General features: G+C 43.0%; 1 protein-coding gene across 3 annotated transcripts; it reads left to right on the forward strand.

Annotated features, from left to right (window-relative positions):
• Window positions 1-29300: 29300 nt before the first annotated feature.
• PIP4K2A (phosphatidylinositol-5-phosphate 4-kinase type 2 alpha) lies at window positions 29301-108946 on the forward strand. Of its 3 annotated transcripts, none has more exons than XM_075271743.1 (11): window positions 29301-29405; window positions 29554-30064; window positions 78075-78172; window positions 85752-85848; window positions 93250-93402; window positions 96645-96791; window positions 99760-99798; window positions 104205-104318; window positions 104934-105177; window positions 105418-105521; window positions 108432-108946. In XM_075271743.1, exons 2-11 carry the CDS (start codon window positions 29924-29926, stop codon window positions 108510-108512), a joined length of 1218 nt encoding a protein of 405 aa, XP_075127844.1. In that variant the 5' UTR covers window positions 29301-29405; window positions 29554-29923; the 3' UTR covers window positions 108513-108946. The 3 variants fall into 3 exon arrangements, with proteins under 3 accessions (XP_075127844.1, XP_075127845.1, XP_075127846.1); XM_075271744.1 differs by having other exon boundaries at window positions 29317-29405; window positions 29548-30064; XM_075271745.1 differs by lacking the exon at window positions 29301-29405 and adding an exon at window positions 29412-29493 and having other exon boundaries at window positions 29548-30064.
• Window positions 108947-144179: the final 35233 nt, after the last annotated feature.

A 144179-nucleotide genomic window follows, 5' to 3' on the forward strand; every position in this document is an offset into this window, starting at 1 on the left:
CCGCAGCATCCAGTAGAGCAGACACAGCATTTATCAATGCCGTCCCTTCTCACAGCCGCGCCAAGTCAATGACATGAGCCGAGCGGCCATTTTCAGACAGGAAACTGAATGCAATGAATACAAATTTGCGAGTGATACATTTGTCTCGTAGTGATGACATAAATGGATGTCACACAAAGAAGTGCATCTTGTACTATATGAGAACGACCCATATTTCCTCACCCTCAGACTCGTTTTAGCCTGAAAGGAATCTCATTTTGATAGCAAGAAACTAATGATCGTCTTCCCCAGAAAAAAAAAAAGTGTTATTTGTACATTTATCCGTAATTACTGCAAACAACAAAATAGTAATTAACTTAGTAGCTACTTTACAGGAGCGATATCTTAAGAAATGTGACAGCGCTGAGGAAGTCAATTAGCATATATTAATTAGAAGCCAGGAGGAGAGATTTAATAATTCATCGGAGCCTCTGACACCGGTGAGTAATGCCTTTCATTTGTGTCTTCATATTTCTTAATGCAGATAATCACATTCTGGAAAGTGGGCTGTTTGTAATCATTACGGCTCACATTGTGGGAAGCGCTTAGTTCTGTAAAGCGCCATTCGCCAAATTAATAGTTTCTTCATTAGAACACGACATGTCGCAAATATACACATATGTAAAAACTGATATAATATCCCCTGGGGCGGGCACAGACAGCAGAAAGTATGGACTGGATTACAAGGAACAGGTGGATTCCCCAGTGGCCCACTTGGTCAAGGGTGGGTCTCTGGGTCAAGGGTGGGCCCCATAGGTTTGGGTGGGCTCCCAATTAGGTTGTGGTCCAAGGTCATGGTGGGCTGCCAGGATGTGATAGCCCCCAGGTAGGGTGGGCCTTATGAGCTCTCCATGTGTACATGAGGAATAACATATTTCTGGCCATTATATGACTTAGAAATTGTACTATTTAGCAATTCTTCCCTCTCAGGCTCTATCTGTGGTTTGCAGTTCTCCCTGAGCTGGTGGTTGGAGACTAGTTACTATACACTGCACACAGTAAGTAGAGAAGAATCTGCTTTTCACATGTAGTAATTGGACACCCCTTTGGCTGTTCATGACGCCGCATCCTGTGCTCTCCTGTCACAAATGTAATCTGAAGTTTATGGGCCCTAATACTACAATTATATGAGCCCCCCAATATTTTTTCAACCAAGCATATGTGTCTTATAATAATGGTGATCCCTTATGTGGCAAAGGTATCTTTGGGACCATCCAAAGCACTGGGAATTGTGAATGCTACCTCTTCTCCTTCCTTCTAACAGATGGCTGAAATCTCAAGAAACTTATATGGCATTGGGAATAAGTAATCCTGAGAATGGGTAACTGTAGTGTCGCTTCATTAATGGAGTGATGGATGCATACATCCATTCTCTTTTGCCAAATTGCAGACTGAATTGCTCATCCCTAAAAGGATGATTATTTCTGTGTTGCTTCATCAATTTGTGGCCACAAAAGTATATTTCTGCTCCTACTAAGGGTGCCTTCATGCCACTATTATTGGATTGGGGGGCATTTTAACAGAAATTATCATACCTATAGCCACCACTAGGGGGAGCTCACTGCATATATATTTAAAATCTGCCTACAGTCTCAGCAAGCGTTATGATCATAATACAAAAGAAACAGTTCAGTAACCCGTACTTTACAAACATCCCGGATTCACCTTGACAGTTCCATATTTCGAGTGCTGCCCTGTTTGTCGGCAGATATATCCCAACTTCAACCCATCTGTGTCCTCCAGACGCCAATGAGTTGAGTACAATGGTGAAGCAGGGAGCTGTCCACCTCCTGCTTCACCATTCGGCCCCTGTCTCTGTTCCTGTGTCTTGGGAGAAGTAGGCTTGATGTGGTGATGTCACTTACTAAACCTCCAGGATCATATATAGGAAAGAACACCAGGGGTACGTGGCGAGGGGGGTATTGTTTTTTATGTTTGTTTGATCCACTATAATGTGGACACCAAGGGGGCCAACATACATATACAGTATATTGTGAGGGCAACTGGAGAGGGACTTTATATTGTGGGGGTGACTGTAGGGGGACATTATAATGGGGGTCATACTATATAAGGGCCACTATAGGGTCATTATACTGTGTGGATGCACAATGAGACATTGATGGGAATGGGTGGAGCCAAAGTGGAAGTGGGAGGGACTGACATATATAAATTGGCCACATTGTATATTTTGTCCATCTTTCAGTCCTTTGATAGTTGTGAGGTTTAGTAACACCCCTTGTCATCATGACGCTCACACAGCAGTTACCCGGGGTGCCTCTATGGTAGTCATCACTACTGACAATGCTTCTGGCCACTATAGGATACAATGTATTCCCGGAATCCCCTGATCTATATTTGGTCATCTTTGCTCATTTGATAAGCGGCCATATCATCCCTCCCATCTACATACAAGTCTATTCATGTGAGTCGGAGATAAATATTCTATTCTTCTGGGACTTGTTGAATTGAGGCTTTAAATATTCTAGTACAGTCGGAGGAGGAACTTTCCTGCGCACAATCACCTGGCAAGTCATGACTTATAATTACACAATCCCCATAGACCTCGCTAATAGCTTGTTTTTCTCTGTCTCTGCAGAATGGACAGAGCCAGCAGAACATTACGCAGCAGCGCGGGCCCTCAGAGGATTGCTGGGGAAGAAAAGCTGAGCAGCAGCGAGTTATATAAGGCCATACATTGTCACCGCCTGTGTCTCTCGAAAAACACAGCCATTACCTGAATCCTACTGCGCCCCTTAATGTGGAAAGATCAGTATAACATATTGTATATTCTGGTATGTAAGCTAAGAACACAAATGTGGACTAGGCCTTGACTCGGACCTGAACTAGGCAAAATTGTAGGTAAGATCTAAAATTGTCAACTAAGACACTTATTCTCATTGCATTCCTGTTATTGAAAACCTGGGGCTGTTGTGCCTAGAAAGCAGAATTTTGCAATTTCTTCCTGGCTCGGAAGTCATGGGATCGCTAGGTGCTGAGACCTGCTCAGTCCTAGGGACCCATATCAGCTTTATGGGCTGTATTCCTCCCAATAGTTCAGCCCCAGTTTCAGAGGAAATCTGCGAATATGTTAAAATACCCCCCCACCCAAAGGTTTGTTATGACCATACGGGGAGCACAATGGGGCACATTTATCAATAATGACGTACTTTGCACTAACGCAATAAATCCTGGGACATAGAAATACAACACTTCCGCCAACAATTCTGGTGTACCCCATTTACGACATATTTATGAACAGTGTGAGCCAAAAAGAAGAGAAAAATACGTCCCGCTCGACACTTTTGAAAAATGTATACTGTGTACGGCTTGTGCTGCTGAAGTGAACGGGAGGCGAGCTGCAAAAACACAGCACGTCCATGGAAAACAGCTGATCGGTAGGGGTGCCAGGTGTCGGACCTCCATCAATCTGATATTGATGATGTATCCTAAGCATAGACCAGCAGTACTGAGCCTTGGGTATAAGCACTATAGAGGCAGCCACAAGGCTGTGATGGGAAGAAGGGAAAGTCATGTTCACTCCACGTCCTTCACCATTGATAAAGCCAACTGGTGCATTGCTCCTAAGGTTGCCTTCACACGGAGTTAAACTCCGTGCTTTTTGTCCATTTTATATGTGTAAAAATGCACGTGTAAAATGTAGTTAGCCATTGAGTTCAATGGTTTTATTTTTAACGTGCATCTTTTTGCGTGCGCAAAAAGACACACGTTATACGAAAACAAAAAACGTGTAAAACGTAGCAAAATCCGCGGGACGTTACTCTGTGTGAAGGAACCCTTATAGTAAAAAGAACACAATGGGTGGAATTCACCAGTACCCATTCACTAGGTTTTAGACATCTAAATTTTTGCAGAAGGGATATGGCCTCCCTTGGCCAAGTGCTGCACACAGTAGACTTGATACATTTCTTTAAACCTTTCTTAATACTAAGCTTCCCTCTTTCCTGCAAGGCATGAACAGAACCCGGAACCCCAAAACTTGAACCAAAATGGTACCCCATTTTTATGTGAGTATGGTGGAGCACTGACCTGAAGCGAACTGCAAAAAGTAAGTTCCTTGGGCTACTCACTGCCCTGACAACAGACTATACCCACTGGTATACACCTCCAAGAGGCTTGGACCCCTAAGGCATTGCCACTTGATGTATGCCAGTCCTGAGTCTGTCTAGTCACAGCGATCCTTGAGAATACAATTGAATTCCCTGCAAACCCCCCTGTGCTCTTTGGCTGAACTCTAAAAACCGCATTGTAGTCTCAGGACAGAAATACTGATGTGCTGTTTTTGTTGGACTTCACAAAAAAGTGAAAGTGATCAGATCCATATTAACTAATAGTAATGAATAGCAAACGGATGGAAATAATAACGCTCCGCAAGAAAGCAGACACATGACTCACCGTCCACCGGACCCGGCCGCCAGCGACTTCATTATCATACATAATGGGGGAAAAGTCGCTTTTCAGCAAACTGATTATTAGAAAGCAGCGGCTAAACATTGGCTTAGGATTGGTCGCCAAGGTCTGATCTGTGGTGGTCTGACTTCTGGAACCCGCACGATTGCCACAATACAGTCTCCATGGTGCTTACTAAAATCACATTGTGAAATCTATCAGTTTTTTGTAATCTGTTTTTATTTTCTGATTGCAGATTTTTTTATTCTATATTTTGTACATGATTATGGGGGCGGCCATCTTGCCTGAGCTTCTCCTCTGCTCTGTTAACAGCATTTAGGGATATGCTTTACAGCATAGTCATGGTCATAAGCAGTAATAGGCTAAATAATAGGCGCTAAATCAATGAGGAGTATGGGAGAGGTTTTTCTTTAAAAAATTCTTAAATATATGTTTAAACCCCCCTCCCTCCCCGACCGCAGGTGTCACTTGGTGGACGGCTCTACCATTCACAATGGGACCACCAGAGATACTCAAGCGCTGTACTATCTCCGACTCTCCCATTGAAGTGAATGGGAGTGCAGATTTGTCTGTCTACCATGGGACACGACTACATTCTGGCTGCAGTGAGGCCAAATGTGCAATGGAATGAAAAAAAACCCGTTCTCAGGATCTATGTTGGTCTCACTGGTCAGGTATTTTCATGATATAACTCCTTTAACATTAAAGGGAGTGTGCCGCCAAAAGCCAGCATATCAACCAAGCCTCGCAGACAGACAGTTTAGGGTCACATAGATCAAGCAGTCTTTTTCTCTTGTAAATCGCTGCCTATGTTGCTGAGATATCCCTGTTTTGTCAATATGCAAATTAGCTTTTTGGAGCAACAAGCGCGTTGTCACTTACCTCCTTGGAACAATGACAAATCCGTCATTGCTCCAAAAAGCTCATTTGCATATTGACAAAAACAGTGATATCCCATAGGCACCAGTTCACAAGGGGAAAAAGCCATTGTTTGGATCAAGTGACCCTAAGGGTTGGTTCACATTTGTGTTTGTTTTCCGTCCGAGGGAGTCTGAACGGAATACCGAACGCATTGGCAAGCGGTGTGCAGTGAAAGCACACGGATCCCCATAGACTATAATGGGGTCCATATGCTTGCCGCCAGATCTCCGCAGGGCAGCGTGCAAGCACACGGACCCCATTATAGTCTATGGAGTCCATGTGCTTTCACTGCACAACGCTTGCAAATGCGTTCGGTATTCCGTTCAGGGGGTCCCCATGCAGTCTCCCCAAACGGATTACCAAACGCAGATGTGAACGAGGGGTAAGGCTGGATTCACATCTGCGTTGGAGTCTCCATAGAGTTGGAGGTATCTACTCATGGAAATCCCCTTTAGGCCGAGGCTGCACAGGACGTAAACACTGTGATTTAACCGCGGCGGAAATGATGCAGGAAAAATCACGGCGTTTTACACTCAGGGCAAAGTGGATGGGATTCTAGTGCACTCCATGCCCACTTTGCGGTAAAAACTGCAGTGCGGACATGCTGCGATTTCCAAAACTGGCGCGGTTTTGGAAAATTGGAAATTGCAGCATGTCAATTATACCTATGGAAACGCTGGCGGTTTCCCCATAGGTAGAATTGTAACAGAAAGTCCGCAGAGGAGACCTCTGTGAAATTTCTGTCTAAAGCAACTACAATGTGTTTTTCTTGTATCGCTTTTTGCTGTGGGACGCCCCGTGTGGGGCCTTAGCCTCAAGTACGAAAACCAGGGGACACTTTATCCTCCAAATATCAAAGCCCTCCCTATAGGGATTTTCTAACTCCATACAATGGTTAGGCCAGGACTATAGTCGTACTGGTGGGGAGGGAGGAGGAATGGACGCTATTCCTTTTAATCAGAGCTCAAGGGATTGTATTCCCATAACCGCAAAACAGTGACTTAAAGTAAAATTGACAGTGCTCATAAATCCACTTAGTGTCAGGGACAGGGGAGCGTGTCATTCTGCTAGACATCTATGAGGCATATTTAACTGGACTATTCTTGGATTTCACAAAGCTGTCTGCCAAAGCCTAAAACGCTCACCGCCGCTCACGACAGGACCCGGTCTATGGTTTCCGTCTTCTGGCATGCAGAAGACGGAAACCATAGAACGGAGACCCTGAACGCAGGTGTGAACCTAGCGTAAGGCTAAAGCCCCACCTTGTGGAAAAGCAGCTTTTTTGTTGCAGATTTTGTTGCGGATTGACAGAATGACAACAAGTGGAATTGTGTATAATGGAATTGTGTATATATACAGTCCTATGAAAAAGTTTGAGCACCCCTATTAATCTTAATCATTTTTAGTTCTAAATAATTTGGTGTTTGCAGCAGCCATTTCAGTTTGATATATCTAATAACTGATGGACACAGTAATATTTCAGGATTTAAATGAGGTTTATTGTACTAACAGAAAATGTGCAATATGCATTAAACCAAAATTTGAGCGGTGCAAAAGTCTGGGCACCTCAACAGAAAAGTGACATTAATATTTAGTAGATCCTCCTTTTGCCTCTAGTCGCTTCCTGTAGCTTTTAATCAGTTCCTGGATCCTGGATGAAGGGATTTTGGACCATTCCTCTTTACAAAACAATTCAAGTTCAGTTAAGTTTGATGGTCGCCGAGCATGGACAGCCCGCTTCAAATCATCCCACAGATGTTCAATGATATTCAGGTCTGGGGACTGGGATGGCCATTCCAGAACATTGTAATTGTTCCTCTGCATGAATGCCTGAGGATTTGGAGCGGTGTTTCGGATCATTGTCTTGCACTAATATCCATCCCCGGCGTAACTTCAACTTCGTCACTGATTCTTGAACATTATTCTCAAGATTCTGCTGATACTGAGTGGAATCCATGCGACCCTCAATTTTAACAAGATTCCCGGTGCCGGCATTTGTCACACAGCCCCAAAGCATGATGGAACCTCCACCAAATTTTACAGTGGGTAGCAAGTGTTTTTCTTGGAATGCTGGTTTTTTTGGACACCATGCATAACGCCTTTTTGTATGACCAAACAACTCAATCTTTTTTCATCAGTCCACAGGACTTTCTTCCAAAATGAAGCTGCCTTGTCCAAATGTGCTTTTTCATACCTCAGGTGACTCTGTTTGTGGCGTGCTTGCAGAAACGGCTTCTTTCTCATCACTCTCCCATACAGCTTCTCCTTGTGCAAAGTGCGCTGTATAGTTGACCGATGCACAGTGACACCATCTGCAGCAAGATGATGCTGCAGCTCTTTGGAGGTGGTCTGTGGATTGTCCTTGACTGTTCTCACCATTCTTCTTCTCTGCCTTTCTGATATTTTTCTTGGCCTGCCACTTCTGGGCTTAACAAGAACTGTCCCTGTGGTCTTCCATTTCCTTACTATGTTCCTCACAGTGGAAACTGACAGGTTAAATCTCTGAGACAACTTTTTGTATCCTTCCCCTGAACAACTATGTTGAACAATCTTTGTTTTCAGATCATTTGAGAGCGGGCTGTCCATGCTCGGCGACCATCAAACTTAACTGAACTTGAATTGTTTTGTACAGAGGAATGGTCCAAAATACCTTCATCCAGGATCCGGGAACTGATTAAAAGCTACAGGAAGCGACTAGAGGCTGTTATCTTTGCAAAAGGAGGATCTACTAAATATTAATGTCACTTTTCTGTTGAGGTGCCCATACTTTTGCACCGCTCAAATTTTGGTTTAATGCATATTTCACATTTTCTGTTAGTACAATAAACCTCATTTCAATCCTGAAATATTACTGTGTCCATCAGTTATTAGATATATCAAACTGAAATGGCTGTTGCAAACACCAAAATATTTAGAACTAAAAATTATTAAGATTAATAGGGGTGCCCAAACTTTTTCATAGGACTGTATATCTGCTCAATCCACTCCTGACTTTGGCTCAAAAGACCGCAACAAAATCTGCAACAAAATAAGCTGCATTTCCGCAACGTGGGGCCTCAGCCTTAGGGTAAGTTCACACTACTGATACGCTGCCTGATTCTGAACGTTAAAACACGTTCAGAATCAGCGCGTATAAAGTAGTTCCCATTCATTTCAATGTGAGTCGGCATACGAGCGCTCCCCATTGAAATGAATGGGCTGCTTTTTTCAGTACGAGCGCTCCCATTGAAGTGAATGGGATGTGCTCGCGTGTACGGCTAGCTCTGCTCTTGCCGAGCCGTACACGCGGGCAGTTCCCATTCACTTCAATGGGAGCGCTCGTAGTGGAAAAAGCAGCCCATTCATTTCAATGGGGAGCGCTCGTATGCCGGCTCCCATTGAAATGAAGGGAACTACTTTATACGTGCTGATTCTGAACGTGTTTTAACGTTCAAAATCAGGCAGCGTATCAGTAGTGTGAATGCACCCTTAAACGGCAAAAACACTTGAAAAAGACAATGGATTCAGAGAGCGTATCCAGACCACCATTGAATTGAATGCTTTCATACCCAAAGGCTTAGTGCTTATATAAAGAAGACAAACGTAACACAGACAAGCAAATAGTTTTTAAAATAAAAGGAGAAAAAAAGTGAAAAAAACTGAAAAACCTTGTATGTTACACTCCTTTTAAGTCCATGAAGCTTGGAGGATCTCAAATGGGATGGTCAGCACCCAGTTTGTTGCTACTCCAAAAAGGTGTGACAACTCCTTCTTGGTATCCAGGGTTTTTGTACTGCTAGGGCTCTGGCTCATGTTCAGATATGTCCTCATTTATCATTAGTTGCATCTAGTCAAGATGCTTCTTTCTTAGGGCAACTCCGATCCTTAATTTGACACCAATCACAGACTTAAGGTCAGAGGTGACAAAACTATATAACCATGTCTGATTCCTGGATACATCATAAACACCACATAGGTACATAAAGAATAGAATTCACTTCTAGTATATGGAAGAGACCTAATGTGCCCTAATAATATATACACAAGTATAGACTTCCTAATAGAGCACCGTCCCGAATATAAAGGGTCCGGACACTTTCTCCCTATGATTATATTCTTCCAGTCTATAATCTTCGTATCATAAAACTGTTCTGTGATAATCCCAGATTTCAGTTATTATCGGAGTGACGAGAGCAGGTTTACTAATAATCTAAGTGTTGATCCAGATTATCACATAGATTATTGGTATGAAAGCAGATACAGTGATTCATGTGTTTGCAGATGCAGATGTGTAACTTGAAGCTCCTGGATCCCAATGTAAAATCTGTAATACCTTGTTCCTCTTAGAATAATGGTATATTTTATGTGGCAAAAGAACCTTTGGGACTCCTCATTGTAGATGACCTACAGTCATGGCCAAAAGTTTTGAGAATGACACAAATATTATATTTTCACATGATCTGCTGCCCTCTGGTTTTTATGTGTGTTTGTCAGATGTTTTTATCACATACAGAAATATAATTGCAATCATATTATGAGTAATAAAAGCTTATATTGACAGTTAGAATGAGTTAATGCAGCAAGTCAATATTTGCAGTGTTGACCCTTCTTCTTCAGGACCTCTGCAATTCTCCCTGGCATGCTCTCAATCCACTTCTGGACCAAATCCTGACTGATAGCAGTCCATTCTTGCACAATCAATGCTTGCATTTTGTCAGAATTTGTAGGTTTTTGTTTGTCCACCCGTCTCTTGATGATTGACCACAAGTTCTCAATGGGATTAAGATCTGGGGAGTTTCCAGGCCATGGACCCAAAATCTCTATGTTTTGTTCCCTGAGCCATTTAGTTATCACCTTTGCTTTATGGGAAGGTGCTCCATCATGCTGGAAAAGGCATTGTTGATCACCAAACTGCTCTTGGACGGTTGGGAGAAGTTGATCTTGGAGGACATTCTGGTACCATTCTTTATTCATGGATGTGTTTTTAGGCAAGACTGTGAGAGAGCCGATTCCCTTAGCTGAGAAGCAACCCCACACATGAATGGTTTCAGGATGCTTTACAGTTGGCATGAGACAAGACTGGTGGTAGCGCTCACCTCGTCTTCTCCGAATAAGCTGTTTCCCAGATGTCCCAAACAATCAAAAAGGGGATTCATCAGAGAAAATGACTTTACCCCAGTCCTCAGCAGTCCACTCCCTGTACCTTTTGCAGAATATCAGTCTGTCCCTGATGTTTTTACTGGAGAGAAGTGGCTTCTTCGCTGCCCTCCTTGAGACCAGGCCTTGCTTCAAGAGTCTCCGCCTCACAGTGCGTGCAGATGCACTCACACCTGCCTGCTGCCATTCCTGAGCAAGCTCTGCACTGCTGGTAGCCCGATCCTGCAGCTGAAACACTTTTAAGAGACGGTCCTGGCGCTTGCTGGTCTTTCATGGGCGCCCTGGAGCCGTTTTGCCAACAATGGAACCTCTCTCCTTGAAGTTCTTGATGATGCGATAGATTGTTGACTGAGGTGCAATCTTTCTAGCTGAGATACTCTTCCCTGTTAGGCCATTTTTGTGCAGTGCAATGATGACTGCATGTGTTTCTTTAGAGATAATCATGGTTAACAGAAGAGAAACAATGATGCCAAGCACCAGCCTCCTTTTAAAGTGTCCAGTGGTGTCATTCTTACTTAATCATGACAGATTGATCTCCAGCCCTGTCCTCATCAATACCCACACCTGTGTTAATGGAGCAATCACTGAAACGATGTTAGCTGGTCCTTTTAAGGCAGGGCTGCAATGATGTTGAAATGTGTTTTGGGGGATAAAGTTCATTTTCTAGGCAAATATTGACTTTGCAAGTAATTGCTGTTAAGCTGATCACTCTTTATAACATTCTGGAGTATATGCAAATTGCCATTAGAAAAACTGAAGCAGTAGACTTTGTAAAAATTAATATTTGTATCATTCTCAAAACTTTTGGCCATGACTGTAGAAGCCGCTGCTACCTCTGCACCTCCTGCCTCTGACCCCTAGACCACGTCATAGATTATTTCCAGACGTCTGGACCCCAATGCAAAATCTTTACTAGCCATTTACGAATGCCGCCCCTTCTAGTCATATACTTGGGGGGCAACATAAAAAAGGGGTCATATAATGTTGGGGGGACAATAAAAAGGAGGGGTTAGATACTGTTTGGCCCATATAAAGGGAATCATATACTGGGGGGGGGGGCACAAAAAGGAGACCATATACTGTTGGGGACAAAAAAGGGGTGCTACATACTGGGGGGGGGGGGGGGGGCTAGAAAAGAGGATCATATACTGTGTGGAGGCCAAGAAAAGGGGGTAATATATTTGGTGGGGTAGCAAAAAGAGGGCTGCTATACAGGATGGGAGCAAAAAAGGGGGTCATATACTGTGTGAGGACCAAGAAAAAAAGGGTCATATACAGTCCTATGAAAAAGTTTGGGCACCCCTATTAATCTTAATCATTTTTAGTTCTAAATATTTTGGTATTTGCAACAGCCATTTCAGTTTGATATATCTAATAACTGATGGACACAGTAATATTTCAGGATTGAAATGAGGTTTATTGTACTAACAGAAAATGTGCAATATGCATTAAACCAAAATTTGACCGGTGCAAAAGTATGGGCACCTCAACAGAAAAGTGACATTAATATTTAGTAGATCCTCCTTTTGCAAAGATAACAGCCTCTAGTCGCTTCCTGTAGCTTTTAATCAGTTCCTGGATCCTGGATAAAGGTATTTTGGACAAACAATTCAAGTTCAGTTAAGTTAGATGGTCGCCGAGCATGGACAGCCCGCTTCAAATCATCCCACAGATGTTCAATGATATTCAGGTCTGGGGACTGGGATGGCCATTCCAGAACATTGTAATTGTTCCTCTGCATGAATGCCTGAGGATTTGGAGCGGTGTTTTGGATCATTGTCTTGCTGAAATATCCATCCCCGGCGTAACTTCAACTTCGTCACTGATTCTTGAACATTATTCTCAAGAATCTGCTGATACTGAGTGGAATCCATGCGACCCTCAACTTTAACAAGATTCCTGATGCCGGCATTGGCCACACAGCCCCAAAGCATGATGGAACCTCCACCAAATTTTACAGTGGGTAGCATGTGTTTTTCTTGGAATGCTGTTTCTTTTTGGACGCCATGCATAACGCCTTTTTTTATAACCAAACAACTCAATTTTTGTTTCCAAAATGAAGCTGCCTTGTCCAAATGTGCTTTTTCATACCTCAGGCAACTCTATTTGTGGCGTACGTTCAGAAACGGGTTCTTTCTCATCACTCTCCCATACAGCTTCTATTTGTGCAAAGTGCGCTGTATAGTTGACCGATGCACAGTGACACCATCTGCAGCAAGATGATGCTGCAGCTCTTTGGAGGTGGTCTGTGGATTGTCCTTGACTGTTCTCACCATTCTTCTTCTCTGTCTTTCTGATATTTTTCTTGGCCTGCCACTTCTGGGCTTAACAAGAACTGTCCCTGTGGTCTTCCATTTCCTTACTATGTTCCTCACAGTGGAAACTGACAGGTTAAATCTCTGAGACAACGTTTTGTATCCTTCCCCTGAACAACTATGTTGAACAATCTTTGTTTTCAGATCATTTGAGAGTTGTTTTGAGTAGCCCATGATGCCACTCTTCAGAGGAGATTCAAATAGGAGATCAACTTGCAATTGGCCACCTTAAATACCTTTTCTTATGATTGGATACATCTGGCTATGAAGTTCAAAGCTCACTGAGGTTACAAAACCAATTTTGTGCTTCAGTAAGTCAGTAAAAAGTAGTTAGGGGAATTCAAATCAATAAAATGATAAGGGTGCCCATACTTTTGCACCGGTCAAATTTTGGTTTAATGCATATTGCACATTTTCTGTTAGTACAATAAACCTCATTTCAATCCTGAAATATTACTGTGTCCATCAGTTATTAGATATATCAAACTGAAATGGCTGTTGCAAACACCAAAATATTTAGAACAAAAAATGATTAAGATTAATAGGGGTGCCCAAACTTTTTCATAGGACTGTATTGTGAGGGTGGGCCTAAAAGGTGGTCATATACTATGGAAGGCAAAAAGAGTTACCATATACTGTGAAGGTGCAAAAAAGGAGTCAAATACTGTGGGAGGATGGGGGCCATTTACTGTGGGGGGCAAAAAAAGGGTGGCCAAAATTGAGTCATATATTGTAAGGGGGGGCAAAAAATTGGGGACGTATACTGAGTCGGCACTAAAAAACAGGGTTGCTGTGTCCCATGTGACTGCTTAAAATAGGGTCGTGCAACGTACGGGGGCCAAATATGGGAATTTTTGGATATGCAAATGAAGGTGCATGTCCTACAATTTTAATTAGGGAGGCCCCATCACGCAACCAAAGATAGCATAACAATTATTTTCAGTTGCTAGAGTACCCCTTTAAATGTTTTTTTCCTCTTAGGGTGTCCCCACTTACCTCTTGCCTTTGCACCCATAGTCCTATAAATTCAGAAGACCTGTTCCTCTAGATAATGCTATAGTCTGGCTCCTTGTAAAATCGATTTGTCATACATTTATTTAAAAATATCAAGCTAAATTTTCTGCAAATTTGTTCAACCACTTTCCACTTTTACCCTATTTTTATGGAAGGGGGGCACCAACCCTGAGTTTTGCAGTGATTTATGTGCGCACCTCTCTGTTGGACTGTCTTACCAACAAGGGACTGTTAGGTGTGGGATTCTTGCCTTGTTACTAAAGGTAAGAAGGCAATAATGCATATATAACCTTCAGCTATATAATAATACACCCGCACCGCACCCCATTCCCTGCAGCAGTGCTTCCCAAAGGAACCCCTTTCATTGCTGACATGTGCTTTCTTGCATCCAGTTGAATCCTATTATCCGCAGCCAGTAAATCTAACATTTTTCTCTTTAGTCCCTAAGCATTGGCCATTGACATATAGGAGATGTCAGCTGCAGCTCGGAATCCTTTACAGCCCTTGAACATGTAGGAATCCCACTGTTGTACCAGGACAAACCACATGTGACAACTGGTTGCTATAACAGGTGCGGCTATTGAAGACTGCAGTGTAATTCTGCCTTGTGTGCCAAGTCATGCAAGCATGTTAACTCCTTCCTTCTGGAAGAGACCAGCTATAAATCACCATGGTGTTTCATGTTATCCTGTTATTGTTATGCAATGTCAAGTTGAATCCTTGTTATATTCACCCTGTAGCGACAATCCAGTCTACGTACTATGGAAAGCAGGGCATATGTTACCCGTCCCTGTAGTGAATTGGTTAATGTGTGAAATAAAATGGGCTAAACAAAAATAATAAAAAGTAGAATTTCTTTTTGTTAGTTCCAGGGCAGAAACAGCTGCTGTTCTTTAAATTACTATGTCGGGTAAAAATAGCACAGGGCAAGGAAAAAACCCGTCATTTCAAGATTATTGTGACCAAAATGAACAATGTAGTGTAGGATTAAGTTTATTTATATGACGTTCTAAAAGAAGATCTGTCAGCACCCTGTGGGGTGTAATATAAAGGATCTGTCAGCTCTCCTGTGTGGTGTAGTTAGAGATGAGCGAACAGTAAAATATTCGATATTCGTTTCGAATAGCCGCTCAATATTCGACTATTCGAACGAATATCGAACCCCATTATAGTCTATGGGGAAAAATGCTTTGTTTCAGGGGATCCCACCATTCGACTCAGGAGAGTCACCAAGTCCACTAAGACACCCCAGGAAATGATGCCAACACCCAGGAATGTAACTGGGACAGCAGGGGAAGCAGGTCTTGGGGCATCTAACAAGCTCAAGTCACTGTATTATGTTGGGATCCCTGTCAGCTTGCAGTATGCGGGAGCTGACTTTTTCCCATAGGAATGCATTGTGCAGCGTTGATTGGCCGAATGCCATACAGAGTACAGCATTTGACCAATCAACGCTGGTTCTGCTGGAGGCTCGTCTGTGAGGAGGCGGAGTCTAATATCGGACCAGAACTGCTGTGGACCGATCTTAGACTCCGCCTCCTCCAGCAGAACCAGCGTTGATTGGCCGAATGCTGTACTCTGTATGGCATTCGGCCAATCAATACTGGTCAAGGCATTCCTATGCCGAGATGTAGCAGTGCTGGCCGTGCACTCAGCTCAATTACTCCGAAGATGCAGCCAAACTGAGTGCACGGCCGGCACTGCTACATCGAGATGAAGCAGAGCTGGCCGTGCGCTCAGCTCGGCTACTCCGAAGATGCAGCCGGGCTGAACGCACGGCCAGCACTGCTACATCGGAGATGAAGCAGAGCTGGCCATGCGCTCAGCTCGACTACTCCAGAGATGCAGCCAAGCTGAGCGCACGACCAGCACTGCTACACCGGAGATGTAGCAGTGCTGAGTGTGTGCTGAGCTCTGCTACACCTGAGATGCAGCAGAGCTGAGTGTGCAGCAGGGTTGAGTGTACAGAGTGTAAAGATGTAGCAGTGCTGAGTGTGTGCTGAACTCTGCTGAACACTCAGCTCTGCTGCATCTCTGGTGTGTGTGCTGAACTCTGCTGCTTCTCCGTGTAGCAGTGCTGTGTCAGCACTGCTACATCTGAGATCGGACCATAATGGAAACTGCTGTGGACGGATCTTAGACTTCGCCTCCTCCGGCAGAACCAGCGTTGATTGGCCGAATGCTGTACTCTATATGGCATTCGGCCAATCAATGCTGGTCAATGCATTCCTATGGGAAAAAGTCAGCTCCCGCATATCGCAAGATGAAAGGGATCTCGACCAGATAGAGCCCCAAAGAGCTGGGTGAGTGACATTCCCACCTAAATAAAGCTAATCTCTAGTTAACTCTGCCTGTAGATCTATTGGTGCAAAAAAAAAGCGCCAGGGAAGGTGGGAGGGGATACAACTTTTTACTGTGTTTGCCTCGTGGTGTTCGATTCCAATCGAATACCTCGAACGGCCTGATATTCGATCAAATATGTATTTGATTGAACAGTGTTCGCTCATCTCTAGGTGTAGTATATAGAAGACCTGTCAGCTCAACTGTGTGGTGTAGTATATAGGGGATCTGTCAGTTCTCCTGTGTGTTGTAGTATATAGAGGACCTGTCCTCTCTCCTGTGTGGTGTAGTATATAGAGGACCTGTGCTCTCTCCTGTGTGGTGTAGTATATAGAGGATCTGTCCTCTCTCCTGTGTGGTGTAGTATATAGAGGACCTGTCCTCTCTCCTGTGTGGTGTAGTATATAGAGGACCTGTCCTCTCTCCTGTGTGGTGTAGTATATAGAGGACCTGTCCTCTCTCCTGTGTGGTGTAGTATATAGAGGACCTGTGCTCTCTCCTGTGTGGTGTAGTATATAGAGGATCTGTCCTCTCTCCTGTGTGGTGTAGTATATAGAGGATCTGTCCTCTCTCCTGTGTGGTGTAGTATATAGAGGATCTGTCCTCTCTCCTGTGTGGTGTAGTATATAGAGGACCTGTCCTCTCTCCTGTGTGGTGTATATAGAGGATCTGTCCTCTCTCCTGTGTGGTGTAGTATATAGAGGATCTGTCCTCTCTCCTATGTGGTGTAGTATATAGAGGATCTGTCCTCTCTCCTGTGTGGTGTAGTATATAGAGGACCTGTCCTCTCTCCTGTGTGGTGTAGTATATAGAGGACCTGTGCTCTCTCCTGTGTGGTGTAGTATAGAGGATCTGTCCTCTCTCCTGTGTGGTGTAGTATATAGAGGACCTGTGCTCTCTCCTGTGTGGTGTGGTATATAGAGGACCTGTGCTCTCTCCTGTGTGGTGTAGTATATAGAGGATCTGTCCTCTCTCCTGTGTGGTGTAGTATATAGAGGATCTGTCCTCTCTCCTATGTGGTGTAGTATATAGAGGATCTGTCCTCTCTCCTGTGTGGTGTAGTATATAGAGGACCTGTCCTCTCTCCTGTGTGGTGTAGTATATAGAGGACCTGTGCTCTCTCCTGTGTGGTGTAGTATAGAGGATCTGTCCTCTCTCCTGTGTGGTGTAGTATATAGAGGACCTGTGCTCTCTCCTGTGTGGTGTGGTATATAGAGGACCTGTGCTCTCTCCTGTGTGGTGTAGTATATAGAGGACCTGTGCTCTCTCCTGTGTGGTGTAGTATATAGAGGACCTGTGCTCTCTCCTGTGTGGTGTAGTATATAGAGGATCTGTCCTCTCTCCTGTGTGGTGTAGTATATAGAGGACCTGTGCTCTCTCCTGTGTGGTGTAGTATATAGAGGACCTGTGCTCTCTCCTGTGTGGTGTGGTATATAGAGGATCTGTGCTCTCTCCTGTGTGGTGTGGTATATAGAGGACCTGTGCTCTCTCCTGTGTGGTGTAGTATATAGAGGATCTGTGCTCTCTCCTGTGTGGTGTAGTATATAGAGGACCTGTCCTCTCTCCTGTGTGGTGTAGTATATAGAGGACCTGTGCTCTCTCCTGTGTGGTGTAGTATATAGAGGACCTGTGCTCTCTCCTGTGTGGTGTAGTATATAGAGGACCTGTGCTCTCTCCTGTGTGGTGTGGTATATAGAGGACCTGTGCTCTCTCCTGTGTGGTGTGGTATATAGAGGACTTGTGCTCTCTCCTGTGTGGTGTAGTATAGAGGATCTGTCCTCTCTCCTGTGTGGTGTAGTATATAGAGGACCTGTGCTCTCTCCTGTGTGGTGTAGTATATAGAGGACCTGTCCTCTCTCCTGTGTGGTGTAGTATATAGAGGACCTGTGCTCTCTCCTGTGTGGTGTAGTATATAGAGGATCTGATCTCTCCTGTGTGGTATAGTATATAGAGGATCTGATCTCTCCTGTGAGGTGCAGTATAAAAATTACCATTTTCTTTGTCAGTGAGGAATACTTTTAGTTCCATTCATAGTTTTGGATAATTGCAGGTAAACACTACAGGCAAAGTGTTATCTAAACCTTGAGTGAATGACTTACAACAAATGCATTGCTGGATCCATTGCATAATGGGCACCACTGGCATCCAAGTGACCCTACTGACATACAATGACATTTAGTAGGGTCCGCTGTGGTTTCCATCTTTATGACAGGAGGAATGGCGATGTTAGTGGCGTATCTCTTATGGAAGGTTTGAACACTGTGCACAGAACCTAAGGGATACATTAGAAGATATTCTTATATCTTGTTGATAACGTATACGAGAGCTGTGTCCAACTCCTATATGTTTGCTGTTCTTTTTTGCCCTATCCAGTGTACATCAGCCAGAACACAAGAAACTGAAGGCAACGTACATTCACTTATGTTGTAACCTCAATCAATAATCTATTCTGTCATATTATCTCATGGAAATGTATACTCACAGTGACCTGCCATTGAGCTGAAGGTATATTTAGCCAGATGACATGTCAACAGTCAAAGGATGTGGATATAGCAATGAACGAGTGATAGGACCAAGCACAGGTAATGTCAGACACAAGAGGAATGACGGATTGATCATTCTAATATTAATTATTATTATTATTATTAGTAATAATAATAATTATATATAATACAATTAATATTAATTACAAAAGTTTTTGAAAGGTATAAAAAATGCTGCACAGTAAGAAAGCTTTCAGAAATAGAAGGGTTAATAGAGAAGAAGAAAGGGGAATTATTATTTTATTATTAATTATTACTATTATATTTTCTATAATCTATATTATACTATCCCTCTTATTTCTCCTAGAAACATATGGATAACTTGACAAGTGGGTGTTACCAGTTGGGTTGTGTAACATTGTCTGCACTGAATTGGCAGTATCAGACACCCCCTAAGCGAATACGTACAGTTGTTAAGTTATTCTTAAAGGGGTTTTCCAAGTATGAAGATATTGATGACCTATCCTATCAGTGGTGTGAATAGCAACTTCAGTAGAGATGAGCGAGTAGTGAAATAATCGAGATTCGATATTCATTTCGAGTAGAGCCTCAATATTCGACTACTCAATCGAATATGGAATCCCGTTATAGTCTATGGGAAAATATGCTTGTTTCAGGGGAAACCACTATTCGACTAAAGGAGAGTCACCAAGTCCAGGAGTAGCAGGAGGAGAGTGTTTAGGAGGAGCAAAGTGCAGTTAAAGGGCACGGACCCCATTATAATGTATGGGGTCCGTGCGCTTTAACTGCGCAGCGCTGATATTCCGTTCGGGGGACTCCTTCCGGATGGGAGGCAAGCGCTAATGTTAACCAGCCCTTACTCATCCTGCAGAACCAGCATTGAATGGCCGAATGCTATACACTGTACAGCATTCGGCAAATCAACGCTGGTTCTGCAGCAGGCTCGTCCTTGCTAGTCGGGAGAGCTGGCAGCTTGCGGTTATGCGGGAGGTGACTTTTTCTCATAGGAATGCATTGACCAGCGTTGATTGGCCGAATGCTCTACAGTGTACAGCATTCGGCCAATCAACGCTGGTTCTGCCGGAGGCTCGTCTGTGAGGAGGCGGAGTCTAATATCGGACCACAATAGAGACTTCTGTGGTCCGATCTTAGACTCCGCCTCCTCACAGACGAGCCTCCGGCAGAACCAGCGTTGATTGACCGAATGCTGTACACTGGCCAATCAACGTTGGTCAATTCATTCCTATGAGAAACAGCCATCCCCCTCGTAACAGCAAGCTGCCAGCTCTCCTGACTAGCAAGGACGAGCCTGCTGCAGAACCAGCGTTGATTTGCCGAATGCTATACAGTGTATAGCATTCGGCCAATCGACGCTGGTTCTGAATCAAATATTTACTGCAAATAGCGATAGTATTCAAACGAGTACGAGTATTTCGAATACCGTAGTATTTGTTCGAATACCTACTCGATCGAATACTACTTGCTCATCTCTAATCTTCAGTATTTCTGGCATGTCCCTATATCTGACAGGTTCTACCTCTCCTGCTGTACATACTTGAGAATATTTGCAAAAGGAAAAAGTTTCCACTTTTTTGATCTGCCCAAACCACATTGAGGACCACAACCTTTTAAGCATCAACATCTTAGGATCAACCCAAAAAAACCCCGAATAATAATAAAGTCTGTCTGGCAATGATGACTGTATAACATTCTTCTAACATTGTGCTTAATTTCAGAATTTCTAACAAGATCATTATCCAAGTTCTTGGACTTCAACCAGAACATCCTTTCCCAGGAGAACTGAAGAATAACAGTAAAACCAAAGTTGTGCTGGAGGGGAAGAAATGAGAATCTCTCGCAGTCACAGTAAATATTAAACGCCGGCACAAATTGCTTCTTTTATATTCAGATTCTGCCGGGCTCATCTCATCAAAGTTGTGATTTGGGAAGGCATGAGAGAACATTTGCAAGTTAATTCATATCCCGGATATGAAAAATATGTCACTGTTATCCTTCACCGAGTCAAGAAGTGAGAGATCTGTGTAAATAATAGTGCACAGGATACAGAAGTCAATGCAACCAATGCCGTACATTTCAGTTGCGTTTAGGGCATGGGTTTCCATTCGGGGAAACGGCTTGGAAACCCCCCCCTCCCGTACGGAAACTTAATCTGCATAAAAGAGCGGCTATCTAAGGAAACCCGCGGACCCCATAGACTGTAATGGGGTCCATGTGGTTTGCGCACAAACAATGAGAGAAAGGTGCTGCTTGCAGGACTTTTTCATGCGGAGAGGGGAGCAAAATGGCCTGAACGCAGATGTGAATCAGGCCTTAGATCAATATGAGATAGATAGATAGATAGATAGATAGATAGAGGAAAGAGGGGGCGGAGTGGAGTGGGTGGAGAGAAGGGGGCGGGGCAGAGTGAAGGGGGCGTGGTGGAGCGGCGTTAGCAGGCAGAGAGCAGGCACGGAGAGGACCTGCTCTCTGCCTGAGCGTGAGGGGAGGCCGCTAGAGCAGCGCTGCGTCCACAGGGCCTCCCCAATCCACCGCTCAGTGACGCTAAGCCAGTCCAGAACAGCTTGTCCTGGAGTGGCTTAGGTAAGCAAAAATGCCGCCCTCCCCAGGGCCCAGGACCCCTGAGCAATTTACTGTTAGACTTTGCAGTCCTAGATTTGAATCCAGCCATGGGCAGCATCTGCGAGGAGTTTGTATGTTCTCTCCGTGTTTGTGTGGGTTTCCTTCCACACTCCAAAGACATACTGATAGGGAATATAGAATGTGTGACCTATATGGGACAGTGACTGTCAATGTCTGTAAAGTGATGCGGGATACGATAGCACTATACAAGTACTAGAAATAAATAATAAGTCTCATAGTTTCTTATGCCAGCAGTTTCTTGTTGGATGGTACCGTGATACATCACATCTTCATACATTGCATATAGTGTTTTTGTCTCTGGCTTCGTCAGTATATGGACTCTGGACCATTTCTAACATAAGTTGTGTTTGGCTCAGATATAGAACAACCATCTGGACACAGCGTATATTGTACACCCGGCCTAAACGGTCTCCTGTGCATCATTTACATCCTACGTATATTTTTCATCATTGTTCAGTACTTTTGCTGATAATCCGTAGACGGCACTAAGTGTATCTAATGTGCAGATAGATTTACAGACACCTGTAGACTCATTCGCCTCTACATGCCCCCATTGCCCTTACACCAGTCAATAAGCCCAGCTCATGTTTCCTTATGAAAGACACACATGTGTGTGCAAATAGTCTCACAAACAGCAGCTGTGGAGAAGGAAAGCAGCATTTGGCTGTAACCTGACAGCAGGACGAATGGCAGCTGTCCGCAGTCCTGCTGGCAAGACATCCAGAAGAACCCTTATTAGAAGGGACACAATCCTGTACATGTCCATAGGATACTCAGAGGACTGTACAGATAAGGACGAGGTGACCTTTGCCCTTTGGAGGAGGAGTCTTGGATGTCATGATACGGCTCCCACAGATATAGCCCTGATCTCATCATCATCCAGTCTGTCTGGGATGACATGAAGAGACAGACAGATTGGAGCAAGCAACATCCACAGAAGATCTGTGCTTAGTTCTCCAAGATGGCGGCGGGAACAACCTCCCTGCCGAGTTCTGCCAAAAACTGTCTGCGAGTACCGAGAAGAACTGATGGAAGGCAAAGGGCAAAGGTCACACCGAATATTGATGGGATTTCCCTTTCCCTTTTCTTAATTCACTTCCCTATTAACGCTCTTCAGAATCCAACAGAAAAAAAATAAAACAAAATTGTGGGAAAAAAAGTATACGCTCAGTGCGACGTAATGGGTAAGAGTGGGAAAGGGTTAAAGGAAATGTGTCACCAAAAAAATAACCCTTTTTTTTTTTGGTCCAAGTTTTAATGTGAAACATATTTTGAAAGATTTTTTTATTTATATTTTTTTTAAATCTTTCATTATATTAAAAAAAAAAAAAAATCACTTCTAACTCTTAGTTAATGAAGCAGTTGCCTCGTTTGCATCACAGACAGGATTACAATATAAAAGATAACACTTCTGTAGATAACACCACAGAGCCATTATTGCATCCACTACTGACAATAGGTGATGTCACAGATGTCTCCTCCTGTCCAGAGTCTCTCCCATAGACCTCCGAGACTCTGCCATCCAGGCTTTTTGCTGCCTTGACTAAGCTTTTAGATAGAGTGGACTATGATAACTTTCTCCCCTCCATCTCCTATAATATCAGGCAGTGTAGGAAACAATTGCTCACCGCCATGATACATTATTGCTAGAGGCATTATCCCTGGTACCATAACACGTGTTATTCTTACAACGTGTGCCATATAAAGCAATACAATGAAGGGATCCCATATAATATACAATAGGAAAGAAAAAACATGAATTATTAATGTTAAACTCTTTACCACTTATCTGTCCTGAACGCCAACACATATCCCTTTCCTGCCATGTGAGGTCATCCCCTTGTCCTCTCCAACACTTGTTTAACAAGTTGACGTTTCGCCTAGTGTATACCCATTACGGATCTCTATATATCAATGATATAGCAATGATATCTAATGAATTAGTTCATGTCCTATAAACTATAATGGTATATTATACAACAGTTGTGGGAGAACTGAATACATGTCAATTAATAGACAATACATTGAAAATACCATAAAACCCCCAAATAAATAATTGGATACAATGTTGCCCAAAAAGAACCCAAACCTGAGGTTCTCCCCGGAATGTAAGCTTGACTACTGTATGCAGGTATTGAAGAGCAACCTGTTTCAATACAACAAAAATTGACCCATTATGTTCTTCGTGGTTTTAGCCCTCTACCCCGTTCTCATCAAGGATGAACCATAGTAAAATATGGACAACAACTTCACAAAATCAGTCCCAACCAACGATCAATGGATCACCAAGGGCCCGGAAAATGATGTCCCTGCAGGTAAGCTGTGAACATGGAGGGAAACTAAGGGCAGCTGGACAAACATGCGGTATTACAAGTCACCCAAACACTGCGGTATGAGGCACTATATGTCACCCAAACATTGCGGTATGCAGCACTATATGTCACCCAAACATTGCGGTATGCAGCACTATATGTCACCCAAACACTGCGGTATGCAGCACTATATGTCACCCAAACACTGCGGTATGAGGCACTATATGTCACCCAAACATTGCGGTATGCAGCACTATATGTCACCCAAACCCTGCGGTATGCGGCACTATATGTCACCCAAACATTGCGGTATGCGGCACTATATGTCACCCAAACGCTTCGGTATGTGGCACTCAGTGGCGTAACTAGGAATGGCATGGCCCCGTGGCGAACTTTTGACATAGGGCCGCCCCCCAACCGACACCGAAGACCTCGACCAGCCCCCTCCTCCACACTCTATTATGTCCCTTAGTGGCCCCTGCACACAGTATTATGTCCCATAGTGGCCCCTGCACACAGTATTATGCCACATAGTGGCCTCTTCACACAGTATTATCCCCCATAGCGGCCCTTGCACACAGTATTATGTCCCTTACTGGCCCCTGCACACAGTATTATCCCCCATAGCGGCCCCTGCACACAGTATTATGTCCCATAGTGGCCCCTGCACACAGTATTATGCCACATAGTGGCCCCTGCACACAGTATTATCCCCAATAGTGGCCCCTGCACACAGTATTATACCACATAGTGGCCCCTGCACACAGTATTATGTCCCATAGTGGCCCCTGCACACAGTATTATACCCCATAGTTGCCCCTGCACACAGTATTATCCCCCATATTCCCATAGTGGCCCCTGCACACAGTATTATGTCCCATAGTGGCCCCTGCACACAGTATTATCCCCCATAGTCCCATAGTGGCCCCTGCACACAGTATTATGTCCCTTAGTGGCCCCTGCATACAGTATTATCCCCCATATTCCCATAGTGGCCCCTGCACACAGTATTATGTCCCATAGTGGCCCCTGCACACAGTATTATGTCCCATAGTGGCCCCTGCACACAGTATTATCCCCCATAGTGGCCCCTGCACACAGTATTATGTCCCATAGTGGCCCCTGCACACAGTATTATGCCCCATAGTGGCCCCTGCACACAGTATTATGTCCCTTACTGGCCCCTGCACAAAGTATCATCCCCAATAGTGTCCCCTGCACACAGTATTATACCCCATAGTGGCCCCTGCACACAGTATTATGTCCCATAGTGGCCCCTGCACACAGTATTATGCCCCATAGTGGCCCCTGCACACAGTATTATGTCCCTTACTGGCCCCTGCACACAGTATCATCCCCAATAGTGTCCCCTGCACACAGTATTATACCCCATAGTGGCCCCTGCACACAGTATTATGTCCCTTACTGGCCCCTGCACACAGTATTATGTCCCTTACTGGCCCCTGCACACAGTATTATACCCCATAGTGGACACCCATAAACAATTATTATACTCTGGGGTCTTTTCAGACTCCAGAGTATAATAATTGAAGACCCGGGGGAATAAAAACATAAAAAATTACTGTTTCTTACCTGTCCCTGGCTCCTACGCTGTCTTCTCCGCTGCCGTCCTTCTGAAATGACATCAGACGTCACATGGCCCGGGACGCAGGCCAGGTTCATGTGATGTCAGAGACGTTAGAAAGGACATCAGGAAGGAGGCCTGGCAGGATTGTGGAGAGGTAAGTAACAGTGTTTGTTACGTTCCCTTACCTCCCTGGTCCGCCGATCATTATACTCGGGGGTCCGCGGTGTCACTTATCGATCCCGGCCCAGCCAGGATCGGCAAGTGAATAGGGCCCGTAACAGCCTATTAAAAAAACCCAAAAAAACGCAGAGGTAGCGGCTGTCACCGGGCCCCCTAGTGGCCCGGGCCCTGTGGCAGCTGTCTCCGCTGCCTCTACGGTAGTTACGCCCCTGGCGGCACTATATGTCACCCAAACACTGCGGTATGCGGCACTATATGCCAACCAGATGGTTGAACTTCCTGATGCATCAGGATCTACAGCAGCGTTTTCACAACCTTTTCAGGCTTAAGGCACCCTGAAAAAATAAATTTCCTTTTGGGTATCCCTGTCAAATAATTTTTACCAAAAGTCAAAAAATTACCTAAGGACACAAATAAGCATGAAGGCATGTGGTCATCTACCCCAGAGCACTGCGGCTCCCTGGCGGGATTTAATGGTGCCCATAGGTGCCGTAGTACTTGTGTTGGGGATTGTAGATCTACAGGGACCTTCTTCTGGATACTGAGTTATCTACCTAAAAGAATATAAGTCCTCAGCCCTAATAGGGGCTATAGGAAGGGGATGTCCTAATGGAGTAACTGCTTGAGTGAATGGGTCTCAATACACTGGGTAGGCTTGGCCGATATTTATCTAATGGATACGCCATGCTGGACCTACAAACTGATCTATGATACCCGCTGCTTACAATAATACCCCCTAATACCACCCTGACATCTGTAAGAGACACTGAGACAGGGTGTCGTTTATTGGGATTCCTTTCATATTACATTGTCATAAACTTTTAATATAAAATTTTGTAAAAATGCCCACAAAAGGCAACATTTCTAGGACTTTGGCAAGATATGGGAAATTTAGTTTCCATTCGAGATAACTTTAGTATCACATAGAGCACTGCTTGCCTATGTAGGTTATAGGTGGTCACAAGCAGTAATGTACGTTTCCCTGTATACTACGTACATATATAGCAATGCTATTCCTTGCCTGAAGCTTCCTGGTGAATGTGATCATTCTGCTTTTCTCTTTATTGTGTCTGTATACATTTCCCTGACTCACGATGTGGCTGCTTTCTTCATGAGGACATCACCCCAGGCTTTGTAGCTCGTGAGACATCAGCGAGTTCAGCCGCCGTATTAGTCATTCATGTTCCTGGGAGGTGAAACTCGTCAGTCATCACATTCATAATTATAGGTGAGCAGGCTGGTCCGGTGTTTATGTCAGACCTATATCATATACATCAGTCTGTCTGGGATCACATGAAGAGACAGACGGATTGGAGCAAGCCGACATCCACAGAAGACGGTGGGAACAACCTGCCAAAATCTGTCTGCAAGTACCGAGAAGAACTGATGGAAGGCAAAGGGCAAAGGTCACACCGAATATTGATAGGATTTACCTTTCTCTTCATTTTGTTGATTAACAAAAATAATCTATTAACCCTTCCATTTCTGAAGCAGTCTTCATCTGTCAGAAGTTGCATTATACTACTTACTTGTCGCCGACTTGCCTGTAAAATTCCTACATAGCCCGGCCAAGTGTTGTATTGTTCTGATTTTTGCTGATCTTCCAGGGTACACTGTGCAGATTGTCGCATTCCTTGCTAGATGTGGGCTCGGCGTGAGAGCTTGTGTGCAAAATGACATCTTGTTTCGTGGAACAAATGACAAGTGCTGCAAGCAGCAATTATCTCTCTGCATTTTTCGTGCGGAAACCACACAGACCCCATTATAGTCTATGGGGTCCGTGGGTTTCCTTAGGTAACTGCTTTTTTATGTGGATAGATTTCCGTTCGGGGGGGTCCCCAAGCAGACTCCCTGAATGGAAACCTGAACAGAGATGTGAACAAACCCTAAACAGACAAATAAGAAAACATAACAGATTCTCTAGTGAACTCTAGACCGCACCTTGCTGTGCAAACACTGAACGAGCAGGGTATGCTTTGAGATTTCAGCTCTGAAGCCTTCAGCATAGTGAATGCAGCTCTGTGCTATGACACAGAATCAGTACCTGAGGACATTTATACAATTATTATATCATCTATATAATAAACTGATGATTAATAATCCATGCATGTGGATATAATGGGGTCCGTGTGTTTTCTACACAAATCAGGCGGAGAGAAAAGTGCTACTTGAGGCTGAGGCCCCACGTTGCAGAAATGCAGCTTTTTTTGTTGCAGATTTTGTTGTGGTTTTTTGAGCCAAAGCCAAGAATGGTTACAAAAGAAATGGGAAATATATAAGAAGCTCTTATGATTCTATCTTCTGCTTCTGCTCAATCCAGTCCTGGTTTTGGCTAAAAAAAAATGCAACAAAAAAAAAAATAAAAATAAAGCTGTGTTTCCGCAACGTGGGGCCCCGGCCTGAAGTACTTTTCTCTCAGCATGATTTGTGTGGACACCACATGGACCCTATTATAGTCTTTGGGGTCTGTGTGGTTTCTTCGCTAACCGATTTTTAATGTGTTCAGTATTCTGTTTGGGGGGTCCCAAGTGTGAATGTCTCCTAGTAACCCTAAGTGCTCCCTTTCGAGAAGTCAGATATCTGACAACTGGTGACAGCTCCTTCAGTCATCTCTAGACTTTTATTATTATTATTATTGTTTATTTATATAGAACCATTAATTCCATGGTGCTTTACATTTGGGGGTTACATACAGTACACAGAAAATACAGGTAGATATAATACTAACAATGACCGACTGGCACGGTGGGGTAGAGGGCCCTGCCCGCGAGGGCTTACAATCTATGAGACTTTGTGCAGACACTGAACAAGCAGGGTATGCTGTATGATTTCAGTGTCTAGTCAGTGACTTCAGATGAGTACCTGAGACTATGTATACAATGCCCCATGACTGTGGCCAGGGTTCCGGAGTATTGTGACCCCTTGTTCTGAGGATGATACCCCTCCAGGCACTGAACAAGCAGGGTATACTGTAAGATTTCAGTGTCTAGTCAGTAACTTCAGACGAGTCCCTGAGACTATGTATACAATGACATAATCTATAGAATACCCCTGGACTGTGACCCCCTGTTCTAAGGATGATACCCTTACAGGTCAGACACTGAACAAGCAGGGTATTCTGTATGATTTCAGCTCTGAAGCTGAATAGTGGCTTCAGATGAGTCCCTGAGACTATGTATACAATGACATCATCTATAGAACCCCCCGGACTGTGACCCCCTGTTCTGAGTATGATACCCCTCCAGGTCAGCCACTGAACAAGCAGGGTATGCTGTAAGATTTCATTGTCTAGTCAGTGACTTCAGATGAGTCCCTGAGACTATGTATACAATGCCCCATGACTGTGACCAGGGTTCTGGAGTATTGTGACCCCCTGTTCTGAGGATGACTACCCCTCCAGGTCAGACACTGAACAAGCAGGGTATGCTGTATGATTTCAGCGCTGAAGCTGAATAGTGACTACAGATGAGTACCTGAGACTACGTATACAATGACATCATCTATAGAATACCCCATGACTGTGACCCCCTGTTCTGAGGATGACTACCCCTCCAGGCACTGAACAAGCAGGGTATTCTGTATGATTTCAGCTCTGTCTTAGCAGAATAGTGACTTCAGATGAGTCCCTGAGGCTATGTATACAATGACATCATCTATAGAACCCCCCGGACTGTGGCCCCCTGTTCTGAGTATGATACCCCCAGGTCCCCCCTATCTGTCCAGTACTATACTACAGTCTCCCCATTGCGTATCTCGCCCTCCCGCCCGTATTCCGCCCAGGGCACTGGCTGATGAAACCAAAGCCTCGCGCGCTGGCTCCCAGGCCCGGCCCCTCCCTGCTCCACTGCTCCGCCTACCGATGCTGTCAGTCAGAGGAGCTGCAAGCGGCCGGAAGCGCTGGGAAGATGCAGCCAACTGCACAGCAAGCAGCGGGGGCTGGAGGATAGACAGCAGAGCCGTGCTGAGGGTGAGGGCTGGGGACACACATGCATGCTTGTCTATGGATGTGCGGGTCTCCTGTGCACTGCGGTAGGAGGGCAGAGCGGTGACTGGGGGTGACCAGGGGCTGGCTGGCTGCACTAACCCATAGCTGTGTGTGTGTTTTGCAGAAGGAGCAGCAGCTGGTGCAGCAGCAGCATCCAGCAGAGAGGAGATGGATGGAAGGAGGGAGCTGCAGTGAAGCAGACCCATCGCCTGGCAAGACAAGAAGGGGGCTACATCTATAGTGACTAGAGGGAAACGCCTACACATCTAGGAGACAGCTATCTCTCCCATACAGTCCCTTCCTCTCGGGGCTGGAGCCTGTGCCAGGCAGCTGACGTTGGCACTACTACATTCTGCTTCTTTTTTGGCTTTGCCGTCTATGAATCAGTGCAAAACTTTGCAGGATCGTGCAGATTGTGGCGCTGGATGAGGCTAGGGGCACTGCGGAGAGCCCCCTAGGTATCGTGCAGAGGACAGAGGGAGACTTGGCCGGAGAAGACCATGGCTGCAGCAAGCAGCGTAGCCGCAACGTTGGCCAGCAAGACCAAGACCAAGAAAAAACACTTTGTGGCTCAAAAAGTCAAGCTGTTCCGAGCCAGTGACCCTCTGCTCAGCGTCCTGATGTGGGGAGTCAACCACTCGGTAAGACACATCGGCCCATGGTAGGGGTTTGCCTTGTTTCTTGTGCCAGCCGGTGCCAGGACATCCTAGTACCAGGCAGATGACAATGTGCTGCAGTGTGCTAGTACAATAGGTGGCATGGGGGGGGGGGGGATAAACAACAGGACCATTCTTGTGCAATGTCAATGTCCTTTGTAGTTTGTGATACTTGGAAGTTGTGTCCTTGGTATGAAGATGTCTTATCTTGATAGGGGGCATTAACCCTTACTCCTTGCCCTGCTTCTTCCCTGCAGAGGTCACTGCAAATCCTAGTGAGCACTTTGTAGTGGGACAGCCTTTGAAAAAACCTCCCTAAATTGCAATCTGAAAGTCATCATCTTGGGAGTTTACAGAAATTGTGGTGTCAATGAGGGGGTGGTTTTTGGCTGTTCGGTGACCTAATGACTGCTGTACGTTGTGTGAGGTTGCTGCAATCTCCTAGCCTTATGTCTATAGCTGTTGAGGAATTAGAGATAAGGATTAGGACATGTCTGGGACTAGCAGTAGATGCTGGTGATATGGCCACCTGGAGGAGGTGGACCTTGGTTTTGAGCATGGTCTTGAGTATAAGATGCTTTTATCATTGTATGCAAATCCAAGTTCCTCTAGATGGTTTTCCAGAGAAACATACAAATCATTCCACGACTTAGCACAGATCCTGAGTAATCACTAACCAGTATGTCAAAAATTTGCTCCTGATCTTGGGTGGTTTTCTGTTAATGTCTCTTCCAGTACATATTCTTGGAATGCAAACGTCATATTAGGTCATGGACTGGTCTGACTTGCTCTTAAAATCCAGTATTTGACCATGCCTGATTCAGCAGATGACCTGGACAAATCTCAGGAGCTGGTACACCTAGATACTAAATTAATGGGCATATTGTACAGTTTTTATTGATGGGCCACTAGATATTTTATATGGACTCCTAAGCTGCTGTGACTGCCACCTATGTTGTCTATTTCTGTTCACATTGACTGAAGATTTTTTCTATTTTTTTCTGCTTACCCCATAGTGAATTGTCAATCCCCACTTGTCAGCCCATATCACAATAATAGGATCATATATATTGCATGAAAGAACTTTGTGGCATATAGTATATATAATAAGTGACATCTGTGGGGTTTCCTATGCAATGCTGGCACCCAAGGTGTTGGGAGAATTGGATCCCATGTCCTGCACTATGTATTAGCAGAGGAGAACTGTCCACATGTCTGGGGAATTACAGAAACACTGCACATGTATTGTCGGAATACCCCTTTAATCGATCTCTTAGATGAATTGACGTTAGAACCTTTCATATGAGGGATGGCTAGGAGGTAGACGTGGAATGGATCAATAAATGGATATGTCATAGATCAAATCTGTCTCGCATCTATTTATTGATCTATTCTACATCTATCTATGTATCTCTTGTGTCAGAGGTTCTATAATCTATCCAATCTGTCTATTAGATCAATAGATAATGGAACCTTTGACATAAGAGATTGATGTGGAATAGATCAATAAATACATGATAGATATATTAGAGAGGCTTGGAGTAGATAGATATGCAATAGATAGACAATTGTGGAATAGATTGATAGATACACAGTAGGTCAAAGATATCTATCTATCTATCTATCTATCTATCTATCTATCTATCTATTCCAGCTCTGTCTTGCTATTACCTAATTATTGATCTATTCCATGTCTCTTTTAATCAGTCTTGCATATCAATCTGATATTAATCTATTACTTTTTTATGGATTATCTATCTATCTATCTATCTATCTATCTATCTATCTATCTATCTATCTATCTATCCATCCATCCCAGCTCTGTCTGTCTTGCTATGTCTATCCTTTGCTTAGCTAATTATTGATCTATTCCATGTCTCTTTTCATCAATCTTTGCATACCAATCTTCTATTAATCTATCTATTCAATGAATTTTTTGATATTTATCTATCTCTCACTCATTCTCATCTATGTATGTATGTTCTAGTACGTATATGTATCTGCATGCGCTTTTTCTGCCATCTCCAAACCTCTGCAATTCCTGGAGTGTCACCCGTGTAATTTTAATCTGATTAGTGGATAGAAAGAAATATGATCGCTCTCTGCTGATGGCTGAAGCCATGAAACTTTAAATATCTCTGCGGGTTTTTTCTGCCCGTGCTGTGACTTATTAAGAATTGTAATGTTATTGGAAAACTCGACTACAAAGTGTTCGGCCTGATCCTTAAATGAAGCAGATGTTGTCGGCTTCTAGCACATAGGACGATTGCATTCACTCCATGACATTATCTTAAATTAAGACACTAAGGGAAAGCAGAGGTGGGTGGGGGTGGGGGGGGCGGGGGCGGGCTAGAACTGCAAGTCCCAGCATACTGTGTAAGCCTGAGGCCTGGCTAGATGATAATTGGACCCAGCTTGTGAGTCGTCTATGGGTTATATACCCAGCATAAACTAGTGTGTAGGTTACCGCATCAACATGCTAAAAATCTGTAAGCCATCTTGATGCAATATTTTGTGCAGTTTTTCCTTTGCAGTTGAAACCTGTTAAAGGGCTTGTCTGACCCCAAATAGATTTTCATCCTCATGACCTAACCAGGTGTTAGACCCTGACAGATCACATACATATGACTTATCCTGTGGATAGGTCTTCAGTCTGAAAACTCAATTTGGGGGTTGTCCAGGGACTTTAATTTATTTGTTCTGGGCTGGTTCTGACCCACATTATGTGCTCAGAACCAGCCCTGGGTTACCCTAGGTCACTTGTCTCCTCTCCCGTTTTCACACATAGTGTGCTATGGGGGCTGATAGACTGCACTTTACTTGTGCACAGGTAAACTACCCATGAAAACTGGAGAGGGGCTTGAGTGATCCGGGGGAAGGGAGCTGGTTTTGATCTTGACCCAGGGTCGGAACCAGCCCGGAAACCTCAGGTCGCCTTGAACAAATGCCTGGAGGTTAAGGTTCCTATGCAACTCCTTTACATAAATGTATCCCACTTGCAAAGTTTATAAAAAGACTGTCCCAAAAACTGCATACCTTTTACCTACACAGCTATATACTCCACCTGATGGTCTGAATACACCCTTATAGACTGAGGCCATAGTGGCCTGTGTGTATTTGTAGCACCACTGAACCAGAGATGGAGCAGAGCCACGTTCTCATGTCTGACATGCTTGTGGATGTGCCATTTTTAGCAGCTGCCTATCGGTCACCCTACCCAACGGCATCATACACCTCAAATACAGAGTATGCCACTTGATGGATTTCAGGCACTGGTTCCCAGCCGTAACCGTATACTCTTCAACTTAGCACTTAGTTCATAACTATGGATTATATCCTTCGCTATGATAGTTATGTCCAGTTCAGTTTCTCATTTAAATTCTTGGGGGCTGCACTGTATGCGAATAGTGACTCTCTACATTAAAGGGGTGTCTCCATCCTCTTAAATTGACCATTTAGAAGTGCTGTCCGATCTTCTTTAAAGGGGTTTTTATTGACAGACGCTTACCTCTTATTCACAGGATAGGAGATGGCTGTTTGTTTTTGGGGACTGACCGCTGGGGCCTCCCAGAGACTTTAAGAATGGGGATCTATATATGCCCCATGTGAATGGATTAGTAGTATATCTGTGTGATTATTAGGCAGTCCCATATAAGTGAATGGATCGGTGGCCACAAATGCCCACCATTGCCCCATTAACATGGGGCATTTGAGGGAATTAGTGACGTAACCTTCAGCGATCAGCTAAATAGATTTGCGCCTTGTAATGTGGATAGGGAATACATGTTAATAGGAATCACCCTACTACCACTACTAGGACACTGCATACGGGGCCAAGTCTTGATTTTCGTAACAATCCTAATATTTTTGGCTAAGAGATTGGTCTTAACCTAGGCCAAAGGAACTTGTGACAAAGCTGTCATGAAGAACCTCTAGATCTATCCTATCCCTTCTATAAACGTGAAAGCCATTGCCATTACTACCTTCTGAGGAACCCCTGTCCACATCTTAAGGAGCCCCCAAGGTTTCACAGAGCCTTGTTATTATAAAGTAACGTAGCTTTTTGGCATCTTTTTGGAGCTGCTAAAACTTGCACAATATTGCTCTGGTTTTCTTGTCTCTGTGATCTGACGTTTTTAGGGCATGAATACATAGATATTTTTAGCAGACAATTGTTACATCGCTGACATTGGTGTCTACAGAATTGTAACAAAATATCCTTCTTTGTTTTATTTATGCAGAACTGTTTAACATTTGTATCGGTCTGTGTTCTATCTGCTTCTCTATGGAATATCCTCCTGTATACTCCAGATATGACCGAAAAGGGCACTTTAAAGGGGTTTTCCAGCCGCAAAATGATTTCATCCAGAGGATAAGTCATTATTATGTGATTTGTGGTGGCCCAAACCAGAACCCATACAGATCTTCTGTTAAAGCGGTGGACAGGGACTATGTGCAGGATCTCCTATTCTGAAACCAGTAAAAAACAGGGGAAGGGGCTGCTATTACTTAGGCTCCCCGACCACTGCTCTAACTTATAGCGCCTGGGGGCTGCTGGAACAGCTGATCTGTTCGGGGATCCTCTGTCGGACCTCCATAGCGGATAGGTCATCTATAGGAAAAATCCTTTTTGGGGCATGTCAACCTCTTTAAGGCTCAGTTCACATCTGCATTCAGTTTTCTGTTCAGGGAGTTCACTTGGGGACCACCCGAATGGAAAGCTAAACACATTATAAAGCAGTTACCTAAAGAAACCACACGGACCCCATAGACTGTAATGGGGTCCGTGTGGTTTCCACTCTGTTTTTGCATGAATCATGCAGAGAGAAAAGTGCTGCTTGCAGGACATTTCTCTCTGCATGTTTCTTGCGGAAACCACATGGACCCCATTATAGTCTATGGGGTCCAATGGTTTCCCATGTAACTGCTTTTTGATGTGTATAGGTTTCCATTCGGGGAGGAGGGTCCCTCAGCAGATTCCCTGAATGCAGATGTGAATAGGGCCCAAGTAGCCTCTGCATTTTACATGTCAGTCTATGAGTCAGGTCATTTAAGGGAAACTTGGGCTATGTTCACACAATTGTGGAAAGTAGCACAAAACAGCCAATTTTTAATTTAATTTTTTTTTATGGCTATTTGGCATCCATCTTGGACTCCTTTTCATGGATACATCATAGACTTTGGTCCATTGACGGATCTGTGAAAATAGACAAAGATGGGGTATGTTCTATTTTTTGACAGTCCATTGAAACAGACACATTGAAATCAACATGTTTTTGAGCTTCATGTGAATATAGCCATATTTTTTGCCAGTACTTATCAGATTACTTTCAGGAAAGTTTTCTAATAATAGGTTTTTTGGGTTCTGAGAAGTCCAGTGATCCGCTGAGATCTGTGGCCCGTCTATCCATCCGCAAGTGTTCATTTTAGGCTAGGGCTACAAGGCAGCGTTTGCAGTGATTCCTGGGGCACGATCAAAGATCACCATATCATCCTGCGACCTATATAAGTGAGTAGAAGCGCATTGCAGCCATTAGGCCTTAGCTATAGCGCCGCTACAGGTGAAATGACCCATTACATCATGCCTATTAACATCAATGAGATCTGTGTAACCCATGGACATGGAGCAAGACTATGTCTCCACAGGAATGAATGGCTGTGGAATTTCATTGCAGAAACTCTGCAGTATTTTACAGTGGCAGGAAAGTGTCTGAGATTGTAAGAAAAAAATAAACCCACACAGGATCTGTGTAATAATTGACTTGTGATCAAGATCTGTAATCTGTAGTACGTCAGTTATAGCAGGATGCCGCAGATAGCGTGACGTGTGCGACACAACCTTACCATTTTTTTTTCTTCTGCAAGATTTAGAGCAGAAACATTGTAAGTCCTTGGGGAACAAACCTCAAGTAAGGTGCACACTTGGGACTTTGTGTGGTTTTGTTTTTTAGAAATGTAGTGTTTTTGATACATTTTTTTTTTTTTCGTGGCAGTTTTTGTCACATTGTATAAATTACTATAGCCAAGCTCCAACTTGGTAGGGAATTAGGAAACCTCCAACAAACTGCTTGAGGTTATGTGTCACTTACATGGTGCCATAGTACAAGAGAGCGACCTGGATATCGCCTACGTAATCCAATATAGATGGGGGCAGGAAAACTGCAGGGGCTTCCTATCTCCTTATCTGAGTCTTTGCACCCAATGGAGCCATGATGTATATTTTTGTATAATTCATGTAGAGTCCAATAGGACAACATACATGAAAATTCGCCGGTATGGTAAAGTAATGGGCCCTTTTATGCTGTGCACAAACCAGCCGTATGCGCTCTATCTATCTATCTATCTATCTATCTATCTATCTATCTATCTATCTATCTATCTATCTAATATATAACTTCTGCCTCATGTTCCATAGAAATGCCCTGCCTGAATGCGCCTGAATACATTTATTATAGATATATAATGTAAAGTATTGCAGAATTGCAGGTATACAGCGCAGTTATTTCTATATGTGGGTAATAAAAAGAGCATTGAACAGGAAACCTGCTCCTCTGTTTTTTCTCTACCATCCAAGAGCCCCGATTATTTCAGGTGAAGCGTATCCGCTCCACGTGTCCCTGCACACATCACTGCCTCTCCTCCATAAGTGAATCCTACGCACCGTCTTCTTCTACCTCCATTTCTAATTTCATTGATTTCTTCTCCCCAGGGTGGTATATCTGGGTTACTAGGCCTTGCATGAATATATTACTGGGAAGTCATAAAGCATATGTGCAGGGTCGTCTGTGCAGGCGTGTAACATGTATAGTTGTGTAGCATGTAGTATAGGCATGTAACATGTATGTCATCTAGTTGCGCCCCAGCTCTGCTATTCTTGTAATCCTTGTCTCTTCCGTTCACATTACACTTTAACACTTTGTTCGGTGTCGGCTCCTGGGGCCTTTTGGCAGCTTTTCTTGTGGTTTTTGTTGGCGTACTTTTTGATGCATTGACTAGTGTAATAGAAATGGTGAACCTTTTAGTAATGGAAGCCTTGGGCAATGTATGGCACTGTACTGTATGCTATATGTCTGAGCTTTCTGCATAATGCAGGTATAATTCCTATGAGACCATACATCCATGTGCATGTAAAGCTGTTTCTGGGAGTTAGATATCCTTAGGAGAAGTCATATATCTCTAATTGGTGGAGGTCTAATCCCCCGGACCACCAGAAGTCAGCTGCTTGAAGTGGCCGGAGATGTGGCCTCCAGTGTTTGTCATGTGCTCTCTGTGCAGCTCTGCCCCCATTCATGTGAATTTGGCTTAGCTGTGATTCCAGATACAGCCACTGTACAATGTGTGGCGCTGTGCTTGGCAGGTAATGGAGATGCTGCAGAGCTCACTGAATCTAAAATCTTTACCAACTTTATTCCTCATACACAGTTCCTGTAAGAAAAAAGACACTAAATCTTCATCATTGAGGATGGGTCTGTGGTTTGGAGACTGCACCATAGGAATGGGATCACCTGTCCTCACCTTCACCCGGAGCAGTTTATATTATTACATGAGGGAGCGGTACGACATATTACACTATGTGCTGTGTGTGCCGGCTGTACTGACGTGTGAACAGCAGGATGTGACAGGATGACTCTACACTCAAGGAAGTGGTTTATACTGTACTGCAATCTATCTATTTATCTACAGGTCATGGGTCTGCTTTCTGTCTATAATATCTCTAACTAAAAAGAAAGACTCCAATAAGATGTAGAAAGAAAGATGGACTCTATTAGCACAATATTTTGATCCTGTTGGAATCTTTCTCAAGAATCTTTCATCAAGACATAGGATTGACCACTGTCCGAGCAGGACTGAAACATTGTAGTTTCTCTTTTCTACATCTTATTGTAGTGCTGTTTCCTTTCTGTTACATTTTTGTTCAATATGTTGTTGACCTTTGCCCATTTTATCATTCCTCTATCTATCTATCTATCTATCTATCTATCTATCTATCTATCTATCTATCTATCTATCTATCATCTCTCCCATATATATCATTTTATCTATCCATCAAAATCTTTTTGACTTTTAGGGCTGTAATTATCTATGTAGCTATCTATCTATCTATCTATCTATCTATCTATCTATCTATCTCTTCATAAATCAAGCAGATCTTCCACAGATGCTGGGGTTATAAAGACTGCCATTCAAAATGCCAGTCTTTATAAACACACCCCTATTTGTCTACATATGACTATCTATCTGCCTATTTCTCTATCATAGACGCCTAGACGATTGATAACCTAAAAGGATCTCCCCCACCCCGGCCCATCTAGCCTGCCCTCCTATTACCACTTTATCTCGGCTAGACATGTATAGTAAGAGAATGTGAGCATGGTTGGGATAAACACATTTCCCCATAGCATGTGCTGGAGTTTTTGTTCCAAGCCTCGGGGAAATATTTCCTGACATTGCTTCTAATCTCCCACCCAACTAATTTCAGATTGTGCCCCTTATTCTTGTTTCAATCCTATCGCTCCATCCTTAGCTCTGATTCTCCAAGTGGGTAGGAACATTGTTTTTCTATGAGAACATAAAATGTTTCCATCTACATGGAGAATTGGAGCTAGGTCACATGTAACCTTCCAGGGGCTAGATCTTCTGAATGAAAACCTCCAAATTGTTCAGGGGAACGGCAAGAAACAAAATATGTATGTTATTTATCATTTTCTACTTGGAGACTGATCCTCTTCAAGTCTTTCCTGATATGTGTTCTATCTATCTATCTATCTATCTATCTATCTATCTATCTATCTATCTATCTATCTATCTATCTATCTATCTTATCTACTTTCTTTCCATCAATCTACTATCTATCTACTATTATCCACTATCTGTCTCTTCTATTATTTATCTACATTCATGTATCTAACTTCTATATATCTATCTACTATACATCCATATAGGTTTGCAGCTCTGTGCTTGTAGACTCCTCGTATTTAAGGTCCACGTCTTGCAATGACTGTGTAGTGTAGTCTGAGTCCAGGCTGCATCATTGTAGCCGCTAGCATTGTTCCTATTAATAACATCACGTACCTGGACATGCCAATTCAGCAGCAAAAACCTTCAGTAGTTCCCAGTGATTCACACCACATGTGAATAGAGCCATGTGTTTGTGGGCACACTAGTAATACTCTTAAAGTGAACTGGTCACATTGAATATCTATGGGCAGCATGTTATAGAGCAGGAGGAGCGGAGTGGATTGATATATAGTTTTGTAGAAAAAGATTCAATGTACTTTGTATTTTATTGACTTCTATTCCTTCACATCCTGAGCTTAGGAGTCCAGTGGGTGATCAATCAGAAGGACCGCCCACTGGACTCCTAAACCTAGAATAAGCAAGAATCAAAGTAAACTACAAGTTATTTTGAAAATTTTACCCTAAACCTATATATCAATCTGCTCCGCACCTCCTGTTCTAGAATATGCTGCCCATAAATAAGACTATATATTAAGTGTGACAGGCTTCCTTTAAAGGAGCACCCTAGTTAAACCAATACACGGTGCTATGCTCAGTGCAGGTCCTGAGGATGCAGTACATGATACGGGTATTCAGAAACACTAATTTGAGAATCCCAGTGGTTGGTATTGCCTACTCAGGTCCTGTACAAAGTATCTGCTTTTCCTAGAATATTCTCCAGTATTAAGAAAAACATGGCTGCTTCCTTTCTACAACAGTGCCACACCTGTCCATAGGTTGTATATGGTATTGCAGCTAAGCTTCATTCCCTTCAGAGGAGATGAGCTGCAGTACCAGACACAACCACTGTAAAGGAGTGGCGCTGTTTTAGAAAGCAGCCATGTTTTTCAAATCCTGGACAACCCCTATAAGTGCTGAGGCTAAATGGGAACTATACTACAGATTGTAAAATCGCATATCAATACACTAACAGATTTGCTGAGAATTGCATGCAATTTTCTTTTTCCACCACAGAATTCCAAATTGTTATTGAGCGGCCATTCTAGATATATAAGGAATTGCTGTTTATGCAGCTCCAGTTTCGAACTTGCCCACTAGAGTACCAGAGAGGCCTCCTTTTTGGAGGGTGTTTTTGGAATCTTTCTATCTGGTAAACCCAATGAAATTCGGTCCGACACTGTGCAAGTCCTTCATATTTAAAACAGAGAGCTTTGCATGTCCTATAAAACAGGAATTGGCCCATAAAAACTGCAGCGACCACTTAGGAGACCAAGATTTCTCCTGACTGAAGAAAAGCAACATCAGGACTTGCCAGATCCTGGAAAAGTGTTGTGTTCCAGCCCTGGATGACACAAGGCTGACTCAGGGGGTACACAGCGCTCCGGACTACACATGCTTTATATCCTATTGTCTAGGTTTCCCGGTAAAGGTCTGGAGGTTTGCTGACTTAAGGCCGAGGCTTCTGCTGATTTTTCTATAACTTCGTCAGTAGTAAATTAAGCAGACAACTGGAATGTGACAGTGCAATGTGCAGAGCTTAAACAGGAAGTGGCTTGGTGGGCGGATTTTAGAAAATGCTTCAAAAATTTGCTTTGGTGTTTTGTTTTTTTTTTGTTTTTTTTCCCCCCAAGCCTCATTGTTTGGGACAGTAGAAACTTATGGTGTAATCTGTGGGTCAGCTGGAACGCTGCTACTTGTAATTCTTTAACGTGTAAGAGAAGGACGGCTGTTTCTGATTTGTGTCCAGGATGTAACTATTGCCAGATTATAAGATTATAAACCATCACCCCAGAATGACTATTGTCCTGTATAAGGCTGGGTTCACACTTATTCAGTACATGATATATGGGACCAGGACTCCAACCATCCCAGTCCTCTGTGTCCCTGCACAGCTACTGTCTCATGCTGAAAACATGATTAAATTATGGGACGGTAGCAACTCCTAAGATAACTTTAGTAAGAACCTGTCACCAGGTCTGAAAATCCCAATGCCATACCTCACCTGATCGGCACTGTCACCCTGAGCATTTTGATGATTAGTTTATCCAAATCTATTCAGCTATTCCAAAGATATAAGCCCTTTTACTGCATATTAAGGTATGGGTTCCTCGGGGGCGGAGTCTCTGTATATGCCATGTAGTGTTGCCGCCCAACATTAAAAGGGCTTATATCTTTGGAATGGCTGATTGGATTTGGATAAGGAAAACGCCAAAATGCTCAGGGTGACAGCACCGATCAGATGATGTGTTTGTATACCTTTAATGACATATTGATGTTATCTAAAGTAAGTTTCTTTTATAACTATATGGTTAGGATGTAGATGTTATTTCAATTCTGTCATCATCTGCAACAATGTGGACGACAGTCTTTATTCATCAGACTCTGTAAATACTAGAGCACTAAGCAGGAAGGGTTATCCTGAGGATCTGGGGCAGACAGGTATGGGGCTATAATAAGGTAAAAAAAAAATGAGCATTTATTTACTCCATAAATTGATAGTGCAAGGGAAGGGAACAAAGGTTGCTGTATACTTAAAGTGCCGGTGTCTTTAACCTTTACTTCTTATCTGAGTGATTCTGGTCTGTATTCCAGCCACAACTAGTGTCATTTTACTCTATGGAGAGGGTAAGAGGGAGGATGCGAAGCGATAAGTACTTACTTTTCACTGAAGTACCAAAGGCTTTTCATTCTGCTGATCAGATCTCCTTATTGAGCCATCAAGAGAGATTTTAGCTCTGAAGCCTGCAGAATTGTGAATGCAGCTGTAAACTACAATACAGGCAGATAAATTCTATGTTGTTCATTCTCTTTCCAAAATTTTAATATATTCTACTTGTGAAATGTGAAAATCTAGCCATAGGGGTTGAGTTTTAGAAGTGTCCTCCATTCATATATCCATTTAGTTGAAAGCTTGGCTGTCAGTGGGCCAGATCTCTTATGGTCAGGATTACTTTATATTATCTTTGGTTAGTAAAAGCGTCCTGTGCGCACTGTCCTCTGCGAGTGAGCTGCCGGTGTATTATAAATAAATGCTAGGCAGTGTTTGGATAACGGTTTTGGAATACACGGTCGCATCTCGGCGGGATTTCTCAGGCTTGTTTTGTACTTTGCATGCTTTTAGTATTAATCCTTTGTCTCTTTGACATCAACTGTATGTGATTTGCATGACTGTTTGTGTTGGTATTGTGCACTCTGATGTTCCAAAGAATGTTTTGTAGAATATGATGACCCGTGACCATAGAAGGGAAGATGCTAGAGAATGATTAACAAAAGGAAAGATATTAGAGGGTGGCTTAGAAGAGGAAAAATGCCAGTGGATGCTTTGGAGAAGGGGAGATGGCGGCGGGAGCCTTGGAGAAGGGGAGATGGCGGCGGATGCTTTGGAGAAAGGGAGATGGCAGCACATGCCTTGGAGAAGGGAAGATGGCGGTGGGTGCCTTGGTGAAGGGGAGATGGCGGCGGGTGTCTTGAAGATGGGGAGATTTTGGCGGGTGCCTTGGAGAAGAGGAGATGGCGGTGGGTGCCTTGGAGAAGGGGAGATGGCGGCGGGTGCCTTGGAGAAGGGGAGATGGCGGCGGGTGCCTTGGAGAAGGGGAGATGGCGGCGGGTGCCTTGGAGAAGGGGAGATGGCGGCGGGTGCCTTGGAGAAGGGGAGATGGCGGCGGGTGCCTTGGAGAAGGGGAGATGGCGGCGGGTGCCTTGGAGAAGGGGAGATGGCGGCGGGTGCCTTGGAGAAGGGGAGATGGCGGCGGGTGCCTTGGAGAAGGGGAGATGGCGGCGGGTGCCTTGGAGAAGGGGAGATGGCGGCGGGTGTCTTGGAGAAGGGGAGATGGCGGCGGGTGCCTTGGAGAAGGGGAGATTTTGGCGGGTGCCTTGGAGATGGGGAGATGGTGGTGGGTACCTTTGGAGATAGGGAGATGGCGGCAGGTGCTTTGGAGAAGGGGAGATGGCGGCGGGTGCCTTGGAGAAGGGGAGATGGCGGCGGGTGCCTTGGATAAGGGGAGATGCCGGTGGGTGCCTCTGAAGTTGGAACACTTATATCTTGGATAGTATACAGTTTTTACCTTTCTCCCAAATTTATGCAACCGTCTAGTGGTGAGTGCCATATTAGTCACCACCCAGCATTTGCAGAATGCAATTTAACTACTTAAAAACTGAACAAAATTGTAACAATTTCACAAAAGAGCTTAGCTTGGGTGTCTATATCTACAGGTAACTTACCACTACATGCTACCACAATGGTTGGTTTTCATTTTTTGCCTGTTGGGGCTCATGGACAGGGCAGAACACTATGCACGGGTCCTACATCACTGACTTAGAGGATCTTTACTGCTTGATAGGGGATAAGAGTCCTTAGCAGCACGATCCCTTTAAGGATAAGGACATCAACTATTTAACACCACAAATATGGCGTAATACGAAAAAATATACTCCAAAATGAAGAGTTGTCACCAAATCTGCTAATAAATTAGAGGAAGTTCCTTCTCGGTTTCTCTCTTCTGCTTTGGTTTTCTTACGGAGTACTGAATATCTTCATTGTTACGGAGATGGAAATACGCATTTTCGACATGACCCTGTTAAAGCTCTTGCAACTTCAGTTTTTGGTTGAGATGAAGTTTTTATTTTAGTGTCGTCTTGGATCCCTCCCGGCCTCTGTAGTGTATTGTGCTATGGTAATGTGCGCTTGAACCAGAGACGGGGATACTGGTAGAAATGTGCTACAACTTGATCACATTATTTTATATTCATGTCTACAATAGGTCTTGGGCCATTGCCGTTTTTGGTGAAATCACATTACAATGCATATAAATGGGGTATTGGTAAAACCGGATATACCTGCTGCAGAATAATAGCTGAGATTTGAGGACGTGCTGTGGATGTCTTATCTCTTCTGGGTTCTTTCTGAATTTTCTGCAGAATTCACCAATTGCCAGACAAAGATGGATTCTGCAGATATCAGGCCATTCTGTTGCAGATTGAATTGGGGTGTAAGCATGGCCTAAGGTCTATGTGCGTGTCACTTTAGATGATTGTCTGCTGATCCTGCATGCTTTGATGGGACTGAGCGACCATCTGATGTGTCTCAGGAGCTCTCCATACGTGACGACAAGGTTACAAGGAGCGGGCAGTTCAAGTTCATCTGCCCAATCCTCCGCAATGATCCTCTCGCAGTGACTTTTTTCCTGTTCAGTACACTTATACCACATGACCAATCCAAGCCAAAGCAACCCGGGACTGACCTCCTCTCCTCACTAAAATACATGTATGCTTGGACGATCCAAGTGTGCATGTGTATGGAGAAGTCAGACAGCAGCACCCTATCAAACCTCTCCATATATCTCAGTTTTCTGGTCTCCTGTGAGTGAAACCTTTGGAAGAAAACTATTACCATTTACAGCGTCAGCATTTCCATCTTTTATGAGCGATGAAGGAAAGTTCCTTCTTTTCCACAATGGAAATCTTTATAACAAAACACAAAGAAAGCGCATTTCTATAAGTCTATACATAAGGCAATGACACTTCTGCTTTTTATCTAATACACTGGGGAAGTTATTCCTACCAGTACAGAATGTGCTATGGGGGATTACAGTCCTACACCAGCTTGGGGCTTATTTTTCGCCTTGACTGAAGTAAGAAATAAATTTTTACAGCACAGTCATGGCCATAGGCAGCAATATCTGGAGCCGAGTCTTGCAGAGAGAGGGGATCATGTATTGTCAGTGGTGTTATCTATAGAGGTGGTGTTGTCGTCTAATCCTGCTGCAAAGCAAACCCCTTCTGATTTTGAAAGTGTCAGTCAATTATTAGGCTTGGTGGCCAGCAAGAAAATTTCAGGACTTCGTATTTTACCAACGCAGATGTGAACCTAGCCTGAACTGATAAATTGCAACAAGAGTTTTTACTGGCAGCAAGCAGAGAGCTTGGAAACGTATTATACGGTGTATTCATGGCTTTTATTTGGATGTGATGTTTTTGACACTCCTTAAAAATTGCATTTTGCCCCGAACAAAAATCTAAATTTGTGCTGATTATAAATTGTAACAAACCTGACTTTATAACCCACATAACAACTCTTTGAACTTGACCTAATGAATTCCTTTGCTGACAAACATTCTGTCTTCTGTCTATAGGCCCAATGTGTTATATGGAGATAAATAGTCTTATCTACAAGCCACATGGCGATGGCTGTGAGTGGGAGTTGCCATGTCTGTTTCCTTTCTTCCTGCCCACTCGTATTTTCTAGAAGTCGCTTCTTTCCTGCATAGTGTTTATTAGGGCTTCTTTCTGCATGTAAAAAAAAGCAAACATAGAAAATAAGCAAAATCCTCCTGCGTTTATCTGATGGGGACATATCAAAATCTCAAATGTATAGGGTGTCAGAAATCTGGAACGTGACCCCCACCCGATCCACTGTGTAATAAAGAGGTACTTGCCTATAAATCCACATTGTAGTACAGGGGATTGGTGATCTCCATCATGTATGACCCTACAGTAGTAGGACGTGACATCCCCTTCTCTACAATAGAACATTGATCAACATCGAGGTCTCTTTTATCCTATTTATTTTAATATTTTGGCTCCATTTTGTTACAGTAACACTTTTATGACCCATATTTTTCTTATACTAAATGTCCATTAAATCTTCAAAAATAGGTATAAACGTTCCCATACTAAGAATCTCATTCTTATCACTTTGCTATAATCCGTGTCTGTGGCTGTTTCGGGCTAGACAGAGGCTAACGTATGACTGGTCATGAAGTCTGCGGTGTGTAATAAAATATCTAGTATGCAGTGGCATAACTAGGAATGGCGGTGCCCCTTGGCGAACTTTTGACATGGGCCCCCGACCGTCACCGACACCGGAGACCTCAACTGACCCCCTCCTACGCATTCCTGCGCACTCTATTATGCCGCATAGTGACCCCTGCACACAGTATTATGCCCCATAGTGGCCCCTGCACACAGTATTATCCCCAATAGTGTCCCCTGCACACAGTATTATTCCCCATAGTGTCCCCTGCACACAGTATTCACAAGGTGGGTATTTGGTCAGCAGGTGTCGGTCTAGTGGGATCCCCACCGATCATAAGAATATGGTCCCAGATGGGGTGATTTAACAGCTATTATGGGAACCTACTCTCATACAAGCGTCCATATCTTTTATGGCTAGCCCACTACTCCTTATCTCTTCCTCCTTTCTGCCCATCTCTTCTCCTTTCCGCCATAGCTCTTCCTCTTCTCTGGCTACTTAAATTTTGCTAAATACAATTGCGTTTACCGCCCCCTCTCTGTTCCTCATTTAAATTTTTCAAACTTTTTTTCTTGTTCTCTGCCTAAATGTTACATTATTTTCCTTTTATAGCACCAGCCTATACCACAGCGGTGTATAGAGATTGTCAGTATATTTATCAGTCTTATCAGAAAATTATCTTGATCATTTCTCTGTTCACTTCCTCTTCATTTAGTACACTTTACTTAATTTTTTATGTGTCTGGTTTTATTTTTTTCCCATTTTAATAAAAACAAATTGTGTTTATATAATTTTTTTTTAAGACCTAATGATAGATATATATTAGGGTTGAGCCGATCTTGACTTTTTTCAGGATCGATTTTGAAATCCGATTTCTGATCATTTTTTATTCGGACCCAATCTCTATCCCAATGCAAGTCAATGGGATTTTTTTTTACTAATCGGAGATTGGATTTTAAAAACAATCCTATTCACTATACAGCATGGAATCTAACAATTGAACGCTTTAATTGTTAGAATCCACGCTGTGTAGTGATTTTTTTTTAATCCTCTGGCTACTTAGTCCCCCCTGGTGTCCACTTACCTGCAGAGATGGCTGGTCCGGTGCCACGTTTTCACGTTCTTCTTCGCCTCACTGCCCCCTGCCTCCCAGGTTAGGAGAGTGTGGGTGGGTTAGGAGAGTGTGGGCGGGTACTGGGAGGGGAGATGTGATGTCTCCCCTCTCAGTGCCCGCCCACACTCTCCTAAGCCACAAGCCCCGCCTTCTTCCTAGCTCTTTAACACTAACCTGGGAGGCGAGGGCAGCGAGGTGAAGAAGAACGAGAACACCGGGCACCGGACCAGCCATCTCTGCAGGTAAGTAGCTACTAGAGATGTTAGCTAGTCTCCCATTAGAATGAATGGAGGCAGCCGGTGCGCAGGGGGTTAAGGCTGTGTGTCGGCTGCTTCCATTCATTCCTATGGAGCCGCAGCGGAGCCTTCACACTGAGTATACACTCAACTCAGAATGAGCAAAGCGTATACTCAGTGTGAAGGCTAACATTGTTAGCTTTTCTCACAATGCATGGCCAGTAGCAAAGCATTGTGGGAAATAATCACCGATCTCGATCCTACCTAAAAAGATTGTGTTTGGAATTCCGATCGCGATCGTGAAATTTTCTCGATCGCCGATCGGAATCTGATCTTTTCCGAACACGATCACTCAAACCTAATATATATATTTATTTTTATCTTGTTAACCTATTTTATTTTTTTTTCTTTCCAGGAAATTTTTTACCTGCTAAAAGGGTCTATTCACATCATGTGTTTTTTTTTTTTGTTTTTTTTCATGATGCGAACAGATGGCCATCTGTTTACATAGAGATTGGTGTATACTAAGTTTTTGGGGTTTTTTGCACCCAGAAAATTGATGTAAATGCAAACAGAAAAGTTATACCAGTGGAGCATACTGTATATGTATATGGGGTGTCCCATCATATTTGCTGGAAAGAATGTTAAGGCCTGTTGGATTTCAACATGTCTGATCTTTTTATTATTAAGGCAGATAAGCTGCTGCAAATGGTGTATGGGGTCGGCTTGATATTCTCTGCTTATTGTAAGCACATGCAGACTTAGCTGACCATGTGTATAGTGATCAGGAAAAACATTGCAGTTACGTTTTTTTCCCATCTGTTCCCTGCTTCTTACTAACACACATTTCATAGGATATATAGGTTATATAGTGTGTGTGTGTGTGTGTGTATATATATATATATATATATATATATATATATATATATATATATATATATATATATATATAGTATAATTGGTGTTACACATGAATACAGTGCAAGCACTGTAGATGGAGTATGACTACAGAATCAGACTACACGGGATTTGTTTGGAGTCTGTTGGAAACGATGGAAACGATTGTTCCTAGGCGAGGTGAATACAAGGTAACAATATTTTGAATTGACTATTTGCAATTTTTCTTAACCCATTCATGCCTAGAGGTCCATTATTGGAACTCAAATAAAATGCAACCTCCGGCATAAATGGGTTAACTTTTTTTTATTTTAATTTTTGAGACACCAAGGAAATAACAATGGTGGACCGGACTCTGACCACACCAACAAACCCTACACCTTTCTTACTCGCACTAATTCTTCCCATCGCACTTTCACACACCCAGTCTCACCTGCGGTTTGTGAAATAAATAGCGCGGTATTCTTGTTTCTTTCAAGAGAAGCTTTTCAAGGACTTAACTGCAAATTTTTCCCTGGATCAAACCCTGTCACACATGAATAGAAGTAAAAGTGTTCTCTCTGTCGGTATAAAAAAAATTCTCCAGCTATTCTTCTCTTTAATTTCTAGTGTAAACAATTGGCTTCTATTGTATTGGTCTTACACCCAAATGCAAATATCAAGTTTTTCCATCTCGAATAGGCATTCACCGAGAGACTCGAGATCCTGCACACCCAGGCCTGCTCACTCCAGGATTACTAGCAAGACGGAAATGAATAACATGTTTATCTGCAAACATAAACATATAAAAATAGCTCAAGACGTTTCCAAATGCTTATAAGGTATTTCAAGTTTGCAGATTTCCTGAGGGTATATTATTAGTGAGTCTTCTACTGTAAAGATCATGCACCCGCGAGCTTCGATCAGAATGATTGCTACTTATTATTGCATGGAGCTCCATTGTAGAGTCTAGACCGGTGGTTCTTAACCAGGGTTCGTTCGAACCCTAGGCCCTATGCACGGTTCATTTTGTGTACCAGTAAAAAAAACATATACCTATGTCTTGAATTTGGGAAAAAATCATATTTGATTTATCACTGAAGAAGGGTTCGGTGAATGTGCACATGAAACTGGTGGGTTCGGTACCTCAATCAAGGTGAAGAACCACTGGTCCAGGATCAGTAGGACTTGCCATACATTAGAATCAGGGCTGGTATAGGTCGGCGTATTGTCTGTGTTACAGATGCCTTGCATTACTATGGCAGAGTCCAGCTGGTGACACCCCGAGGAGCCTGGCACATTCTGTTCAATAAATCTTCACTTTTTTTCCTTGTGATTTTTGGTAAAGTCAGACATGATCAATGATGTTAAAGTGTATACATTATTAAAAGGTTATGAAGTCAAACATAGGAAAATGCTGCAACATGTCGCTCTCCCTGTTAATGATTTATTAATAAAAGACAATATTTCGTGTCATGCACACAGAGCTCCTGCGGGCGTTGTTGTGACTACAAACACACATGAAAGTGAACGGAATGGAAAGTTATGTTGTGATGAGCAGGAGGGACGTGGATTCTGTTATTGACTTGTATGGGTTATTTATACTCTGCTGTACCGGCCCTTTAAATACTGAGCGCTGGGTCATGTTTCAGGAGATAAAATAACCGAGGTCTCCGATGAATGGGGAAAATGAAATGAGGCAGGAAGGAATATATAGAAAAGCCAAAGCAATCCTCTCTGACTAGGGTTGAGCCGATCTTGACTTTTCAGGATCGATTTTGAAATCCGATTTCCAATAATTTTTTATTGGAACAAGATCTCGATCCCTATTCCGATCCCAATGCAAGTCAATGGGATTTTTTTTTTGCTAATCGGAGATCGGATTTTAAAAACCAATCCTATTCACTATACAGCATGGAATCTAACAATTGAACGCTTTAATTAATAGAATCCACACTTTGTAGTGATTTTTTTAAATCACTAAGTAGCCAGAGGATTTTTTTTTTTTTTTAATCCTCTAGCTACTTACTTGCAGAGATGGCTGGTCTGGTGCCCGGTGTTCTCGTTCTTCTTCGCCTCACTGCCCCTGCCTCCCAGGTTAGGAGAGTGTGGGCGGGTACAGGGCGGGGTGATGTCACGTCTCCCCTCCCAGTACCCGCCACACTCTCCTAAGCCACAAGCCCCGCCTTCTTCCTAGCTCTTTAACACAAACCTGGGGCAGAAAACCGAAGAAGAACGAGAACACCGGGCACCGAACCAGTCATCTCTGCAGGTAAGTAGCTACTAGAGATGATAGCTAATCTCCCATTAGAATGAATAGACGCAGCCGGCGCGCAGGGGGTTAAGGCTGTGTGCCGGCTGCTTCCATTCATTCCTATGGAACCGCTGCCGAGCCTTCACACTGAGTATACACTCCGCTCAGAATGAGCAAAGCGTATACTCAGTGTGAAGGCTAACATTGTTAGCTTTTCCCACAATGCTTGGCCAGTAGCAAAGCATTGTGGGAAATGTTCACCGATCTCGATCCCACCTAGAAAAGATCATGTTCGGAATTCTGATCGGGTTTGTAAAATTTTCGCTCAACCCTATCTGTGACCTAAATATAGCAGAAGTTGAAATCTCTCCTGACCTGGTTATTTGCTACAATGTATCAGTGGAGGTGACTGTTGCAGTTTAGCTGTAAGTTAACTAGACTGGAATCAATTGTATGAGACGTATTGGTGTGGACAGGTTTTCACCCTTTGGATAAGAAGCAGGAATGTTCTTGGTCCAGTCCTTGACAGCAAGCAGAGATCTTGAAAGTGTTGAGAAATATACAAGCAGAGTATATTAAACAGTTACAAAATTACATTTTTACATTGAACTTTATTTAGTTGGTTTTCAAGGTGTGATCTATCCTTTAGAATCTGTATTAGATCGTTGGGGGGTTCGGCAGTCAAGACTCCTAGGATCGGAGTCCGCATTCAGGTGATCGCTGCAGCCTTTACGCATAATACAAAGCACAGCGCCTTACATTGTACAGTGGCTGTGCTTGGTATTGGAGCTCGGCAGAATTCACTTGATTGGGATTGAGCTGCAAACGGGTCACGTGACGTCTCTGGCCTATCAAGTATTGTTTCAGTCAACTAATATATGGGGTTCCTGGGTATTGGACCTCCCACAGATTAGATACTGACTACCTAATCTGAGCATAGGTCATCAGTTTTTAACTTCCAGAATACTGCTTTAATTTACGGAAATTTACCATTGATCTCTTCAATAGGACAAGCTGTAGTTCCAGAATCAGCCACTATACCTTTGCAAATAGTTGTGAGGACATAATGTGGGAATTGTCCTATGTATGGGATATAATTTTCAAAAGGCCTTTGACAGCAAATTACGCACTGAAATCCAGATAACTGCATCATGTAAACTTAGCCCTAGGATGAGTTCACATGTAGCAGATTTGTTGCAGAAGTTTCTGTAAAAAACCACTTCTGCTCTGCCAAAAACAACCCTGTTCAAATGAATGAAACCGATTTTCAGTTGCAGAAATTTTTGCAACAATTTTTCCACATGTGACTATTTACTTAAAATCCAGAAGAACCCCTGCAGGGAAAGTCATTGCAAGGAGCTTTCCTCAGTCTGCCCCCCTTCAAGTATGGCCCCCTTTACCCCTACCATATATCCAAAATCTTATTCTTATCTTATATGAAATTTAAAGTGAACCTTTCAAGTCTTCTGGGCCAGCTGGGCTGTAGTGAGAGGAGTGAGTAGCTGGTGCACAGTTTTTAGGGACTTTTTGTACCTCTGGTGTCTGAACCAGTGCAAACAAATTTGGGATCTGGAGTTTAGAAAATGGGAAATACTGCGGCCAGAAAATAAATATGGCTGTAGATGCAACAGTGTATATCAATGCTTTAGCTACTTTGTGGCAGAATTTTGTGCCAACTGTTAGGTGATTAGGTGCCCAAATTCTCATCCAAAACAGCCAAAGTGATAAATCTGGTGCATTTTTAGGGCTTGTGCACATGAAGTTAACACAAGCACATTTTAGAATAATACACGTGTATAGAATAATGTGTTAAAATAACACTCCATTGACTTCACGTGTAAAAAATTTCATTGAAGTCAATGGGAGTGTTATTTTAACACGTATTCTATACACGTGTATTATGCTAAAATGTGTTCGCATTAACTCCGTGTGCACGAGCCTTTAGGCTTCTTGCATTCTGCACGGGTCTGTGATAACAGAATGGACGGTTCACTGGTAGCATTTATGTCCTATCCATGGACCTGTATACTTCAATGAATGAGCCCGGACTGTTAAACAGAGAGGAGTAAATCCTGTGCAGGCTCATAAGACCCCCAGACAGACCCCGTATACACTAGAAATAGTGGGACATGTGCAAATCGAGGCGCCGCCATACTGGAGGTAACATTGGATTAGCTGGTTAACAAATTCCACATCCAACCCCCTACTTTGACATTGTAATTTGTGCAGTCGACATTCAGCAGCTGCTTTCTATCAGCTCTGAAAGACGCAGCATAAAGGAAATGTGGTCTATATTAAGCCTGTGCATGTCTTTCCATATCCTGCTCTTGCTAGCACTCTGCTAACATATCAGCATGTCAGAACACCCCCAGCGAAGCATTGCTGATGTCATCGGCTGTCATTTCTACCAACTAAGCCGCTTAGAGCTCATTTCTCAAGTGGAACCGGTATTGTCTGTGTTTTATCTACTACAGGATGAGCAATGCTGGGGAGAGTTGTTTCTGCAAGGATATGTTTGTTAGAGTCCTGGGGTCCGAAACTTTGTGTACTTTCCAATACAACACGACAAGCCTATGCATGAGGCGTAGTGCTGAGCATCTTCACTTGTATGGGCAACCTGCCCTCTCTGTGTGCAGTCTTGTCCTGCCAAATTCTTTCCACTTCCTCCGCAGGTGATGCTTCGGTGCTGGTTACTAGCCAATGCATAAAGAACTTGTCCTAAGGAGTTTACAGTATACACTTGGAGAACCTGGCAAAACCATGTGCTTTGGAAAGGGGATCCTTGATTTTCACAAACTTCTTAAGATTGAAGCCACAGGTTGCGGAAAAAGCGTATTTTTGTTGTTGTTTTTTTGTGCGGGGCTACAGCCAGGATTTTTCTTCATTTTGGTAATTGACAAAAATAAACTATTAACCCTTTTATGAAAGCATTCCTACTTTGCTGCATTCTCTTCCCCACACCTGTCTAATACTTTTGCACAGCACTGTATGAATGAGGCCTATGAGGTGTTAATATTCATTACCATACTATAGTGTCATGTGGACAAACCACATTGCAGCCCATAGCGTCCTGTAAAATCCCTAAAAACAACAAAGCGTTTTCTTAGTTCCAGTAAATCTTGTGCGCAGTGAATCGTGTGGTCTACTCCCGAATGTAAGGAATTGTGCGGTCATGTCAGCGATCACGTGTAAATGAAGCATGTATCCTGTAGGATGATCCATAGGAGCTTGTGGTCAGAGGATAGTATGGAATGACGGAGCTATAAAGCAATGTGATAGTTGAAGGCGATACAAGGATTGTGACAGGCGGACGTGTATAGACCTGGGCTTATACGATGCTCAGGACACAATTTCAGGATATTTTTGGAGCCTGTGACCTATGGGGTGCCAGTACTAGCCCCTATATTGTGAGCTGGGAATTTTCGTAGGCCTCTGAGTAAGCTTATTAGTTAGGCCGCATCTCTGCTCTAGTACAGGTAGATCTTTGGTTTGCCCGGCTATCCTAAAGGTGTGTTCAGGTTTCTGAGTGGTTTTCATGCAGGACGGCCACAATTTCTTACGCTAGTTCTATGTGGTTAAGATTTGCCCACTTTTAGACCAATACCACATTCAGTCATAACACTTCAGGCTCTGTCACCAATGGTTTTGCCCTCCATCTATTTTAGTAGGTAAAGCAGTAGGCCGGAGACAACGCTGCATGTAAAGTCTATGGTCGTAGGTTTTACATGTGGTACTATAATGTGGTTTTTCACAGAAGCCGTCTTAAGAATATTTCCATGAGCGACGGTTTCTGCAGGGCGGTAGAAGAAGATGCACAAGGGAGACATACTGTCCATGTGACCTATTGGGGCGTATAGACCTCATTGGGGAAGTGCCCTAACCAGAATCCTCCCCCTATTAACTAGAGGGGCACCCACTCTATGTACCGTACCCCCTGAATGGATCGGTCACCTCTGCTGTGAATATGTATACTCCAGATGTGTGACCTTGTTATGTCCGAAGGTGCAGTGATGCCCCTGACATAACAGCTACACAGCAACAGTCCCACCAGGCCTTGGACCCTGAGGAGACCGCAAGGTTCCCCCTGCCACATAAAATAATATACTACTATTCTAAATGGCACAAGGTATTTAGGGGCCCCATTACTGACATTAATTTACATTGGGGCCCAGGAACTTCAAGTTATTCCAATGTGTGGGGGTCCCATGTGTCGGACCCCAACAATCTTCTATTGTTGATCTATCCTATTCTAGACCGTGTCTTAAAGTGATTCTCTTTTTGTTCTATACAACATAATTTTTGTGCTTCTAGAGGCTTAACTCTGAGAAAAGTTGGTCTACATTGTGTCCCCATGTGTTGGCAGATCAGTGTTACCCCAAGGTCCCCTAGCACCTAGATCAGTCTCGAGTCTGAGTGAAAGCTTTCTGCTCTGGATCCCTCAGTGGATTTCTTACTTTGGCCCCTCTTCTTTCTGGTGGTCACTTCAGCAGCTTTTGTAGATAACACATAGGCTATTCTTCTCCTACCTTTAGATGTCTTCCCCGCACCGCCATTCGGTAGAAATTCCGGTTTTCGTCTGTATGCAAATGAGTTTTCTCGCAGCACTAGGGGCGTCCCCAATGCTGCCAGAGAACTCTCCAGCGCCGCTTCCATCTTCTTCAGGAATGGCCTCTTCACGTGTCTTCTTCTGGTGATGGCGGTCAAACTACTAGGCCTCAGGCAGAGCCGGCTGCGCATGCCCGCGGCGACAAGAAAAATGCCGCTTACACAGTACTGTTTAATGGCCGCTTACTGTTTAAGCGGCCATTTTTCTTGTAGCCGCGGGCATGTACAGTTGGCTCTGCCCAAGACCTAGAAGTTTGACGGCCAGCACCAGAAGAAAACGCGTGAAGAGGCCATTCCTGAAGAAGATGGAGGCGGCGCTGGAGAGTTCTCTGGCAGCATTGGGGACGCCCCCAGTGCTGTTTGAGCACTGCAACCCGCCCCCAGTGCTGTGAAAGAACTCATTTGCATACCGACAAAAAAACGGGATTTCTACGGAATTAGAAGACATCTAAAGGTAGGAGAAGAATAGCCTTTCTTGAGGCTATTCCTACCTGTGATCTAAAAAAAAAAATTGTGGAATTTTGGTAGAATCCCTTTAAGCAGGAAGTGTGAACTGCGCCTTATATCTGCAGCCAGCCATGGGACATACTAAATAGAGATGAGCGAGTACTGTTCGGATCAGCCGATCCGAACAGCACGCACGCATTGAAATGAATGGACGTAGCCGTCACGCGGGGGTTAAGCGGCCGGCCGGCGTCAAAGCGGAAGTACCAGGTGCATCCATTCATTTCAATGCGTGCGTGCTGTTGGATCGGCTGATCCGTACAGTACTCGCTCATCTCTAATACTAAAGAGTGAGGTTGGCCTCAGAGTTGTTCTTACTGAGCCGGAGCTATTGTGTAAAAGCACATAAGTGTTGTCATGGGGTCAAGGCATCTGCGCTCTTCTCGTAGGAATAACATACGCTTTTTGCAGTCACTTTTATAGAGCTTTACTATCTCGGTGTTGCTTCTGCTATTACCACTTCCGTGCTAAGTAATCTGGAAAGAGTATAAAAGTGAAACGTGCAATGCGATCATTCTTAGGAAAAAGATAAAACTTATTTTCCACCGCTGACCAAATGCGACTTCTCGTTTTATATTAATGTAAGTGTTGCTATCAAGTCGTCTTCCTCTTCGTGTTCTTGAGTAGAGCTAAGCGTCTATTTCATAACTGCAGAGATCAGATAAAAATCAAGTTCCGTCGATTGAAGTGTCTGTGCAGAGTCCTGTGCACCGTCACTAGATGAGACGTGTAAGACATGGAAAGTAGTTTCCACTTCACTTTCCAACTTCCTCTTACTTCATGTGAACCTGTTCTCTGCACATTGTGGATTTGGAGGCCGAACCATTATTTATGACAATGCAGCCTAAGACTGAATATATGATCCATGAATATTCATGAATACAAGGAGCCCTAATCTGATGGAAATGCTGGAAACCAGAGAATTAACATATTTTAACTCATCCCACACCTATTCATCCATAGAAAAGGGGTCACTTGGTTGGTTGGCTAATCCAGCTGATCTCTATGGCCTTCTACGGCCTTCTAATCTGTGCAAAAGTAATGTTGCAGAGTAAGAAAGTTTTCAGAAATAGAAGGGTTAATAGCTTATTTTTGTCGATGGAAATGGAAATTCTATCAATATTCGGTGTGACCTTTGCCTTTGCCTTCCATCAGTAGTTCTCGGTACTTGCAGACGTTTTTTTGGCAAAACTGGGCAGGGAGGTTGTTCCCGCCGCCATCTTGGAGAACTAAGCACAGATCTTCTGTGGATGTAGCCGTGCTCCAATCCGTCTGTTTCTTCATGTCATCCCAGACAGACTGGAGGATGATGAGATCAGGGCTATATCTGTGGGTGCCGTATCATCACTTCTAGGACGCCTCCTCCAAAGGGCAAAGGTCGCACCAAATATTGATGGGATTTATATTCCTAACTTCGATTTTTGAAAGCATTCTGACACTAGTGTTTGGGTTTCCGTTCTTCGGGACCCAAAAAATGGAGACCCTATCCACTTACTAAGCGGTTACCCGTGGAAGCTATAAACTATAATGGGATCCTCCAGGGTTCTGCATGGTTTCCGCTGCAAATCAGCGGAGAGAAGTCCTATTTGCAGGACTTTTCTCTCTGCATATGTTAAGCAGAATGGGGCCGGAGTCCCTGAACAGTCACCCAATGCTATTGTGACAGTAGCCTTACTTTACAGTATCTGCTTTCCAAAAGAGGTGATCTCTGTTTTACATTGATGGCCTCTCCTTAGGCTGGACATAACTGGACACCAGCGCTGTCTCCAGAACAAGAAACCCAATCCAGATCCTCCACCCACCCAAACAGCGTTATTGGAATGCGGCAAACAAACAATGACATCACAGAGCTTGGAGATGGAGCTCGCACAAAGATTTAGCATGACAGGCGTTTTACAGACTTTCTATTCAGTAGTCTCTTAACCCTTTATTTCTAATCTTGTGGTCTTTTCCATAAAAGAATAAAAAATTGGTTTATTGGTGTGCTATGTCATGAGTAGACGTGGGCGCACATCCCAAGATTGATTTCAGGTTCAGGTGGCTCGGGTTCCTGATTTGTTTCGGGTCAAACAAGTCCAAACCACAACTGCTATTATACTCTGGGGTCTCTTCAGAACCCTCAGTATAATCCAAGGCCCAAAACAAAACAGTGTTACTCACCTCTCCTTGGCTTTGTGCGACTCCCTGCTGTCTTCGCTTTTGTATTTCGTCAAGGACTGCAATCAAAGTGGGTCATGTGGCGTTGCAACACTTGCATCTATGTATCACAATGCCATGTGACACTGAGGCCTAAGCACCAGCCTAGCGGTCCCTGACGTCAACCAAAAATTCCAAAGGCAACAATGCATCTTGCCAGAGCCTAGGAGAGGTGAGTAACACGGTTTTGTATAATAGTAGTTTTAGTCCACAAAACAAACCTCGTAAGATTGTTAAATTCCTATTTTACTTGTGATTTTGATTCGGATTATAATCTCCCAGCCCTACTCCAGAGTATAATAATTTACCGCAACTTATGTCATGTCTGCCACATTAGTTAGTTCAAGAAAAATCCCTAGTTGTTCTGTTTTTCCTTAAAGGGATCCTATCATTGGATACCCTTTTTTCTCCCTAACACATAGGTATAGCCTTAAGAAATGTTATTCTTCTCCTACTGTCAGAAGTCTTCTCCGCGCCGCCTGGGCCATAAGAAAATGGCCACTTACACCAGCTTGCTGTGTAAGCGGCCACAAGAAAACGGCCATTTTCTTGTGGCCTGGTCATGCGCAAGGTCCATCCAATCCTGGGGAAAGAGGTTCTAAGTCCTCCAGATATGGTAGACTGTCCACTACATGTGTGCTGTCATATTGCACTGAAGTCTATAGATTCTAATGTTGGACTGGGCATCACCATTCTTAGGGATGTCTCCCATCCCAGGAGGAGTGAATTGGAGAAGTGGCCAGTGCTGCTGATCACTGGAAGTCAAACCACTGGGACCCAAACAAATTAACGGATTGGGGGACACGATTATCTTGCCCCCTTGGCAGGGAGGTGTTTGATTGGAGCAGTGATGGCGTTCCTATGGCACTGACTTGGCCTAGCGATCTATGAGGGATTGACCATTGGAACACTCGGAAATTGTTACCACATTTATCGAAACTGTTAAGGTTTTAAAATTTGTCAGAAACACAGAATAAATTTGGCGTGCTTTTGTTTTATCACAATTAGGGACATATTTTTGGCATGTTTAGTTTAATAAATGTGCCCAAATTTCTTTACTTATGATTTCCATTGGCACAGACAGAAGAATCGAGCAGGAATGGGTTTCTCTCCGAGAACACAGATTTTTGGATAATAACTTGACACAATGCAACAAAATGACCCTGTTTATTGTGAAAACTGAATCATTAGGATATGCTATAATGGTAGTCAGTGATAGACAATACTTTCTTCAGCCTTCTGGAAAAATTACTGGCCGCTCCTATTTTGCACACTGTTCATGCCAATGAAACCATGGAGAATGGCCACACACTCATTAACAACATTGAAGACTCGTGATCAGTATACCGACCTGTGGCAGTAAGGGCAGCAGAAACCTAAGGCTTGGCCTCCGACTTTGTGCTTGGTATTGAGTGAAGAGTCACTTTGCTCACTCAAACGTTGCGGTTTCTTCAAGCAGTTCATCGGTGGGGTCTCTGGTATCAGGATTTCACTGATATAATTTTGATGATCTATCCCAGGGGTAGGGAACCTTGGCTCTCCAGCTGTTGCAAAACTACAACTCCCAGCATGCATACTTGATCTGCTGTTCTTGGAACTCCCATGGAAGTGAATGGAGCATGCTGGGAGTTGTAATTTCACAACCCTACCCCTGATCTATCCTAAGGATAAAACCTCAATAAGCCAATCCAAAACTCCCTTTAAAGAGGACCATTCGCCACTTCCGCCAAGACCTACTCTTTTCATTATGTAATAGCTGCTGATTCCACTGTAGTTGGAATTTTTTCTCTAGCCCTCACCATCCCTGAGCAATCAGTGCAGGTAGTTTTGGTGCCTGATATGCTATTTAGTTTCTGTACTGTTAAGTGGGCAGTGTCAGGCAGGAGAAGACAGGGGGCGTGATTCTGAGCTCGGATACTGTACACCTCTGGAGCTTTGAATCACACCCCTTCCCTGCTCCTGCCTAACACTGCCCTCCTGACAGTGCAGAGCCTAAATAGTAGATCAGGTGCCAACTGTACTGATTGCTCAGGAATGGAGGGAGCTAGAGAAATTATTCCAACTGTGCTGGAATCAGTAGAGGGGTGGCTATTAACAGGTGCTAAGAATTGGAGTTGGTGAAAAGTCCTCTTTAAGACCGGTAAACCCACCATACAGCAGACCTGTATAGCTCAATATCATTCTTTCTCTGATTTTCCATGCTGTAACCTTTGTGGTATGTTTTAGCTCGGAACTGGAAAAATATTAGCTAAGGGCATAGAATGACAGTGTTCTTTCATATTTCACTGTTACTTGTACGATAAGCTCTGGAAGAGAAAGCCTTGTAGATACTGGAACAACCCTTTTGTGTACCTTGGAAAGTGCCTGTAGGCGAGGCCAAGATAAACATTGTTCGTGTTTCGTGATCTAAATTAAGCATCGGCTCTGTATAGGTCTTTAGTTTGTAATCTAACTTTGCTAACTTCTCTCTCCAATTTTCCAGACTTGTTACCTTAGCTCACTTTAACATTTGTTTAAAGAGCTATTTCTTAGATAAAAATGGAATTTTACAGGAGTGGTCTAGTTTAGGAAACTCCTTTTCATATACCCCATTGCTAAATTCTGATTTAGGAGAAATAAGTCCTTATCTCTTGGCCAGAAGGGTTGCAGAGAGCGTCTGGAGGATCTGTCCTGTCCTGTAGTACATAGATAACCTATTGATTTATGTGTGTAATGCTTAATTTTCTCCTGCGGAGGTGCTGCAGGGAAATAAAACTCAGTTTCACCTACAGATTACATCTGTGATCAGATTGATAGCTTTAGAGTTTTATGGGAAAAAATATGCCAATCTGTTTTCCAAGATGTAAATAGGAAAACCGTGCCTCTGCTTGGTGCCCTCTAAGGGCAGCCCCCCTTAAACATCAAACATGACTTTTTCAACAAGCCTTAACACTGTGTTTAGCCAAACCAGTAAATCTATTCCAAAAGGAACAGATTCCCAGCGGTAGACAGCGCTGCTTCGATTTGTTGGATCTCATCAGCACAGTGTAGGGATACTGGTTTGGCAGAGTGAGAGACTATAGACCAGGCTAGGGAAACTTCGGCTCTCCAGCTGCTGTGAAACTACAACTCCCAGCATGCTCCATTCATTTCCATGGGAGTTCCAAGAACAGCAGAGCAAGTATGCATGCTGGGAGTTGTAGTTTTGCAACAGCTGGAGAGCCGTACGTTTTCTATCCCTGCTATAGACCAAGGAACGGAGTGAGCACCTTCACAGGTGTATGGAGACTTACGAAGCCTTTTTCGCTCCACTGGAAAACGGATTTGCAGATTTTTCCCATAATCCCCCAGTGGAGCGAAAAAGGCTTTTGGAGTTTTAGGCAGTTGTCCAGTTTGGACAAAACTTTTTTTTTGTTGTGAAGTTTCCATACAGATATGTATACTCTAGCCAATCCCTTGCCCTCTGGATAAGGGATGTAGATTAGATTGCTGGAGTTCTGTCCTCAAGGACCACCACTGATCCCTGTAACAGCAAACTCTTTGCATCATAAGGATCGTCTACAATGCTTCCATCTACTAATTCCGCTTGACCCTCGGTGGATCCTTTTTTCCCCCACTGTACTGTGATCACATAATTTCAGGTTATACATATGTTAATTTTATGTTTTACTGTGATTCTATGCATTGCCTTCTCTGCCTATACCCTTTGACATTCTATATGCCATCATGGCCTATATTGGAGAGAAAACCCCCTTTAACTAATGTATGAGTGTTGGCTCCTGTGACGCATTGTTTTTTGTCTGTTGCTTTACTGTAGATTTTTGTCCTATTGTCTTATTACAATTATGTATTCAGCATTTCTGTTACCGAGCTGTGAAATCCCCACCGGGCAGGAAAATCATTTGAAATGTATTTAAGATCTTATTGTATATATCCCAACCCAATAATATCCTGGTATTCTTTTGTAGCTCTTTTTATTTCGGTATAATGAGATTAGGTTCTTAGTAGCTTTTACTGGCTGACAATTCACGGATACTTTATGCGCTAATGGTTATTTACTGACAAAACCTGAATCTCTGTGTCTGTATGGGACCTGTACATTTACCTGCAGATACAACTGTGGAGTAGAATAAGTGGAATTTTGTGTTTTCAATTGAAAGAATAAATACCCTTTAAATGGACCCTCTCATTAAAGGGGTGTCTCAGGCCCAAAGTCAAAAGGAGTGGCTTGAATGGAACAGTGGTCCAGTATATGCCATAGACTTACAACGGGGCAGCAGGGCATGTGTTTGACCACCGCTCTTCTTTATAAGGGATCAGGGTCCCCCATTTTGGTGATCAGTGGGCGTCTTCTCAGTCAGGCCATTACTTATTTAGCAATTATCAGCTCTCCAGTGGATAAAAATGGTGCAAACCAGAATACCCCTTTAATGTAAGACCTTTATATATATTCTTTTAGTAATATGGACACAATAAGGGGTTCGGTTAGCCAACTTGTAATAACGAATTCCCCCAATGTGGACAAAACTTCCCATCCTTCTGATCAGTGGGGGTGCCCAGCTATCTGATAGTAATCTATGGCATCCATATTTGTAGTCCTGTAAACCCCTTTTAAGGAGACCATTATATTCTCCCCTGACTGCAAATATTAACAAAAGGGTCGGGCATGTTCAATTCCAGTATGCACGATCTTTCTCTTCTTAAGGGAAGTTTCTCCACTGAAGTGTCTTCTCGCATCCTAACCTATGTCTTACTTTTTAAGAACAAATGCACACTCAGACAAGTTAAGGGTGTACATGTGTGGGAGAATTAGGACTATCAAACACACCACTGTATGGCCACCATTAGAATTCACAGACGTGTATAGCATGGACAAAGGAGACCACGTTCCCAAACTTCCTGAAATGCCCTTTAAGTCTTCAGGCCAAGGAAGAAGTTTGGAAGCCCCGTGATGAAATGTAGCCTAGGTAGTGAAAAGATAAATGGTCTCCACCACTACTTTCCAAACATTTTGCTGAGTAGTCGGTGCTACGCAATGTTTGGGGTGCTCCTCTGCAGAGGTTTCTCTGGCGTCTGGAGACAGGGTGTCTGGGTGGGTTAGTACGTCTTAACAAACTGTCTCCTGACACCAACACATACTGTCCAGAAGGAGATCTTCAAAGGCTTTTGTTTATCCAGTGAGAAGACCACATGAGATTTACAGGCCCGTATTAAAAATACTGTGGTCCAGATGTAACAATTACTGATCATTTTCAGACACGGCTACAGTAACCTGGAATGCGGGATGCCTCCGCCGTAATGAATTGCATACATTGTCGGATCATGGCCTCGGAGTTGATGAATAATCTCCGGCTCTTCCACAAACCTCTGAAATTGAATTATTTCCGATTTCCATTTGGACGCTTGCATTAAATTCTGAAGACTTAAATTTTTAAGATTTGGAGGCTCCCACAATAATGTCCTCACGAGGTGTTGTAGCCCCGACGTGACTTCATGTCCAAGTACATTGTACTGTCAGGAAACATAATATATGTAGTGTTATAGCGTTTTTGCACACAAGTCCCGTTGTCATTTTGAGCGTACTAGTATCATTTACTGTGGATTAATACACTGTGCGCACCTCTTATGTCTTATAGCCTGAGCCATTGGGTCCACTTGTCAGGGTCCTCACCATGAAGAGCTGGTGGCTCGAGTCCCTTTTCCATCCCTTTACAGCTGTGGATGTAACTTCAGTCCTTCAAGTCTCGGCATGCTTGGAGTACTGCTATGTTATGTTAGATACAAAATCTTTAAAAAAGGGGGCATCCCACAGATTCCAGTTGGATTTTTTTTCTCTAGCCCCTACCATTCTTGAGCAGTTGGTGCAGTTAGTTTTGGTCCTTGATATGTTACTTTGGCTCTACTATGAAGTGGGTGATGTCAGGGAAGGGGCGTGATTCTGAGTTCTCTGGACAGTATCAAAAATCTCTGACTTATGCCATCTTGCCTGCTCCTGCCTAAGACCACCTACTTGACAGTACCGAGCCTAAATAGATGATCAGAAAGCAAAATTAATTTCACTGATTGCTCAGGAATGGTGGAGGCTAGAGAAAAAAATCCCAACTCAGTTTGAATCGGTGGGACTGGGCTTATTAAAGGATGCAAAGATGGTGGGGATGGTGGAAAGTCCTCTTGAAAGGTGTTGTCCCGACAGGACATCACTTGTCCAAACGGACTATTCGACCACGTTGATGTCATGGAGATGGAGACTATCTTCGTGTGGTGGTGGTGGTGGTGGTGGGGGGTTTGGCCTTCCAACTTTAACCTAACAGCAGATGTCATGGAAGATGAAGATCGGGCAGTTGGATTTCAACATGCCCGATCCCTTTCTCAGACCGACAGTTGTTTATTCCTTTGTCCTCATTTAAAAACCTTATACATGCTTGGCCAAGCCTAGTATACAAGTGTATGGGGCAGTGCAGAAGTGTTGCCTGTCTAATGTTTTTAATGCAATATGGCCAATTTTAGTTGCCCATGCATGTTCATTGATGCCTCCTGGATTCAGTGGGACAACCCCGGATTTCGTGTCCTGGTCGGTGGAAGGTATGTCCCGGTTTCGGCTTGTCTGCATCCCTCTCTGCCCTTTAAAAGTTGGGAGGTATGGTTTATCTACTGGCATTTTTCTGACCGGGTGGACAGATGGAGCATTGGTGGTCTCAACAAGGAAAAAAATAATCTGTCCACCATATAGTTAAAGTTATAAATTGTTTGAGGAACGTTCCAAACTCTTGTTTTGCCTGGAACTAGCAGGCCAAGGTCATCTAGATGGTGGAGACCACTGGGCAATTCTTATGTTCTCCCTATAATCTGGGACCTTCTTATGTTCTCCCTATAATCTGGGACCATCGGTCTGTCTGCTAAACATGCATAAGTAGGCCATACTGGATACAACGGTCTGTCCCCTTTAAGAAAGCCCTCCATTATCATCTATTGTGTATGTTAAATTGCCTTTCTGATGTCCCACGGTGACTTTTGGCATGTCCTGTAGTGAGTTATGATCAGTAAAGTCATTACCTCTGTGTGAGATGTATTACTTTTATTTTACTTCGTGACAGATACAATAATATGGGTTGTGTTTTTCCCTCTTTCAGGATCCGTACTAATCGCACATAGCGATCTGAATATTAAATGTCAAGAAAATAACCGAAAATGTCAAATGCGAGAGAGAATGTGTAATAAGGATGGGGATCAGTGGAGCGGGCAGGATGTTATTCTTGCGCGTCTTTTAGAGTAGGAATTTACAGAGAGATGTTTCGTTCCTTGAGATGTAACAAAGAATGTGTAAGACATAAATGTTGTCTCTGTTGTGTTACCGCCTGGAAAATGTAGCTTAATTGGGCGTGAAAGCGTTTTTTTTACTGACATTTATATGGCACATCTGACGTACTTCATTTGGTATCAAAAATATAGGAGCCAAACTATGACAATGGAGAATAGAAGGGAAGGTGATGGCCTCTTTACACTTGGTTATCCCTGGTAGGACTGGAAACAAAGTGACCAAATGTGACGGTGTTGGGTTAGGTTGGGGTTCACTCTACCATTGTTCAATGTCCATTGGGCTCATCCATAAGAGGATGAGAGCAACGGACATCAAATGATAGATGAAGACTAAGCCTCCTTGGTTGGGTGTCCATCTGACGGAAGAAGGTGCCCTCCATGTTGTTTACATTAGAGTGTCTGTGTATCGGAAAAAGTTACCGTCCCAAACGCAGGTCATACGAACTGAACAGTAAATTCAGCTGATACATGGTTTTCCATCCAGCGAAGTATTCCCATAGCTTTTTTTGAGATTCCGGATGAGTTGTTGTGACTTGTGTTGTGATAATAATCCTGTAACTAAGAGAAATAAAGTAACATAAGAAATACAGCTTTGCATGTAACGCCGGGATAGGTTCTACTTCTGCACCCTCGTATGTGACTCACATTGCCTTATTTTAATTTTAGGGAACCAGAATTAAAACTGAAATAGGGAACACCATGGCGCCAGCGAAAGCTTTGCTCACAAAGATGAAGTGGTGAAAGTTTTTAACGCCTTCATTCTCAGATAGTGTTAGATGATAGAGATATAGTGGTGGGACATGAAGATGTGCAAGATGGCCAATATTGTCAATAGAGATGAGCGAACAGTAAAATGTTCGAGGTTCGATATTCGTTTCGAGTAGCCCCTCAATATTCGACTACTCGAATCGAATATCGAACCCTATTATAGTCTATGGGGGGGGAAATGCTCGTTTCAGGGGTAGGCAACGTTCAATCAAATTATACTTACCAAGTCCACGAGTGAGGGTCGGGCTGGATCCTCCGAGAAGTCTTCTCCGTGCAGCGTCCCTGCGGCATCTTCCGGCTCTGAATTAACTCTGCCAGGCATCGGGTCTGGGCAGAGCCGACTGCACATGCTCGCACTACAAGCGGACATGCACAGTCGGCTCTGCCCAGGCCCGATGCCTGGCAGAGTGAATTCAGAGCCGGAAGATGCTGCGGGGAAGCTGCACAGAGAAGACTTCTAAAGGTAGGAGAAGAACCAGCGTTGGTTGGCTGACTGTATAGCATTCGGCCCATCAATGCTGGTTCTGCATCAAACTTTTCCATTCGAATAGCGAGTGGTACTCGATCGAGTACGAGTATTTAGAATACTGTAGTATTCGATCGAATACCTACTCGATCCAGTACTACTTGCTCATCTCTAATGGTCACCATACAAACTCCATTGACAATTCCATTGGGCGTCCATAAAATTTAGTGGCATCCTTCAGATGTGATGGTGTGCTGCGGCTAATAGGGGACGACCCATCAGTGGGGGGGCAGTGACTTTCCAAAAATGACAAAAACAAAAATGCTGTATATGTAAGCTTTACAATAGTTTGTTACAGACAAAAAAAAAATCTCAAAAAACGCTAAACTTGTTGTCAGAGTTGTACTTTAGTTTCTATAATATTCCTACATAAACACACACCCATGGTCCAAATTTTCAGATTTTTACCTCCCCCCTCCTCCCCCCTCTTTTTCACAGTTTACAAATACTTGCTTGGTATAACTTACTGCTATTTTATAGAGATCTGCGAGCCACTTGTACAAGCTGGACTTAAAAGAGGAAAGTTTCTACAGCCTATAATTATATTCCTTATAGACGGACCTGGGTTTTTCTGGCCCTCATCTGGACGGCTTTTATTAGAGCTTTTGAAGTTTTATTTGTAAATTTCAAAATGTGTATGCGGAGTAAACTAGTCCTAAATCATAAAGTCTGCAAAAATTGGATTTAACCCCATCATGTCCTTACTTTCTAAAGTCACTCTTTATTTAAAGGGGTTTTCCCATGAACGTAACCATGTTGCAATTTGTAGATGATAAAAAGTTAAATATTTTTGCAAATATAAATAATTGCAAATTTTGCCGAATTTTAATATATATATATATATATATATATATATATATATATATATATATATATATATTAATATATATAAATTATTTTTTTGCAATTATTTTAGTGGTGAAATCTTCAGTCTTGATCAGTTGCCAATAGATATGACCATGAATGCAGGAACTTTCGATGGTCTGGGACTTGTCAGAAACCCTGTCATGGTGTCCTTATTCTGGACAAGTTATCTGGGAGGGACACTACATGTATGAGAAAATAACCTGACCACAATAAGGACATCATGGCTGGATATCAGGAGGTCACTACATGTATGAGAAGGTAACCAGGACACAATAAGGACATCATGACTGGTTATCAGGAGGACACTACATGTATGAGAAGATAACCCGGACACAACAAGGACATCATGGCTGGTTATCAGGAGGACACTACATGTATGAGAAGATAACCCGACCACAATAAGGACATCATGGCTGGTTATCAGGAGGACACTACATGTATGAGAAGATAACCCGGTCACAATAAGGACATCATGGCTGGTTATCAGGAGGACACTACATGTATGAGAAGATATACAGTGGACGGGACAGATGTTCCATTCCTATTAGTTGAATAGGAGTTGTGATGCATGCTTCGCCCGTCCACTGGCTTTTTCTGACACTAGGAAAGAGCTGATCTGTGTGGATTCCGCCAGGGTCTAACAAATCACATACTGATGACCTATCATGTCCTTACTGTAAAAAATCAATCTGGGGGCTAGAAAACCGCTTTGAAATTTGGGCCAGGGGTGGTTCTAAACTGTATTGTGCATTATAGCCTTGAGTGACCTCTACGCTCTTCTCAAGGTACTGGGAGAGTGAACGACATTGAGGAAGTGGCAGCAACATATACTGTACGTATAAATGAGAACTGTCAGTATTGGCTTTGGTTTTATAGAATCTTCTCGGGCTGTTCTCATTTCCTTTACCTTATTAATTTTTCATACAATCTTTACAACATAAAGCGAGGACACTGAACTGTGCAGTAAGTGCGGCCTTCATGATGGTAAATGCGAGAAGCAACGGTTTCCCAATGACTATTTACAGTAGAAAACATGTTCTTAACGGAATTATTCTCAGGTCAGTGGTTAACCGGTATCATTCGGCCTTATACATAGATCCATATAATGCTGACTATAGACTGCGCTTCTGATCAGTATTCGACTAAGGTTCCTTGGGCCAACCACATAAAATGACTTCCCTAGAAAACAGTCTTTCAAATGGGGTTGTCTTCTGCTGAACCATTATTGTGATAGAGCCTGGGCCCACTGATGGGCCCCTCCAGCACGGTTTCATATGCCGAATTTCATCACCCATTGTATACTTGCTATATATAACTTAGGAAAATGCCCCTACTGGTCAGGGTTGCTCTGGAAAACTTAGGGTTGGCCTGGCATTTTCGGGACAGTTGGCGGTTTCATGTTTGGCGATGGTAAAGCTTGTGTTGTAACACTTGAAATCCCCACATCTCAGCCAAGTATATATGAGGGAGATATTCGGACTGGCCCACCAGGGTGCCACCAGGTCAACAGTAATAGTCTCACAAAAGACAACTACATTTGAAGCGTGCTCTGGTCTATTCACTAGGGTTTGTTGGAGAGTGGGCTCCTGTACGAAATTCATCTGGTGGGTCCAAGGAACCTCAGTCCAACACTAAGCAATGCTACCCTATTTAACTGCCAGGTTTATAAAAAAATCCAACCGAATAAAAACTAATGTGGCATCATGCACGCTTCCATGTGCAGGCTGAGGCTCTTCCAATGGGGGGGTCCGTTGCTGCCTTCTGTTCCTGTCCTGTTCCATGACGTTGGAGCCCAATGGAACCCCTCCATTGAAGTCAGTGGAGGACATAAGGCACTCAGATGACACTCTGATGTGACCTGAGTGCATTCTACTATAAGATCGGCCTGCACGCTAGTCATGTGCAGGAGGTCTATAAAATGGGAGTCATACCAAGGTACAGCAGGAAGCCACAGAAGTTTTTTCGTGCCACGTTACAGGCCCATACAACTTGGGAGCTAATAAAAGAATTGTTAAAAAATTAAGCGGAGTTTTTAAAGGGCCTAAAGTTGCCATGTTTCTAATTTGTTTTATTTTTCTTTTAAGTTTCAAGGGAATTGCTCAGTTATTCGGCTTCACTTTCATTGTGTTTCACACTAGATTAGACCGGAGTTTCACCTGCAACAGCTCAGTACATTTTGCGGTGAAGTGACATTAGGCGGTATAAATTACATAACCGAATACCTGCAGCTCCGGCCCATCAGACAAGCAGCTACGCCGCCTCAACCTCTCATTACTTTACAATAGTAGTGTAACCGTACACCGTGTTCACCTTCTGTCAGCCTATATCTGCAATCTGATGCCTTTATTTTAAATATAAACATGTGGCACTCGCTTTCGTACAGCCAAGGTCACACACTGCCAGGGCATGTTACGGTGTAGCCGCCTCGTACACCCTGTCGAAGCCGACGATTAGTGGACAGGATCAATATTTATGAGACTGCGCAATATCACTTAGAAAGTAGAGATGTCAGAGGCATGAGTTAATGCAAGCCTCGGCGAGGACACGAGCGCCTACTACATTGATTGGGCAGATATAACTGTAGCCTTCCAAAGGGCTGCTCTTACTGTGTGTGGCTGACCGCTCATTTGTATCCCAGTACCCAAGGTGAATGTTTCAATCTGTGATGGAGAAACTTGGTGTCTGACAGCAAACCTCTTAGGGGCCATTGACATGGAGGAATTTGTGGGTGATTTTGAGACTCCAAATTTCAACTGGGATCTGCCTTCCATTGTAATCAATAGAAGTTGGTGGGGGACGATGAAAAAAAGAAGCATCCTGCTCAATCTATCTGCCGATTCCAAGACTGATTTGGAGTCTACCACAGATTAGCTTCATTGTGTCAGTGAGTAGTTTACCACGGAAGATTATGCAAGGGTGGATTTCAAGGTCGAAGACCACCTCAAATTCCTCTCCAAATTTTGTCATGTAAACACCCCCAAAGGGGTTTGTTCATATGGAAGAAATGTGATACAGATTTTTAGTTCATGTTCTATTTCTAAATTCACATCTTCATTGCCATGTTGAGTTTTCTGCTGCGGATTTGACATCCATGTTGGACTTGTCACTTATTCAATTCCAGCTAGAAATGCATTGGGTTACCAACGGGTACAACCGTGAATTCGGGAACTTTCTATGGTCTGGTACTTATCAGAAACTCTGTTATTGTGCTTGGGTTATCTTCTCATGCATGTAGTGTCCTCCTGATAACCAACCATGATGTCCTTATGGTGTCCGGGTTATCTTCTCATACATGCAGTGTCCTCCTGATAACCAGCCATGATGTCCTTATTGTGGTCAGGTTATCTTCTCATACATGTAGTGTCCTCCTGATAACCAGCCATGATGTCCTTATTGTGTCCGGGTTATCTTCTCATGCATGAAGTGTTCTCCTGATAACCAGCCATGATGTCCTTATTGTGGTCGGGTTATCTTCTCATACATGTAGTGTCCTCCTGATAACCCGGGCACAATAAGGACATCATGGCTGGTTATCAGGAGGACACTACATGTATGACAAGATAACCCGGACACAATAAGGACATCATGGCTGGTTGTCTGGAGGACACTACATGTATGAGAAGATAACCTGACCACAATAAGGACATCATGGCTGGTTGTCTGGAGGACACTACATGTATGAGAAGATAACCCGGACACAATAAGGACATCATGGCTGGTTGTCTGGAGGACACTACATGTATGAGAAGATAACCTGACCACAATAAGGACATCATGGCTGGTTGTCTGGAGGACACTACATGTATGAGAAGATAACCCGGACACAATAAGGACATAATGGCTGGTTGTCTGGAGGACACTACATGTATGAGAAGATAACCCGACCACAATAAGGACATCATGGCTGGTTATCAGGAGGACACTACATGTATGAGAAGATAACCTGACCACAATAAGGACATCATGGCTGGTTATCGTCTCATACATGTAGTGTCCTCCTGATAACCAGCCATGATGTCCTTATTGTGTCCAGGTTATCTTCTCATACATGTAGTGTCCTCCTGATAACCAGCCATGATGTCCTTATTGTGTCCGGGTTATCTTCTCTCTTCTCACAGTATCCCTGTCTGATAACCTGTCCACCATAAGGACATCATGACTGGGTTTCTGACAAGTACTTATTAGGATAAGATTTACTATGAGGAACATCTCGTCCTCTCTCTTTGTTTATCTGTTTGTTTCCAATGCTCGATGATACATCATACAGAATAATGGTCCGATTCTCAACGCTTTCTGAGGATGATCCTTAATGGCAAAATTTCAATGCAATTTTATCAAAGGCGAAAACCAAAACCCTCCGTCTGCTCCTCTGGTGCGAAGCCACGCTGACGGTATTTTCTGTTTTGTTAATTAGTTAAATGACAGTTTTAAGGATGTAATTAATCATTGCAGGCAAATAGGACCAGCAGTGATACAGCTGCTCGGAGATTGGCACTAGTGAGCGCCGAGAGAAGCCGCCCGGGTAATTCCAGTTCATTCTCCTTTAGTTATGCAACAAGGGTCTGATTTCAACATATCGGGTTCATTCAGATGTTTTCTTATTTCTTTGAGATTTACTTACTTACAATGGGCGTAGTAGGTTTTGTTTTGTTTTTTCTTTTTTGCAAAAGAGCATTCACCATGAAAAAAAATATATAAAAATTAGTCTGTAACCCTTTAATTATCTGCCTTTTTTATTGCTATATACATAGAGCTGTAATCTTTGATCTCATTCTGCCAATGCCATATGATGGCTTGTTTTTTGCGGCACAATTTGTTACCATTTTGAGTCACATATACCTAGCTTGTTGAGATATCTATCTATATACAATATATATATATATATATATATATATATATATATATATATATATATATATATATATATATATATATATATAGTTGGCATCTGCCCGAGACTTCGTCTGCATGTTGTTGTTGGCGATGATCCACTTCTATTTAGCCAATTGTTGTGGTCGATGATCTGCCTTCTCCCACATCTCGGCTCTGCTACCTTGCTGCATGTCCATCTGTATGTACACCTCTGCCTATGGAGAGCCTACTGACCGGCCGCAATAGTAATATGTAGAATCTCCCATAAAATAGTGAAGAAAAAAAAAAGTTTTTAAATAAATATAATAAAAAAATAAAAGTTGTAAATCCCTCCTTTCCCTAGAATACATATAAAAGTAGAAAATGACTGTGAAACACAAACACATTAGGTATCCCTGTGTCTGACAGTGCCCGGTCTACTGAATATAGGGGATCTGCAGTGCTCCTGTTCCATCAGGAAGGGGTTAATAGGAGCACTGCAGATCCCCTATATTCAGCTAGACTGAATTCCAAGTGGGGGAAGAAAAAACAGTCCTCAAGCTCAGGGAAGGGGCAGACAGACAACCAAAACACCCCCTCCCCTCCCCCAGCACCCAGCAACTACTGCACCCAAAAACCATTTTAATTTTTTAAAATTTTCCAGCAGCTGCTGCATTTCCCCCCTAGGCTTATACTCGAGTCAATAAGTGTTCCCAGTTTTTTTTATGGTTAAATTAGGGGCCTCGGCTTATATTCGGGTCAGCTTATACTCGAGTATATACGGTGTGTAATATATGTAGTAGTGGTGGTAGTAGTAGTAGATATTTTTCATTTATTTTTTTAAAAATAGACAAATTCTATACCACGCAGTTTCGATACAGTTTCTGATGCTGTATTTAAATGAAAATCAGAACTGGACCCGCCAGGACAGAGAAGTTGTCACTTTCCTACATAGCAAACTGTATGGTCTGGCTAGTATATGAGAATTGTCTTTGCTTTTGCCCCCAAGTTCAAGCACATTTGCGAAAACTCGAATTTCTCTCCGAATACTGACTGACCCCCAATTTGCTCCTTTAATCCAATTATTCTTCCCTGTGATGATATTCTATACCTGTTTGCATCAGAACGGATTGCGTTACAGATGCGGACACAAGAGACCGTAACGCTTTTGATAAACTCGTAACCCAGACTTTTGATGACGGTGCTTTTCATCTCCGTAAAATCAGGGAGTTGTGGTATCATGTCACTGGAGGCAAATGCTTCAGAGCAGTTTGAAGTCTACTTGGCAGAAGGCATACATCTCCAGCCTGATATGGCCCTGCGGCAGGGTTAGTTATCACTTAGCCTGGGCAAGGCTATCCAGTGAAGTTTCCATTGCTAATCTGATATCTTCTTTTGTTACTGGATTTATAACTTGGAGCTGGAAAGTGCTTTTTACATAATCGGTTTGAAGGTGATAGGAAAAGCTGATCCCTCGTAGCATCCGGTATTTATTGTATTCCAGATATTACTCTTACTAATATGACCTATTTTACAGCGTGTTCGATGTATCCGATAGATTTATGGATGTATTAGTTGAAGGTGTCGTCACCTTTCGGCAGAACCCAGCCCCCTTATCCTTAGGATGACCCATTGATATCTGGTGAGGGGCTGAGAGTTGACCCCAAATGTCCAGTCCCTGCATAGTACAGTGCATGGGGCTGGACGCAGTTGGCTCACTACACTGTATAGTGGCCGGATATTCGTACGGCCAACTGAGCTGTAATATGGGCACCGTGCCACTATACAGGGCTCAGCATGATCTGCTTCCAGCTCTGTATACTGTATAGTACAGGGACCAAACGCCACCTTGAATAGCTGTTGTGTTCAGATGTGGACTGTCAGCCGTCTCACCAAAAAAAAGAGGCCATAAAAAAAAAACTAGACAACCCCTTTAAGTCCCCATTTATAGAGTCCATTGATGGAGGCGAGATTAGCTGACTGTCTCCCTACTACCATCATTAAGGATGGATCGGGCGCGATGAATCTGATTTCTCTGAGGAACAAAGGATCGGACATAAGCATTGAAAACGCGTGAACCAACAACCAATGAGTCAGGATAGACAGGGCTATGAGGTGTACGGTCCGTCATGTGCAAGGTAAATAGATTATAGCCATCGGAGCAGATTTAGTATCATGTCCAAAAGAAAAAAAAAAATGCCCGTTACCAATTGCAACCAATCACAGCACAGCTTACAGTTTTCCAGAGCACAATTAGAATTGAAAGCTGCTCTGTGATTGGTTGTTATGTGCAACTAAGACCGTTCTCATTCACTGACTGCAAAAGGCATATCCATATTCCTCATCGATGGGTTACTATAGACAACAAAGACATTGATACATAAAAATGGAAAATTCCTTTAAGGGGTTAAAAGCCAAATATTTTTTATTTCCCACCGAGTTCCCCGTTTTGTAAAACGCAGCATTCAGTAGAAGCTTCAGCTCTGGGCTCGCGTCCCAGTTATTGAGGAAGTCCAATGATGTGTGTTTCGCTGCCTCACTATTATATTGTATCCTGTTTATCTTTGCCGCATGGGATGACCGGGAAATACGGCTTAGACGAGATTTACTTCCAAACAATGCGCCGATTCTCTGCAGGGGGCGTATTTGTGATCTAACATGGTGATAGATGCAATGTGTTCCTGCAGGGTTGTTGCTAGAGAAGTTCTAGAGCTTAAAAGTAAACTTCTTGCAAAATGGACTCCTGTGTTTGGGTTTCTGTTCGTCGGGGACCCCAAAAAAAGGAAACCCACTCTGGTTAGAAAGCTACAGAACTCATAGACTATAATGGGGTCCATTGGGTTTCTGTGCCAAAATATGCAGAGAAAAAAGTCCTGTTTGCTGGACTTTTCCCTCTGTAGATTTCAAGCGGATTCAGGGACGGAAACCCCGCACGGAGACCAGGCGCAGGTATGAATCTAGTTTTTCATCCTGTCCTGGTTAAAAGGCAATAAAAATAGCCCATCTTGTAAATGTCACTATGACGGTTTCTATAGAAAACTGAACTGCCATTGAAATTTATGGTGAAAAATTGCAAAATTTGTTAAAATTTTCTTTTATTACTGTAGCAGGCCAGAATAGTGAAAGTAAATTGCTCTGGCAAATTTATTGTAAATCATTGGGATTATACGGCCGAATTCATAGGACATCAAACCTTGGTATGGTTAGTTGTATTTTTAGGTGTGTACAAAATCTGCAAACTAAGTGTGGGTTCACACTGGGATTTTTGGACCAGATTTTGACGCGGAGGCCTCCTAAGAATCCGGTCCGAAAAATGGCTAGCTGAGACTGGATGCCGGTGCAGTGCATACAGTGCACCAGCATCCCGTCGCGGTATTCTGCTCCGGATTAGGCCCAAATGAATGGGCCTAGTTGGGAGGGAGTGTTGCGAGGCGGACGTCTGCGGCTGAATCAGTGTCAAGAAAGGGCAGGCCACTTCTTTTTTCGGCGAGCGGAAACCAAAGGAACCCATTGAATTCAATGGGAAGCTGTTTTTTAAGACAGATTTTGAGGCGGATTCCAAGAATCCGGACCAAAAAAAACCCCATTTGAACCCGCCTTAAGAATGCTTTCAAAAATAACCTCAATTTTTCTCAATTCATCTCTTGCACATGTTTTATGGAGGGATTTGGCAAGGAGATTGTTCCAAAAATCTTGGAGAACTAACCAAACTATTTTTTTTGGTTCGAAAATGTACAAGCATTTGCCATTCTGTTAATTCCATTGCACTTTTCAGAAAAGTGAGAGGAGCTAGACAAAGGGTCTTGGTCTGATAAACTTACTATGAGGCAGTGTTTGGCAACCTTTGCAAGCCAAGTACCTACTTGTACAAAACGTTTCTACTGAGTACTCCCAACGTTAACTGTGGTGTCCATATTGTGACGGATCCTGCTTCGGATCTCAGGTTCAGAAAACAAAGACTGAAAGTGCCAAGCAGTCCCTTTTGCTTATGGGGGCACGTATGGTAGACACACACTAAAAGTTCTGGAGATGATGGGTGGTTTGGATGGCACTAGCACCCCAGGAGCCTCAGAACCTGAGCACTTGATAAATCCATAGTTTCTCAGCCATGGTATGACATGGCGTACCCCCAGGGGTTGAGGAGCATTGCTATAAGGTTCCTATCTAGTGTAGATCTGAGTTTTTGGGCCACCAGTTTGGCATATTTGACACCTCAGGGGAGATAAAGAATGGAGTATGAAATTACACTCTTCATAAATCTTTCCCATAATCTTGTGTTTGGTGCCATTTTTTCAGGGTGTTTTTTTGTAATTCTCAGGAATCCCACACCGAAACTTCGGAGAACTCCTATTGCTGGGTTTAGTTGGTTAATGGAAAGATCCTTGTTTGGATTCATGTCACAAATCTGAGTTTCGTTTGAGGTTTCGGCCTCAAATCTTCCAGTACATAGGTACCTGGTTTCATATTCACAGATGATAGATTTGGCTACGGCACGTTCAACACATATTTGCTAGAGGCTCAACGGAAGAGATGGTGAAATGTGAGGGTAATGTCACATGGAAGCTTTCGCAGGTGGATTTTGAGATGGGATCTGCCTCAAACACCTCCATCATCTCACTCAATTCATTCACTGATGACTTCAGTTAGAAGGACAAAGAAGCGCAATATCTTATCTTTTGTTACTGCAATTTTTTGCTAACTTTTTTTTTTTACTACCTTCTATTCATTTCATTGGTCTTTGTAAGGCCAGATCAGCCTGCAGATAGGTCATGTTGCTTTTAATTTCCCTGTAGCTGAAAAAAAATTCCAAAGGGAAAATCTGATTCCCAGTGAAATGAATGGGAGAGTCGGGAGAAATTTTTCGAGGTGAATTTCACCTCAATAATCCACCTGCAAAAAACACCATGTGAACATTCCCTGAGACTCCAGATTTTTGCTGTGGTTGTGCAGCGTGATGCTGCTAAATTTTGGTTTTCCTAGGGAGATTTTCATCGGTCCAACACCATTAAAGGGATTCTACCATTAAAACTTTTTTTTTTTCTAGTTGACACGTCTGAATAGCCATAAGAAAGGCTATTCTTCTACTACCTTTAGAAGCTGTCTCCGTTAAATTCCCGGTTTTGGTCAATATGCAAATGAGTTCTCTCCAAGCTCTGGGGGCGGGCCTCAGCGCTCAAACAGCACTGGGGGCGTCCCCAGTGCTGCAAGTGAACTCTCTCCAGCGACGCCTCCATCTTCTTCAGCAACCGCCTCTTCATTCGCCTTCTTCCAGCTGGGGTCACACTTCGACGCCTGCGCAGTTGGCTCTGCCATCTGGCCGGCGGCCATTTTTTTGGAGGCCGCTTATGCGCAGTACGCTCCTGTAGTTCTATGGAGTACAGATCATACTGCGCATGCGCGCGTAAGTGGCGTCCCCAATGCTGTTTGAGCGCTGAGGCCCGCCCCCCAGTGCTGCGAGAGAACTCATTTGCATATCGATCAAAACCGGGATTTTAACGGAACGGTGACGAATAGCCTTTCTTAAGGCTATTCCGATGTGTCAACTAGAAAAAGAGTTTTAGAATCCCTTTAAGGATAAAATTCCATATTTTCATTGGAAGAGGACAGCCTAAGTCTATCAAGCGTACATATTGTTCTTACTTGTGGGCTGTCATGAGCGCAATCTTGGTTTTCCAGCACAGATGTGCACAGATAATTTTCTATGTTCATGTTAATGAGGTTGTAATATGGGGTTTTTGTTGTTTTTTACTTCCATGCATCGGAGGCTCATATTATCGGATGGTATGGAATTTAGGCCCAAAATCTGTGCCAAACTCCATAAATGTTTAGAATGTTCGTGTTACTTTTTCTTCTTCGATGTGTGCTGCAGTTTGGAGCTGTCAGAATATAAATCAGACTCTGAAACCTCAGCATCACGTCTATAACCTGATTTCCTCTTCGCAGCACTCCATACATAACAAGCATCTAACACATTGGATACCAATTTATTTCATGTTGCGACACGTCGGATACCAGACACGTCTTATGTCGTTTTTTTGCATCCTGCGTTTGTGATAATTTTCAGATAAAAAAAGGAATCAATGAGAAATTCTAAGTATCCAGTAGGGAATATTGGGTTGGATTTTTACTGGCGGACTTTTCATTTTTTGATCCTTGTCTAAAATGTCTATTCTTTTTTTCCCTTGAATTACAGATCAATGAGCTCAGCCATGTCCAGATCCCGATCATGCTGATGCCAGACGACTTCAAGGCCTATTCTAAAATTAAGGTGGACAATCACCTATTTAACAAGTAAGTTATACAGTCTTCATGCTAAAACGCTCTCTACATTATAGATTTCTAGAGTTATTTGCTTGTCATGACTGTTTTGCCATCAAAATAGGTTTATTGTTGCCAAATGTCCACCGTTTTGGGTGGGCCCACCAATGGATTGGCCACTGGGCCCAGCCAGGACTCAACCCCATTAGTGGATATTCCCATTCTTATTCATTTCATGGCTTGTGGGTACAAAGATAAAAGCAGATTTTATGTCTTTCGGCGCGACTCAAGGAACCTGTCCAACTCTTAATGTGTGTGATAACTTCTATGAAGGATGGATAGAGAATTCTTAGGCTACAATACTACAGTCTGCTGTGAGACTGTAACATTACCCATTCCGTTACCATTGTCCCACCAATGGAGCTTCCATCTTCTATCAACAGTGAAACCACCATGTAAATTCCCTTGTGGTCTGATGTTCCTCCCATTCTGTCTTCTGTCAAATTCTCTTATTTCTGATGTCTATGAGCATTTTTACTCAAATTATATTTTTATTGTTGGTCCTAATGGACCTTGCACATGACCGAGTCCCATCCACATGTGGACGGTAGAACCCGCATTGATAAGCAGTGAGCAATGAAAGCACACAGACACCATAGACTAGAATGGGGTCCATGTGTTTTCCATGTGGTGTCCGCACGAGTCATGCAGAGAGGAAAGTAGTTAATGAAGTACTTTCCTCTCTATGATTTATGCGGACACTGCGCGGAAAACACACAGACTCCATTATATTCTATGGGGTCCGTGTGCTTTTATGAGTTCACCACTTGTTAATGTCCCCGTGCGGAATCCCCGAATACCAAACGCAGATGTGAACCAGGCCTTAGTCCAGGTCCTACTGCCCAAACATGGACCGTTTTCCATGGACGGGACTCGGTCATGTGCAAGGACCCTAATGTTTTTGTTTTTTCTTTCCAAATATTAACATTTATGCTTGTTTTGCTTTGAGCCAGGGTTATGCCTCCAACTACTTCTCCTAACCTTATGGCCTGGGGAAACTCAGACAAGCATGTTGTGAAATCTTACAAGTTGCGCTCAGCACATAGGCTTTTTTCTTTTTCTCTTTTTTTGGCTTTCAATTAGCAGACAACCGAATCCTCATTATCCCACATCCTATTGATTCTCTAGGGGTATGAGTAAATTCAAGCTTTTAATATGGAAATAAAATTGAGTTATCTTTAGTTGAAGACTGTACTCTGCACTCAATCCATCATGGGAAGAGTAGTAAGTGCCATTACTTGTCGCAGAACTTTACTTTCTCCCTGCTAATGATAGACAGATTGATAGACAGACCGACGATGGGAGATATAACAACTTTAATTTATCCTAATTTAACATCCTACCCACATGGGATTACAAGCCGTGTGTATAGGAGACCTGTAAATTTAGAAAATCCTGTGATTCCAGCAGCATCTGCACAGTTTCCATTAATCTACTTCTGTGATCCAGTAGAGTTGTAGAAACTGTAAGGTAAATTGTTCATAAAGGGTATATAGATGATATTTTTTTACTTTCTGGCCTTTCCCAGGAAATAACCTGTAGATCAGGGGTGCTCAGACTTTTTCAGCATGTGAGCTACTTTATAAACTGACCAAGGGATAAGATCTACTACCCACTTCTTGTCGGCGGGGCGGAGCGTGAGAGCAGGAGACAGCTCTCCGGTGTCTGCTTGTTCACAGCGCAGGCTGAGAATCATCTCTGGACACTGGCAGGCCAGGGCCTTGTACTTGTTCGCAGTCAGGGCTGCAAGTGTCCGGAGATGACTCTCAGCCTGCGCTGTGAACAAGTAGCACCCCGACTCCCTTCATCCCTAAGAGCGGGGACCGCGTCATCCCCCGGAGCAGCTGCTGCCTGGCCTGCAAGTGTCCGGAGTGCTTGCTCTCACAGCGCAGGCTGAGAGTCATCTCCAGACACTTGCAGCCCTGACTGCGAACGAGTGCAAGGCTCCGGCCTGTCAGTGTCCAGAGATGATTCTCAGCCTGCACTGTGAACAAGCAGACACCGGGGATCCCTGGCTGCATCCTGCAATCGACCCATACGTCCTTCACGATCGACCGGTAGATCGCGATCGACTTATTGGGCACCCCTGCTGTAGATGGTTAAACAGATGAGGTCTTGTTGATTTGTAATACGCCATAATCTTTGTCTTTTATAATAATTTCCTAAATGAAACATTATCTGAAATGACAAGATGCATTTCTCACTGAAATTACAAACTGATTTCTCTGCACTTCGGATACTTGCTGACTTTATTAGCACTCTGCTGAGATTTACATTTCAAAGACTTTCTCCGGCAGTACAAAAAAAGCCGCTTGATCCATAATTTACAGCTTTAGAGCTGCGCTGTGCGCCGGAGCCTTCGGTTTGAAGAACGGCCCTGTTTTGCTTTTTTTTTTTTTGTTGTTTTTGTTTTTTTTTTAAAAAAAAAAAAATAAATAAAACACACGAATGAAAGATGAAAAGCGAAGAATTGCACACCAGCGGCTCCATATTGATCTTGGTTGTTTCAGCGGCAAATGAGGGCTCCGTCTGAAAGGCAAAGATGTATTATGGGCCACACTGGATTGTGTTTGCTTTAGTGATAACAAACAAAATAGTCTTTGTTCTTTTGTATTATATTGGTAGTTATGGGGATTTAAAGGACTTTGGATATAAAAGACAAATCATAGTCGCTGCATTTTATTTATTTTTTGCTTTGTGTTTTGACTTTCACAAATTCATTTTCATTAAATCGAGCGGAGGTTTTCTTCAGAAAACATCGGGGGTATACCGATAAGCCAAAAGCTAGATGATGACTTAAAGGGCCCCTTCAATGATGAAACAACTGTGTATAAATGAATAGTACAGGTGAATATAAGAAACTTTGTAATGTGTCTTATTAAGGAAATCTGTTGGTTTCTCCATTTAGGAGATAGTTTTCCTCCTCTGTGATATTCATACCCAACCTTACACATAGAAGTCTATGAAAAAGGGAGGAGGAAATTGCTATTGGCTAATTTTCTGTTTCTTTCAGTAGAGCCTTATCTTATTAGATATAGTAGAGTCAAAACTTCTATAGTGCAGCAGAACTTAGCAGCTGTATGTTTGTGCCGCCTCCTCCTTTCCTTAGACTTCTATGTTAGAAGTAATTCTACCTAATACATGGAGAACAAAGCATTTTTTGGATGATGTATATTACAAAGTTTCTTGTCTTTGTTTGTATCATTCATTCAGCACCGAAATGTCCTGTCCTATTTCGCTACGGCACATGGCCACACACTGAACATTCCCTTTTAAAGAGACTGATCAGCACCAGATGGAAGTGGCGCCAGGGGATGCCGCAGCTCTCCTGCCATGTTTTCCACAGGCACAATATGCATCACATTTTTTGCATGAGTGTTTTACGTTGGGATAACTGGTTCTGGTTCCATTCACAGGACACATGATGACAATTTTCTGATGTTCAGATGTAGCGGTGTTATAACCCAAACTTCTGACGTTGGTTAAACTGCTACAGCATGATAGGTTTTGTAATAAGATAACAAAACCTATGGAAATATTTTCATTGGTTTTTGATGTCTCCTGTGATCAGATATCACTATGTAGCAGTTTAACCAACTACAGAAGCTTGGATAAAGTCTGCTACATCTGAATATAATACATATACAAGTACATATACTATGACTTCCTCCCTCACCTTTTAATACTATTATATTGTAGCTTACACACCAGCCTCCTGACATGCATGCTCGGCTGAACCATGGCGGAACAAGTGCATAGCCCAAGTATTGTTTGCTGAAGGCTTCCATACAGTAAACATGACAGTAATCCATTAGTCACGGACAGAGTTCCATAGTCAGAGCTGACTGACTCATCCACCGCAAGGTTGCCGTTTCTTCTGACGTGGCTGGTTGGAGTCAGCTTTGGAGCGTCTGGTTTAAATGTATGACATGTCTCTTTATGTACCTTTTGTATATTGTTAAAATGGGGACTGTCAGGTTTCCTCATGGACGGGAAGACTGGAGCCACTTGCAGAGTTCTTCATCTGTGAAGCTGTTCAGATCTGCAATGGAGGCTTTGTTGCAAATGTGAACATAGCCTTAGATTTTTATGCGATACAGGTTGAATGGGGTTAAAATTCTGTTAATCTAGCAAAAAACCTTCCAAAAAAAAAGCGGTTTGTAACTTCATTCCAGCACACACCTACTATATATATATATATATATATATATATATATATATATATATATATATATGGACCTTTCACCATCTTCACTCACTTCAACGTTTCGTATCCTTCAATAGGAGAAGCTCCACCGATTCTGGTGCATTTAAAAAATTTTCTCTAGTCCCCACCATTCTTGAGCCATTGGTGCTGTTAGTTTCTAGTATGCTACTGTCAGTTTGGTGGTCCCAGACTTGCTCTGCTCAAACCCAGGACCACCCACTTTACAGTAGAGTCTAATTAACATTTTGGGTGCTGATACTAAAAGCACTGATTGCTCAGGAATGGTGGGGGCTAGAGAAAAATTACAACTGTGCTGGAAACCGTGGCACAGCACCTTTATAAAGAATGCAGTGAGGTGGTGAAAGGTAGTCTTTAAGGCTGAAGCCCTACGTTGCGAAAATGCAGTGTTTTTACCGCTTTGGAAAAGCTGCATCAAAAACTGTTGTGGTTTACAGTACCCACAAAGTGAGTGAGATTCTGGGTAATCCCATTCCCATCCCAAAAAAGGTTGCGGAAACGCACCTCCATTATACATGAGGAAACTGTGACGTTTCTCCTATACGTGTAATAAGTGAAAAAAAATCTCGGCAAAAATGTAATGAAAAAAAGCAATGGGTTTCTTCCACCAACCAACAATAGTTGTATGGTCACTAGGGGCTGACCAATGGGACCTTCAATGTTGAGAAGAATGATTGATGTAAAGATTGATACAGAGGAAGTAATAGTATAGCATCCTTCATTGCTGTGTTATAGAGCACCATATGGCGGCTCCATTGGACAACGTCCTAATGACAATTTAGTGGCAATGACTTTGCTCTGATTGGAACCATTTTCTTACTGGAAATTAATTTCACTTGTAGAATTGAAGCTTTTTATGTATGTCCTGTGAAGCTGCCCATAGACGTAACTTTTTTTTTTTTATAGCCTGATCCAATTGATTACAAGTCTTTGGAATGAATTGTTTTGCATAATGGACCAAATTGCTCTTAGCAAGTTCTACATTTTTCTTGGCCAATGGTCAATAATGCTACTGATTAGAGATGAGCGAACATGATCTGTCGGAAGAGAATTTCAATTAACGGGTTTTTTGTTTTTTTTTTTCATTCCATTCCATGAGAATGAGAGTGATTCTTATAAGACTCTTCCTCTTACTGTACACATTTAATTTCACATTAAAGTGGTTATCCAGCTTCCAAAAATTACCTGCAAATCCATCCACAGCAATGCTAAATCCTCACTGTCCCTTGTGCAGTATTTGACTTTCTGTTCCTTATATCACTGTTATTTACATGCAGTGACTCTATGGACAAACTACATTTCCCGTGATTCATCTGCCTGCTGTCACTTTCCCTTCTCCACTCTCCCCTGCACTGCAATCACAGGTAATAAATCACTCCTACATCTGAGGTCACATGATGCTGTAATGTTTTGTTTGCAAAGCTCACTCCCCCCCCCCCCCCACCGCCCAGTGAGCAGCATTAAAGGGATTCTACCATTAAAACTTATTTTTTGTGGATAAGACGTCGGAATAGCCTTTAGAAAGGCTATTCATCTCTTATCTTTAGACGTGGTCTCCGCCGCGTCGTTCCTTAGAAATACTGTTTTTTACCAGTATGCAAATGAGTTCTCCCGCAGTGATGAGGGCGTCCCCACCACTGCCAGAGAAGTGTCTCCAAGCGCCGCTGCCTCCTTCGTCCACCGCGTCATCTTCAATGTCTTCCGGTGCAGGCTCGTAACTTCTAGCAGAGCAGACTGCGCAGGCGCACAGGTCACGGGAAAATGGCCACTTGCACAGTATTGTTAGCGGCCATTTTCCCGTGGCCTGTGCGCCTGCACAGTCTGCTCTGCTCTGCTAGGTTATGAGCCTGTGTTGGAAGAAGACATTGAACATGACGCGGCGGACGAAGAAGGAGGTGGCGCTTGGAGACCCTTCTCTGGCAGTGGTGGGGACGCCCTCATCACTGTTTGAGCACTGAGGCCCGCCCCCATCGCTGTGAGAGAACTCATTTGCATACCGGTAAAAACCGGTATTTCTGAGGAACGGCGTGGCGGAGGCCACGTCTAAAGGTAAGAGACGAATAGCCTTTCTAAAGGCTATTCTGATGTCTTATCCACACAAAAAAAAGTTTTAATGGTAGAATCCCTTTAACTGAGAGTGAGAGCAGGCAGATGAATCATGGGATATGTAGTTAGGCCACAGATTGACTGCATGTAAATAACAGCGATACAAGGATCAGCAAGTAAAATAAAGCCGAGCAAAGGGTGCACAAGGGAACAGTGAGGATTTAGCACTGCTGTCTGTGCATTTGCAAATAATTTTTGGAGGAAGGATAACTCCTGTAAGTGTTCTGTTCAACCAGTTATGTATTTGTAAGAACTATACACATTGGCATCGGTGATCATTTATCATCATGGTATGTCATTCCTGGTCCCCTACTGGTATCAGTGGGGGACCAGGAATGTGATGGCTTAGGAGCATTGGAGAAGTGGTAAGATAAGGCTGTGTTCACATCTGAAATTGCAGATGAAAAAGCCCTGCATTGCAACTTTTTTGGTCCAGCAATGTCAGTTAGAAAAAGGGACCCCATTATAGTCAATGAAGTTCTTGGGGATCCATTGTGGTCAACCATTACATGCACTCTCGTTATTGTTTAACCTGTGCTTTTGGTCCTTGATATGACGCACCCCAAGTATTGTTTTTTGGTTTTGTTTTTTTTTAACTTTATATGATCGTAAAGTATATAAATTGAATGTGGTTGTCAAAACCCTTTAAATTCAGAATCATTTTCTGATAGTAACCAAATCTTTGTTTCTATGGTGACTATAAGAGAAAAATTAATAAGATAAAATTTACAACTTTTTGCCTTAGTCCTTGCTAGTCCTTCGGTGTACCCTCTTACAGTGTCAGTAGCCGTATAGCAGCACTGAATATGTGATAAGCCGACATGTGTTACTGGTTAGTGGTACACCGCTCTTGCCAAACTGTAGGGGTCTCTGTGTGATGGTGAAAGAGGGAGACTGTGCAAGGACCCCTACCATTGTTCAACACTGACAAATTCTTCACCTGCATACAACAGAGATGATGCTTACGATTTGTTCCTTTTTTTCTTCTGTTGTTAGACCTACCGTATATACTTGAGTATAAGCTGAATTTTTCAGCACGGCTTATATTCGGGTCGGCTTATACTCGAGTATATACGGTATTTGTTAAAGGTTTTATGTATCCTTTTGCTAAAATTTCAAATTTTCTTTTGCACGTATTTAACCCATTTATAAATCGGCCACATAGTTCCAGTCCTCCTGTTCAGATGCACAAAGTCTAATAACCTCTTATTTGCATTTCAGAGAAAATATGCCTAGCCACTTTAAATTTAAGGAATATTGTCCCATGGTCTTCCGAAATCTAAGGGAAAGGTTTGGAATCGATGATCAAGATTTCCAGGTAAGAACCAGAACAAATTATTCTAACGTCTCACCGAGACAAGCCCTTGTTTTGTGAATCGGTGAGTCGAAGTCTTACTAGTTTTCATTATATTACACTCTACTAATTTTTGCCATTTTTTTTTTATCTTTAATTTTCTAGCTTTTTATGGCTGTGAATTAGGGACCCAATCTATAGTCGGCTCGGTTCACTGCCTTCCCAGTGTTGCTGAGCCCTTATAGGTGTGATGTAACACCTATGCAATCTTATGATCTATACGTGCTTGACAGCTAGGAAATAGGCAATTGAAACTGACTTTGGATTGCAGTTTGCATACAACTTTTTGTTGCTATAAAACCCAGAATATAATATATACCGTACATTCTCCTCCTGCAAAAAAATCTTGGCCCCAACCATGGAGTAATTTAGTGCTTAGTTGACAATGGTACAAATTTTTTTTCTAGGGACACCCTGACGGGTAACTTATTGGGGTGTGGGGATCTCCAAGTTACAGGTTTTATAAAAACTGGTTGATACTTTTAATGCAGATCAAACCCCAAAGTTTGGAACCTAGACCACACCCCAAAAGTTATACTGCATACTTTGGATCGCAGACCATACCATATATGACCCATAATTCAGACATCAGACCAAACCTTATAATACCAAAATATTTGGACCCCATAACACAGGTTCTATACTAGACTCCAATATTTGGAACTCAGACCATATCACTCTTTCTGGTGCACATGATGGCCTGACACTGGCCAGGATCAGAACATTATGTGCGGTCACCAGAAGAGGGGCGAGTGATCAATATCAGCCATGACCTATTAGATTAATTAATCCATAGGTCATGGCCAGTTAATTAAAAATTGGTCTATCGGAGAATAAAAGGATAACTCAGCTGCCCAACCCTTGTCCCTTATATTTGGATATCTCATCGGCATATGTCAGAAGAGTGGGGGAACCCAATACGTAATAGGTTATCGGCCAACTCAACTGGGCAGGTTCAGTCAATACCCATTTAACACTTATGACCACTTTAGACAACATTAGGCTGAGTGCTCTACAAGTACATACAGATCTCTGTGTTATCTGTTTAGCACGAAACCAAGCCATTACTGATATCCATTGTGACATTAATCCACTGACTCTGCAAACAAGAGGTCAGAGCTGTTGTGAATTTACGGTTAATACACTTGATATGGGATTTATCAGCAATTTCACTATTCATTTATCTTCATCCTTCCGACTTGCTTCTCTTCCTGTTTAAATAGTATAGACAGAAAGAAAAAGTCACTTTTCCAGACAAGAATTGTAGCTTCGAGCATAACAACAAAGACAAAGCGAGTCACACGTGTCATTTTCGGGGCAGAAATTCCAGTTATTACACAAGTGTTGCTTAACCGGCGTATTGAAATTTGTGTCATTACTGTCACGGATCGGTGAAAAGAACATTTTTGCTGCAGATGTATTGTGTAATCCATAGTTTTACTGCATTTTTTTGTCATGGCTTTGTTTTGTTTTTTGAAAGTTTTTGCAAACCGACAAAACAAACGCCCCCTGTCCCTGGTTGCAAAAAAACAAGGTGCACATGAGAAGAGAATTGTCCAAGTCATGTCGCCAACTATCCCAGTCCATGATCAATTTTATGATGCCACCGTCAAAGAAGGGTTTGGGCCAGGCCATGTTCTCTGTCGTTCTGATCCAACAGGTATCCCACCTGCTAACACAGCGGGTGCCCGCTCCATAGATTATATTGGGGTCCACCCGTTTCAGTATAAAAACAGCAGAGAAAAGTCCTTTGTGCAGGAATTTTCTCTCTGCCAATGTTTGACAGAGTCTACGACGCAGATGGGAACGAAGCCTTAGTGATATAACAAAAAGATAACAGATAAACCCAAATAATATCAGTGGAAGACCAGAACAAAGAGCGGTGAATATGTTCCCTTTACTACCACTGAACAGACATGGGGAGGGTAACAAGTTTTCAAAAACTCCATTGTGGTCAATCCACTTAGACTAGATCCAGCTTGCTCTCTAGAATCCAGTCTATGCAAGGTCCTCACATTTACTTATGGCCCTTTGATAACGGACATGTTAGAAGAATTTTTGCCCTAAATCAAATTGTCATCTATAAACCCATTAAAGGGATTCTACCATTAAAGCAACTTTTTTTTTTTTTCTAATGACCACGTCGGAATAGCCTTAAGAAAGACTATTCGTCTCCTACCTTTAGATGTGGTCTCCGTCGCACCGTTCCTTAGAAATACCGGTACTTACTGGTATGCTAATGAGGTCTCGGCAGCAATGGGGGCATCCTTCTTCTTCATCTGCCTCCTCCCCTTGTCTGTCGTCTTCTTTCTTCGTCATGTCTGACGCCTGCGCTGTCGGCTCTGACAGCAAGACCCTGTTAGAGCCGACTGCGCATGCCGGCCGGCAGCCATATTTCCAAGGCTGCAATTGTGCGCATGCGCAGTACACTCCTCACATCTTCGCCGAACAGAGTGTACTGCGTATGCTCAGTAAGGTCCATACAGCCCTCCGACGCCTGGATGAGTTCACTCACGCCTCGGAGGGCTGTACGGACCTTACTGAGCATGCGCAGTACAGGCGTCAGACATGACGAAGAAAGAAGACGACAGACAAGGGGAGGAGGCAGATGAAGAAGGAGGACGCCCCCATTGCTGCCGAGACCTCATTAGCATACCGGTAAGTACCGGTATTTCTAAGGAACGGTGCGACGGAGACCACATCTAAAGGTAGGAGACGAATAGCCTTTCTTAAAGCTATTCCGACGTGGTAATTAGAAAAAAAGTTTCTTTAATGGTAGAATCCCTTTAAGTATTTTTTGCTTTCTTGCATATCAACGATCCCACCATCAACAGTGACCACTAAACCAACCTAGAAAGACCTTGGCAGTAGAGATGGCCGAGTAGGTATTTGATCAAATACTACATTGTTCGATTGACTACTACGGTATTCGAAAGACTTGTACTCGTTCGAATACCAGGCGGTAAATGTAAAGGCGTTTACCATCTGGTACTCGACAGAGTACAAGTATTAGGAATACCGTAGTATTAGTAGATCGAATACTACCCGCTCATCTCTACTTCGCAGTTCTTGGAATCTAGTTACTATTCCATACAGCCCGTTTGTCTAAATACGTTTAATATTCTTCATGTACCTATTGAGAAGCTGAGACGTCTTGTGTGTTTCTTAGAGACAGCTGCGGCTGCGGTATTACATGATGTATGTTTTTCTCATGAAGAGTGAGGCTTTATGTGTCTACTCCCTTGTGTTCTTACGTAGCCAGTAATCCTCTAGAGTCCTCCGCGCTGATACTAAGGGTGCATGCACACTACGTAACGCCGGGCGTGTATGAGAGCCGTACACGCCGGCATTACAGCAGACTGCCGAACACTTCCCATTCACTTCAATGGGAGCGCTCGTAACAGCGGCGTTTACGAGCGCTCCCATTGAAGTGAATGGGAAGTGTTCGGCAGCCCTGCTGTAACGCCGGCGTGTATGGCTCTCATACACGCCCGGCGTTACGTAGTGTGCATGCACCCTAAGAAAACCACTTACCACTGGTATTTGTTCATAGGGAAAGAATTTAACGCAGAGCAGAAGATCCGTCAACAATTGCCTCGTATTTTGCAGACGTTACACTTTTTTTTTCTGTAAACTATTTACCCTGCGGCCCCGTTCTGTCACCAAGATAATAATTACCCAAGTGACAGAAGTGTAAGACACAAAACTGTAGTCAAAAGGTTCTCGAATCTGATGGGCCTCATGGTGAAGACGGAACGTTTCTCCCGCTGGAATTTTCTAATGTAGAAGAGACGTCTTTACTAGAACACATCAGGACTGCTGCCAGGTCCTTCTTCAGAGGCCCCTGCTTGGTGCAGACTGTATAGAATACGGTGTACAATACGTTCTGATAGGTTTTCTGCAGCTGCTCGAGCGTTCTCCGGATGTAAATGTTTGATTAACCGTTTCCTCTGTAGAGTTCGTTACACTTTGCACAGGATTCATCTATAAAATGTTCTAATGTCCTGAATGTACCGAGGCTGCTGAAGTCTGAGCAGACTCCGATAAATTATACGATTTATATTTAATGTATCCAGAGCCAAACGGAACGATCGAGGCCGATCGGCAATAAAACCTCTCTATTATATATGATGAGTTGTAATATGTATGAGTCAGATTGGAAATGTGTGATGTATGTGGTTTCATATTCCCCCATAACGTAGCAAGCCACAGTATTCCCCCATGATATTATAGGCCAAAGTGTTCCCCCATAATATAGAAAGCCATAATGGTCCCCCTAACATGAACTGCCACAGAATCACCTTATGGTATAGCCAATGTGGAGGAACAATAATAAAACGAGACACCCTGTTCCTTACTACAAGTCACAGTTTTCCTCATAAGGAGCTAGCTGTGATCTTCATCACCATAAGGAGCCAGTCATGATCTTCCTCACCATAAGGAACCAGCAACGATATTCTTTGCCATATGGAACTAGCCACAATCTTTGCCATAAGGAGCCAGCCACGATTTTCTTTGCCATAAGGAGACAGCCACAATCTTACTCACCATAAGGAGCCAGCCACGATCTTCCTCGCCATAAGGAGCCAGCCACGATCTTCCTCGCCATAAGGAGCCAGCCACAATCTTCCTCGCCATAAGGAGCTAGCCACGATCTTCCTCGCCATAAGGAGCCAGCCATGATTTTCCTCGCCGTAAGGGGCCATCCACGTTCTTTCTCGCCATCAAGAGCCAGCCACGATCTTCCTCGCCATAAGGAGTCATCCAAGATCTTCCTTGACGTAAGGAGCCACCCATGATCTTCCTCGCCGTAAGGAGCCAGCCACATTCTTCCTCGCCATCAGGAACCAGCCTTGTTCTTCCTCGCCATAAGGAGCCAGCCACGTTCTTCTTCTCCAAAGATGCCAGCCACAATCATCCTCGCCATAAGTAGCCAGCCACGATCTTCTTTGCCATGAGGAGCCAGCCACGATCTTCTTTGCCATGAGGAGCCAGCCACAATCTTCTTTGCCATAAGTGGCCAGCCATGATCCTTCCCCTATAAATAGCTTCCTGCTAACAATGATGATTTCCCCCCCAATAAAGTAGTCAACCATATTGTCAACCACATTGTTCCTCATTGTGTTCCACTGTAACATTCCCAGTCATAGTGATTCTCTGCAACATAGTCAGCTGAAGTGTTCCCCCATAACATAGCCAGCCACACAGTCCCCCTATAATGTAGACAGTGTTCCCCCATAACATAGTCCTGGAGTTTCGCCATAGACTGTCCTCACAAGCTTCCCATCATTGTGTACCATAGTCCGCTGCATGTGAGTGAGCAGGGATGTCGAGGCTAAAAACAGAGGGGTTAGGTTTCTTAAAAATATTTGGCATATTCTTACAATTGCTGCTGTGATTTTCTCGTGTATCTTTAAGCCCTTCTTAAGACGATCACGTAGATGGAGATCAGAAAAATCCCCTAACTAGTTAATAGTATGTGAATGACGGTCATTACCGGCTCTGGTGGGCAAATAACCCAAGTGTCTATGACATCTGTAAACCCCCCAGTCTGGAGAGATCAGATGTCCCTGGTTCAAGACCTTGACTTTGAAGCTGAGAATGTCAATTTCAAGATAATTTATTGCGACTGTCCTAGAAGATTGAAAAAAGCTTGTGGCATGTGAGTCATTGCTGGTGCCCCGGGATCATCCGCGTAGCATCCTGAAAACTCCTTTCTATCAGTTTGCTTTAATCTTACTGAAGTGTAATTTGACCTGGGCCTTTACAAGCAATCTGGCACTGGTCGCCTGCTTTCATCTTCTCCCGAGGATCATGGACTCACCTGCCCCCTGGTGGACATCCTAGGACATGTACATGCCGGTCACTGCTGCTGTCCCCGGATTAGTCGCCGCACACTAGGCTGATTGTACGAAATGCAGCAGTGTATGAATATGTATGAGTGGGTAATGCAGCTGTGTAAGTAAGAGGCACGGCAAATAAACCTCGTGCCTCGTATATGGAAACCATCAGATAGGGATCAAGTACTGGCTGCGGGGCAGATTAACGTGTACAAGTACAATTGTACGTAGGATAGTACATTGTAATGTCTCGCATCACCCCAGATCTAACATAACAAGGATGTGCAAAAATATTGTATTACTTGGTATCGATCCGTATACTCTGTAGTAGTCGTGGATTTATGAGTTCTCCTAAGCCATGTTTTACTATTGCACTAAATTTTGGCAAAGTTTATTTTATGGAAAATATTAGGCTAGGTTCTTATTTGCACTTGATGAAGAGCCAGACCACTAAAATTGCGGTGACACGCAGACATCAGCAGATCCCATTAGCTATAATCTGGTTCGTTGGGTGTCCTCTGTGTAGGATTTTCTCCCTGGCAATTTTTGCAGTGGAGACCCCAGTGCAGATGTGAATTTATCCTCACTGAAGATTACTGATGCAACAATGTGATTTTTCATAGACTTGAATGGGATAACCCAACATGGTGATGCAGCTGATCAGCGGGGGACCCAGCAGTCTACAATTGTAGTCCTATTCTAAGGATAGAACATCGATTTTGAAAAGCTAGATAACACCTTTAAGCCGGGTTCTCACGGGGTTTTTTTGGTCCGGATTTTGAGGCAGAGGCAGCCCCAGAATCTGGTCCAAAAAAATGGCTAGCCGCAACTGGATGCCGGTGCAGTGCGTACAGAGCACCGGTATCCAGTCGTGGCATTCTGCTCCAAATTAGGCCTAGTCGGGAGGGAGTGTCGCGCCCTGGATGTCCATGGCTGAATCAGCCACGGAATCCATGTCAAGAAAGGACACGTCGCTTCTTATTTCCGCGAGCGGGAACAAATCGCTTGCGGAAAAAGGAACCCATTGAATTCAATGGGAGGCATTTTTTTGAGGCCAAAAAAAACCCAGTGTGTGAACCCGGCTTTAAAGAGACACACCAAGTGATATACTTTATTATACATAGCGCAGGGTAGGAGGGGCTGGAGCATGACACAAGCGAGAGGTTTGTAAAGACTGGCATTATCACCACCAGTCTTCAAAACCTCATCATACATGTCGAGGTCCCACTCCTTGTATGTCCTTCCCACTCCCCCATATTAGGAAACTGGCGAAAAAGAAAGGTAGAAATTTTTATACGCCAAAACCAGATTTGCACAAAACGTTTGTGACTTCTTATGCCTTGTACGCCATAAAACTGGGCCTGCAAATGACCCAGACTGCATGATCAACCTGACGGGGTCCCTTTAAGGACAACCCTATAGTACAGCCAGAACGTAGGGCAGAGGAACCTCTATATCTGATATTGTCATATGTGTCTTTTCAGGATATCTTGCTGTTTATGTAGTAATATTTCCTCTTTTACAGAACTCGCTGACCAGATACGCCCCTTTGGCGAATGACTCTCAGGCTCGCAGCGGAGCTAGGTTTCACACTTCTTGTGATAAGCGGTATATTATCAAAACTATTACAAGTGAAGATGTGGCTGAGATGCATAACATACTAAAGAAATACCACCAGGTAAGTCCAGGACGGGTCTGGAAATTTAGATATTGTGCGTGGTCTCATGATCTACTCTAAAATGTATATGTGGACTTGTCTGCAGATAACTGCGATCTTGCTAATGCCAACCTTACATTTTCCAGTAAATCTAAAGACCTATTCACATAGCGCCCCATTTCGTGTGCCTTATCAGAGGGTGGCATCTCCTCTTTGTTTGTCCCATCCTAGTCCATGTATTATATGGTTGGCCATTCATTCAAAATGTCCCTGTAAAACCTAAGCAATTGAGAACTTTGTGACATGCATTGCAGTAAATTATTGTACTCTGGGGTGTCTTGAGACCCAAGAGTATAATAGGTGGAGGCCCAGGGGAGGTGAGAAAAAACCTAAAACATTCATACTCTCTTTCCCTCACCTCTTTTGCGCCTCCTTGCAGTGTTTGGCACTCTCCTGGTGACATCATGTGCTTTGGGTCACCACTGAGGCCTGTCATTGGGCCACCAGTTATCTCTCTTCATCTCTTTGATGAGGTCACCACTGTGATTTGGCCACCAGTGGTCATATGGGCACACCAAGCCCAATCACAGGCCTCAGCAGTGGCCGTGGGCGCATGACCTCATCAAGGAGAGCAAGAGAGATCACCGGTGGCCCAAAGGCCTCAGTGGTGACCCCGGGAACAGTAGAGTGCCAAACGCTGCATACAGACACAAAAGAGGGAGGTGAGTATAAATGGTTTTTTTTTGTGTGTTTTTTTTTAATTTTTAACATCTCCCTTGGGCATTCACCTATTATACTCTGGGGTCTGAAGATACATGTTGCACCCAAAATGAATCTGGGATCCGAGCCACCTGAATAAATCACAGATGGATAGATAGATAGATAGATAGATCATAGATAGATACATGATAGATAGATAGATAGATAGATAGATAGATAGATAGATAGATAGATAGATAGATAGATAGATCATAGATAGATAGATAGATAGATAGATAGATAGATAGATAGGAGATAGATAGATAGATTATAGATAGATCATAGATGATAAATGGATATTAGATAGATAGATAGATAGATAGATAGATAGATAGATAGATAGATCATAGATGGTAGATGATAAATGGATATGAGATAGATAGATCATAGATAGATCATAGATAGATCATAAATGGATATTAGATAGATAGATATTAGATAGATAGATATTAGATAGATAGATAGATAGATAGATGATAGATTTGCTATGGAGATTCATTGTTTTACATACGGCCTATGAACGTGAAACTGGAGAAATATTATAATCCCAGCAAAGTTGCTTCATTTTTAATATTTAGATTTATCGAAGCGTTAAATATGAGGATTGTGAAGGTGCAGATTTCATTTAGCTAAGATTCTTACCAATACCAGACTCATCTTGTGTTCTTACTGAACTGCGGATTAAGCTATAACTGGGGAACATTTATAATTTTTTTTAAAAAACCAGAACAAATTATTTTGGGGATTTATGATCCTGGAATTAGACTTGGAAATGTGAGACCGGACCGAGACTTGGGGATTTATAAAACTTAGCAGAATTTATTCATCTCTTCCTAGGTCCATAGAGTTACATTTCTTTCTGCCTGGAAACATGTGTCCGGATAGCCGGGAATCCTCTTCCTGGATTGGGTTTTGTGAAAACAATGTATTTCTGCCAGTTGAGAAGTAGTCGTTTGTTTCAAGGACTTGGACAGTGTTCTCTTGAGATATAAATAATGTATGTAAAAGGAATCTATATATTCAGGGTAGCGTGGTTTATTGTGTGCGGGTCTGTGCAGTGGAAAGTCGTCCGCTCTTAATAAGCTCTCCGAGCCCCCACTGAGCGCATTTAGGATGGAAAATGTGCTGAGTTCATCATCGGCTGCTTGCACTAATATGATGAAAACAGGCTGGAGCACAGCACAGGTCATTTATCATGTTAAAATTTAACAATGCTGGTTTTATGTGTGCTTAGTTGCTTGTTATTTTATAGGTAGTTTAAAGGGGAGCTCCGCATGTATGGCATGCTAGGTATAGTAGTGCGACCATGGGCTACAAGTCAAGATTCCCGCTGAAAATTATCAGGATATGTAGCGGGGTGATCAGTAAATCAGTATAAATAATAGTTTGGTCTATTGACCTCTTCATGACCAAACCAGAATTATAGTACGTAGAATTATTATTAGAAACATAGTATGTTTTGGCACAACTTTTAGTTGGGATAAGGCCCCTATGAGTGTGTCTTTGGGGTATGGGAGGAAATCCGCACAAACATGGGGAGAACGTACAAACTCCTGGCAGATGTTGTTCTTGGCAGGATTCGAACCCAGGACTCCAGTGCTGCAAGGCTGCAGTGCTAACCACCCCGGGGCCCATTCTTATGTTTGTTATGCAACCCTATGACTGCTGTGTGTGATGGGCCAAACCTAAACCCTTGTTCTCATTCCCTGCTTTAGGTCAGTTATTGCAAGGTTTTTTTCTGCAGATTTCAACCTCTGAGAAGGGGGAATACAGGGAAATCTGCAACGAAAACGCACCAAATTTCATGTATGTTTGCTGCAGCCATTATTTAGCATTTGCTAGACATTTGGGCATTACCATCATTCCCTTTGTCAGAAGATTTTTCTCTGCACCCCTGACTAGGAGTAACAACCAATAGTCAAGTTAGTCATAAATTTCCAGGAGGAGTAACTGAGAAATAGGACAAAGTAAGGTTCTCGGGACAGATGCTCTCGAATTGTTTGTTTTATGAATAATACATGTAGACTTAAAGGGGTTCCTGACTCCCAAATCGAATTTTCATACTGATGACCTATCCACAGAATAGGTCATCGGTGTGCGATCTGGCTGGGTTGCACACCCGGACCCCACACGGATAATCTACCAGTCTACTGCTTCTGGCACCTGGAGACTACTAGAACAGATCTGTGTAGAGTCCAGATGTCGGACCCCAACAGGTCACGTACCCTTCCCGACCGTTTTAGTTTATTGCACTTGAGAAAGGGCTCATGAAGGCTGGAAACGCGTTGTGTTGATCTGTTAATAAAAGGTTTACCAAGATCTCCTGATTTTCATATGTATGAGCCAGTGAGCGCAGACATATTGTTGTCGACCCCCGTTCTCCCTTCATCCAGATCACATACCCATACTGTACCCTACAGATAGTGTGAAAATTTGATTTGTTTCCAAACAACCCCTTTAAACACACTGATATAATTTTCTACTTTTTGTGTTCTTTTCCGTAGTTTATTGTGGAATGCCATGGAAATACTCTTCTCCCACAATTTTTGGGCATGTATCGGCTAAATGTGGATGGTGTAGAGACCTATATGATTGTTACAAGGAACGTATTTAGCCATCGACTTTCTGTGTATAGGAAATATGACTTAAAGGTATGTACACTATCTATAGTTATATTGCAATACAGTACATTAGAAGTATCCATTTTTAGTCTGTAATTCTGACAAATCTGTTCTATGCAAAAAATTGTGCGAAGATCCCTATTATCGGGATGGTGCTTGTTTTGTTTTAACCATCTCTCCGTCAGATGACGCCATACACTGAATGGAGGAGATGGAAATGGATGTACTTAGTATTACATTGACTATTTCTGGTGCCTCTGCGCTCTATAGTCAATATTGAGACTCTTCTCTTTCATAGGACACCAGAACCACTGTTCTAAGTTTTCTAATACCCAAGATCTATGCAATTCCTTAGATTCCCTGTGTTATTTAAGAGCCTGCCCATCTGTCCTGCAATGAAAAGTCATGTACAGATTTCTGTAGTCAATAAACAGCAAGTCATTTTCCGCCCAGGACTTTGCAGAAAGGATCCGAGATCCCTGTTAATATTGAAAATGCTGCAAGAATGTCAACAGTTTTTCTAAAGTTTCGCAACACTTTAAATGGGTATTCCCACGACGCATACTCACCAGTCTTCACTGCTGTAAAATCTTTTCTTCCTGGTTTCTTGTGTCATTTGGTGGGCGGGGTTTCATATGCAACCTGCTGTTTAGCTCCGCCGCCACATAGCGTGATCCTATGGCTGAAGGGCCTGTGATGTCATCAAAGGTCCTCAAACAACACTATATGCAAAATATTGGACTATGAAGTACAGGCAGGAGCAATTCCATTCTGTGTTACATACAGAGACTGCCTCTCTCTGCCATAATGAACACCATTGTATTAGCTAGCCTGATAACTGGGAGAACAGAAGACGAGTTCAGAAATGAAAGCAGCTCCTCTCCTCTATCTGAGAGCAGGAAGCTAGGTCACGTGGTGCAGACACAGGAATGTCTAGAAACACAGGCTCGCTCCCTGCACTTATCCCCTCCTCCCTCCCCCCTGAGAGCAGCAGATACATCACTTGACTTTTGAGCAGATAAGTCAAGGGCTGCGTCAACAATGAATTGAATAAAGTAAGATAGTGGACAAACAAAGCAGTTTTGCTGAAGCAATGTATTTAGGAAAAGTCTTACATTCTCATTAACAAGCAGTATAGATAGGATCCTTGTGATGGGACAACCCCTTTAAGTATCTGTGTTGGAAAACCCCATGAAATACACTGGCCAATGTAGAATGGCGTGTTGGCATTCATGCCACATGACCCGCCACCGTCTTGTTCAGAAACCTATGTTGGGTTTCTTCCCAGTACAAGTCACATGAATTCCAGTAATACCAGTAAGTAACTGGGGAAAAAATCATAACTGATCAGAACATAGAAAGCGAAATCAGTCTCCGGGAAGCCTCGTATACCGGGCGGATTTCTATCCTTCTCTCTTCTTTCTGCAATCAGTCGGAGAAGCCTTCTTACGGCAGACGTGTGACGGCCGGAATGGTGGACGATAAGTGACAGGAGGAGCAGCTTTAATTCTGCAATCAGCATGTAGTGTTAGATCAACTTTTTGTGAAGATCGTGAATTATTCATAGGAACCTTCTCGAATCTTACCCTACAAATAATGATTTATTCTAGGACCGCACATCAATAATTTATATATGTGGAATAAAAGTAAAATTGACCTTTGCAATTAAGTCGTGGTATTGTCTATAATGATTGGCTCATGTAGCGCAGACATAGTTTAAGGTTCACTTTGAGCGTAATATGGAGAATGTATTAAAGAGTTTTTCCACTTTAGACATTTATGGAGTATCTAACGCCATAGATGTGAATAGAAAGACGCCCGTGCTGTATGTGAGTGACCACCTCTCTAGCCATTCGCTGCATGGAGTCATCCAATGGTGGCCTCTTCACCCGGTGAAACAAAAATCGGGGATCTCCTGTATTCCCAATAGATGGGGGTTCTGCGGAAGACCGTACTTGTCTGATTCCTCAAAGTAATGCTATTGGATCGATTGTTGTGTTAAAGGGGTTAACTAATGTATACCTCTTTTGACCCCCCTGTTAAAAAAGCACTCGCTGGACTGGCCAGCTATAGGCCCTGCACCCAGCACCCCTGGCAAACAGATGATTTGTGCCAGGGAAGCCAAGTTTTCGCTGCTTTGGCCATACAACAATATATGGTGGCCATACAACAATAGCTTATCATATGTGTAGTGCCAAGGAATGAATTAAGGAATGCTCTTAAAATAGAGTCAATAATACGGGTATGGATTCTAGATGTTAAGGACACGTTGATCCAGGGTTTTTATACTGACTGCCAGATTGGAGTCAAGAAGGAATTTTTTTCCCTGAAATGGGGCAATTGGCATGAGCCTCATGGGTTTTTTTTTTTTTTGCCTTCCCCTGGATCAACACTGTAGGGGATTGTAGGGTTATAGGTTGGACTTGATGGACTGAGGTCTTCTTTCAACTTCATCTACAATGTAATAAATAATATAATATGAGGATGGGTTGAGTCCTCCCAGGATAACTCATGTTTTTCTATAGTGGAATACCCCTTTAAATTGGTATCTCTCTCTGCTCTTAGGTTATAAGTTCGTACTTGATCATATATTTCAAAGGCAATCGGTCACCAGAATCCAGCCCAGCAGATAGATAGGTTAGGGTTTCCCTTAAAGGGTTTCCCCTTGTGAATCACTGCCTCTGTTGCCAAGATGAGCTCTTTGGAGCAATGACCTTGTCCTCATTGCTCCAAAGACGTAAGCTGCAATGCCCTCATTGCTCGTTTGCATATTAAATAACACGGAAATATGTTGGCAATGGAGACTCCAATTTGCGAGGATAAAACACCCTTTGATTCAGGTGACCCTAACCTATGTATCTGCGTGGCTGGTCTGATATGTTGGGTTCTGCTGACACTCCCTTTAATACGTATTTTCCTGTACTATATGTCACTTAATATTCTAGGATATTTTTTTAAAACATCAGTAATGAATTAACCTCTTCTTTTCTGTTAATAGGGATCCACTGTGGCCAGAGAAGCCAGCGACAAAGAAAAGGTACGGTGCTAACTTCTTAAAATTCCTTCTTTTTTTTTTAATCGTTAGATCCATTTTAGTTGCTCTTCTCATTCGTGCTTTCATCATGTAAGAAAAGAAAAAATGTGTATCAACATTCCCTAAAATAAGGAGCAGTCTCTGTATATCAGGCACCTTGTCCATACAGCGGTCAGGAGCCGTGTTCTGTCCACAGGAGCCTGGACGGACATCGGCTTCTTTCTGGGAATTTCTTATGGTCCCAGCTATCCCCCCTCCCCTTCTGCAAAGTTATAGGCAAGTTTAGGGAGAGTGAAAATGCTTCCAGTAATAGATGGGTTAATGGTTTATTTTTATCAATTAACAAATGAGGGGAGTGAAGAAAAGAGAAATGTAAATCCCATCAATATTTGGTGTGACCTTGAGTCCTGGAAGTGATGATACGGCCCCCACAGATATAGCCCTGATCTCATCATCATCCAGTCTGTCTGGGGTGACATGAAGAGACAGATGGATTGGAGCAAGCCTACATCCACAGAAGACCTGTGCTTAGTTCTCCAAGATGGCGGCGGGAACAACCTCCCTGCTGAGTCCTGCCAATAACTGTCTGCAAGTACCGAGAAGAACTGATGGAAGGCAAAGGGCAAAGGTCACACCAAATATTGATGGGATTTACATTTCTCTATTCTTCATTCACTTTTCTTTGGCAATAAACTATTAACCCTTCTAGTTCCGAAAGCATTTGCACTTTACAGCATGTACTGTATATATACAGCATACATTCATATAAGTTTATCTTAAAATACAGAAAAAAGCCACAAAATCCACCTGAATCTACTCGGATTGTGCAAACTTTCTAAAATTCCTTTTTATTGTACCCCCATAAAAGCAACACCCCCCCCGATATCCCCATTTTTTGGCCATTCAGAGACTGAGCGTGATTGGTTGTAGAATTGTTTCCCGGCACTCGTGCTCTCCTGACCGTGCCCATACGATGCGCCACATTGAATCGCGTATTTATAGCCGATTGTCTCAAAATATGTTCTTGAGCGGCTGTCCTCCACTTCATCTTCACCGACCTCCTACAGCTGACACATTCTTGCATCTGTTTTGACTTTTTCCCTTCCCCCAGAAGATTCATTGTTCATTGATAGGACATCACTCAGGAGTCCATTGCTGAGACAGATTAGTCTTCTCCCCGGCATGTGAGGAAGCACTTAGCTCCCCGGTGGCCTGTCTTTTCAGCGAGGAGGTGCAGCTCCACGATGGTATAAAATTAGTGGTTTTAGTTCAGCTTACTTCTTTTTTAGTCCTGACAGTCTGGGCACGGTGCCAGGACATAAGAAGTCAGCTGCTCGGTGGAGAATTGAAAATGGAAGAAAGGCTAGGAAAATAAAAGACGATTACAGACAGGACACATTCCCCCGGGATGCGACATCTCACTAAATTCATTGTATTGCTTTCCCTAACAGTGCAAACACATATTTTTATCCAATCAGTGCATGTCATTGCTTGTAAATTGCTTGTTTCCCTGTAGTATTGCATCTAAATATAGGAGGATGCAAGCTATACATTAACATAATGATTATTGCTATAAATATGCTCCGTGGACTCTGATTCTGCAGTTGTCGCTTCCATGTTCCCCTCGATTGGGGGTTAACCTACCAAATGTATATTAGGAAAAATCAGGTTACTGAAGGAGGGAAGTGTGACTGTAGATCTGATTATGGGAACTTATCGCTTTGCATAGGAGCTGTGCATGCAAAACATTAGATTTTTACTTGATACATTGAGGAAAAGGGTTGCAAAGTCAATATATCCTAAGGAAATTGGAAGGGAGACTGTAAAATAATAACCCTTTGCACCTTTGAGATTTACTGTATTGGTAGTGGTTATGCCTGATACTGTAGGGTTATCCTCACATGTTCTATAGCAGATATCCGAACCTGACACTGGAACTTCTGCTGTGGGTTTCATGCAGATAGTTACATAGTTGATGAGGTTGGATAAAGACATCAGTCCATCAAGTCCAACCTATAACCCTACAATCCCCTACAGTGTTGATCCAGGGGAAGGCAAAAAAACCCATGAGGCTCATGCCAATTGTGATACTTTCTTTGCAGATTTTATATCTCCAACTACACAGCATATCTATGTGAACTTACCCTTAAAAAAGGTTTTCCCATAAAAGTTGTTTGCAAAATTTTTAATTCATATTTGCAAAAATTGTCTACAGAGTGTTAAAAATTGTGCTCTAACCAACTTAGTGGTGACATCTTTTGTATTGATTGGTAACCAATGGAAATGACCATGAATGCAGGAACTTTTTATGGTCTGGGACTTGTCAGAAACACAGCCATGATGTCGTTATTGTGGGCAGGTTATCAGGAGGACACTATATGTATGAGAAGATAACCCGGACACAATAAGGACATCATGGCTGGTTATCAGGAGGACACTACATGTATGAGAAGATAACCCAGACACAATAAGGACATCATGGCTGGTTATCAGGAGGACACTATATGTATGAGAAGATAACCTGGACACAATAAGGACATCATGGCTGGTTATCAGGAGGACACTACATGTATGAGAAGATAACCTGACCACAATAAGGACATCATGGCTGGTTATCAGGAGGACACTACATGTATGAGAAGATAACCCAGACACAATAAGGACATCATGGCTGGTTATCAGGGAGGACACTACATGTACGAGAAGATAACCCGACCACAATAAGGACATCATGGCTGGTTATCAGGAGGACACTACATGTATGAGAAGATAACCCGACCACAATAAGGACATCATGGCTGGTTATCAGGGAGGACACTACATGTACGAGAAGATAACCCGACCACAATAAGGACATCATGGCTGGTTATCAGGAGGACACTACATGTATGAGAAGATAACCTGACCACAATAAGGACATCATGGCTGGTTATCAGGAGGACACTACATGTATGAGAAGATAACCCAGACACAATAAGGACATCATGGCTGGTTATCAGGGAGGACACTACATGTACGAGAAGATAACCCGACCACAATAAGGACATCATGGCTGGTTATCAGGAGGACACTACATGTATGAGAAGATAACCCGACCACAATAAGGACATCATGGCTGGTTATCAGGGAGGACACTACATGTACGAGAAGATAACCCGACCACAATAAGGACATCATGGCTGGTTATCAGGAGGACACTACATGTATGAGAAGATAACCTGACCACAATAAGGACATCATGGCTGGTTATCAGGAGGACACTACATGTATGAGAAGATAACCCAGACACAATAAGGACATCATGGCTGGTTATCAGGGAGGACACTACATGTACGAGAAGATAACACGACCACAATAAGGACATCATGGCTGGTTATCAGGAGGACACTACATGTATGAGAAGATAACCCGACCACAATAAGGACATCATGGCTGGTTATCAGGGAGGACACTACATGTACGAGAAGATAACCCGACCACAATAAGGACATCATGGCTGGTTATCAGGAGGACACTACATGTATGAGAAGATAACCCGACCACAATAAGGACATCATGGCTGGTTATCAGGAGGACACTACATGTATGAGAAGATAACCCGGACACAATAAGGACATCATGGCTGGTTATCAGGAGGACACTACATGTATGAGAAGATAACCTGACCACAATAAGGACATCATGGCTGGTTATCAGGAGGACACTACATGTATGAGAAGATAACCCGGACACAATAAGGACATCATGGCTGGTTATCAGGAGGACACTACATGTATGAGAAGATAACCTGACCACAATAAGGACATTATGGCTGGTTATCAGGAGGACACTACATGTATGAGAAGATAACCTGACCACAATAAGGACATTATGGCTGGTTATCAGGAGGACACTACATGTATGAGAAGATAACCCGGACACAATAAGGACATCATGGCTGGTTATCAGGAGGACACTACATGTATGAGAAGATAACCCGTACACATTAAGGACATCATGGCTGGGTTTCTAACAAGGCTCAGACCATAGAAAGTTCCTGCATTCATGGTCTTGTCCATTGGTATCCGATCAACACAAAAGAAGTCACCACTAAGATGGATAGAGGGAATAATTAAAATGTTTTAATTTATTTTTGTAAATTGTTAAATATCTCTAAATCTTTATCCAATTAGAAGTTAATGTTCAAGGAATTAACGTGCTAATTTTTGACAAATCTCCCACCTTATATAAGAATAATGTGTATTTTCCCTCTACGTGCAGCTGCCACTTAGAGAAAACAGTTACCTCTAGTTTGATTTCTTTCCGTCATGAAGGTAGTTTATGGTCAAAAAAGTTCTTAGCCATGAGAACAGTTTAGAATGAGTCTGTCCCAATACAACAGATTATACCAATACTGCATTTTCTTTCAGGCCAAAGAGCTGCCAACATACAAAGATAATGACTTCATCAATGATGGTCAGAAAATCTACATTGATGATAACAACAAAAAGATGTTCCGTGAGAAGCTAAAGAAGGATGTAGAGGTGAGACTTATGCCTTTGTGTCTTCACTACATTAAGTACTGGGTGCAGTTTGAGTCCTTTAAATAGTCCATTAACCCTCCCACAGCTCAAGACAAACTTTGCTCAGGGCTTGAGCATTAGTTTACCCCAAGTAGGATATGTCCAGGGAAATGGCTGAAATGGTAGTCACTTTACATGGCTCTAAAACAAGACTAAGATGAGGCTCCTGAGTTAGTCTAGAAACTTGGCTGTCTCCTATGCAGCTTCACTTTAACCAGTGTGCAGGACAACACGAACAGTGCGGGGGGGGGGGGGGTTAGTGACTTCAGATAACCCCAGGGGAGGGGGCTTCATGAACTTTTGTACATGCTATAACCTCCCCCCACCCATTGTCAATCAAAAGTACAGCTGCAAATAGCGTCTCTCCCTATGGAAGACTTTTCCGACATCTTGTATGGACATCCCACTAATTTAATAGACAGTGTAATGCTTCACTTTTCCTGCGGGAGTGCTGTTGGGGAATTGAACACTTGTAGGCTGCTTATCTCCGCAGTGAACACCTTTACTAAATTTCCCCAACAATAAAAACTTCAGTTGTATTGGAACCAAACTAGTAAATATATTTTTCTTCCATAGTTTTTGTCTCAGTTGAAGCTTATGGACTATAGCCTCTTGGTGGGAATCCATGATGTGGAAAGGGCAGAGCAAGAGGATGTGGAGAGTGAGGACAACGAAGGTGAAGAAGAAGGAGAAAGTGATGGAACGCACCCTATTGGCACGCCGCCAGACAGTCCTGGGAACACATTGAACAGCACAAGGCCACTTCCACCCGGAGAGTTTGACCCAACCATTGATGTATATGGAATAAAAAGCCATGAAAGTAGGTTATAATCCTGAAATCACATATTAGTCTATACATAAGGGGAACTTGGGTAGGTTCGGTAGTGTGTGTGTGTGTGTGTCTATGTTGTCAAGTCGCTAGTCTTGGATATCACAAAGGACTCATAAAGGCCATGTTGGTTGTCATCAATCAGAAGTAGGTATGGGTTGTCCAAGAAGAAGTTTTATTCTGGAAATACTATAGAGGGTAATAATTTTTTTTGCATTTGTTGCGTTACAGATGCACCCAGGAAGGAAGTGTACTTCATGGCCATTATTGATATTTTAACTCATTATGATGCGAAAAAGAAAGCAGCACACGCAGCAAAAACTGTTAAACATGGAGTAAGTATTGTAGCGAAAATCAATAGCGATCGCGTCACGTTGTTACACCCCATTTATTTATTCATTCTTCTTCTTCTGTACCACTCACATATTGTGCAGCACAGTACAGAGAATGTCATTGCTCACATCAGTCCCGGTCTCCAATAGGACGCACATCTATCATCTCGCACAAAAAATTTCATAGGAAGCCAAAGAATCAGTCTAGTTTTGGGAAATGGGAGGAAAGTGGGAAAAAATCTAGAAGAACCCTGGGAGAACCTGCAAACTCCTTATAGACGTCATGACTAGGGTTGAGTGATCATGTTCGGAAAAAATCGGATTCCGATCGGCGATCGAGAAAATTTCGCGATCGGAATTCCGAACACGATCTTTTTAGGTGGGTTCGAGATCGGTAGTATTTCCCACAATGCCTTCACACTGAGCATATAGTGTATACTCAGTGCGTAGGCTCCGCTGCAGTTCCATAGGAATGAATGGAAGCAACCGGCACACAGCCTTAGCCCCCTGCGCGCCGGCTGCCTCCATTCATTGGAATGGGAGGCTAAACTAACATCTCTAGCAGCTACTTACTTCTAGAGATGGCTGCTCTGGTGCCCTCCTTCTTCTTGCCTCGCTGCCCCGCCTCCCAAGTTAGTGTTTAAAGCGCTAGGTAGGCGGGGCCTGTGGCTTAGGAGAGTGTGGGTGGGTACAGGGCGGGGAGACGTGACCTCTCCCCTCCCAGTACCTGCCCACACTCTCCTAACCCGCTCACACTCTCCTAACCTGGCAGGGAGCAGCAGCGAAGCAAAGAAGAAGGAAGGACCGGGCACCGGACCAGCCATCTCTGGAGGTAAGTGGACACCAGGGGGGACTAAGTAGCCAGAGTATTAAAAAAAAAAAAAATCCTCTGGCTACTTAGTGATTCACTACACAGCGTGGATTCTAACAATTCTTAGAGTCCATGCTGAATAGTGAATAGGATTGTTTTTAAAATCCGATCTCCGATTAATTAAAAAATCCCATTGACTTGCATTGGGATCGGAATTGGGATCGAGATCGGGTTCGAATGAAAAATGATCGGAAATCGGATTTTAAAATCGATCCTGAAAAGTCAAGATCGGCTCAACCCTAGTCACGACATCTATGTATAATGAACTTGACTATCTATCGTAAAGGTGTCCATGCAGAGTAGAAATTGGACGACAGACTACCATTTGTTGACCAAACGATTATTATATTGTCTGGAAAGTATCCGATAGATAAAAGCTGGGGTTTTTTTGTAATTGGTTTCCCCTTGGAAGAACATTCCCAGCCAACATGGATTAAAATGTATATGGCTGTGATGATGTGAACAATTTCTAGGTCTGAAATGCCCAATTCTGATTCTGTAACCCTACACATAGATTGTTGGGAGAATGGGGGGCGGTAGAGCTGCACGGGAGCATGAGCTAGTCAATTTGTCACGTTATACAAGAAGTACGGACAGCATCTAATAAAACATGTTTACAGCTTTACTGTAGTTCTCATAAAATCCCTATACACACACGATGGTAGATGTTTACGTGTTTCAGGCTGGTACAATTCATAGTCCTAGTGTAGATCATAGACGAATATGCTGTGACTAAGAACCTACTGACCTAAAACACGTAGGCGTCTGCTGTCTTGTGTGTGTATATGGCTTTTATGGGATTTACAATAAAGCTGTGAACATATGTTTTATTAGATACTGGACTCTGTTAATACAAGGATGCATGTAATGTGAAGTAGTATGCACATCTGGATATTCGCCGTCTCACTGTTGTAGGATATATGTAAGATTTCCGTGGCATGCTCTACAGCTCCACCAGCAACATTTCCTACTTTTGGCTGAATATTAGGAACTCCTCCCCATAGCAATATTTGGACCTGGGATTTTTAATAGGACTGGACTCCTTTAAAGGGGCTCTATCAGCAAAATCACGCTGATAGAGCCCCACATATGCGTGAATAGCCTTTAAAAAGGCTATTCAGGCACCATAAATGTTATATTACACTACCCCCCAGTTTTAAAATAAAACCCTAAAAAAAAATGTGCTCTACTTACGCATCGTGCACGCTGGGCGGGCATTCAGGGTGTGTCTTCATCCACGCCTCTTCTTCCTCCGATGTCCTTGGGTCCCGTCTTCCTCTGGCACTCGCGAACTGACACTGATAAAAAAAAAATGGCCTGGGCGCCTGCGTAGAAGCCGCATGCTACTGCGCATGCGCCCAGGCCATTTTTTTTTATATCAGTGTCAGTTCGTGAGCGCCGGAGGAGGACATCGGAGGAAGAAGAGGCGTGGATGAAGAAGACGGCGCACCCTGAATGCCTGCCCAGCGTGCACGATCCGTAAGTAGATCACATTCCTTTTTAGGGTATTATTTTAAAACTGGGGGTAGTTTAATATAACATTTACGGTGCCTGAATAGCCTTTTTAAAGGCTATTCACGCATATGTGGGGCTCTATCAGCATGGTTTTGCTGATAGAGCCCCTTTAAAGAGCATTTGAAGGGTTTTAAAAGGATTGTCCACTTTTCTAATTATTGATGGCCTATTATAAAGCTGGTCCATGAATTTTAGATCTGTAGGATCCCAATGGCTGGGTATGAGCCATTCCTGGACAGCGCCGCTGGGAGCCTGTAGTGGCGGGTTAAGGTACTGCAATCCTTTCCCATTGACTTCAATGAGACAGCAGTACAGTATCTGAGTCTCTCTACACATTGTTTAGTGAGGTCCTGGCATGTAAAGATTACCAGGAACCACATTGTCCATGAACTTCAGACCTGGTCTTGCATGCATTCACCATTATAATCTATTGGACACCCACCCCGTCCAAGCAGTTGCATCTTAATCGTTGGAATACCCCTTTAAATTTGCACTCTCTTAAAGCTGTCCTATCCTTTTGTTTACAGGCAGGTGCGGAGATTTCCACTGTTAACCCAGAACAGTATTCTAAGCGCTTCTTGGACTTTATTAACAACATCCTGACGTAACGTCTTCTGACACCGAGAAGTTTCTAGGAGACGAGGCAGACGTTGATACGATATGGGTGGAAAGACAGACAGACCGTGCTGTAACTTATGCTCACCATGCAGACAAAGACCCCCTAGCAACTTACATCTTCTGGCAAAGATGACCCGTGTGGGGGGGATTACTAATATCCGTCGCTTCCTGGCATAGTCCTAGTTATTTTTTACTTTTTTCATGTTTTAATTGAAGAAGGAAATCTTAAATCTGCTTTACAAAGTTGCACAAAAGAAGATAAGAATATAATGCACAGACAGACGCAAGCCACATGAAATCAACGGGATGACAAACAAGGCGCATGTGACGTCGGGATGAAACCGTAAACTGTAGATCAGTTTATTTTATTTTTATTTTTTTATTAGATTGTTGAGTCAGTATTCATTGCAGATAATATTAGAGGGACGAGAAGACGTTTCAGATCTGCATCACTGAAGAGACCTGGTGCACGTGTGAGGACCTCTGTGGCGGAGGAAAGGGATTCGGGATGGAGCAAAAAATTTTTTTGTTTGTTTGTTTGTTTTTTACAGACGAGACTGTTTAATGCCGACCTCTTGGGAGCATTGATGCCATAATGACAATGTACACAAGTCTTTACACTTTTGCCACAATAATCTGCACTTCACTTTAACAGGGATCGCATTGTCTTGTTCCGGGAGCGTCGCCGTACCATCCACTTACATGTTACTGAGACATTACTTGCTTGCATAGTTTTAGACAAGTACCAATAACCTGTTGATTCTTCTCTAGCTTTCAGACAGGCCAGGCCATGTTGGAGATTGATAAAGAACAACCGTTTACATTGTAACTGGAGGGCATTTCTCTTCATGTTCTCAGTCTGTGATCTTCATGTCTGTATCCAGTATGTTCAATAGACTTTTTCAATTTATGTGTTACAAAAAAAAAAAAAAAAAAAAAAGAAAATACAGCATCGAACAATGAAGTGGATTCAGTGTCCGGCGCTTTTCACGTCTTGCTAATTTTGTCATTTTTGTCCTTTGGAAAGGCTTACAAGGTTACATTTCCCTGATTTCTGTTACAATATTACCAGTAAATTAATAAAAATTACTTGAAACCATAGAAAAACCCCTTTAATAAGGCGGGTATCCGGATCTTTAAAGAGGAGTTACATCTGGCATGTGTACATGGGCACTCTTAAAGGCGTTTGGGGGACATTTATGATGGGGATGGAGATTAATCGAAAGTTAAACAAAAATGAAGATCAACAAGGATAACCATTAGGATTTCATTCATCTTGGTTGTTTTGTTTCGGAGGCCCAAGGGAGGGGATCAAAATAAAAACGTGTTACTATCTTGGGCTCCGGTGCAACCCCCTACTGGTTTCAGCATTTCTACTGTCGACTCATCAGGGATCACTGAGGCCTTTGTGAAAACAAAGCGTTGCAACGCTTGCATCTGTGCAGCCTGTGATTGGGCCTCTGCAGTTCCTGACGTTAATCAGAAGCGCCGAAGAGAACAGGGAGCTGATCAAACACAAAAAAAACAGTGTTACTCACCTCTCCTGAGCTCCGGGCACAACTCCCTGTTGTCTTCGGCGCTTCTGACTGAAGTCAGGGACTGCTGAAGCCTGTGATGGGGCCTCAACATCATTCGGCATCTTGACACACAGATGCAGGACCACAGGACCACCGTAGCCTTTGACAAAGGCGTTAATGGTCTGCAATGAGTCGACAGTAGAAATGCTGAGCCCGGGCCTAACTCTGGGGTCAGGGTTGGGTTGGCTGTGGTATAGGGTCCAAAGGAAAGTCATACTGTAAAAGGGGCGTACCCTAAATTGCCATTAATCGTAATTGAGGTAAAATGCCGTGATTTTTGATTTAGGTCATACTCTCCCAGCTCTAATTTAACATCATATAGATGTGTAGTAAAGTTGCAATTTCTCTACGAGACACCAGTCTTTATAAACCTTTCCCATTATCTTATTAGGAATAGAGATGAGTGAACTGGTTGGTAACAGGTTCATTATGAATTTTCTAAAAATTTGGGTTCAGCACAAATTAGGAGAGGTGCAGTAAAATAATAAGCAGTGATACACTCCTACATCTCTTGGGCTCCTTCACGGTGTCTGGTGCATGTTCCTTGGTTTCTTTGTGGCTATTCCAGTCTCCGCTGTCATGTTGCAGCCCCTCAAGGGATTCCTGAAACTTGCGATTGGGTATCAGCGTCAGGTGGGGTGCACCAGTGTCATGACTCTTGCGTACTGTTACTGTGATAGAGCCCAGGAGAGGTGAGAGAAGGCGACTATGTGACTATCCTTTTACCGCACCTACCCTGGGCTTCCTGTTCTTATACTCCGGTGTCTGAAGAGAATATAGTGAAAGCAATTTTTGTTGAGACAGAATAAGTTTGGCTCAAAATGAAACTGGCGGACGAACCTTGCAAATATTTGCAAAACTTCTCTTGTGAGATTCTCCCATCTCTAAGGGTATGTTCACATGGAGTTTTCTGCAGGCTGACTTTGGGCCAGAATTCGTTTCATTGGGAGTCGGTAGCAGTTTTTTGGTTTTTTTTTTTTCTTCTAGTAGATTTTTTTTTCAACTAGAGGAAAAAAAAAGTAGCATGACCGATCTTCAGGTAGATTTCGCCTTGAAAAACCCTTTGAAATCAATAAGAGGTGAAAAAAAACACAATGCAAAAACCGCAAGTGTGTTTTCAAAAGGAAGTTTTCAGCCCCCCACCAGATGTGGCCTTGTTCTATTACAACAGCAGTGTGATCTGTGACTACAACTTAGCTACAGTGTGTACAAGCAGAGTGATGTAGTCTGAGACACACCCCTTGTCCCCCCATTGGTTCAGGCAGCTGCTCCATCCCGCCCCTGCAGATTGGCTGCTGTGTATAAACCTCACAGGCTAACCGGGAAGGGAATGCAGGGATGAATTTTAATACAAAACAAGATTGTGTTGCGTATTCAGAAGATACTTGACCTTAAGGAGGTGCCTGGATGGTGCTTTATCATCTTACTAGGGTCTCAGGAACTATATGAGAGAGCTATGACTATATGGACTGAATCTGGCCATACATAGTGGCCAGAACTGTGGTTGGTTGGTCGTATGACTTGGACTGTAGAAGAATCCCATAAATCTACCACAATTGAAACTCAATAAACTTTATTAATTTCTTCCTTGATGTGATCATTGACATCACATCGTTGTGTTCTCCCATAACTTACAAGCCAGCTCCTTATGAGGGCAATGGAACACATAGAGGCAGCTGTGTGGATGGGCAAAAAAATGGCAGCCTGCATTGGCCAAGTGGTGACTGCAACGTGTGCAGTCACACTGACCCACGGCCTCAGCCGAGAATAGTCATCGGAAAAGGTTTGACACCGAACAAAATGGTCTTAAAAATGTGTCGCCATCCGCGGACGGGATAGTGTCTGTGTTTGTATACCTCTATACATGGCGAACACGTACAACTAATACGCCACCATTGTTGGTTTCATGACCTGGACTGACCACGGCTTGTCTGAACCAATGCAGTGAGTTCTCCATCTACCATGGCTCTGCAGTACTGTACTGACTCCGATTACCGCAAAACTTGGGAAATCCAATTTGAGGTTGAGTTTTTGCTATGAGTTTATTTGCTGTGGTTCATACATTTAAAGGGTTTGTCCACGTAGTATTAATTTATTGACCTGGTCCTGGGGTCGTGTAATCCGAGGCAGTGTTTGGTTCTCCACCTCCGAACTCTTAGGGAATTACTTTGCTATAGTCTGCCAGGAGGGGGCAGAGCAACGTGAGAAGTCAAATACTGCCATGGATCTCATGACTCAGGGGTTGTGACTACGCCGGAACATTCAGATCCATACAAAGCAACCATAAGACCAGGCAAGCTAAGGAATACTCCCTGGACAGTCCCTTTAACCATTTCCATTTATTATGACTGATTGTAACGTACGTTGGTCACACTATTTTTTAGCTGTAGGTAACACAGATGGCCAAAACTTCACAATATTCCATGTTTGATCTGACTAGTAGAAATGTGTCCATATTATTTATATGTTCTTGACATTTACTCATAGCTTTTGAAGTTTCCATTTTTTATTTGCCTTGCACAAGGTGTCAAAAATTAAAAGGGATTCCCAGGCTCAAAGGATACCGATCACCTATCCTATGCATAGGTCATGAATATCGGATTGGTAGGGGGCAACACGTTGGCTCAGTAGTTCCCGCCTTGCAACACTGGAGTCCTGTGTTCAAATCCCACCAGGAACTACATTTGCAAGCAGTTTGTATGTTCTCCCTGTGTTTGCTTGGATTTCCTCTCATACTCCAAAAAGACATACTGATAGGGAAAAAATGTACATTGTGAGCTCTATATGGGGATCACAATCTACGTAAAAAAAAAAAACAACAAATATCAGATTGGTGAGGTCAGACACCTGGCATCCCCACCGATCAGCTGTTCTCAGCAGCCTAGAGGATGGATCAGGAAGCAGACAGCGCTGTCCTCTGTGTAGTGGCCATCATAGGTTACTGCAGCTTACCTCTCATTCAACTCCATGAGAAGTGATCTGTAGTAACCTGGTCTGACCACTACACAGAGAATGGAGCTGTCTGCTTCCTGCTCCATTCTGTGTATCAGTAGGACACCATAAAATTGGAGCACATGAAATATAAAAATGGTACTGAAAAGTAAACTGTGCCCTCCGATGACAGAGGTCTGTTCAGCTATTCAAAGGTGTTTCATTGTGAAAACTTGCTTTCCTAGCCGCCAGAAGGTTTGTCGCCGCGCCTCACTACTCTGTTTTGTTCTTTAGTTATTTCTTTTATTCCAGGTGTTGACTGTATAGTAAAATTCATGGAATCAGAGGAAGATAGAAGAGGAATAGTTTGTGTTCCATTTCTAGGCACATGACTATATTGTGCATTATGCCTACAGCACATGCTCCTCTACTATATGTATAGTATTATGTTTAACATATGTGTTATATATGTGATCTACAGTGGCTCAGTATGGTATACAGCATAGTTATCTCTATACATCTGTGCTGTGTTACATAATGTCCGCTCATACGGATACACAACTATATCTGGTTCCGCAGTGACCCAGTGTTGTGCTGCCTTTTCTGCCATTTTGGTGCCCATTGTTCTGTCCGACGTGGTGAAAAAGTGCATATGATTCTTAATTCCAGCAGGGGGCAGTGGTCAAGCTTTCCTATTGGACTGCCCTCACTCTTCAGAGCCTTCTTCTAGGACCAGAGAAATGCGCCGTGTGTACTGCATCGATCTAAGGGGCACATTGTAAAAAATGTAAAATAGTCACATCTAGGAAAAAAGGCAAATGCAAAATAAAAATATAGGTGCACATAAAAAGACCTCTATTCAGAGACCCCATACTGTCTAAGTATATGTAAAGGAACTCCAGGGCTCATTCACACATCCAGAAGACCTGTCACAAGGTGTAATAGCCCAATGACATACATCATTTGATCGGCGCTGCAACCCTAAGAATTTTGCTGCTTTTTTTAAAATCCAAATCCGTTTCACAATTCAAAAGATATAAGCCCTTTTAGTGTTGATGTATGTTAGGGTCTACTAGTTAAGTGGGTGGAAACACTGTGGTTTCTCGAGAGGCGGGGGAGGGATGTCTCATAAAACATTACCACCCACTTGGCTATCAGACCATAATCTGCATCAACACTACAAGGGCTTATAGCTTTGGAAAGGCTGAAAAGATCTGGATAAACAAAGCTCCAAAGTTCTCATAGTGTCAGCGCCGATGAGATGACCTACAGTATGTCATTGGGCTTTTCAGACTTGGTGACAGGTCCTCCTTAAAATAATGTACCCCCAACTTCTCCCTTTCAAAAGGCGTGGATCTAGAATGCCGCTATGGGGTGCAGCCTTAGGAAAGGATATTCTAAAGAGAAGGGAACTCGCCACCAGGAACCGCCATATATTCTATATTCTAGATGCTCCTTGCTCCTCTTCCAATTTTCAAGCTTTCTTAAAGGGATTACAAAAACATGGCTGAAATCTTCCTGAAACACTGGCTCTCCCATTTCCAGGCTGTGGGGTGTATTGCAACGGCACTCCATGAACTTCAATAAATACCGCACACAACCTTTATACAAATATGGCGCTATTTGTGGCAGACTCATGGGCTATCTATAAAGGCGAATCTGTTCTTGTTTTGGTACACATATATACAGTATACATAGACATGACACGCTATGTGCCTTCACTACAGACGCTGCGGACCTTGTTATAGCTTATTCCGCATCTATTTTATATCTTCCTATGTGTGAAAATGGAACCAAATCATCCAGATGTTTTTATGCAAATTTTTATGCATTTAATATATTGACTTTTTTTTCTATATGGCATTATTCCTCACTATATTATACCTTATACCGTACTTAAAGGTAATATAAAACATACATGATGAAAACTTGTTTTAAAAAAAGAAAAAAAGTCAACCCAAATAACAAAAATACCTTATTGCTATGACATAGCATCCTAATTACATCATGGAAGTCAGATTTGCACATTCTTCCCATATTGTGCTGGAGTAATTATACGTGACCTTTGCCTATGGTGGAGCAAACACACCTGGCCACTAGGGGGAGACAAAGGACTGATCCTGAAGAAGATCCTCGTTGTCACTAGTTAATATAACAGCCATAGATTATGGGATAATTGACACAAATTTTTCAGGACAATTTAGTGAATTAATTGTATTTCAAGCAATTAAAAATAATAATAACTTGGGGGGAGGGGTGGAATTTTCCAATGTTCCTACCCGTGAACGGTAATTCTAATATATCCATTGATAAAGGGAGTATCCCAGCAGATGTGGCAGCTGTGTGCGGTTTTAACTAAGTCTTTCCAGTGGTTCATGGATATGTCGTGTTGCAGATTTAAAGCATGTATCCTTTATGCAGGTGAGCTGACTGGTGCACTAGGAGGCCCGGGCATCTACTAGTTTATAGGTTTAACCCACATATAACACCTACACATTATGCTGGGGTATCACAACAAATTTGCAAAGAGATCCACAGCAGAGAAATTCTTCCCTACCGTTAAATGGGTTGTCCAGGGAGTTTTATTTGACTATTCCCTGTCGTCCCACCAGCAGCACAAGGCTCCCCATGTTGTGCTGCTGTTAGGACTAAGGGAAAACAGATTATCTACATAATCATCCATTATCCTCTGTGGTCTTTTCATGCTGGAAGCAGGGTTTCATGTGATCGGAACCAGCACCCAATCTCCAGGTCACTCTGCGTCCTCCTCCCCTCCTGTATTCACAGATAGACACCATAGCACATATCAGTGTAGAGATATTATGGGTTATTGAAAACCAGGTCGCACCTCCTTAAGCACCGTAACCACAGTGGAGACACGGGCGTCACTATTTCTACCAGTGAATACAGGGAGGAGGTTGAGCAACCTGGAGGCCGGGGTAGAAACCAGCCCGGGAACCCCCAGCATGAAACAAAACCCCTATGGAAAGTTGATCATGGAGGTCCTGAAATCAGTAGGAGAAGCTGACAGTGCAGTAAACCTAATAAAGCATCATACAATCCATGTGTAAGTCAATGGACCACCAATTACTAGCCATGTGCTCCAGAGGAACAGCAGGGTACCCTCTAGTATAAATTTTTGTAATTGACTTATGTACGGTAGAGTCAACATACAGAAATCGTCATCACTCAGATCCGTCCCTGTTACTATTGGTGCTCACAGCTTATTTTGCTTAATATATAGCGCCATCATATTCCATAGAGCTTTATAGCTATAGTCAACACTGTCCCATATAGGGCACAATCTACATTGTAGCCACCACGATTTGATTCCAAAACTTTTGGAATGTGGAATGAACCTGAAGTAACCAGAGTAAACTAATATCCGGGCCCCAACATTGCTAACCATTCATAGGGCATGTCTGAAATAGACAAGTAGAGCATTAGAATGGGGTGAGTATTAGGGTTGAGCAATCGGGATCGGAAAAGATTGGATTTCGATCGGCGATCGAGCAGATTTCACAATCAGGATCGGGATTGGCTGGAAAATAATTGGAAATCAGATTTTGAAATTTTAAGATCGCCTCAACCCTAAAAGCGACTTTTCCCATAGAGAAGCATTGACTAGGGTTGAGCGATCGAGCAAAAGTCATGATCGGGATCGGCTGGAAAATGATCGGAAATCGGATTTTAAAATCGATCCTGAAATCTCAAGATCGGCTCAACACTAGGGAGTATATGAAATTGTATGAAAGGAAAATTGTTATCTTGCTTTTATGGCCTGAGCCCTTGTCACTCTAGTTGGCAGATGTACCAAGAACAATCTCAAAGAAACATAAGATAAAAACCTTGGGGGATGTCAAAATGTGTCCACCGAAGCTCTGCACTCAGGACATTGGATCTCCATCTTATAAGATTGATTTATTCCTATGGAAAGCTCAATAATTGTAGAAGTTATGGCAAATGAAAAGCTCAGCTCTGCTACATCGATGTGTATTGTTTAGTGCAGAGTCCGTCACTTTACCTTCATCCTGAGTCAGTGATCAGCTGGATCATAAATGGCCGCCTGTCCTTTAGGCAGTTAATCTTGTGTAACATGTCAGTAGTTTACGGCCCCTCAATCACCAGCCATAAACTTGTCAAGCCCAAAGACCACTGATGGCAGATAAGATAACGCCTTTTGTGTTTGTCCTATCACATTAACAGTACATAAGGAGCTATAATGTCTCTTCAACTGCTTTATTGTCCTGACTTGACTTTTGATCACTAAAAACTGTTTTTCTGCCTTTCTGCTAAATACTGAAGTGCGTCTTAAAGGGCCCTGCTAAGGGTAATGATGGGCTAATTGTCATTATCTGTAGTCTAGCCAAGGTGATTGTACATGGGGCAATGAGAGGGAATGGATGCTCCAAGGAAAATTCATTCCTGGTAACATTGTTGCTATATTTGATGGAACGGAACATGGGAAGAATATGCAAATCTGTCTTCCATGATGGAATTAAGAAGTCAGGTGCCTCAGTGTTGCAAACCAATAGAGGGCGCTTGATGGAACGGGTCAGTCATCCTTATACCGTTCACCATTGCCCAGTTTATCACAAATGCAAAAAAACATGGGGGTTAATGATAACGGGTGGGGATATGTTTGTTACCGCTACTATAGGCTCGGAGCAGCTGCATATCATATCACTGCAAGATGCAGAGTGTTGCAACACTAAAGTTTAAAGGGGTATTCACATCTGTAACATTTCAATCTACAGGATATAAATATCTGATTGGTGCAGATTTTGACAACAGGGGTCGCCGGCCCCATCCCACAGCTGCTGTAATGCACAGGAGGATGCACAACGCTCTCTATTCACTTCTATTGGACTTTGGATATTGCAGGGCAAGCTAGGGCTTTCCACTGGACAAGCCATCAATGTCTGAGATTAAAATTCTACTTAAAAGGGTTCTCTTATAAAGAAGTAACCCGTCTCCTTGCCTGGTAGTCATCCAAGGAAAGAGGCGGCACTCAAGAAAACAATGGTGAAATTGATTCCATGTGTAAGCCACATTTCAGCACTAGTGAGCCTTTGTCGAGTGCTCGCCATGGCTCTGCTTGTCCATCCACCAGCAATTGCCTCTTCTAGAAGTGTAAAGCCTGATTTGGTCAAACCTTTCCCATGCAGAGACAACTTGGTCAACCAAATTAAAGGTTGTCCACTGATCCAGGACTGTGATACTCAACCCACTTCCTCTTTTCAGGAGAGTGACGTCATAATCATTGGACACATGGCCCTTCTTTAAACGAATGGGGATAAGCTGCAATACCAAGCACAGCCACTATGCAATGTATGGCGCTATGCTTGGTATCAAAATCTAAACTGGGAAATCCAATGTAGGCAAAGGCGGCAGTGAGAAATTTCCAAGGATCTTGTAAATGGAAGATGAACCCAGCACATCATCTGTCTCTTGTCTATGGACACCTCTGATCTCTCCTATTCTACACTCACCGGCCACTTTATTAGGTACACCATGCTAGTAACGGGTTGGACCCCCTTTTGCCTTCAGAACTGCCTCAATTCTTCGTGGCATAGATTCAACAAGGTGCTGGAAGCATTCCTCAGAGATTTTGGTCCATATTGACATGATGGCATCACACAGTTGCCGCAGATTTGTCGGCTGCACATCCATGATGCGAATCTCCCGTTCCACCACATCCCAAAGATGCTCTATTGGATTGAGATCTGGTGACTGTGGAGGCCATTGGAGTACAGTGAACTCATTGTCATGTTCAAGAAACCAGTCTGAGATGATTCCAGCTTTATGACATGGCATTGCATTATCCTGCTGAAAGTAGCCATCAGATGTTGGGTACATTGTGGTCATAAAGGGATGGACATGGTCAGCAACAATACTCAGGTAGGCTTTGGCATTGCAACGATGCTCAATTGGTACCAAGGGGCCCAAAGAGTGCCAAGAAAATATTCCCCACACCATGACACCACCACCACCAGCCTGAACCGTTGATACAAGGCAGGATGGATCCATGCTTTCATGTTGTTGACGCCAAATTCTGACCCTACCATCCGAATGTCGCAGCAGAAATCGAGACTCATCAGACCAGGAAATGTTTTTCCAATCTTCAATTGTCCAATTTCGATGAGCTTGTGCAAATTGTAGCCTCAGTTTCCTGTTCTTAGCTGAAAGGAGTGGCACCCGGTGTGGTCTTCTTCTGCTGTAGCCCATCTGCCTCAAAGTTCGACGTACTGTGCGTTCAGAGATGCTCTTCTGGCTACCTTGGTTGTAACGGGTGGCTATTTGAGTCACTGTTGCCTTTCTATCAGCTCGAACCAGTCTGGCCATTCTCCTCTGACCTCTGGCATCAACAACGCATTTCCGCCCACAGAACTGCCGCTCACTGGATGTTTTTTCTTTTTCGGACCATTCTCTGTAAACCCTAGAGATGGTTGTGCGTGAAAATCCCAGTAGATCAGCAGTTTCTGAAATACTCAGACCAGCCCTTCTGGCACCAACAACCATGCCACGTTCAAAGGCACTCAAATCACCTTTCTTCCCCATACTGATGCTCGGTTTGAACTGCAGGAGATTGTCTTGACCATGTCTACATGCCTAAATGCACTGAGTTGCCGCCATGTGATTGGCTGATTAGAAATTAAGTGTTAACGAGCAGTTGGACAGGTGTACCTAATAAAGTGGCCGGTGAGTGTATGTCATATTGTTTCCAGCCAGTAATACGTTTTTATACTTGATAATCCGCCACTAACCAGGTCCTATTGATACGAATTACAACAAACTTCATTATAGACTTACTGCTATCAATATTATTAGTTCACAGTCATTATAATCTGCAATTAATGACTTTGCAATATTATAACTAAATATTATCTATCACTAATAGCAGATATCTAGTGATACACTATTCACATAACACGACCAAACACCTAAGTCCTTATGTCAGTCTATTATTATATATTGTTCTCATCACTCACTATGCTGTTACCAGAAGATATACTGTATATCAGCTGCTGCTCAGTATAATGTGGCTGCTGCTGTTACTAGTCTGCACAAATATCTACTGAGGCTCTATGGATGGAAATACAGAAATAATACAACAATGTTTGGGTAGTTTATTGGTAAATTAGAATCCTATAAATTAATTTTATGTGAGAACTGATTTTGGGTTTATTTTTCCATTATAGATCACGTCTTTCATATCGATCTGCCTTTATTATGTGTATTTGATATCTATCTATCTATCTATCTATCTATCTATTTCTTATGTATCTATCTATCCATCCCTCTATCTATCTATCTCCTATCTATCTATCTATCTATCTATCTATCTATCTATCTATCTATCTATCTCCTATCTATCTATCTATCTCCTATCTATCTATCTATCTATCTATCTATCTATCTCCTATCTATCTATCTATCTATCTATCTATCTATCTATCTATCGCTTATGATTTTTAGGATTTGCACCCACCAGCAGAGTAAGGTTATTTTTTGGTGCTACTCTGTACTTGGAATATCTATCTATCTATCTATCTATCTATCTATCTATCTCCTATCTATCTATCTATCTATCTATCTATCTATCTATCTATCTATCTATCTATCCATGTATCGGTCTTTCTATCTATCTATCTATCTATCTATCTATCTATCTATCATCTATCTATCCATCTATCTATCTATCTATTTATCTATCTATCACCTATCTATCTATCTATCTCCTATCTATCTATCTATCTATCTATCTATCTCCTATCTATCATCTATCTATCTATCTATCTATCTATCTATCTATCTATCTCCTATCTATCACCTATCTATCTATCTATCTATCTATCTATCTATCTATCTATCTATAAATCTTTCTGCTATATTTCATTGGTAAACCATATACTCAGTGTATCTACAATTTTGCATTGACATTTATATCTAGTTATAATAACCCATTTCAAATAGTTTTTTTTCTACAATGACAGACCAGAAATGTTTCATTTACATTTTGGTAATTTTGGAGGCCACGTAGACCACCCATGACATACCAGGGGAAATGAAAATGACTAGCACTTCCTGGTGAATGTGTTTCTGAACTCCATAAATTAAACACCCAACTCACCTTACAGTGGTAGAGCAGCGGCATAAATCAGCCACCCAGGGGCCCCATATTTTCATTGCTACCCTTCTAATGGATAAAACATAACTAGAATACCAATAAAACCAATATAGAAAATGCAAGTAAATATGTAATAAAGATTGAATTTTAAAGTCATTGCCTGGGGTTTCCCAGGAAATCAGCCAAGATTCCTCACTTCCCAAGACTTACATCCAGAAAGCAAAGAGTTACACAAGTCACTTAGTGAGAACTCCACCCTAATGGGCTCCATCCAAGTCCTAGAACAGATTGTTAACCCTGTCAATGGCAAATGGAAAAAGTTTCTGAAGTTATACTAGTAACACAAATACACACAATCTTGTGTGTATATAGATAGACAGATAGATAGACAGACAGACAGACAGACAGACAGACAGATAGATAGATAGATAGATAGATAGATAGATAGATAGGAGATAGATAGATGGATAGATAGATAGATAGATAGATAAATAGATAATGTATATGTTTTTAAAGCACATGAAATGCACAAGGTCAAGTGAGCATACAATATACTGTACTCCTTCAGTGTTACCTTGTGGTGCTCAGTTATCAAATCGGGTATAGGGTATCTCAGTATGGTAACTCTTGTTAATGTACACTAATTAGAAGGGCCAAAATGTCTCTTAAGATGATTGCTATGCCATCTTATTTCCAACTGTGGTTATCTTCATATTCAACGTCTGCTATTTGTACTGTATATGGTAATGACAATGCTTGAAAAATTATTAACTTAATATTACATAGATATTTTATCAACAATCAGAGATGGATTCATGATTTTGGAAATTTCAGAACATTGGTGTTGTATAGTAAAAGTTCTCATGTATTAATTGTCTCTGTATCTATCTATCTATCTATCTATCTATCTATCTGATATCTATCTATCATATTTCCATGATCTGTCCATCTATCTCACAACAACTATGTATTTTTCATCTATCGATTTATCTATGTAAATTAAAACAATTTAGAAAATTGTAGCACTCCAGCAAAAAAATCATCCATATTAGTGAATGGGTTAATAAACATTCACTTGTTTGTCATTAGCTTTTTTGCTGGAGGTCTGCCATTTTTCATTAACTCAGTAATACTTAGTTTTTGTTTCTATCTATCTACAATACAAACAGGAAGTCTAGAGCAGCACCATATGCAAAAACCTATAAGGTCAATGGGTGTAAATCCAAAAGGATTGACATAGGATCCCATAAACTCAATATAAGTACAAATGGACAGCACTCCAAAATATCTATCTATCTATCTATCTATCTATCTATCTATCTATCTATCTATCTATCTCCTATCTATTATCTATCTCCTATCTATCTGTCTATTATCTATCTATTCATCTATCTATTCATCTATCTATTATCTATCTATCTATCTATCTATCTATCTATCTATCTCCTATCTATCTATCTATCTATCTATCTATCTATCTATCTATCTAATATCTATCTGTCTATCTAATATCTATCTATCTATCTATCTATCTATCTATCTCCTATCTATCTATCTATCTATCTATCTATCTATCTATTATCTATCTCCTATCTATCTGTCTATTATCTAACTATTCATCTATCTATTCATCTATCTATTATCTATCTATCTATCTATCTATCTATCTATCTATCTATCTATCTATCATCTATCTATCTATCTATCTATCTATCTATCTAATATCTATCTGTCTATCTAATATCTATCTATCTATCTATCTATCTATCTATCTCCTATCTATCCGTCTCCTATCTATCTATCTATCTATCTATCTATCTATCTATCTATCTGTACTTTGTCTCCCATTACCTATATACTGTGTATATATTATTAAACTACTTCCTGCCAAATACCTGAATGAACATTGCTAAAAATCCATATGACATTAAAATACAATAAACTTACAGCAGAATATGGGAATCGCATATTATATACTGCTGTCTAATTGTGTAAAATCATCTGGTCATATCAGTAACATTAGATATAACATTCACAAATATCTTCGAATTTTTTATTTTTATTTTGGTATAAACTATTTGTTACCGTATTCGTACAGAGTTCCGCCTATATTTATTCTTCCATAATTGAATAATATTGTCATATCTGTTTATTCCAAGTTAAAATGAGTATAAATTAAAATAGAAAAATATTCTTACTCCTGTATATTAGAGTTTATTTTTTTTATTTATTTTTATTTCTAAGATACCTTAACACATAATAAGAATAATTAAAATAATATTTTTTGGCTCCTTTTATCTAATTACAGCCATTCCTTTCTATCAATGTAATTCATTATTTCACTGACTTTTTGTGCAATTCATGAAAGTAATTTTAATAAAATTTTAATTAAATGAAATAAGCTCTTTCATATTTTATTGAAATTAGAAATTCAGTAATGGCTTATTCATGGGGAGAGATTGGTCAGGGGAATGAGGAGAAGCTGCTAAACACATGGGATTTTCTATGTGAAGAAGCCAAGGCTTTAGTATATGTAATCCCATTCACAAACAATCACTTGCTTATTGGTGGAAAGAAGTCTTGTGTCTTCTCCTGCCCTCCCGATGACCTCTCGGGAAACCCTTCAGGTCTGACGTGTAAATCAAAAATTCACTCCATGCAGAGTTTACAGCTCATCTGTTGCCCAAACCCATGACACAGTGAAATACCATCACCCTTCAACATGGTAGATTTGTATTGTTAAGAATTTTTGAAATTTAAAAAAAAATGTACATTTTTTTTTATAAATTTTGTAACAATTTTCGGATTTTATATTTGTAGATTTATATAAAAATAAACCCTAAATCTAGCACATCCATCTATAGTTGGTTACTGTCTTTATTGTGTTGGTACACAAGGAGTTTTTACTTTAACGAAAATTGGTTATAATACTGGTTAACAATAGAGATGGACAAACACTGTTCGGATCAGCCATTCCGAACAGCACGCTCCCATAGAAATGAATGGAAGTACCTGGCATGTACACTTTGCCGGCGGCCGGTCGCCGTGCCAGGTGCTTCCATTCATTTCTATGGGAGCGTGCTGTTCGGATCGGCTGATCCGAACAGTGTTCGCTCATCTCTAGTTAACAACATTGGAGAAAAGTCTGGCAGCTTACAGACATTGAGCTGCCAATCTTGAATATCTGACTATAATGTTAGATCCAGATCCATTTTGTCAGTATAACAATTACCTCTTTGGAGCAATGACCATGCCCTCATTGCTCCAAAAAGCTAATTTCCATATTGACAAATGGACACATGGACGAATCGGCTCATAGTGAGCGGGGTTCATCCCAAATTGTTTGGTTATTATGAAATTGAACAAATGGAGATTTGTTTTAGGTGAACTAAAATGGCCACTGCATTATACTCTGGAGTCTCTTCAGACCCCATAGTCTAATAGTTGGAGGCTTAGGGAGGTGACAAAAATAAAAAACATTCATACTCACCTTTCGTTACCTCTCTTGGGCCTCTTCTCAGCTTCCAGTACTCCTCTGTAACGTCATTGGCCCAGGTTCAGTGATGAAATCTGTGATTGGTGTGCCCATGAGACCACTGGTAACCCAATTACATGCCTCAGCCTTGACCCCGGGGCTTAGATGTCACAGAAGAGCGGACGTCTCAAGGAAAGTCGCCCAATAGAGGTAATAGAAGGTGAGCATGAATGTTTTTTACACCTTCCCTGGGACTCCACCTCAACTGGGGTCTGAAGACAGTGGATACTCAAGGATATGTAGCAGATCCCGTGTATATTAGATCATCGGTATATCTCACCAAAACGAACCAATGCCTAAACACCTTCGCGCTCACAGATATTCCTTCTATTGTCACCATACCAATGAATTCTTGGTTCAGCTTATGTTTTCAATGGGGAAATCAGAGCTAGCCGCTACCTTCTGTGGAGGTCTATCTACTGGGATCAGGCATGATAAAATTCAACATACCTTAACCTTCCTTCCATCAATCGATCAGCGAAGATCTGGGAGACCGTACACACAAAAGATAGTTGGCCTCCTAAAACCATTGGGGTTGGCCAAGTTTATTCCAACTTATGGAATTTGGTTTAAAAACACCAGCACCTTGTAATAAACAGCCCTGGGCTCTTTAAGAAGATGGCACCACCTAAGTGTGTGGCGATGGCCCCTACCGCTCCTAGTAGCATATGACGCATTACCTGACAGCTCCACCACCATTAGTTTGATAGTTAATAGATATTAGCCCAGGTTCCCTGCAGCTATGCTCTCACGTATGAGGTATGAGAAGGCCAAAGACTACACTTAACCTCCTTCTCCATGGACCAACCTGCTAATCTTCTTGAATGGCTGTGCCGAGGGCGATGAGCGGTTAATGAGTCCGTCGCCCTTTGTTGTCTTGGACAAAACAGATAAATGAGGATGAATATAACAAAGTGTGAATAAGAAATAACAAGTCTGTTTACTTACATAATGATCTAAACAGAGACTTGGCGAAAACAGACGGCACAGGGTGTGGAAGGCGAAACTAGATGATAAAAGCATGTGTGCTCCCTTATAAGTAATGTATAGCCATTCAGCAGAGCCAGATGTGGACTTAAAAGCCCCAGCGCGCTACTTACGGGTTCTTGCTGACGGTAGTTGATGGGATTGACTCCAGACCAGGGACAGAACATGTTTTCAGCTGTAATACTATTACCATGCGTTCACTCGATGTCCAAAAAGTTGGATTTTAATGTCCAACAGTGATAGTATATTGTACTGCGCAGTGGTTTTATGCAGAAGTAGAAAAATGCTGCACAGTCAGAATGCTTTCCAGAAATAGAAGGGTTAATAGTTTATTTTTGTCAATTAACAAAATGAAGAGAAATGTAAATCGCATCAATATTTGGTGTGACCTTTGCCCTTTGGAGGAGGAGTCCTGGCAGTGATGATATGGCCCCCGCAGATATAGCCCTGATCTCATCATCGCCCAGTCTGTATGAGATGGATGGATGGATTGGAAAATTTCTATGCTTAGTTCTCCAAAATGGCGACAGTAACAACTTCCCTGCCGAGGTCCTACAAAAATTATCCAATATTGTTTCCATATATAGATTCATGATGCTGTTACCTGGGCGCATCAAGGTCTTCTTCTCACACAGCGAGCTACCTCCTCTCTGCAGTCCCAGTCTATCTAATATGTACCGTGCATGAGCAATCCATGCACTCCCTCTACCTGTATAGCAGCGGCATCACTCAATGCCAAGAAAAGATGGGCATGGACTGCAGAGAAGTGACAGCCCGTGGCGTGAGAAGAACACGCCCAGATGAAAGTGCGCGGTATATGTGACATCGGTGGAAGAGGGAATGAAGATCACGTGACTGTTCCAGGGAAGGCCGATAATCGAACTGTTACGGTTATGACCCTATATTGGTTACTTATCTCAAAAACTCTGAGCCCTGGACAATCCCTTTAAAGGGATTCTATCATTAGAACTGCATTATTTCTCGCTAACACATAGGAATAGCCTTAAGAAAGGCTATTCTTCTCCTACCTTTAGATGTCTTCTCCGCACCGCCGTTCTGCAGATATCCCAGTTTTCATCGGTATGCAAGTGAGTTTTGCAGCACTGAGGGTGGTCCCCAGTTCTCAAACAGCCGCAGGCATGGCAGAGCCGACTGCACATGCGTCCCATTTAAATCCAGAAGATGCCATCTGAAGAACACATCACGGAGAGGGCGTTCCAGAGGAAAAAGAGGCCGTCACTGGAGAGTTCTCTTGCAGCACTGGGGACGCCTCCAGTGGTGTTTGAGCGCTGGGGCCCACCCCCAGTGCTGTGAGAAAACTAATTTGCATACCGATGAAAACCAGGATATCTACGGAACGGCAGCACGGAGAAGACATCTAAAGATAGGAGAAGAATAGCCTTTCTTAAGACCATTCCTATGTGTTAGTGAGAAAAAATGCAGTTTTAATGATAGAATCCCTTTAAAGGGATTGTCCAGGGCTCAGAGTTTTTGACATAAGTAACCAATATAGAGTCATAACCGTAACAGTGCCATTATCGGCCTTCCCTGGAACACGTGATCTTCATTTTCTCTTCCAGTGATGTCACATATAGCGCGCACTTTCATCTGGGTGTGTTCAGGACTTCTTCTCACACCACGGGCTGTTAATTCTCTGCAGTCCATGCCCATCTTCTCTCGGCATTGGGTGACGATGCTGCTATGCGGGGGGGGGGGGGAGTGCATGGATTTCTCATGCGCTGTACATAGTAGATGGACAGGGACTGTAGAGAGGAGGTAGCCCGCTGTGTGAGAAGACCTTGATGTGCCCAGTTAACAGCATTGTGACAGTAATGAAACTATATATGGAAACTATATTGGAAAATTTCTCTCACAGCATTGGCAACGCCCCCAGTGCTGTTTTAGTGCTAGAGACCGCCCCCAGTGCTGCAATAAAACTAATTTGCATACCGATGAAAAACAGAATATCTACGGAACGGCGGCGCGGAGAAGACATCTAAAGGTAGGAGAAGAATAGCCTTTCATAAGGATATTCCTACGTGTTAGCAAGAAAAATGCAGTTTTATTGATATAATCCCTTTAAGTTTTTTCAACTGTAATTTTTATTAAAGATATCTTCAATACAAATTCCAAAACCAGAAACAGACAATCCCTTTAAGTTAAACTTTGCTACGTCTACCTACGTCCTATGTCTAGAAGGGGTACTGTCTCTTTCTTGATGCATTTACTGGGGGACACAGAACCATGGTGCTGTATCCGCCAGTGAATACATCGAGAAAAGGATTTTACAATGAGTGCAAAAAATCCCATTTTTCATGGAGTGACTGGTACATGGACTTATTAAGGTGGCGCTCGGAGCAAATTCCTCTTCTTCACCAATGAGGTCTTATTTGTCCTCCTAATATTTCAGTGGGTTTTAGACTATCGGGGCTGGGGTAGAGCAGTTATGTATAAGTCTTATTGTTCATGGGTTCCAGAGACATCATGCTTTAGCAGGGCTCTAAGGTGTTATTGTTGTACTTGGCGGGCCAGTGCTGCCAGGTAAAGCATCAGGGCCCGTATGATATAACCTTCACTACACTATTGCCTCCTTACAAGACAGAACACGCAGAGCAGCGCAGCGGAGGGTCTCGCCAATACTCAGACTAGCTCAGATCTGCCTGTGGAAATGTCTGAGCGCAGCTGAGAAAATAATGAGCCCATAATTCTTGTGTAATGTCAGCCAAGAATCCTACACTCTCCTTCTATGTGTCCCTATCTATCAGCCCTCCAAATGATCACGGCGGCCTCTCCAGGATTTCTACCGTATATTACACCAGAAAATTGTCCTAAATTATGTTGGGCACAGGAAAGTGGCATGTTGACGCAAATCTCAGACAGTCACAATTTTTGCTAAAGAAAAAATTCTGAATTGTGTAAAAAATATGCAACTTTTTTATGAATTGTATATATTGTTGTTTTTTTTTAGTGTACAAGTTATGATAAATCTATCCCATTGATCTTTACTACTGCTATTGGGAAATGCAACAAATTTTGATTTTCTGGATTATCTGTAGTCAGTAAGGTTGAGGTCCCCACGTTGCGGTTTTGGGTTCCAGATTTTGCTTTGGTCATTATAAGGTTAAAGGGCTGTTTTTCCCCCCTCTAACAGTACCTAGCACCATAGCTATACACGGAGTCTGACCACATTTATGAGCCTGGAATTATAATAGGATGTTACTTAATCTGAAGATTTACTTTAGATTTTCATGGTCGATCACCATAAAGAAAAAAAAAATTTGAATTTTTTTTTTTTGGTCTTTGAATTTTGTCCATATACACAGACTGCGCAGACTACAAAATTTAAGGCAAACTCAATAGAGTTGTTCAACGTTGACTTTACAAATTTGCAAATATTTGCCCATTGTTATTACCCGGGATATGTCGTGTGGGTATTTAACTGACAATTAAGACTTGTTTTACTGACTTTGTTCCTATGGCATCCCCTGTATTATCCTGCCCTATCTCCTAATTAGTTGTAAGGTAATGAGGTGGTGTTTATGACCCCGCTGCCACCGCCTTGTTGTTAAGCTGCTCATTCTTTACAGCACAGTTACTACATTCATTGCCATAAGCTTTGAACAGCAGAGAAACTTCTAATTATTGCCTCCGGGCCATCAGGTCCCATAGTGTCTGGAACCTGCCCGGCACATTGGGAGGGATTTATCAGGCCCTGGATGCCACAATATTGGTGTCAAGAAGTTGCAATTTGCAACCTTTGACTTACTTGCTTAAAAAATTGTGCAAAATTTGCCATTAAAAACTGCATTAGGCTAACATGTCGAGCTCATGTATATAAGATCTATCAAATGCAACTTTTAAAAGGTTGCAAAAAAATTTTGCAACATCATTTCAGTAACAGGGTAGACTGGAAAGTAGAGTAACATCTTATGGAGTTTGATAAATTTGGCACATCTCTATTTTCTATTACACCCACCTACTGGAGTGAAGTTGCCACAATTTTTGCAATTTTTTTGAATGTTTTATTTCAAGGGGTTATCCAACTTCCAAAAATTATCCGGAAATACATCCAACAAAGTGCTAAATCCTCAATGTCCCCTTGTGTACCCTGTGCTTGGCTTTATTTTACTTGCTGCTCCTTGTATCACTGTTATTTACACGCAGTGAACCTGTGGACAAACTACATTTCCCGTGATGCAACTCCCTGCTCTCACTCTCTGCGTTCTCTGTGTTCAGTGGGCTTCCAAATGAAACATCACTTTAACTTGTGACCTGGGGTGTGGGAGTAATATTTCAGGGAAGAGTGTAGAAGAGAGAGGAGTTAGAGCAGACAGATGAATCATGGGAATTGTAGTTTGTCCATGTAAGTAACAGTGATACAAGGAGCAGCAAGTAAAATAAAGCCAGGCAAAGGGTGCACAAGGGAACAGTGAGGATATACCACTGATGTGGGTATATTTGCCAAAATCCGCCCCCCGTGTGAACGAGCCCTAACAGTTCTCAATGAAATCTACAGAGAAGGGAGGGGGATGAGGAGGGACAGAGATATGAAATCATCTACATAATTCTGTCAGGATAAAGGCGATTGTTATTTCTGATGTCCCAACTGTCTCTCTATAGTGCAGATGTCTCTCTGCTTTGAGGAGCTTTTTCCTTCTTCCCCCTCCCCTCTCCATAGACTTCTATTGCAATAGGCCTTTTTCTTTAACAAAGTCTATTGCAATGTTATTAAGTTTTAACATGCTTTGTGTTCCAAGTTCTATAAGATCTGTAAGTACTTTCCCTCTTTCGCAGATTAGGGTTCGATACAATGTTTCATTTTTGGAACTAAACACTGCAGCATCACAAACCTCTCTCTTTTTCCAGATTCGAGATTGATGAAGTGTAACAAACCCATCCAGGATGTGTTTTCAATAAAATGTTTTTATTTGCTGGCAAGTGGTGACTAATAGACAACGTATATGAGAATACATTATATAGGACAGGACAAACGTTGCGATACGGGGTGACTCTCTTAGCTCTGCTACATGTGACAAACCTCTGCATCTCCCCGACAGCTCTCATTAGGTAGACAAGACCTGTCCAACCCGCTGGGAATTACATGGCTGTCAATATTAATATAACATGTATATTAGATGTTGATTTTATGAGACTGTTTATCTTAATACTCAGTGTTGTTTTACATTATCTCACATTGATAGAGCGAATATTAAAAGGGCAAGTCTGGGTGAAGCTGGCAGACAGATCGGGCATTGTTCAAACACATGTTAGCGAGTGTGCCAAACTATCGTACATCGCGAAATATATCAAAGGTGTAACTAGGAGTAAGCAACAAGGGCGAGGAACCAAAACCATGTGTGCTTATTGAAAGGCAACTCCAGTCCCACGAGTCATATAGGAGATATTAGTAGGGGTCAATTGCTCATGGCTTGTAACGGTAAGAAACCACTTTGCTAAAGAATTTTATATCGTTGTGTAACATATGTTATGAGAGGGTAAGTAAGTCACATTCCTGTTCCCAGAACCAGCATGTCCATCCAACCTCACCATTATTTAGGATAGGTGACCTCAATCACCAAAGTGGAGAGCCCCTTTAAGGAAGTCTGCCCCCATAACCAGCCTATCAACCCAGCCCCGCAGGTAGATAGGTTCACCTGAATCAGTCTCCTCAGTAAATCGTTGCCTGTGTTGCAGAGATATGACCATTTTGTCAATATGTAAATTATTATTTTTGGAGCAATGAGGGAGTCGCCATTGCTCCAGAGAAGTAAGTCATTGTTCCAAAGAGCTCATTTGCATTTTGACAAAAACAGTAATACCTCGACAACTGAGGCAGCGAATCACAAGGGGGGAACACTGTGTGATTCAGGTGACCCTAACCTATGTATCTGTGGGGTTGTGTTGATATCCTGCATTCTGCACTGTAGACAATCCCTCAATCAGGAAAGATGATTGCTGTGAATAATATCCCACAAGAGCCAGAACATACAAGTAAATAGAAGATTTTTATTTTTCTTACATTGTAAGTTGTGAGATTTCAGAATGTTTAGTCCAGAGCAAATAGTTTGCAGATGTGTGTGTGAAATCTGTGAGGAGAATCAGGCCCTCCCCTCTCCATTCACGGAACCTTCTCTCCCACTCTGTGATCCAGTTTTGCTAAGTTAATGTATCTATGGAAGAACACTGACTAGTAACACGGCGTGAACTGCAATTTTAGAGAGGTATTTCACGCAGAAACTTGCCACATTTTTAACTAAATTGCATTATATTTTGGTGCAGAATCACACGTTCTATGAAATAAGCTAAGTTGATTGAAAAGTTAGTGACTATTTATATACTGAGAATTTTTTTCCTTTTTTGACAATAAAGTGATCCCAATGTTTTACCTGTGGGGTCGCTCGGCATTCATTTGTAATCTGTAGGGAAACCTGTACTTTCTCTGCAGTGCCCCCACAGGGAAAACTAGGCATTGCACAGTTCTCATTCTAATCCTTGGATTATCCTTGCTTGGATAATGTAGAATAGGACAGGTCCCCAGAGATGGGTGGCCTAAGTTTTAATGTTATGCCCAATCTACATATGTTATGATCAGTAGGGATGTGACAGCTGGGGCCCCCACGATCACGGGAACAGGGGTCCTATTCCTCTGTCTGAAAGGAGAAAGTCAAATATAGCAGTCCCATAGAAATGAAGTGTCAGAGCACCTGTTCTTAGGATTGGGGGGGTGCCAGGTGTTGGTATGGGGGTACCTGATAATAGTAGAAGTCCTTCCCTTATATTTCCCATTCTATTGAAGCCACTCTTAGCTTTGGTTCTACAAATTGCAACAAAATCTGCAATAAAGAAAAGCAGCTTTTCTGCAAAGTGTGGTTAAACGGTTGGGCTCGGAGTTTTTGTCTTATATTGAGTATTTGACCCCGTGTCCACCGTCTCCAGCTCCTTCACTGCAAAACTTTATCTTCTTTTTCTTCTTTTGGAAGGATTATTGTCTTACCTCTCAATTACCTGGAGGTGAATATCTCTTCCGTCGGGGTTAGATGGCAGTCTTTACTTATTAATCTCCTGAAGTTTTCACAAATCCTCTCTTAAGGGTTTTGCATCGTCTGACTGACAGCTCCTTCCCTATGTAATAAATGATGTCGTCACCTCACCAACACACCCAACATTAGTCTGCGACCGACTTTCAGGTTCCGCAAGTTGGAGACTTAGGTTATTTAATTAGATTTTGGTCTTAAATGGCGGCCATGATGAAACGCTGAGACTGATCGTAGCCGGTTTAGGTCACTGGGTAGACTACAATTAGCTTTTATAAGGCTATGAATAGGTTAATTACACCCTGAAAGGGTGACATGATTTATTGACGCCCGACACCCTTATGTTGAAAGAACTGGTTGCTTCATGTATTTATATATTGGTATGTGGGGAAACCAAAGCGCGGCCGCAAGTCTTGTTCATTTTTTTTCTTTATTCCATTCATAGTTAGATATAAAGTTTCCAATACATTCTTAGAAGAAGAAGGAGAAGAAGGAGAAGATGAAGAAGACGAATGCAAAATATCAATAACCACTCCCTATAAAAACCTATTCACGTTTTGCGTCTTTCATAAGACCGGTGGCGTCACTGATGTTGATTTTCGTTCCTCATTACGCTCTTGCTGATCAATTCTGATGTTAATAAACCAATCTTTCTACGAGGAGCGCCTATCGCCATTGTCATGCCAGCAATACTTTGACTACAGACTTCGGGATTCCGTCCACTGGTCTCCAGAGGCTCCAATATGCAAAGAGAGCCAGTATTATGTGAGCACCAATATACCTTTACTGGATTAAAGGGGCGGCCCTGACCTACATGGACACAATAGGTTGCAATGGCCAGAAATAGTGCATAGGTTTAACCCTACGCCTGGCAGGATATGAAAAGCTGTTCCAGTGAAAATATCTGCTTGCAAAACTGCAACAAAGGACTATAAGGCTGAGGCCCCACGGTGCGGAAACGCAACTTTTTTGTTGCAGTTTTTGGAGCCAAAGCCAGGAGTGGATTGAGCAGAAGGGAGAAGTATAAGAACTTCCTAAATATTTCCCATTCCTTTTGTAGACATTGTTGGCTTTGGCTCAAAAAATTGTAGCAAAAAAAGTTGCGTTTCCACAACGTGAGGCCTCAGCCTAAATCAAGCTGTTGCATGTAGTAAGAATTCATTTCCTTGCTACCTGTGGTGGATTAAGTGTACCAGGGGCCCGGGGTTGTCCAAGAAGCATAGCCCCACTACACTATGAAAGTATAAGCATAATGTGGGATAGCGGCCCCTCCGCACAGTAATAGCCCCTCCATTAAGTATAATGTCCCAAAGTGACCCCTCCATGCAGCATATCATAGCATAAGCTGTTGTGCTGCAATGTGGTGCTTGGCGTGTCTGGGAAGATACGTTCTGTATTAGGTGTTGTAGGGGTATTACGTGTGTTGCACAGCGGGATGTATTTGGTGCTCCATGGTTCTTTTGCTGGCTAGGTCTCTGTATTCCCATAGAATAACTGGCAAGGCCTGAGTCGAAAAAGTCTGAGAAGCCCAATTACAGACCGTCCAGCTCGATGTTCACAGAGGAGACTACTTAGAAACCGTATAAATAAGAATCTCAGCTCGGCGTTTCGCTGCCTGGGAGGCTGTTATATAACTAACATTCCAGCCTCGGACTAAATGTCAAATGCTGAAAGGCAAACTAAGCGAAATTTCCCTAGTATAACAAACACATCATAAAGCCAACATTAGCAAGTAGCAGAAGGGGAAGAAGAAAGTCCTAAAGGGGTCGTCCAGGATATACAGATTGTATCAAGGAGGCCGGGGAAGGTGTTGAAAAAAACCCTCACTCACCTGTTCCCGGTGCTCTGGTGTCTCCCACTGCCATCCAATGCAGTCCTCGCCATACGTGACCAAGTCTTTCAATTGTTTGACAATGATGTTAAAGTTTACAAAACTCTTTGGCCAGCGGCGGTCAGCCATTACTGAAAACTGTTTTGTTTTTGGAAAAATCATCCCCTACTTTTGATCAAAAATTTTCTGCTAAAATTTGCTCTTTTTTTTTTTTTTTTTTTACCTAATCTATTGAAAATTTGGATCTTAACTCCATCCTGTGACATTTTTCTATTTTCCTTGTTTTTTTTTTTGTTGTTTTTTTTTTTACCCCCCAACCCATAACCTTTCTATTCTTCCGTTCACAGAGCCGTAAGAGGACTCGTTTTTTTGTGGGATAAATTGTACTTTGTAATGTTACCATGTAATATTCCATACAGTGTACTGGGAATCTGGAAAAAAAATAATTAAAAATGGGGTGGTAAAAACTTCATTTGCGACAATTTTTATGGGCTTTTTATGATGTTCACTGTACAGACAAAATAACATGTTAAAAACATTAAAATCACATTTGTTCTTGATCACAAGTAGGAATAGTCTTAAGAAAGTCTATTCTTCTCCTACCTTTACATGTCTTCTCCGCGCCGCCATTCAGTATAAATCCCGGTTTTCGTCGGTATGGAAATGAGTTCTCTCACAGCACAGTGGGCGGGCCCCAACGCTCAAACAGCACTGGGGACATCCCCAATGCTGCGAGAGAACTCTCCAGTGCCGCCTCCATCTTCTTCAGGAACCTTCTTCCAGAGCTGGGTTCAAACTTCTAGGCCTCGGGCAAAGCCAACTGCGCATGTCCGCGGTCACAATAAAATGGGTTCTTACTTACTGTGTAAGCGGCCATTTTTCTTGTGGCCGTGGGCATGCACATGTGCCACAGCTACAGACATTGCTCCTATTGCTTATTCTAAACATCTTTTAGTACTAGATAAAATGGGAGGACAACATGGATACTTCTTGGAACACATAATAGCCAACTTTTGTCTTTTTTTGTTGTTTTCATTTCTTTCTCTATTATTGCAGCTACAGTCCTTTGATTTAAATGAGGCTGAGCTGCAATACTTGACACAGCCAAAGAACAGACGTGGCACTGTGACCCTTTCCCACTCCTGAACAGCCCTTTTATAGTTGTAAGGAGTAAGTCTAACTTCACATCTGCACCAGAATCACATTTGGAAATTTGCAGACTCCACTGCAGATCCCACCAGAACTCATGGAGTAACCTCTGTTATATGAGTCCGTATCTCCAAACGATGGAGATCCCCGCACAGACATGACCCGGGCGTAATACATGCATGTTGTGCTGCAGAAAAGGAGAAATCACCTTGTGGCTGAGAACTAGTAACTTCTTGCTTCTTTGCACATCACCTCTCGACTTACTTACGTTCCTTTGGTCACTGCCAGCTGTCACCTGGCCAAGACAACTCGGCTCTAGGTTCATATTCCAGTTTCATATATCAGCAAACCCCTATAATGCTTCATTTGTGGTCATTTCACGCTTACCTTGAATATTCAGCAGAAGAGGTTTCCGCAGGACTCTTAAACATCTCGTCTGATAGGAAAACGAAAAGTAAATCTATTTGAAGTGGATTTGTCGCCAAGAGTCAACATGAATTATTTTTCCAAGCCAATGGTACGTTGAAAAGTTATCTCGAAAGCATGACATTGCTTGTCTTATGCGGGCTTACCTAAATAGTACACCTTGGGTAAATGAACCTCCTCCTCCTTCTCTGCTGGCAGATTTTCCATAGTGCCAATGGCGTTTCATGCAGACAGTATAGACGTTTAAAGGGATGAGGTTTCTCTGAGCCTATAAATATTCCCATGGAATAAATAGATGGTGAGACAGAGAAATATCTGTTCTGTGTGTTACATATCCATTAATTCTTATATAAAACAAGAATAGTCATCATTTCCCTCTTTATACAGTGTTGTGCAAAAGTTTTAGACAGGAAAAATGCTGCAAAGTAAAAATACTTTCAGAAATAGAAGGGTTAATGTCAAGGAAAATGAAGAGAAGAGAAATGTAAATCCCATAAATATTGGGTGTGACCTTTGCCCTTTGGAGGGGAGTCCTGGAAGTGATGATATGACCCCAACAGAGCCCTGATCTCATCATCATCCAGTCTGTCTGGGACGACATGAAGAGACAGACGGATTGGACAAGCCTACATCCACAGAAGATCTGTGCTTAGTTCTCCAAGATGGCGCGGGAACAACCTCCCTGCCAAAAACTGTCTGCAAGTACCGAGGAGAACTGATGGAAGGCAAAAGGCAAAGGTCACACCGAATATTGATGGGATTTGCATTTCTCTTCTTCTTCATCCACTTTATTTTATTAATCAGCAAACACAGACTATTAACACTAGTTTTGAAAACATTCTTACTTTCCAACATTTTTCCACCCATGCCTAAAACTTTTGCTCAGCACCGTATCAGGTCCATTTTAACATATTGGTGGGCCCTGTGCAAAGATTTTATAAGTGGACACCCCTCATCACCACCTAGAAATCCCTGGCCTGTACAAATTATAAGGCTCCATCAATAGTATAACACCCCCTAGTGGCTCTGACACAGTATAATGGCTCCCTAGTGGTCCCATACAATATCCCCTTATAATGTCCCCCTCCTGGTTGTCTCCCCATGCTGACATGTCCCACTCAGGTTGCCCCCACAATTTCATGTCCCCCCGCCCCCTAGATTGCTTACACAGTTTCATTTCCCCCACTGTATATATCAAAGAAATACAAACAAACCTTAATCCTCACCTTTCCCTGTTACCCCATTCACACCTCTCTTCGCTCCTAGAGTCTTTAAGGAGTAACAAGCGTGATGCAAGTGACGTCACTACCTCGCGCCTCCTGGTCCCAGGACACTGGAAGCAAAGACGGCGGCCGGGTGGTGAAGCAGGAAGCGGGCGGCTCTCTACCTCATTACTGCCTGCAACTCATCATTGGGGTAGCGCAGCAGACTCTCTGCTCTGGACAGCGGGGCACGAAATATAGGACTGTCCAAAGGGGCCCCCTGCCTTCATAAGACCTGGTGCAAGTGCACCCTTGGCCCTATGGTTAACGTGGACCTGCACTGTATATACTGTATATATAACAGCAATACTTTTGGAACAGCTCTAATCCCAAGCCCATCCCCCAGGAGCGTCAGCACGCAGTTGCTTTATTAGCAATGAGCAGGCTCAGACACAGGTGTGCAGGACTGGAGCAGATCCAAGAGCAAGAACTTCCTGAGAAATATAGCTATCTCTGCGCTGTGCGTTATATATACTGTATATATATATACACATATATCACAAGTTACACAACACTCTCCACTAGCTTGTTACAATGTTACAATGTATTAGGAAAAGAGCATTGTCTAGACTGGATACAATTGTTTCAGCTAATGGCAGGACTAGCTATATACAGGATCACACCCCAGGACTAGCTATATACAGGATCACACCCCAGGACTGGCTATATACAGGATCACACCCCAGGACTGGCTATATACAGGATCACACCCCAGGACTAGCTATATACAGGATCACACCCCAGGACTGGCTATATACAGGATCACACCCCAGGACTAGCTATATACAGGATCACACCCCAGGACTAGCCATATACAGGATCACACCCCAGGACTAGCTATATACAGGATCACACCCCAGGACTAGCTATATACAGGATCACACCCCAGGACTAGCTGTATACAGGATCACACCCCAGGACTAGCTGTATACAGGATCACACCCCAGGACTAGCTATATACAGGATCACACCCCAGGACTAGCTATATACAGGATCACACCCCAGGACTAGCTATATACAGGATCACACCCCAGGACTAGCTATATACAGGATCACACCCCGGGACTAGCTATATACAGGATCACACCCCGGGACTAGCTATATACAGGATCACACCCCGGGACTAGCTATATACAGGATCACACCCCAGGACTAGCTGTATACAGGATCACACCCCAGGACTAGCTATATACAGGATCACACCCCAGGACTAGCTATATACAGGATCACACCACAGGACTAGCTATATACAGGATCACACCCCAGGACTGGCTATATACAGGATCACACCCCAGGACTGGCTATATACAGGATCACACCCCAGGACTAGCTGTATACAGGATCACACCCCAGGACTGGCTATATACAGGATCACACCCCAGGACTAGCTGTATACAGGATCACACCCCAGGACTAGCTATAAACAGGATCACACCCCAAGACTAGCTATATACAGGATCACACCCCGGGACTAGCTGTATACAGGATCACACCCCAGGACTGGCTATATACAGGATCACACCCCAGGACTAGCTGTATACAGGATCACACCCCAGGACTAGCCATAAACAGGATCACACCCCAGGACTAGCTATATACAGGATCACACCCCAGGACTGGCTATATACAGGATCACACCCCAGGACTGGCTATATACAGGATCACACCCCAGGACTGGCTATATACAGGATCACACCCCAGGACTGGCTATATACAGGATCACACCCCGGGACTAGCTATATACAGGATCACACCCCCAATACTAGCTATATACAGGATCACACCCCAGGACTAGCTGTATACAGGATCACACCCCAGGACTAGCTATAAACAGGATCACACCCCAGGACTAGCTATATACAGGATCACACCCCAGGACTGGCTATATACAGGATCACACCCCAGGACTGGCTATATACAGGATCACACCCCAGGACTAGCTGTATACAGGATCACACCCCAGGACTGGCTATATACAGGATCACACCCCAGGACTAGCTGTATACAGGATCACACCCCAGGACTAGCTATAAACAGGATCACACCCCAAGACTAGCTATATACAGGATCACACCCCGGGACTAGCTGTATACAGGATCACACCCCAGGACTGGCTATATACAGGATCACACCCCAGGACTAGCTGTATACAGGATCACACCCCAGGACTAGCCATAAACAGGATCACACCCCAGGACTAGCTATATACAGGATCACACCCCAGGACTGGCTATATACAGGATCACACCCCAGGACTGGCTATATACAGGATCACACCCCAGGACTGGCTATATACAGGATCACACCCCAGGACTGGCTATATACAGGATCACACCCCGGGACTAGCTATATACAGGATCACACCCCCAATACTAGCTATATACAGGATCACACCCCAGGACTAGCTGTATACAGGATCACACCCCAGGACTAGCTATAAACAGGATCACACCCCAGGACTAGCTATATACAGGATCACACCCCAGGACTGGCTATATACAGGATCACACCCCAGGACTGGCTATATACAGGATCACACCCCAGGACTGGCTATATACAGGATCACACCCCAGGACTAGCTATATACAGGATCACACCCCAGGACTGGCTATATACAGGATCACACCCCAGGACTAGCTATATACAGGATCACACCCCAGGACTGGCTATATACAGGATCACACCCCAGGACTGGCTATATACAGGATCACACCCCAGGACTAGCTGTATACAGGATCACACCCCAGGACTAGCTGTATACAGGATCACACCCCAGGACTAGCTATATACAGGATCACACCCCAGGACTAGCTATATACAGGATCACACCCCAGGACTAGCTATAAACAGGATCACACCCCAGGACTAGCTATATACAGGATCACACCCCGGGACTAGCTATATACAGAATCACACCCCGGGACTAGCTATATACAGGATCACACCCCGGGACTAGCTATATACAGGATCACACGCCAGGACTGGCTATATACAGGATCACACCCCAGGACTAGCTGTATACAGGATCACACCCCAGGACTAGCTATAAACAGGATCACACCCCAGGACTAGCTATATACAGGATCACACCCCGGGACTAGCTATATACAGGATCACATCCCGGGACTAGCTATATACAGGATCACACCCCGGGACTAGCTATATACAGGATCACACCCCAGGACTGGCTATATACAGGATCACACCCCAGGACTGGCTATATACAGGATCACACCCCAGGACTGGCTATATACAGGATCACACCCCAGGACTAGCTATATACAGGATCACACCCCAGGACTGGCTATATACAGGATCACACCCCAGGACTGGCTATATACAGGATCACACCCCAGGACTGGCTATATACAGGATCACACCCCAGGACTGGCTATATACAGGATCACACCCCAGGACTAGCTGTATACAGGATCACACCCCAGGACTAGCTATGAACAGGATCACACCCCAGGACTAGCTATATACAGGATCGCACCCCAGGACTAGCTATATACAGGATCGCACCCCAGGACTGGCTATATACAGGATCACACCCCAGGACTGGCTATATACAGGATCACACCCCAGGACTGGCTATATACAGGATCACACCCCAGGACTAGCTGTATACAGGATCACACCCCAGGACTAGCTATATACAGGATCACACCCCAGGACTGGCTATATACAGGATCACACCCCAGGACTGGCTATATACAGGATCACACCCCAGGACTGGCTATATACAGGATCACACCCCGGGACTAGCTGTATACAGGATCACACCCCAGGACTAGCTATATACAGGATCACACCCCAGGACTAGCTGTATACAGGATCACACCCCAGGACTAGCTATATACAGGATCACACCCCAGGACTGGCTATATACAGGATCACACCCCAGGACTGGCTATATACAGGATCACACCCCAGGACTGGCTATATACAGGATCACACCCCGGGACTAGCTATATACAGGATCACACCCCCAATACTAGCTATATACAGGATCACACCCCAGGACTAGCTGTATACAGGATCACACCCCAGGACTAGCTATAAACAGGATCACACCCCAGGACTAGCTATATACAGGATCACACCCCAGGACTGGCTATATACAGGATCACACCCCAGGACTGGCTATATACAGGATCACACCCCAGGACTGGCTATATACAGGATCACACCCCAGGACTAGCTATATACAGGATCACACCCCAGGACTGGCTATATACAGGATCACACCCCAGGACTAGCTATATACAGGATCACACCCCAGGACTGGCTATATACAGGATCACACCCCAGGACTAGCTATATACAGGATCACACCCCGGGACTAGCTATATACAGGATCACACCCCAGGACTGGCTATATACAGGATCACACCCCAGGACTGGCTATATACAGGATCACACCCCAGGACTAGCTATATACAGGATCACACCCCAGGACTGGCTATATACAGGATCACACCCCAGGACTGGCTATATACAGGATCACACCCCAGGACTGGCTATATACAGGATCACACCCCAGGACTGGCTATATACAGGATCACACCCCAGGACTAGCTATATACAGGATCACACCCCAGGACTAGCTATGAACAGGATCACACCCCAGGACTAGCTATGAACAGGATCACACCCCAGGACTGGCTATATACAGGATCACACCCCAGGACTGGCTATATACAGGATCACACCCCAGGACTGGCTATATACAGGATCACACCCCAGGACTGGCTGTATACAGGATCACACCCCAGGACTGGCTATATACAGGATCACACCCCAGGACTAGCTATATACAGGATCACACCCCAGGACTGGCTATATACAGGATCACACCCCAGGACTAGCTATATACAGGATCACACCCCAGGTCTAGCTATATACAGGATCACACCCCAGGACTACCTATATATACAGGATCACACCCCAGGACTAGCTATATACAGGATCACACCCCAGGACTACTTATATATACAGGATCACACCCCAGGACTAGCTATATACAGGATCACACCCCGGGACTAGCTATATACAGGATCACACCCCAAGACTAACTATATACAGGATCACACCCCTGGACTAGCTATATACAGGATCACACCCCGGGACTAGCTATATACAGGATCACACCCCGGGACTAGCTATATACAGGATCACACCCCGGGACTAGCTATATGCAGGATCACACCCCAGGACTGGCTATATACAGGATCACACCCCAGGACTAGCTATATACAGGATCACACCCCAGGACTGGCTATATACAGGATCACACCCCAGGACTGGCTATATACAGGATCACACCCCAGGACTGGCTATATACAGGATCACACCCCAGGACTAGCTATATACAGGATCACACCCCAGGACTGGCTATATACAGGATCACACCCCAGGACTAGTTATATACAGGATCACACCCCAGGACTAGCTATATACAGGATCACACCCCAGGACTAGCTATATACAGGATCACACCCCAGGACTGGCTATATACAGGATCACACCCCAGGACTAGCTATATACAGGATCGCACCCCAGGACTAGCTATATACAGGATCACACCCCCAAGACTAGCTATATACAGGATCACACCCCAGGACTGGCTATATACAGGATCACACCCCAGGACTAGCTATATACAGGATCACACCCCAGGACTGGCTATATACAGGATCGCACCACAGGACTAGCTATATACAGGATCACACCCCCAAGACTAGCTATATACAGGATCACAGCCCAGGACTAGCTATATACAGGATCACACCCCAGGACTGGCTATATACAGGATCACACCCCAGGACTAGCTATATACAGGATCACACCCCAGGACTAGCTATATACAGGATCACACCCCCAAGACTAGCTATATACAGGATCACACCCCAAGACTGGCTATATACAGGATCACACCCCAAGACTAGCTGTATACAGGATCACACCCCAGGACTGGCTATATACAGGATCACACCCCAGGACTAGCTATATACAGGATCACACCCCAGGACTGGCTATATACAGGATCACACCCCAGGACTAGCTGTATACAGGATCACACCCCAGGACTGGCTATATACAGGATCACACCCCAGGACTGGCTATATACAGGATCACACCCCAGGACTAGCTATATACAGGATCACACCCCAGGACTAGCTATATACAGGATCACACCCCAGGACTAGCTATATACAGGATCACACCTCAGGACTAACCATATACAGGATCACAGCCCAGGACTAGCGATATACAGGTTCACACCCCAGGACTAGCTATATACAGGATCACACCCCAGGACTAGCTATATACAGGATCACACCCAGGACTAGCTATATACAGGATCACACCCCAGGACTAGCTATATACAGGATCACACCCCAGGACTAGCTATATACAGGATCACACCCCAGGACTAGCTATATACAGGATCACACCCCAGGACTACCTATATATACAGGATCACACCCCAGGACTAGCTATATACAGGATCACACTCCAGGACTAGCTGTATACAGGATCACAACCCAGGACTAGCTATATACAGGATCACACCCCAGGACTAGCTATATACAGGATCACACCCCAGGACTAGCTATAAACAGGATCACACCCCAGGACTGGCTATATACAGGATCACATCCCAGGACTAGCTATATACAGGATCACACCCCAGGACTAGCTATATACAGGATCACAGTCCAGGACTAGCTATATACAGGATCACACCCCAGGACTAGCTATATACAGGATCACACCCCAGGACTAGC

The sequence above is a fragment of the Leptodactylus fuscus genome, chromosome 4 (genome assembly GCF_031893055.1).
Source record: "Leptodactylus fuscus isolate aLepFus1 chromosome 4, aLepFus1.hap2, whole genome shotgun sequence".
NCBI lineage: Eukaryota > Metazoa > Chordata > Amphibia > Anura > Leptodactylidae > Leptodactylus > Leptodactylus fuscus.

Coding starts and splice junctions, on each gene's coding strand:
- PIP4K2A (XM_075271743.1), top strand. CDS start 29,924: ATGGCTGCAGCAAGCAGCGTAGCCGCAACGTTGGCCAGCAAGACCAAG. Junction 78,173..85,751: donor GACAATCACCTATTTAACAA/GTAAGTTATACA, acceptor TTTGCATTTCAG/AGAAAATATGCCTAGCCACT. Junction 93,403..96,644: donor TACTAAAGAAATACCACCAG/GTAAGTCCAGGA, acceptor TCTTTTCCGTAG/TTTATTGTGGAATGCCATGG.